Below are 129,990 nucleotides of genomic sequence, written 5' to 3'. Positions count from 1 at the left end.
AAGGGTAATTACTTTCAAATTGCCTCATATGTGATTATATTGGGTTTACTTGATCAGCTGTTAGAAATATATGCATATATATATATATATATATATTCTCTTTTTTGAAATATTTTTAACAAATGTAGACGACCTCGTACATAAAAAGATAACCAATTTTTTATATGTCACAGTTTAATTATTTATATAAAATATAATTTAACGTACACTCCTAGTTAAATCGTAACAGTTTGATTTTGACTTCTGTGAGCAGAGGATATGCATATCATATAAAAGGGGCATGCATATTATATAAAAGGATACATGTATATATATGTATATATCATAACAAGATTTAGCTAGTTGACCCTCATTTTGCTTATTATTATATATAATATATAATGCATACTTCTTATTTTACAAAGCTAATTGGTTTAATTAGTGTTTTTTCTTTTGTTTTGAAGGAATGGGTTTAATATTAGGTAATAACTATAAAAAATGACCACCAATCGAAGTGATGAAATTTGTTAGAATTCTACTCGATATATAAAAAATTAAGGAAAAAAATTTTCATATAGTTGAGATGTCATGTGTGACACGTGGATTTGTATTTTAGTGACGAGTGTCATCCATGACCAATAAGATATTGATATAATTGAAATCACCGTCATTACCACACCAATCAACACTGCTAATAATGCTTTTTAGTGATACTAAATAATAATATTTTTAAATAGAGGTGCTAGTGATGTTTTTGTTGTTTCTCTCTGGTTTCCTAACTTTGGGAGATTATCCAAGAATTTGATATGGACCACACCATATCCAATTGCTTGCTTTGCAATCTGTTTCCCAATTTCTAGTAATAAGGTGTGTCAATTTGCATTCGAGTGCATTGCTCAAGTTACGGGCTCTCATTTTCTATCAGACTTTGCTAGAAAAATAAAATATAACATTAATTATATTTTAATAAATTTGATTTATAGGGTTCTGAGGCGTAAGTTCTAAATTTTCAAAAAAAAGTGCTCTGGGTGTCATTTGTTAAAGTGCTCGGTTTTTATTTTGTTTTTTAAAATTGTATATAATTTTTTTATTTTAATTATTTATTAGTCTTAATTAGTTATATTTAGAGTTTGTTAAATATATTAATTAACTATAATTGTTAATAAAAGAAAAAAATAATAACACAATTTTAACTTATGTCTTATTTTTTGGTTATGTTTTTATTCTTCTTATATTTGTGGTTAACGAAGATGTATAATTACCATCACATTAACAAACAATTAAAGTAAGCAAACTAATATAATTTACAAAAATAAAAATTGAACGTATTAAAAATGACAAATTTTAATTTTTTAAATTTGTAACATATTGGTTTAATTTCTAATTTTAGCCAAACAAATTGTTAATGATTTTATTTGAGAAGCTTGTAGTAAAGTTTATGAGAAAAGAGATTATGGAATTGATCAATGAGAATTAAGCAAACTATTATCAATTTGTTTTGCTAAAATTGAGGATTGGACCAATCTAAAATAAATTTAAAAATAAAAAATCTAAATAGCTAATTTTCAAAGTTGAAAATTTAAATCACAAACCCTAAAAATCAAAATATTAAAGTACAATTAACCTAAAATATAATAATAATAGCAATGAGAGCTTTGGATTTTTACCAATCTTATTGCAATAATAATCCTATGGATAATCTTTACAAGTTAAAAGAAATGATCAAAGTGACCATTTTACTGGAGGATATAACTTGTTTAGTAAAGTCTCAACTCAAAAGATGGTACACATTAATTTGGTAACAGAATCAGAGTGTATATATGCTAATAGAATCAGAGTGTATATATGCTTTGATAAATAGGATATGAATATTATCATAGAAATAGAATTATAATTTCTTTTGCATATGTCTTCTGTTTGGTACGAAAACAGAAATGAATAAATGGTATATTATGTCAGATATTGTCTTCGTCTTCGTGTTTTGGTGCATTCCATGATTAGATGGAATAATTTTGAGGCTTTTTGTAAACAGCATCAGCTAGTCCTGCTATGCTTTGTTTACTTTTGAAAATTGGATCACTCACATGCAACATTATCAATTAATGTAGAAAAGGAACCCTTTTTTTCAAAATTTGCGGATGTTTAAAGAGGGGCAATCAACTTTTATTATTCGGTAAGATGGATTTACCATGTTATTATAAATCGGTGCTAATTCATCAAATATAACACATCATTCATATTAATTTTTAAAATCAATATTATTCAATTTTAAGTTGGTAAATTATTTATTATCAAATTGATTCCTTAATTTAATGCATTTATTAATATATTTAATTTTCTTCTAAAGAATATTATATCATTTACTTTATTGTATGCAAAAAATAAAATTCTTTATTTAAATTTTAGTTAAAAATATATATTCATTTAAAAATACCTTAAGAAAGGTTATCATGTATTTCATATTCCATCCAACATATATATATATATATATATATATGTTATTGTGTATTTTATATCCAATCCTTTATATATTCACACATACTTTTTAAGCTTAACATGATAAATTGAGAGGGCTATCTTTTTTTTCTTTTTTTTTTTCTGAAATTGAAAGAAATATTTTTTTATGGTTCTCTTTGTGTTGCTACTATTTTATAAGAAAAGTAATATATATGTATATATATATGCCTACACCGATTTTTTCATAAATAATAAAAAATAATAATTGTATTTTTTTGCTTCATATTGTTTAAGAAATAAAATGAATTAGATAATTCTTTTCAAGGAAATTAAATTTGGCAAATTCATACTAAATGAATTGATTTCTTTGGAATGAAATATTAAAAGAATTTGATTTATTGACAAAAAAAATCATCAATTAAGAGTATAATTATAATGAATTTAAAAAATGACATAAATAATATGTCATATTTGATGAATTAATACAATATAATTGAACTGGTCCATGGTTAATGTGGTAAAACCCATCCTACCAAATAATCTACCCTACTGAATAATATTCTTGGACACTGAGATAGGCCTATAATGGATTTTAAGAATAATCTACCCTGCTGAATAATATTCTTTGACACTAAGATAGGCCTATAATGGATTTTAAAAGAGGATTATTATTATTCTACAAAAATTTATAAGATCTTCTCATCTAGAGAAATGCTTGAAATTCAGATATATATAGTTTTTAGCTGGACATGGTGCACCAAAAGCTCACTATATATATATATTTTATATATATATATATATATTCATTATATTTTATTTTTGTGTTTTTCTTTAAACTTATTTGGCCACTTAAGGGTAGGTGTTACTATCACTTTCTTTTTCTACCCTATATTTTCGTTTGGATTTTCAACAGGAATTGCTATGTGCTTGTCACTGTCTTTGATTCTTGGAGAGAATAACATATAATGCCAATTATAAAGACGAAATGGTGATCATAACTGACTATTCATTGTCAATTTCTCAAAAATAAATGAATAAAAATATTCCCAAATTTTAAAAGGATAAATGATAAATGATATTCTCAACATCATGATTCTATATAGACCCATTAAGTAATTCTATTTTGATAAAACTCAAATAAAAAGTAGTCATAAACAGAAGACAAATTACCTGCGCTTTTATCATGCATATCTGGTTTAGAGATATGATCAGATTGGAAAGAGGTATATATTAAATTTTACTAGCTAAAAGCGCTTGGTGCATTAAACTATTGGGTTGAGAAAATTTTCTCAATTATAGTCCTTAATAGGAATAATATATATTTCTAAATAGCCAGGTTTTCCAACTTGCAATTTTAGCTATCTTTAATATTTTCAAGTTGTTTTTTAATTTTATCAAATGAGGTTAGCTTAATTGGTAAATAATTTACATCTAAAACGAATAATTATGAATTTGGAATGCAGGATGAAGGAGGAAAATTAGTGTAAATGATAAAGAAAATTATCTTTTAATTTTATTTAAAAAAAAAGAATTGTCTTTTAAATAAGAATTACTATTTGTTATCAACAATTTCATTGGTAATCATTCATTAATGGTGATAAATAGTATTACTCTTAAAAAAATAATCAAGGTAAATTTTTTATTTTTTTATCATTTACAATAATTTTTTCCTCTTTTTGTAACTGTGTTTCAAATCCACAATCTTCTAATCATAAATGAGAATAACTTATTAACTGAATTAACTTTATTTATTTAACGATTATAATTAAAGTTAGATAATAAAGGTCTACTTAATATTTGGCCTCTCTCATGATTCTTAATATTCCTTTGACCAACTAATTAGTATGAGAGACCCACACATTTTAGAGTTATCTCCAATCACTGGAAGAGTAATTATAGTCCCCTTTTATTATATTGAATATCATTCCATTTTCAAAATAAAATTAAAAGAAAATAATTAATCATTATGGGTCTTTTAGGAAAGTTTCGATTTGCTAAACTTTGCAAGATATGGTTTTGTGTTTTTAAAAAAATTATATAAGAACCCTCTCCCATTTGGACCAGGATCCTCAATTTCATTTTTACTACAATGTTATAAGTCATTTTAATTTGTATATAATCTTTGAAATTTTCACATGTAAATTGAATATATGAATATGTAAAAATATCAATAATAGTTAATTAATTGTATTTTTGTTAAAATGGGACAACTTAGAGGTAAAATTTGAAAAAGATGCAAGGTAAAAGGGTGATATTGCGTCAACTGAGATGCGAGGAATATTTATTATATAGTTTCTGAAAATACAAAATATATATGTAAAATTGACAAAATAGAATGGGTATTACTGTCCTTTAAATCCTAAGTATGGCCTGACACATCTTGCATTGCATTAGTAGTTTGCTCCAACTGTGCGGACCATTAGGCTTTGATCACCAACTACTGGAATTTTTTTCTTTTTTGGTAATCACCAACTACTGGACTTGGATACTAAGCAAGAAGAAGCATTAACATTGTATCAAATTGGGTTTTAGCTAGCGTACAGGGTGTTCTATATACGTCACATATCAAATTGTATACACCCTTCCCTTTTATCAATATTAATTACCCAAACTCCAAAATAAATGTAACTAAATATAAAATAAATAATGATGTCACATCATCACTTGGAAACATGTTGGTATTATTCTTCATAAATAAACATCTTCCAAACTGTTTTTTTTTTTCCCCCCCAACTTTAATTATCATGCCAAAAACAGAGAAAATATGTATATATATATATATATATTACCACATAGATGGGCAAGTATCAAACCAGAGACAAGAGGCCTGGAGGTAAAGTGGACAAGCCAAACTAGCTATTTTAAAATTAATTTTCAAAGCATAACGCAAGCCAAACTTGTTCATTATGTAAGAAAATTTTGATTTATACTTACATGAACAAAATAATAAATAAATAAACTAATAATTTTATGACAAAAAACCCTTCAGAACTTTAACGTTATGTTTGGATTAAGGATCAATATGAAGGAATTAAAAAATAAAAAAATAATAAAAAAAAAACATGCAAATCTCTTGTTTGGATAGTAAAAATGGAATGACAAGGAAGGGAATAAGAAGGGAAGGAATTAGTCCTATTTTTTAACAAATCTGTTTTATATCCAAAATTGAGAGAATAAAGGAAATGAATAGATTTTAATAATTTTTTAAATATATTATTATTATCTAATTGGCATATTAAACATGTGCATTGAGGATAATTTTATCAATAATTCTTTTTTGTTTCCTTTTATTTATTTATATGTTTCTTTTACGTTTACTATTCATTCAAACAACTATTATTAATCAATACTATCTTTTTTTTTCTTTCTTTATTAAATTTGTCAATTTTTTTTCATTTCCTCCATTCAATCCAACCATAGCGTAGAAGTATAAAAAAACTATAGAATTTTATTGTAAGATGAATGTTACAAAGCTAGGTATAAAAGTACATTTTCAGATTTAAAGGTTCAATTTTGACTTAAGAGTAAGAAATCCCTCCTCCCCATGTAATCAGAAAAGTTAGCTATGAGCATTAACTAAAATAATAATAATAAAGAGCTGTTAGCTATGAGACAATAGACTTTCATATTTCTGATTAAAAGCCGAAACAATGCATATATAATAAATATAGTTTATGCTGTATTAATTAATACCATATATATGAAATAATAAATAAAATCCTCGCTCAATAGTTAGCTTGATTAGTACTTGATATATGCCACTATTTTCTCAGTCTTTCCAAGGGTTCCCAACACTGGAGCTATCAAACAACTAAAATCATCATGCATAAAGAGCACCAAACAGTTACAGCACTTCTACAATACTTTGTAAATAAAAACATTATATATATATATATATATATTTCCCTCTTTTCTATCTGTTACTATTATTGAAGACTTAGCAGATTGTACGTGCTTTTGCAGATATGGTTCCCTTATTTTGAAAAGAAAGAAATCCTACAAAAATACACCTTTTTTTCGACTTTTAGTCGGATATGCCGGCTCTGGTTGGTTCTTTGAGGGGCATTCTTCTCTTAGCGGATGGTGGTCTTGACTCTTGTCAGTGTGTATTTTGAGTTGAAGACATGAGGTTTTTGAGTTTCTTTTAAATTTGTTTGAGCCAGAGAGAGAAAGAGAGAGAGGGAGAGCCCACCACGAGAGAGAAAGGAGAAGGCATGAAAAGTGAGAAAAATGAGAGGAAAACATTAAATCCAAATTCATTCATGGAGGGTAAAATGGGAAATGCAAGCTGTAGGTAAAAAGGGATCAGATGGACAAAATTTTCATTTTAAGATGGGATGGAAACTTTTTAATTCATTTGGACTCAAGGGACGTCCATACCAAAAGTCCAAAATTCAACCCATGTGGGTTAGATTAAGGAACCCAACTACTAATATGGGCCCGATCCACATGAGTTTGACAATGAATTTGAAATGTATAAATTGGGTTAGTAATTTTTTTTTTTTAATTTTTTTGAGGAAGTAAATGTTTTACTTCGTAACCTTTGTAACTAATGTGGCTAAGCAATGGGAATTAGGCCATTAGTGCTACTATTTATAGAATTACTCTGTATTTTTCTATCTTTTCTATGCTTATTTTTCAATATCAACCTTGATTTGCTAATAAATGAATATTTCTATAAAATCATTTTAATTATCAACAAAAAAGAAAAATATCTAAAAGATAATGAAATTAAACCTTAATTCCTGTACTATATCAGCGAGAGGAACAGTATGGAAAGACAAATCTCCAGCTAGTTGCCACTAGGAAGAGAGCAACTTCATGCCAATAAGACCCTTTTTTTTTTGGTGTCTCTAATGGCAAAGGTGGTGTAGCAGAAGCATAGTTGGGCATATGGTATTTGTTCATGATTTGGTTTGCCGAATTTGAAAGTTTCAAATTTACAGGGACTTAGACTTGACAGTGATAAAGAAAGAGAAGAGGGGGAAAAGGATGGAGAAAAAAGCTGAACAAAAATGGCCATTGTTTGCTGATCATTTTGGTTCTGCGTGGGAAATGTGAGATGTTGTCCTTATTGGACTTTGGTTATGGGTCAAACCAGAATTTTCAAAGTGTGCACCTGCGCAGGGTCAAACCATGCAGTTTCTCTTTATTTGGTTTAATCAATTGATTGGTGTGATTGATTGTCTAGGTACCAAGTAGGCAGGTGAAAAGTGATTGTACTTAATTAGTACTTTAAAACTGTTCATTGTGAAAGAAAATTTTGATTTATACGCACATATATGTCAAATAAAGAATTTAATGATTTATAACCGAAATTTGTAATTTCGAAATTAATAAAGCTAAACTTGTAATTTTAGTTCTTAAAACTTGTAACTTAATTTCAAAACAAAAATAAAATTAAAATAATTTGTAACTTTCGTTTACGTTAAAATATAATTAACGGGGTTGTCTATCTTTTATATATATTTTATATCCCTTTTTCTAAAATGGATTGTCAGAAAATAAACTAAAATCGTAAATGATGAAAAAGCATAAAGAGTATATCCTTTTTTTATTATAATGTGGGGTAGGGAGATTTTTATCGTAACAAAGTTTGAATTTAAATGTATTTTTAATAATTTTACTTAACTTAGAAGTACATAATGAATGTAACTATCCATTTTATCTTTTATTATATATATATATATATATGTATATATATACGAAAATTCTATAATGAGGACAGTTCACATAAGCATCGCAGTATTAGTGACAGTTTTTTATAGTATTAAAAGTGTTTTTTAAAAAATCATCATTAATATTATGAAAAACCGTCACCAATATTATGGTTATGGTCCGTACGAGCACCATAAACGGACTATATATATATATATATATATTGACATCATTCTTAGTATTGTACCTATCACACATGCCAAATAAGACAAATGAATTTTATTCTTTATAATGCTGTGGCTGTTACAAGGGAATTTATACTTCTTAATTAAAAGCCAAAACATTCGCCACAATGGTAATAATCATTATTTTATTTTTTCAAATAAAATTTTTTAATTTCCAACATATATATATATATATATATATATTGAAAATCAAAAGCCGAAACACTAGCTATATAACATATCCATAGTTTATGCAAAATAATATTAACTAACACCATAAATCATCAACCTTGCAAGGACAGCCTAATGGGCAAATATATGAGGTCCTGTACCATAAGTCATCTCACACATAAAAGTTCGATTTAATACTTGATATAAGCAGTGGTTTTCTCAGCCTTTCGAAGGGTTCCCAGCACCGTAGCAATGATACACCTAAAATCTTCGAACATGAAGAACCCCAAACACTTACAGTCCGCATCGCATTTGCTTTTGCACTCCTCAAAGCTCATTCCTTCTCCGCCATTGGCTACATTATCCGTAAAATGCTGCACCCCAGTTACGTTATAGTAATTCACCTTCTTGGCCGCTCCATTCTGACAAGGTGACAACTTGGGCGGTGCACAGCTCTGGTTCCAACTTACGAGACCTTTGGGTGTGGGGCAAGCCAAGCAGACGCCCCTTTCGCACAACCCGAATGAACCGCACCTGGTGGGCAGCGAGCATAGGCTAGCCCAATATGTCGAGAAATATGCGAATCCCTCTTCCCATTTGGAGCTCCTTCCATTGCTGCCCACCTGATATGTGTAGGCCTTGAGATTGCCATCGGACCCAATTCTTACGAAAGAAAGGGTCGTGTTATAGTTGAGTGTTCTGAGGGTGAATATATCGCTAGGTGGTGGAAGAGTTGTTTGGTTTCTGTAGGCTGTAAAAGCGAGTACATGAGCCGTAGAGTTGTGGTTCTCGGCAGCCTTTCCGTCGAAGACCACGGTGGCCGCACGCTCAGCGTAGCCCCAACCGCTGTATCGGATAAGCTGGCCGTAGTTGTCCTTCACGTACAAATACAACCCTTCGTTTTCTTGATGGACCAAACTGTAGGGCCCATCAGAGCCATCTGTGTCAGACTTACGGCTTATGAGCTTGTTAATGCCGTTGGTCCGAAGCGATTGGCCAACTAGAAGAGTGTCAGTTGGATAATCAAAGCTCTGCCAGATGGGCCTTCCTTTGGCATTGTGAAGGACCAAGTTGCCATTGGGGAGCAATTTAATGCCGGTGACACCTCTATTGGCCGTGTTCGTTTGCCACACGATTCGGCCGTTTGCCTCGGCCAGCACTAAGTTTCCATTCGAGGCGAAAGAGAGGACGGAGTTCTCGCCCACCGGGTGGTTGCGGTTGGCGTCCCAGACCCACCGCATGGGGGTTTGGTCTCCCGGAATGCCTGCTCTGATGGCCAATATGTAAGCACCAGGGATGGTACTGTAGAAGCACAGCTGGAAAGGGTACGTAAAGAAGTTAATATTTTTGGTTTGGATGACACGGTAGTTGGCATTGTATTCGGCGGTCGGTTGTCCGAATTCGCCGCGGTTGATGAATTTGAAGGTTTGTTGGGCTGGAACTTGAGCTTGTGTTGCAACAAACAAGAAGCAGTAGCCCAAGAGAAGGGCACTGAAGAGAAAACATGAACTTGAAAGAGCCATATTTGGTTTTCGGGTTCTGGGGGGATTGTGTGTTGTCTTTGTTGATTAGGGTGGGCATATATATACATATATATATAGAATTCAGTAGGAAGAGAAATGAAATGGCTTAAATAAAGTCAAAAATAGGTGCAATTTTTGAATGAATTAGGCGATTAGTTCAAGTGGGCTAATGAGGAAGGAATTAGTCAAACTGTTAATTGGATATTCCAACATAGTCAAAATAATACGTTTCTTTTATATAAAAAATGAAGAATACTCTTCGAAATTACAGACATAAGAAAAGATGTCAAAGTCTAAGTAATCTGCCATGTAGAGGAAAAATGGCGATTTGCAAACTGGCGCCATCATCTAATCCGTAGATTTTTCGTCCCAAAAAAACGTTCTGATCCCTTTTGAGTTGGCATTCAAAAGTTGAAGAGGCAAAAAAGTCCACTTGACAACTTAATTCCTGCTGGGCTACTACTGAAGCTTCCATTTTTCATTGGTTTCCACTTTTTGTGTTACAAGTTTTGATTTTGGCTATGCCAGTTTGCGGCTGCAGTTTATAACATATGGACGTTTATATTTTTCTGAATTATTATCAGACTCAAAACAGTTTTATCATACCAAAATTTTATTATACATAAACAATTTTATTTTATTGGTAAATGTAATCTATGTCGACCATTAAAATGTTATTATATATATATATATATATATATATGTAAGAGTAGTCAATTAATTTCAGTTTATATAATTAAGAAATGTGGTTGTACTACAAATAATAAAAAACCAAAACTAGTTTAAATTGAGAAACCCAAATTGCATCCATTAATTTGAGCTTCTTTTCTCATGTGGTCCAAAATGAAATTAAGAAAAAGAACTCACAAGATAGAATTGGTGTCGGTTTCCTAAATGTCTAGGTCAGATATTTTTTAGTGGGAACGAACAGATTCTTTTTTCTTTTTTTGTTTTTTTTTTTTGAGTGGGGAGAAGCAGATTTGAAGCGTTGATTAATTGGTAGATAACCCAGCAAGACAAACGCGTTACAAGATATGATATTTTCCGTACACGGCGTTAGCCAGTACTTCCTAAAAATTACTTTTTAATACTAAACAAATACATTGAATGAGGGATTGAAGGTCACCAAACTAATCGACTTCCTCTTCTTTTTTTTTCATTTTTTTTATTTTTTTGGCCCCCTACAAGTCTGACTCGCTAAGTTTATTGTAATTTTAGTTTCATCTTGTAATGCATATATTTGTTTATTCACTTTCCACTAATTTGTTGCTAATATATTTGTTTTTTCAGTAGTTCTCTTTTGTCTTTTAGTATCAATTATACTTGCTACGTCATCGATAGTGACAAAAAAATTTAATTATGTGGAATTTATAATGTATAATCCAATTCTGGCATTTTTTTTTTATTTTTTATTGAGGAAAAATCCAAATTCTGGCAGCTTGTTACTCATCTAAGAAAACACCAAATCCTATCCGAAAAGGTTCCAGTTAGAATTAGGCAAATTTGACCAGTCATTATCATTCCTTTGACTCAACGGAGGAAAATTCAAACTATGAAAAGCAAAGGATTGAATTTATGGTGATCATTAGTGAGAGAAAAATATTATACATAAAAATTTAGACATATCAATTTACATTAAATGTTCTTTATGGAAAATAAATTATTGATCAGATTTTACAAAATTATCCGTACGTACTTATATATGGTCCAGTTAGAATTAGGCAAATTTGACCAGTCATTACCATTCCTTTGACTCAATGGAAGAAAATTCAAAATATGAAAAGCAAAGTATTGAATTTATAGTGATCTTTAGTGAGAGAAAAATATTATATATAAAAATTTAGACATATCAATTTACATTAAATTTTCTTTATGGAAAATAAATTATTGATCAGATTTTACAAAATTATCCGTACGTACTTATAATTTAGTAATATGCCCCATTAATAAATTATGGTAGCTCTTCCAGATCAAAAGCATTTATAAGTAGAGTTGAACGAAACAGAAAAGTTGGTGGAGGAAATTGTACATATCAAAATTGGAGATATATACTTAAGTGGCCGCTGGAAAGTGGATATGAAGTTATACTTTAATGTTTCTATTTTAAATTATCAGTTAAATACATAAAAACTCGTTCATTTTGTGCAAGAAAATTTTGATTTATACGTACTTATGTGAAAAAAAAAATGGAAAAAAAAATAGTTATTTGTTACCCATGAGCCAAAAAGAAAATTATTTATAACGAGATTTGTAATTTCAAGGTTTGTAAAGTTAAACCTCTTAACTTTTGAAAACCTTTTGATCTTCTAAGCTTTAAATTTGGCGGCAATACCCTTTGATCTTCGAAAAATATGCACCATAACCACAAATAGTTTAACACCATTTGTTTTTTACCGTTTGTCACAGACTACGCGCAAACGTATATAGTGGGAAAAGGGGCAAAATTGCCATTTAAAAAAATTATTCCAATGTCCCTTAATTAATCATGCCAAAAAAGTTGCAAATTGCCCCCTGAAGCCAAAAATAAATAAATAAATAATTCAACCCCTAGAAAAATTCTGGAAATCCCTATAAAAAGTTTTAAAGCTATAAAAAACTTGAGGAGCCTCCAAACAATTTTCTGAAGCTTCGTAAAAATTCAAGAATTTTTAGAAAATTTTGTTGAAGTCCTGACAAATTATGGAGGCTCAAAAAGAATTTCCAAATCTCCTTAAACTCTTTTGAAAGCTTTAAAAATAAAAAAAGGCTCCTGGCAAAGCTATGAATCCTTGGGAAAATTTTAGAGGTCCTAGAAATTTTTTTAAGATAGAGAAAAATTAAAAAAGAAGTCTTTTAATAATTGCTAAAGGTGGTCTTAAATTTATATGGTGCGAAAATAAATTTTTTTTTAGGCTTATCAAATTTTTCTCTACCCTTCGTAATATTTATGATATTTTTCGAATTATTGAGGAAAATTTTTCTTTTGAGGCTCTTAAATTTTTCTGAAGCCTCTAAAATATTTTTAGAAGTATATATATATATATATTAAAAATATTTTAAGGCTTATGAAATTATTTTAGAACCTTTAGACATTTTCAGGGCTTTCAAAAAACATATTTTGGAACTTTTAAAACTATTATGGAGGTTGATCAAAAACCCTTTTTTGTGACTTCCTTGAATTTTTCTAGGGCTTTGAAAAAAATTTTCTTCTATTTCTCATATTTTTCTTGGACTTCAAAATATTTTTAATATATTTCTCAATTTTTTTCTAGGTTTTTCAAGGGGCAATTTGCAATTTGGGCAGGCCATTGTTGCAAATATATTTTTTAAAATGATAATAATGCATCTTCACAGACATGTAAGGTAAAAAGAAAACGGGTTGGTCATTTTGCGGTTATGAACGTATGATGCACACTTTTGTAAATTCAAGGGGGCCTGGGTATTCATTTTGTGGTTATGATGCAAATTTTTGAAATTCAAGGGTGTATCAGTATTACTATCACTTTTAAAGCTCTGAGGATAAAATGCAAGCAACGACTCCAATAGTTCAGATGACATGGGTGTAAATTAAGCTAATAATTTTTTTTAAATTTCAAATTAATATTGCACTTTTCACACGTGTCAAATAAAAACAAATGAATTTTATTTCTTAATGAAAGTTACATCCGAGCTATAGCTATTACAAGAGAATTTAAACTTCTTAATTAAAACCCGAAAAACTACATATATATATATATATATAATTTCCATGCAAAATAATATTAAATTAATACCACAAAATCCTCTCTCACTAAGTTTTGAATATATTAATACTTGATGTATGCAGTGTAATTCTTCTGGGTCTTTGAGAGGGTTCCCAACACAGTAGCAATAATACACCTGAAATCTTCGAACATGACGAAACCCAAACACTTACAGTCCGTATCACACTTGCTTTTGCACTCCTCAAAGCTCATTCCTTCTCCACCAACGGCTTCATTACTAGTAAAATGCTGAGCCCCCGTTACATTAAAGTAATTCACCTTCTTGTTCGCCGCCACCGCTCCACTAGTCGTACACGGCGGCAACTTGGGCGGTGAGCAGCTCTTGTTCCAACTAACAAGCCCTTTGGGAGTCGGGCATGCCAAGCAGACGCCCCTTTCGCACAACCCGAACGAACCGCACCTGGTGGGCAAGGTGCATAGGCTCGCCCAATATGTTGAGAAATATGCGTAGCTCTCTTCCCATTTGGATCTCCTTCCATTGCTTCCCACCTGATATGTGTAGGCCTTGAGATTGCCATCGGATCCAATTCTTACGAAAGAAAGCGTGGTGTTATAGTTGACTTTTCTGAGCGTGAATATATCGATTGGTGGTGGAAGCTGAGGATTAATCGTCGCCCTTTGGCTTCCGTAGATTGTGAAAGTGAGTTCATAATTATTAGCCGAAGATTTGTGGTTGTTGTTGTCGTCGGCCGCCGGCTTTCCTTCCAAGATCACGGTGGCCGAATGTTGGCTATAGAGCCAACCGTTGTATCGGATGAGCTGGCCGTGGTTGTCCTCCACGTACAAATACAATCCTCGGTTTTCTTGATGGACCAAACTGTAGGGCCCATCTGAGCCATCGGTGTCAGACCTACGGCTTACGAGCTTGTTAACGCCGTGCGTCCAAAGCGACTGGCCAACTAGAAGAGTGTCGGTTGGATGATCAAAGCTCTGCCAGATGGGCCTTCCTTGGGGGTCGTGAAGGACCAAGTTGCCATTTTGGAGCAATTTAATGCCGGTTATACCTCTGTAGGCTGTGTCCGTTTGCCACACAATGCGGCCGTTTGACTCGGCGAGGACCAAGTTTCCGGTCGAGCCGAAAGAGAGGGTGGCGTTTTCGCCGACCGGGTGGTTGCGGTTGGCGTCCCAGACCCACCGCATGGGGGTTTGGTCGCCCGGAATGCCAGCTCTGATGGCCAATATGTAAGAACTGTGAAGTCCAGCCGCACCAACCACAGCCTCACCAACCACAGCCACCATTGTTGACAGCCACCATTGTTGACACCATTGCTGCACCGATCAACAATTGTGGGCTAAGATGTTGAAAAGTGTGGCCTTGTAAGCCTATAAATAGGCTCCTTACCTTTGCATGAAAACCAAGCCAAGAGAGCAATCTCAAGCCTCCCAAGTGAGGAGAATTGAGAGAAAACTCCAAGAGTGAGAGTTGTTTAAGTTCCAGAGAGAACTTGAGAGAAGAGTGAGCAATTCCAGAGAGAATTGGAGAGTGCAGAGAGAGGTTCCACGAGAGAATCCTCCATGAGAGAAGTTTTTATTTTTGTATTCTATTTTTAAGAGATTAATAGAATTCTTTTATTTTCTTCTCATATTTCTTCTCTAAAGTGGTCAGAGAACCACAACAAGTGGTATCAGAGCCCAGATCGAGAGCTTGGGTTCAAAATTTGAAGAAACAAAGCTACTGTTCTTCAAGTTGGTGTTTCGGAAAGTTGCTCAAATAATTAATTTGACAATCCCAGGTGAAAGTACCCGACGAGAGGAGAACAACGAAGTTAGCCGGAGAGAAAACGGACGTCCCACGCGCCCGCACGCGCCGACTGAAATTTTTCTGCAACTGTTCACGCGCCCACGCGCCCACGCGCCGTCTGGAGGTTGAAGACGACCACATCAGCAGCCACGTCAGCGAACCACTGCCACGTCATCTGCCACACCAGCGACACGTCGTCAGCCACGTCATCTGCCACGTCATCTACCACGTGGCGCCACGTCAGCACCATCTGCCACGTCAGCAATATTTTCTGAAATTACGGAACGGCCCCTGAAGTTTCGGAAATTACGGAACAGCCCCTGAGTTATTGGAAATTGCAGATTGACCCCTGTAGTTTTCTGAAATTACGGTGCAGCCCCTGAACTATTGGAAATTACAGATTGACCCCTATAGTTTCTGTATTTGCAGGTTGACCCAGAAATTTTGTGAAATTACATTTTTGCCCCAAAATTTCTGGTAATTATATTTTGACCCCGGAAGAGTCAAGTCCACCATTTTCGGCCGTTCCGGACGCAACGGTTAACTCCGTTTTGCCAAATTCAGCTCCATTTTTGGTCAAGCCATAATGTCAATGGAAGAATCATCTTCGGGAGCTATGGTTAAGCTCACTGCCACAAATTATACACTTTGGAGACCTCGGATGGAAGATCTCCTCAATTGTAAGGATCTGTTTGATCCTATAGAAGCTAAAGGCGAAAACCCCGATCCCAGCAAAGTAGCAGAATGGAAGAAATTAAACAAGAAAACGATCGGTCAGATCAGGCAATGGATCGACCACAGTGTCTTCCATCATGTAGCGAAGGAAACGGATGCATATGCCCTCTGGACAAAATTGGAGGACATGTACCAGGCCAAGACCGCTCGGAACAAAGCCTTGTTGCTTAAGCGATTGGTACATCTAACATTACAGAGTGGAACTTCTGTAGCCGAGCATACCAGTGAGTTCCAGAGCTTGGTAAATCAACTATCTGCTGTGGATTACCAACTAGGGGATGAGGATCAGGCCCTCCTACTTCTAAGCTCTCTTCCAGACAGTTGGGAGACATTGGTAGTCTCTCTCAGCAATTCGGCCCCGAATGGCAAACTTACTATGGCTATGGTTAAGGATGCCCTATTTAATGAAGAGGCCAGGAGAAAGGACATTGGCATGGATCAGTCACATGCCCTCGTCACAGAGAGAGGAAGATAGCAAAGAGGTGGTCGAGATAGGGGGAGAGGCAGGAGCAAGAGCAGAGGCAGATCTACAGACGGCAGAAAATCATCGTATAAGTGCTATCATTGTGGCCTGGAGGGTCACATGAAGAAGAATTGCAGAAAATTGTTGAGAGAGCAGAGACTCCAAGGTAATCAGCCGAAGAAGGATGGAGAGACACTAGTCACTTGTACAGGAGAAGTGGCGCTCTGCTCCACCGAAGAAGAGACATGCCTTCATATATCAACCCAAGATGTTGAGTGGGTAGTCGATACTGCAGCATCCTACCATGTCACTCCACATAGAGATTTCTTCAAAACGTACAAAGCAGGAGACTTTGGTACGGTAAAGATGGGAAATTCCAGTTTCGCAAAGATTATGGGAACTGGTGATATTCAGATAAAAACGAATATTGGTTGTACAATCACTTTGAAGGATGTCCGTCATGTTCCAGACCTTCGGCTTAATCTACTTTCGGGAGCAGCCTTAGACAAGCAAGGCTATGACAACTACTTCAGCAAAGGCACATGGAAAATGACGAAAGGTGCCATAGTTGTCGCCCGAGGACATATTTGTGGAACATTGTACAAGACTCATGTGAAGATATGTGCAGACAGCCTCAATATTGCAGAAGGAGAGGCGTCTCAAAATCTGTGGCACCAGAGACTCGGTCACATGAGTGAAAAAGGATTGTCCACTTTGGCAAGGAAGAAGCTTATCACTGTTTGCAAGGATGCTGCGCTAGATCCTTGTAATCACTGCTTGTTTGGTAAGCAACATAGAGTCTCCTTCAGTTCCTCTGCATTGAGAAGATCAGAGTTGCTTAGTCTGGTGCACTCTGATGTTTGTGGTCCCATGGAGGTGGAATCATTAGGTGGCAACAAGTATTTCCTGACCTTCATTGATGATGCTTCACGGAAGGTGTGGGTACATTTCTTGAAGACAAAGGACCAGGTACTGGATTACTTCAAACTGTTTCATACCATGGTAGAGCGTGAAACAGGAAAGAAGCTGAAATGTCTCCGCTCAGATAATGGAGGCGAGTATACTTCCAAGGAGTTCGATGCCTACTGCAGAAGACACGGCATTCGACATGAGAAGACGGTCCCTCGCACCCCACAACATAATGGAATAGCCGAAAGAATGAACCGAACCATTATGGAAAAGGTCAGAAGTATGATCAGTATGGCTAAGCTGCCAAAGCCATTCTGGGGAGAAGCTGTTCGTGCCGCCTGCTATTTAATCAACAGATCACCGTCAGTACCGTTGAATTTTGAAATTCCGGAGAAAATGTGGTCGGGTAAGATTCCCTCCTACTCTCATTTAAGAGTGTTTGGTTGTATAGCTTATGTACATGTATCCAAGGAGCTCAGACAGAAGCTCGATGCAAGATCTACTCCATGCATCTTTATAGGATATGGAGACGAAGAATTCGGATACAGGTTATGGGACCCGAAAACCAAGAAGGTTATTAGAAGCAGGGATGTAGTATTCCAAGAAAACCAGAAAATGGAAGACATTGAAAAGCCCAGAATGTCTCCTAATTATAGTTCTAGTGCCGAGAATTTTTGTCCTAATCCAGCACCAGCACAAATAGCCACAGAGGATAATGAGGTGCATGAAGATATACCAGAAGCAGACCAGGAGGAAGAAGGGGATAATGAGCAGGGGGAGACTCAATCCTCTCAAGCAGCTGCAGGGCCATCACAGCGGTCAGATGATGGTACACCTCCTGAAACCAGTGGTTTACAAGTTCGGAGATCTGAGCGAGGCCGAATTCCATCAAAGAGATTTCCAGAATCTGAGTTTGTTCTGCTTACTGAAGAGGGGGAGCCAGAGAGTTTCCAGGAAGCTGTTTCTCATCAAGAGAAGGAAAAGTGGCTGCAAGCAATGCAAGATGAGATGGAATCCTTGCAGAAAAATCATACTTATGAGTTGGTTGAGCTTCCAACAGGAAAGAAGGCACTAAAGAATAAATGGGTGTTCAAGCTCAAGAAAGATGGCAGCGGAAAGGTGGTGAAACACAAAGCTCGATTGGTGATCAAAGGATTTCTTCAGAAGAAAGGAATTGATTTTGATGAGATTTTTTCACCAGTGGTAAAAATGACTTCAATTCGAGTCATTTTTGGTTTAGTAGCAAGTCTAAACCTAGAGCTTGAGCAGATGGATGTGAAGACAGCATTTCTTCATGGTGATTTACATGAAGAAATCTACATGGAGCAGCCAGAAGGATTTGAGGTTTCAGGGAAAGAAAACCTCGTATGCAAGCTAAAGAAGAGCTTGTATGGCCTCAAGCAAGCACCAAGACAATGGTATAAGAAGTTTGACTCGTTTATGGTGAGTCAAGGTTATAAAAGGACTGCAGCAGACCAGTGTGTTTATATTCAAAAATTTTCAGGTGGAAACTTCATTGCACTTTTGCTATATGTGGACGACATGTTGATCGTTGGACAAGATGCAATGAAGATTAGTAAGCTGAAGAAAGAATTGTCTAAGTCTTTTGATATGAAAGACTTAGGACCAGCTCAACAAATTTTGGGAATGCAAATAATCCGAGACAGGAAAAATAGAAGGTTGTGGCTATCTCAAGAGAAGTATGTTGAACGGGTGATAAAGAGATTCAACATGGATAAAGCCAAACCGGTCAGCATTCCACTTGCAAATCATTTTAAGTTGAGTAAGAGAATGTGCCCCTCATCCAAAGAAGAGATAGAGGAGATGGTTTCAGTACCATATTCTTCAGCGGTAGGAAGTCTGATGTATGCAATGGTGTGTACCAGACCAGACATTGCTCATGCAGTAGGTGTTGTGAGCAGATTTCTTTCAAATCCTGGAAAGAAACACTGGGAAGCAGTCAAATGGATTCTCAGGTATCTTAAAGGTACATCGAAGCTGTGCTTGTGCTACGGGGAAGGTGATCCAATCTTAGAAGGCTATACAGATGCAGATATGGCCGGAGACCCTGATAATAGAAAGTCTACATCAGGTTATCTCTACACTTTTGCAGGGGGAGCTGTGTCATGGCAGTCAAGATTGCAGAAGTGTGTTGCTTTATCCACTACTGAAGCAGAGTACATTGCCACAGCGGAAGCGGGTAAGGAAATGTTGTGGTTAAAGCGTTTTCTCACAGAATTGGGCATCAAGCAAGAAGACTACAAGGTACATTGTGATAACCAAAGTGTCATGGATTTGAGCAAAAACTCAATGTATCATTCCCGTACAAAGCACATTGACATCCGCTATCATTGGATACGCGAAGTAATAGATCAACAGTTGCTGAAACTGATGAAGATCCACACAAAAGAGAATCCAGCAGATATGCTAACAAAAGTTGTTGCTCAAGAGAAGCTGAAGCTATGCAGAGACATAGCTGGAATAGATGGCAGATGACCATCAGTTTTAAATGCGGCTGGAGGGGGAGAATTGTGAAGTCCAGCCGCACCAACCACAGCCTCACCAACCACAGCCACCATTGTTGACACCATTGCTGCACCGATCAACAATTGTGGGCTAAGATGTTGAAAAGTGTGGCCTTGTAAGCCTATAAATAGGCTCCTTACCTTTGCATGAAAACCAAGCCAAGAGAGCAATCTCAAGCCTCCCAAGTGAGGAGAATTGAGAGAAAACTCCAAGAGTGAGAGTTGTTTAAGTTCCAGAGAGAACTTGAGAGAAGAGTGAGCAATTCCAAAGAGAATTGGAGAGTGCAGAGAGAGGTTCCACGAGAGAATCCTCAATGAGAGAAGTTTTTATTTTTGTATTCTATTTTTAAGAGATTAATAGAATTCTTTTATTTTCTTCTCATATTTCTTCTCTAAAGTGGTCAGAGAACCACAACAAGAACCAGGGATGGTGCTGTAGAAGCACAGCTGGAAAGGGTAGGTAAAGAAATTATGGTTTTTGGTTTGGATAACACGGTAGTTAGCATTGTATTCGGCTTTTGGTTTTCCAAATTCACCATGGTTGATGAAGTTGAAGGTTTGTTCTGATGGAACTTCAGCTTGGGTTATTGCAACAAAGAAGAAGCTCAAGAGAAGGAAACAATGGAAGAGAAAATTAGATGAAATTGAAGAAGTAACCATTTTGGTTTTTCTGGTTTTAGTGGTGAGTGCGTTGTATATATGGATTTCAAGGTGCATATATATAGGTAATTTAATTGTATAGGGATCGAAAAGAAAAAGGCTTTTAATTTGCATTGGGTTTGAAAGTCAACAATGATGGGTTTTTGTATGATTTAGATATCTACTTCAAGTGGGGAACAGTCCACTTGACAACACGCCACTAGCTAGCTGTCATATGCTTCTTTCTGGAATGCTCGTGGTAAAAAATGACAATGGCTATTTGGCTGTGGCAGGGATGTAATTTGATTTGGCAATTTCATTCAGAAATTTCTATAATTAAGAAAATGTTTTATAAACTACTAAATTGTTATGGTGGCTCGAGATACAACACAACATTACCAAAATTAATTTAAAAATTGATGATGCAATTTGGGTTTCTTCTTTAATTATTCTGGTCAAACAAAAAAAAAATCCATAAAATAAATTAGGACTGAATTACTGAATTTCATTGAAAGGACCATGCAGATAAAGAATTCAAATAAAACGTGTAGGCAGGTAGATAGCCAGGCCCGCAATTAAAACGCTTTAGCAGATATGATATATCCATACATCATACGCGTACATAATCAAGAACTAACATTAATTCTACTGACAAAATTTTATTTATTACTGTACGGATACTTTCACTTATGGTTCACTCATTTTTAAAAAACCAAATCCCATCGAGTGGATCCAGCTAACATTAAACTTAATTCACTCGGTGTGATTAGGATATATTCCACGAATTACTAGTAATATTGCAGCAGAAAATTTGTGTCCATTATTAATACCCCATTGTTATTTTATTAAACAATAAAAAAATATTTATACATAACGCTTAAAATTATAAATTCATATATAAATTGGTAACTGAGCAAGGCTCAAATATCATACATATGTAAGAAGTAGGACACATATCAAATTGTACATGCTTTTAAGAAATTTGTCCCACTAAGGAAAAAATCCTAGCTCTGCCAGATCAAAAGCACAGGTATACACAAAGTTGAACGAAAAATGCAAGTTGGTTTAGGAGGAATTCAGTACGGGTCTCTGTGTCCAGTTGTATTTGTCAAAAATGGCGTCTAGATATCTATAGTAATTTCAATCCATAGTACTTTACATGATTTTATACATCCAAATTCATAGTAATTTCAAAGAGTTTGGTCGTTTAAAGATGATTCAAAACAACATCCAAACTCCAAAAACCAATATAAATAGATTTATTTTGCAAAATTCACTATAAATATATCCCCTGCCTAACCATTAAAAAGACACGAACACCCAAGTGTACACAAAAATGTCTTCTCCTTGATCACCACTATTTCATTGTTGGTTGTCCATATCTTTTCTCTCACTCTTTCTTTCCCAAGCTCACGCTCAATTCCCTTCCAATGCCACCTTCAAATTTGTCAATGAAGGAGACTTTGGCCCATATATTGTTAAGTACGATGGAAACTACAGAGTTCTAGATATCTTCAATTCTCCTTACCAGCTCTTTTTCTACAACACCACACCTAATGCCCACTTCCTCGCTATTCGAATGGGTGTTCAACGTACCGGTGGAGGTTACCGGTGGGTTTGGGATGCCAACCGTGGAAACCCCGTCAAAGAAAACGCCACCGTCACCTTTGGAACTGATGGCAACCTTGTCTTGGCCGAGGCCGATGGCAATGCCGCCTAGCAAACAAACACAGCCAACAAAGTTGTGGTGGGCTTGAAATTGCTTCCAAATGGTAACATGGTCCTTTATGACTCAAAAGGGTAACTTTCTTTAGCAAAGTTTCGAACACACAACAGACACTCTGTTGGTGGGTCAGTCTCTGAAATCTGGGGCTATGACTAAGCTTGTGAGCAGGCTCTCAGAGAAGGAAAACGTAGATGGGCCATACAGCCTGGTAATGGATCCTAAACGGTTGGTATTGTACTACAAGAGCAACAACTCTGCTAAGCCACTTATCTACTATACTTCATCTGAAATTATAATTCCAGACTTTATTATTAAAATAAAATAAAATACAGATACTCAATGCCCACAAACTCATGAATAAAAGAACAAAATAAATTTATTATAATTATTATCATGATAAAGAAGAGAATTCTTAACACAAAAAAATTAAATAAAAAATAATATTAAAAAAAAAAGAAAGAAATATAAAATTGTTTATTAGAATGGGAAAATAATAAAAAAGCTCTTCTTGGGTTGCTCAGAAACAAGATGATTCATCAATCAATTAAGGGTCTAGATGATGGGTTATTTCGAAAAATAGCCACCGTACAACTTTATTTTTGAAAAATAGCAAAAAAAAATTTTTTTTTTTTAAAATAGCCATTTTGGAACAAAAATATCTTTGATAAAATTGAAAATTACGCAAAAAGTTTTTTTTACCCTTTCCTTCTTCCTCTATACAACCGTTCGTGTAAGGGTTTGTCTAAGTCCACTCTTTGCATCTCATCTCCTCTCACTCTCATTTTTTTATATTTTCTTATATTTGAAACTAAATTCAGGTAAAAATTTTATCTTTTTTCTTATTAGATGAAACTAAGAAAATATGTGTTTTTTTTTTTTCTTTTTTCTCTTTATGTGTTTTTTTTTTCTTTTTTCTCTTTCTCTTTTTTCTTGTATTTTTTGTTAATTTTGGAATTTTTAAGCTTTTTATTTAATATGGGTATGTAAGAAATTAATTTATGAGCTATTATATGTGATTTTAAAGATACTTAGGTGGCATATGGTTTGAAAATTGGGAAAATTTTGTGTAAAACTTAAAAATTGCGAAAAACACTAAAAACGGAGGAAATTTGGCGAAAAAGATGAACTTCCGCCATTTTCCTCCAGTTTGTCAATTTTCGCAAGTTTTCCGCTAATTTTTCGCCAATTTTTCGCTAGTAGGAAAAAGCTATATTTGGTGGAAAAAAAAAAAACAGAATCAACTTTTTTAATACAGTTAATATGTTTGTTTAGTATTATTCAAAATTTTATATATTTATTGATTTAGTTTAACGTTATTCATTTAATTTTGTAGTAAAATGGAAGATGATGATATTATAATTGCGGTTTTATACAATAGAACATTGGTACAAAATGATGGTGGTAATTGGGAATATCGAAATGATAAAAATATAATGATTTCCGTCGGCAAGAGATGCACAAAATCAAAGTTAGAGGATGAGATTTTCAATTCTATTGAGATAGATCGAAATGAATATTTGCTAAAGCTAAAATGGATATATGGACTATGTGCAGAAAAGTTGGATCCTACAGAAATACGATGTGATAGGGATGTGAAATGCTTTCTTCAAGAAGTGAGGAATAGAGGGATGACAATGATGCGGCCTCCATTGTATGTTGAGGTGATTTCGAAAGTTGAACATGTATGTAGAAATGTTCATCAAACAGCATTTGCTTCGGATAGTGGGAGTAATCTTCATTCTTTTTCTTGTCCTCCAATTGGCGTTCGTCTATCACAAGCTTCCGGTACTAAACCTATTCAGGCTACATCTTAGGAAATTATGGTTCAAGAAACTCAGTTTAGAGATCAAGTTGATGTTCGTGGGGCCTGGACATCATTTAACATCCACGAAGGAGTTGATGTTGGAGGTGACTATGCTGAACGGTTTCCTAACGATGACGAGTATGAGCAGTTGCATAATATTGATCATGATGAGAATTACAATGCAGCAGGGGATGATGTTAATCATAATGATGGAGATTTTGATCATGAGTTGCCAGACAATAATAATGATATGCATTCTGAAATGAACAATGAAGGAGTTGATGATCTTAGGGTTCATCGTGCTACAAGTGACCACATATCATCGAGCAACAAAAGTGGTTTTATGGCCATATTTTCGTCAAAGTTCACTGGCTGTGAGAGCATAGTAGTTGGACAATTATTTCGCAACAAACATGACTTACAGAATAAACTGAGTATCTATTGCATACGAGAAATTAAAGAGTTCAAGATGACACGGTCAACTACACAACGGTATGAGATTGTATGCTTGGAAAATACTTGTAAATGGCGACTACGTGCAACCACATTTAAAAATGGAGAAATATTTGTTATGAGAATTTTTGATAATATACACAGTTACTCGTTAGATATCGTGCATCGAGAACATAAGCAGGCTAGTAGCCGGGTTATCGGGCAATGTATCAAATCTAAATATGAAGGTATTGCACGTGTTTACAAACCCAAAGAAATTCAACATGATTTTTTGCAGAAATATAGGGTGAATATAAGCTACAACAAAGCATGGAGAGGTAAAGAGTATGCACTTAATAGTGTTAGGGGATCTCCAGAGGAGAATTTTGCTAAGTTACCTGCCTACTGTTATAAGTTAGTGTCGAAGAACCCTAGGACTGTTACACGTATCAAAACAGATAATAATAACAATTTTGTATATTTCTTTATGACGATTAGAGCAAGCATTAGGGGATTTAAATCCCACATAAGACCCGTGTTGGCTGTTGATGCAATTACACTGAAAGGGAAATACAAAGGGTACATGTATATTGCATCGGGCATGGATGGCAATAAGCAAATATATCCTTTGGCTTTCGGCATTGGAGATGGAGAGAACGAGCAAGTATATACATGGTTTTTCCAAAACCTCAAGGATGCCATTGAAGATTTTTCGGATTTTGTGTTTGTGAGTGATAGACACCCCGCTATTGAAAGGGCATTATGCAAAGTTTTTCCCAATGCATACCATGCGTTGTGCACGTACCATATAAGCAGAAATATTAAAGCAAATGGACATGCGAAAGATGAATCAATAATACAATGTTTCATGCTCGCAGCTAGTGCATATTTAATTGAAGATTTTGAGTTTTATATGGGGCAAATTGAGGCAAAAAACAGTAGGGTTGCCCAGTACATTCGATCATGTGACCTTATAAGGTGGGCACGTTCTCTTTGTCCATGTAGAACGTACACTATCATGACCACCAATATTGCAGAAAGCTTGAATGTTATTTTGCTAGATGCTAGAGAGATGCCAATAGTAGCATTAATAAAGCACATACGGGATTTACTACAAATGTGATTTTATGAGCGACGTACTGCAGGTGCAAAATTGACAAAGCCTGTGACTGACCATATGGAAGAGCAACTCAAACTACGAAATTTAGAGTCCATCAAACTACGTGTGAAAGCCATTAATATGCATGAATTTCTTGTGGAAGGTGGGAGTTTGAGGGGTACAGTTAATCTCCAATCAAAAACATGCTCATGCAAAGTCTTCGATCTTGATTAATATCCTTGTGATCATTGTATTACCGCTTGCAGAGACCGCAAAATTGCTCCTTATGGCATGTGTTCTCATTACTATACCGCGGATGCATATCATGCAGCTTATGCTGAGTCCATTTACCTTTGTTAGATGAAAAACAGTGGCATGCCTCAGATGACATGGCAAGTCGTATTATTCTTCTACGAAGATGGACACGTAGGCGAGCCAGTAGGCCGAGGATGCAATGCATACCATCCGAAGGTGAAGATGTTATTGGACGTAGATGTAACCGATACGGTGGTGTTGGACATTATAGGCAGAGATGTACGAATCCATTGTCTTATGCTTCGAATTAGAAAGTTCTAATTTAGTGATATGGTTTAATATGTTTTGATAATTATTTCATATATTGGATATAATATTTTCTACTCCACGGTTGAAGATTTATTAGCAATATTTTTTTTTCTTAATTTAATCCCAAATGAAAAGAGGCTTTCTGGAGTTGATTTTAAATCTTTAGTTTACATATCATTTTATGAAATGTCCAAATGATTTTGAAAAGAAAAACAAACATATATCATTTTTTCTTTTATTTAAAATGGTTATTGATTTTAAATGTCACTAAATTTTTTGTTAATTTCATCTTCATCTTATATAATATTTGTCTCCACTCTCAATTGTTTTTTACCCCACTATTAACTTATATAATCTATTAGAAATTGATTTTCCAAGTGGAGGAAATTAGTTTCTGATAGGAGTAAAAATTATTCAATGATTTCCGCTTGGAGCAAATTTTTTCCAACAGGAGGAAAACTATTTCCGCTTAGAGGAAAAATTTTCCACCTGGCGGAAATTTATCCAAAAGCTTCAATTTATCTCCATATGGGATTTCTGACTGGAGGAAAATTTTTCCACCTATAGGAAATATTTTCCGACAAGCGGAAAATTATTTAAAATTTGCAATTGAGCTCGTAAGGCGTTTGTGCATAATGGAATTCTAATAAATAAACACGGTACATTTCCTATAAGGTCAATTACTTATCCTTACATCAATACCACATTGTTATCTTTGTTAAATGAACATCATAAGCCACCATTATCTTTACAATTAAAAGTCAAATATAATAAAGAATATGCATCTATAAACATGACAAAAGGAAAGAAAAATGCATCACCACTCAGCTCATATATTTAGTCCTTTGTTGTAAGCGTCATATGCATACTTCTTCCTAAAGAACTCCATGTCATCTTGTGTGAATGTCATTGATAATCTAGCATCTAAAAACTCGATGGTCTTGAGTGTAAACATGCCACAGTCACCACTACAAAAAAATAATTATTATAACATATATTAGTATTATTATAACCATATTTAATAGTTAATATTTATTCAACAAACATGTACATATTAAGGGGTTTTACCCGTTACTTTGCTGAGGGGTATTTTGTGCCAATTCACATGTAAACTCATCAACGGAGTCTACAAGATCCTGCCGCTGCTCATAAAAAGATGCAGACCGCAGTAAATATGGTAACATTATGCATAATTTCTGAAAATAAATTTCTCCCCTGTTTCGGTTACCAGCCTTATCTGAGTCATATACAGTCATATGACGCTCTTTCAAGTCCGCATGCCCTACCAGCTAATGTATGTTGCACTTGTTTAGTGGAATCAACAACTGTCAATACATTACAGGATTTCAGTTAGCACAACAAATAAAGGAAGGCACATGAATAAATGATTAGTTAACATTACACAATTTGGACATGTATATTTTACATGATTTACGCATTTTCATGGCTCGGACTCCTTCATTCGAATCCCCAGCACATATTCTTGCATTGCGTATGAGAATTGGAACTTAGATGGATTGGCGAGGAACTTTCCATAACACTGCTCAATGTTTGATTTTTTTTATTTTTTTTTAAGACAGTTTTAATTTTGACTTAAGTTAGTGACTTGGAGTTTACCCAAAAAAAAAAGAAAAAAAAAGAAAAAATAGTTAGTGACTTGGAGGCGTGTATTTTTGAAGGGTATAGTATGGGGTGCAGTACTATTATTGATTATGGACTTCATTTTTCTTTTTCATTCTTTAAGTTCTTACTTAGGAGGGAACAGAGAAAGGCTTTTTCATTTTTCCACTTCCTTTTTCGTTGAACCATTAAATAACTTGTAATTGAAATGAGAAAGACTAATGTGCTACTGGAATTTCTTCAATATTAGTTTTAAAAAAATCAAATTAAATATAATAATTCTTATAAAAATTTGTTTTGATTTAAAAATATTTTATATACTAAATAATCGAATCCTACTATTTGATATTATTGATGATAATTATTAGCTTACCTGATAAATTTTAATTAATATATTTAATTATATTATTTTTTATAGTAAAATCTTTAAAAATAAATATTTTACTAGTAACAACTTAGATTACCGTATGATACATAGGTCCTACTAACAATCATCTTTAGCATTAATTGTGTATCATTATGATCAATATGAATATCGCTAAAAAAGAACTAAAAAAAATTCCCTATATCCGCCTAAAAAATACATTTTGTGTAATAGAACAAGAGCAACATGGTTTGATTGAAACATTATGGTTCTATGGTCCTTTGGATACTATATTTGACTCTTAATATATATATATATATATATATATAATCCGATCATGCATTGTTGTAACATAAACTTTAATGAGGTGGGTCAATAAGCTCAAAACAAGTGAGGTTTGATGATTTTCGCACATATATCTATAACTTTTTATGGTGCTTATGAAGTCCAAATTGAATGAAAATTATAAAGCTGTCCCATAATAAATTCTATTTGATGATGATAATGAGAAGTCAAACCTTCACTTGGATATTAATGTCTTGTAAAATAATTTAGAATGCACTGTGTATCAACCATCAAGTTGATAAAGCTGGTGAATGCTACTTTGTTAATCAGGCATTGATTTAGACATTCTACTTAACTATGCACTATATTATCCACAGCTTTTTGCTTTTCAATTTGTATTCGCTATATATTATTAAATATATTTTCTTCTTGAGTTTGTACTATTATACTGTTTTGATTATATTTAATGTAGCTGATATTTTTTGAGCTTAATGTTTGGAGTTGGAGGAGAATATGATTTGTCAAAGTAATTGAAATTTTCTTGCCGTAGTCCAAAACAAACAGAAAGAACAGAACTCATTAATAGGAAATCAAAATCGAACAAAACAAATTCAATGACCAAAAATATATTAACTAATAGTACAAAAGCTTCAAAACTAAGAACAAAAAGTTTGCAAGAAAGAAGAGAAACCTTACAGCAACCTAAAGAACAAAAAGTTTGCAAGAAAGAAGAGAAACCTTACAGCAACCTAAAGATCAGAAATAGGGTTACACAAAATTTTCAACAACTAGGATCAGAAATGCTTAACTAATAACTCTACAATAATGAAAAGGAGAAACATCCTTTCTATTTTCTTTTTCTTTTTCTTTTCTTTCTATCCAAACATCCAAAAAAATGACAATACTTTAGATGTCAGGATATGAGGTAACTACATGCAGTTGACGAAGATTACATGAACAAGATTACATTTTCTCTCGACCCGAACAGAGCATTAACTCAATTTAGCAGCACCCCACAAATATTCACCCCACAAAGAACTAGTAGCTCATTCCACTTAAATCACTTAATTGACAAAATTAAAGCACTAAATCATAGATTACATAAACAAGATCACAAACCCAATAGCAACTATAAGCTTCCATCAATATAATCACATTAAACTCATTTCAAACTCGAGCATCGACAAACATAGAGCCCCCAAAAATGCAGCACCACCACCCTAAACCCAAAAACGCCACATTTAAAAGCCAAGAGCAGGACCAAAGCTCTACTTCTTAGATTGCCTACCATTTCCCGAATCAAAGACAAGCAAACAATTCCATAGAACCATAAACAGTGAATTAACAACGAAAGAAAACAAAAACAAAACTACTAATATAGAAGAGAAAATGCTTACCCAGATCATCCTAGGAACTAAGAAATTTTGGGGTTTGTGGATTTCAGATCTAAGTGTGTGAGTCTCTGAGTTTAGTGTTCTTGTGATAGTGATAGAAGCTAGCAAAGGCAAAGAGAAAAAGAAAGAGAGAGAGAGAGACAGTATGTAGAAGAAAATCGGCTTCACGTGGCCCCTACATTCCACAATTTGATTTTCAGTCCATATTTTTAGTCAAAAAAGTTCTTGAAACTCTTACCTCTTTTAGCTATGCCTTCACTTTTTTCTTTTCACTTTTTTCTTCAGCGATTCCTTCACTTTCTTCTTTCACGATTCCTTCACTTTCTTCTTCGGCAAACTAACTAACGAAAATGTGGACCTTCTATAGAAATTTGCAAGCTAATTTTGATTTTCCAGAAACTTGTCTCTCTGCTCAAAGACGAAAATCAAAAAACATTGCATGGGCATGGGGAGGGAGGACAATTTTCCAAAAACTGGTTCTTCTATAACACCGGTGAATGGGAGGACAATTTTACTTGAAGTGAAAATGGCGCTGGTGTGTTTCTAAAGGGAAAGGGAAAGCTTCGCTTTGTTCGAAAGCCCTAGTTGTGTTTCGAAAGGAAAAGGGAAAGGAGGAAAAAAAAAAAAACCAAAAACAACAAAATAAAAGAAAGTTGCATTTCGGTAGAGAAAAAAGACCCCCAAAAAAAAAGTACAAAGGGTATTTTGGTCCTGATGTACTAAAAGTTGGCTAAAATTTAAGAAAAGAAAAATAAAAATTTTGCTATTTTTCAAAAAGTGATTTGTAAAGTGGTTAGTTTTCAATAAAACCCCCATCGAAACCCCAATCATCATCCTGGACGCCTTTATTTTATTTTATTTTAAAATTTTGGTAATTTGGACTCCTTAATTTTCGTATAGTTGTATTCTCTACCTTTCATCAACTCAAAAGGAAATTTAAAGCCTTTTTAGTTTAATTGGCATAAAAAAATATTTTCACTTTTTTTTTTTTTTTGGGTTTTCAATTGAAAGTAAATCAAATAATATTTTCAATTTAACACAATAATATTTTAAAATAAAAAATAAGAAGAAGTCATGATATTTTCCTGAAGTGATAACTATTCAACACATTTAATTGATTGTTTTCTCTTACAATTTCATTAATGTTCATGATTTATGTTCTCTCTCAATCTACAAACATATTTTTCTTGCTTCAACCAAGGGTAATTTGAATATGGCGTATGATGGTACAGTACAATCAATGTATTACAAGGTCATGCAGCTTTTTACATGTATGTGCAGGTTATGAAAATAAATATCTCACTCCCATTATAAGTGCAGGATATCTACTTCTATGTCACAGAGGAAAATTCAAGTTGTTGGAATCCTTATAGATGACCTTAAAACTTGACCAGCCGTAACAAAATATATCCATTTTTATTATTGCGTTTTGTTTATACTTTTTATGGTACTCGACCACTACATTAATTAAACCGCTATTTATACTCTCTAACTTTGAAAATTAAACCTTAAAATATTCTTGTACTATCAGCGAGACGACCATCATGAAAAACAAACTAATAAAATATTGAGGAATTATGTCTTGATGGTGGTCACATATTTGTTTGCTCTTTATCAACCATAAGTTATCAATTATACACACAAATACCAAACACAACCAGCTTTGAATATGAATATATATGTATATCTATGAAAAGATTAGATACGATCTATCAGTATGTGGATCCGCATCAAAACTAATAATTTAAAAAAAATATATCAATTTTACTGTATATATATACATAAAAAAGCTAATATTTTTTTAAAAAAATATCAATTTTGATGGAAATCCATAAATCAACAGATTGTACTGTAGCCTCTTATATATATACATATATAATTTTTATTAATTAAGTCAAAGTTGTAAATAGTTAATCGTTGTTGTATCTACGTATGTAAATGAATATTGTACTTGCTCGCTCAAAAAGTCATTAAACAAATGAAACCTGACAAACCAATATAAGAAAAAATTTCAGAGACAAGCAGTGTTTTTCCTCCTTATATGCATGACATCAATAAAGTGAAGATAGACAAACAGACAGCGCAGAATGGTGATTCACTCTCTTACCGCAAAGTTACCATTTCACAGTAAAAGCAATTGGCAATTACCAACCGCATTTTCACCCACAAATTTATAAACTTTCTATTTGCTCTTATATAGTTTAATTTGCATGTCTCATTCAGCTTCTTAAAAGCAAAAATTTTTATCCCTGTTTTTAAAGTAATATTCTATAATTGATTCTTGCAACTTAAAAATAAATAAATAAAACCTTACAAAAGAAATCTATGTTGATAGTGCTATACTTAAATGGGACTATATGCATATATATATATATATATATGCCATGTCAATTTCTGCAAATTGTGTTTAGAAAAAAAAAAAAAAAAGTGTATTGTTCAATCCGAAATGATCAATCTATGCAACATTAGTCAGAATTTGAATTGTCTCCATCAATACTTTGTTTCAGTGAATGAAAAATTCAAATTTATCAAAATTTAAATCTCAGTGTGACACGGTAATATTTTAAGAAATTTGGCGTCTACTCAATGTGGGACTGAAAAATATATGAAAGAATCGTTCTATCTATGGCTATTTCAAAAAGCTAGAGTACTCCATTAAAGATGATCCAAAATCCCATATACATAATTCCTTTCCTCACCAAAAAATTCAATTACATATTTCACTATAAATAGAAACCCAACCCAGTTCTAAATTAAAACACAATCCCCATATACCAAGAAAACAAATGTCTCAATCTCCTTCCTTAAACATGTCATTGTTTTCCCTATTCTTTCTCTCACTCTTTCTTTCCCATTCTCAAGCTCAAGTTCCTTCCACTGCCACCTTCAAGTTTATCAATGAAGGAGAATTTGGACCTCTAATTGTCGAATACAATGCAAACTACAGAGTTATTGACGTTTTCAATTCGCCTTTCCAACTATGTTTCTACAACACCACCCCAAATGCCTTCACTCTCGCCCTTCGAATGGCTACCACACGTTCTGAGTCACTTTTCCGGTGGGTTTGGGAGGCCAACCGGAGCAACCCTGTCAAAGAAAAGGCAACCTTCACTTTCACAGTCGATGGAAACCTTGTCTTGGCCGATTCCGATGGCCGAGTCGCTTGGCAAACCAACACTGCCAACAGAGGTGTGGTGGGCTTTAAGTTGCTTCCAAATGGAAACATGGTTCTTCATGACTCAAAGGGTAACTCTGTTTGGCAAAGTTTCGAACACCCAACAGACACTCTGTTAGTGGGTCAGTCTCTGAAAGTTGGGGGTGTGACTAAACTTGTGAGCAGGCTATCCGAGAAGGAGAACTTCAATGGACCTTATAGCTTGGTAATGGGGCCTAGAGGAGTTGACCTATACTACAAGAGCAAGAACTCTGCTAAGCCACTTCTCTACTTCTCATTATCCAAAAGGTTTAGTATTTTCCAAAATGGTCCTCTAGAGTTTGTGACATTGAAAAATGACCCAGAAACCGTTGAGGGTTTTGCTTTTGACATAACATTAGAGTACCAAGCGGCCAATACTTCATTAGGAAGAAATCTCGTACTGGGCAGACCAAAATACAATAGCACATTGTCATTTCTTAGGCTTGGAATAGATGGGAATGTTAAGATTTACACTTACTATGAAAAGGTTGATTGGGGTGCATGGGAGGTCACATTCAGTCTCTTTGATAGAGATTCAACATGGGAAAATGAGTGCCAATTGCCTGATCGATGTGGGAACTTTGGTCTCTGTGAGGATAACCAATGTGTGGCATGCCCTTTGGCAAATGGACTAATGGGTTGGAGCAAGAATTGTCAGCCTGAGAAGCTTAGCTCTTGTAGGGAAAGTAATTTCCATTACTATAAAGTAGAAGGGGTTGATCATTTCTTGAGCAAGGACACCAGAGGAGTTGCTGTGAAGGAGAGTGATTGTAGGAAAAATTGTTCTAAGGACTGCAAGTGTTTGGGCTACTTCTACAATCAGCAAACTTCAAGGTGTTGGATTGCTTACGAGTTGAAAACTCTGAAAAAAGTTGCAAAGCCTACCCATGTTGGTTACATTAAAGCACCTAACCATTAATATGGTTCTGCAAGATATAATCACTTTTATTAATTTGAGTTTCATTTTTAATGTTAGTTTGCCATCAGTAAGGCCTAATTAGTAACGAACTTGTTTCAATTTCTCTTAATTATGTTTGTCTTTGGTTAATAGAAATGGAAATAAATATTTTGTCTTGATTCTCCATATAAATGACCTTGATTCATTGAAAATGCATCTTTTGTTCATTTTGTTATTGTAGATGGTGAAAATTTCATATGCTACTCAGCCCATGATGAAATTCAGTTATTGCATGAATCTGTTCATTTGAGTGTGGGTAGTTATATGCGGTTGTGTAGGAAAAAAAGTTTGCACCTGAATTCAAGCAACAAATAATACTATTGCTCAATAATTCTCAAGCATTTATCTATCAGAGACTGTGTATAACAATGCTCTTTTTAGCTATGCAATGTCGAGGTACAGTGGGAAAAGAAGTGGTTGATAGGTTTTTATTACCTATATTTAAACATTTATGTTGGGACTTTCTTCTTGGCAATTGATGAACTTCTCCAGTCATTTTATCATTTCCACTGAATTAGGCTCTGCTTGAGCATCAGTAATAACTAGTGCTGCTTCACCCAATGACAAAATTCAGATGTCAATTTAATGCCTCTTTTCAATTTTGACCAGCTTTTCTTTTCTCTCTTTGTTATAAACATTATGGAACTAATGCATAGAACAAATAGAGAAACAAAACCAACAGAATTAGATGGGGAGCTATTTTACAAATTCAATAGCCAGTCTTTATCTGATAGAGTGATGGGATAGGCATCAACTCAAATGCTTATATTTCCTCCACGTCCTCTGTTTCTTGGAAAATGTGAACATAACTCCCACGTTGATGAGATATGAAAATTTCAAAAGGTGTTTAAGAGGTTTGAGTTAATTTTTTAATTAGGATAATTCACAATGATCAAATATGAATTTTTTTTTTCTTTGGTTAAAAAAAAAAAAAAGGGAAAATCATACATGGATGTGTTCTTATGAAAAAATTGAAAATTATACTTTGTTTCAACTGAAATTAGTTACTGTGAAATTCCATATTTAAAATAATATAATAATAAACCAATCTCTTTAATCAACCAGAAAAGCAAAAAAATCAAACCTATTAACTTCCTTTCCATGGACTGTCCCTGTCGGTTGCCAACAACATTAACTCCCTTCAAATTATGGGACCCCTAGGCAAGACACTGTCTACCTTTTGGGTTTTGATGAAATAATGTCAGTTTGAATTTTGAAACATAATACCCAATTGGGTACTAAACATAATACACCTTGTGATTAAAGACCCAAAAAAAAATATATATATAATAATAATAATAACTAAAAAATAAAAAAATAAAAAATAAAAAACTTCACTTCGGTATCTTGTTTCTCCAGCTTTAGCCTAGTAACGCTAGGAAAAAGAAATATAGTAATATACGCCTAACCCAAACTTGTCCCACTAAAAAAAAAGAAAAAATGAAATTAATTATGAAATTTTTTTTATGGAACTAATACAATTTTCTCCAAAAAAAAAAAAAAAAAAAAAGCACAATTTTCTATTTTGCCCTTCTAAATCATCTTTGAGAAATAGTTCAATAATACTTTCCAGTCTTGATTCGATTTAAACTGAAGAAATGTCAATATGATATTGGGCATTTAAAAAATTAAAAAAAACGAAAACAAAAATACAGAATTGGGCCTAAGTTTCGAATAAGACCTCAGGGGGCCCACTTTAAAGACTAGTAGGAAAACAACACAGGGCTATACCTATGATGCTGCCATATAAAGGCCCATTCGTAACCCATATTATTTATTTACTTGGAAAAAATTAGTAATATGCGTAACATTAATAATTATAGTCGGTGTTTTATAAGAACGTTTTAATAAATTTTCTATTAAAATTTTACTTACCAAAAATTTTCTATTAAAATTTTACTTATCAAATTTTATATTTTTTCAAAAATTAAAATTTAAAAATGTATTTAGAAATTTATATAAAACTAGTAAAATATTAGAATGTTACAGAGTGAAGTGAACTATGTGAAAATTTATACTCAATTTCAAATATATTTTTATATTTTAATTTTTTAAAAAATTTACTAATTAATAAATGAGGTACTAATGAAAAATTATAAGAAAATCCTGATAAAATACTAGCCATTTATAATTAATGGGAGTTTTATATACGCACTGAATATATAAATTAAACTATTTGCACTCTTAGGTAATGCAAAATTACTAATTACTAAACCATTTTTAAAGAACTTCTTTTTTCTTTTAAATTTATTATTTTTTCTCATTTTTCTTTCCAAATAAAATTATAAACACGTCCAGCTTCTATTTAGATTCAAGCAATGAACAAGAATCTTCTAAGGAATTGAATACATATAGTACTTTTCCATTACATTTTTTTTTTTAGAATTTTCTCGCCATCTTCTTTTTGTGTAATTTGAGTTGCATTTTAATTTTGCAACTTATATTCTGTGGTGCTTAATTGGGAAGCAAAAGTAGTCTCATTTTATTGAAGTCCTTGCAAATTGCCTCTAAGTTCAAATAAAAATCATTAATATTCCTTTGACAATAACTTCCATTCCATTCTCATTTTTCTTGGAATATCTTAGCAAACACTCATCAAATCCAAGAACACAATACTAGATTGGTAAAGTTCTAACCATAATTAACAATCCATATTTTATGAATATTACTTAACAAAACAATAAAAATAAATAAATAACTTTTATGCATTTTAATGGCTGTATGATCTACCAATTAGATGCTTTTTTTCTAGCAATTCGAAAAAAGGAAATAGCTATAAATTCTTGTTAAAGTCTGCACTGCCTATAACTGAGCCATTTTAAATTTTGTCAGAGAGTAGGTGTAAATACCAAAATAAAATAAGTAAAGCAAATCAGATAGAATTTAATTGGTTAACGAGTATCACATAGTTTTGTATTACATCAACACAAAAACAGAGTAATTCATCAAAAAATTAAGTAGAACATTATTTTATTTTTTTAATATCTATATATATAAATATATATATAATTTTCTCTGATCCAAATATTTTTGCACAGTCCAAGAGAAGAGACAAAAAGCACCGCCCCACATGTAATATGTTTTGCTATTATGGATGGATATTCGAATCAATATTTTTTGAGTACAAATTCTTTTGCAAAGCACACCGAATTTGACCTATTGAAAAGACGAAACAACTTCTTACTTTTTCTCCTTTCTTGTACCCACTTTTATAAGTGGAATGAAAAATCAAATCAGCCTATCAAATTGAATTTGACCACCATAACCATCGTTTTGGCCTTCTTTCCTCCTCCACCTCCTAAATGTTACCTTCTATTATTTTCTTTTCCCCCTTCTTTTCTTCATTTCTTTTGTCCTTCCAATTCAATAAGCATTCATAACATATAAACCGAGATTAGTTATATTAATTGGTCTAAAAATTAATAACAGTGTTTAAATTAGTTAAAAAAAAAACAAACATATTAATAATATACCAGATGACATTAGTAAAAAGAACAGAAGCAAAACATTCATGCTATTCCATTACCATTCTTATTATTATTTTAATTATTTATTCCTATTAGTAGTTGATTTTAATCTAACTCTGAAATTAAAGTTCCTGTATTAATATTATATATGATATGTGCTATATGGTTACTATTATTATATATATATATATAATCTGAAATCAGTGTACACGTTTGATAAGCTGATGTGATAATTTCATAGCCGTCCTCTCAATAATTGCTGCAACTTATCAATATATTTCCTTAAAGTCAAAGAGAACGAAGGCTGCTTAAAATAATAATAATAAAAAAGTGTGATTACCAAATCAGGAACCGACATGTTGAAATGATCGATGTTGATTAATTAATTAAATAATTTTAAAAAGAAAAAAGATGTATCCATCCTCTTCTTATTCTTCACAACATTTCTCAATTGAATCCGAAGTGAACTTAAAATGCGTTAATATCATGTTACATCACTGTATTAATTCTATATAATCTCATCATTATTTTCTTTGCTCTATATTATATATAATTCTTGTCACTATTTATTTGTAATCCTTTCTTAATCAATTTTTTTATTTTCCAATTGAGGCAAAATTTGATGGGGCAATGAGTAGAAGACTCCAATTAAATAGTTTGTAAGTGTGTATATATATATATATATATATATTTTCAATGCAGATGCATGCGCATGCTGGGCACGTCTATTTTTATTTAGGGTCAACTATAAATTTTTTTATCATAAAATATATATTTAATGTTTGCGCATGAGGACTGGAAATGTATAAAAAAATAAATCATTGTGTTTGGAAATAAGAATTCTCATATCGTCAAACATATACTTTTTTTTTTTTTTTGGGGTGAATTATAGTCAAACATACGTATATATGGGAAAGGGAGTATGATTTATGTTCTAATTAATAGTTGTTTTATTTCTTGATTTTGATTACGGAGGGCTAACTGCTAATTAGAAAGGAAGATATATTAAATCATACAAATGTTTATATGTTTGGCCCCTTTTGAAATCAATTGTTTATTACCATGCTGATGCAATTTTTAAATTGTTTATATACCTCCATTTAAAATTAAAAAAAAAAAAATTGATTCCCTACTTGCATTTCCCCATTAATTATTAATTATGTCAGTTAAAATAAAATTTTATTATTTGTTGTTGTCAATTTTTATGATAAATTTTGATTAAATAAGATATTTAATTTTATTATTTTTATCTTAAAATTTAAAAAATTAAACATTTAATAATAATAATTTCAATTATTATTTTGGCATGTAGATATATTGTTAATTAATAAATAATATTTTTAATTAAAATAATATATATATATATATATATTTTTAACCATTGTAAGTTGACTTGGTATGTTTATGGTTGGAGGGACGTTATGGTAGCCACAACGTATCATACATGTATATACATAGACAAGTCAAAATACATGTATTCAATAATTGATAATTGTTTTTATTTAAAAATTTAAAAATATATAAATAAAAATAATAATGATGATAAATGGGCATGGATCACGCATAACAAAAGTAGAATATTCCCGGTAATATTACCTGACAAGATTCATTTGATGTGAAAAAGTCAATGGAAAGCATAAAAGTAAGCCGATTTACATGAAAAGGAAAACACTGTAAGTGATCATATTGAATTTTTGCTCTTTTTTATTTATTAATTTTGCACATATAAATATATATATATATATATATATATATATATATATATATATCAGCATTTTTCTTGTCATTTTCACTTTCAACTTGCTTTTTATTATTATTTTTTTATTTACCGAAAGAAAACTTGTTTTTATTTTTGTATTTGTTTGACATTAATTTTGACAAATATTGTCGACGAGCCAATTTAATTTTCACAAGGAAAGAACTTTTATGCTGGCCTAGCATGCCATTTTCTATGTCAACTATTCTGTCCTTTGACTATATAGGCTATGGCCTATTAGATCGTCATAGCTTATTTTCTTGCATGATAAGTCGAACCAATTATAGGGACGTAACTTATTAAAATTCTTGGGAAAAAAATGACATAGATAACTTATCACCCACATATCTCTGTTCGACTAGTTATCAAAATGAGATCATCAAAAAGAGGAAAAAACGGAGAAGTTATCAAAATGAAGACTAATATACAAGGCAAATCTTGGAATTTTATAGTGAAATGTAAAAAATATTTCCAATAGTCATGGAGTATCCTAGTTTTTTTTTTTTTTTTTTTTTCGTGAAAAGTATGTATGTTGCAACCAATTAATAGGAAAATGCTATCAATTATTTTATTTTTGTAATTTTTTTATATCTATCAATTTTTTCTTCTGATAAATTTAAATAATACTACATGTATATATGTTTGAACAAGCTGCTACAATTTGCGGTGAAAATTTTAAAGTTTGTACCACAAAATTTTCTGTGACAATTATATGCCATAATCAAATTCAACAAATACTTTAAAAAAAAAAAATTCAACAATATTAGTATTGAATATTATTTATAATCATTAATGACAATTAATAATGTGATTATCTTATTTATACATACAATTGAAAAATTATAGATTTGAAATATAGATGAGAAGAAAAAATTATTATAAATAGTAAAAATGGATTTTTTTGATTTAAAACGTTTGAAAAAATAAATCATTTAACATTCAAAACATGATTTTTATTTTTATTTTCTTTTTGAAAGAACGTAATGAATTGTGGTGATCCATATATGTCTAGACATTACTATTAATGTTGATAAGTAATAAAGCTTTGTTTAATTTGTACAATTTTTCTTCTTTTTTTTTTTTATATAACAAATTTTTACTGCTTTTCGAAAAAAATTGTAATAATTCGTAAGAAATACTCAATTGTATATTTTTTCAAGGCTGAAAATGTTAATCTATTGATGGATTTGACTTTTTTGTTAATTTTTTTTATTTTTTTAGTTGATGGATTTGACATGAAACTTGTAGTTTGCAGCTTACCTGATTTCAACCTTCACTAGTAGTTTGATTTTAAACTTGTGGTTCACTGCTAGTACTTATTATATAGTATTATTATTATTTTTTGGGTTGTACTCATTTATTATTATTTTGGACAAAGTGAGTGATATATTGGTAAAATTTTGGGAACATGTGCGTCCATTTGGGTGCACGTTTACACATTAGGTTGGAATTGTGGGGGCATTCTTAGTAAAACCAAAATATATTTTTTAAGAAAACAAGAAGGAAAAGGGCTCTTTATGTCCAAAAAAAAAAAAAATGGCCCTTTTTGTTTTTATTTTTCAATGCAAATAAATTTTTTATGTTCTTTTTTTTATTTTTTTAAAACTAGTTGGGCTTTGTTTATTATGTGTCAGTTTTAGTAATAATCTAAGATCTCATATTCTTTTTCAACTGTTTCGAAAATTTTCAGTCCAGAAGAAATGTTGATACACATGTATTATTCGCCTATTCCATTTTAAAAGTTATTTAAAAAGCTTTATTTATCAACTACCTCGATTAATTCTTGGTATTTTTATAACAAAATTTTTATTTTTATTTTGATATTGTATAACATAACATGTTTAATACATTTTAATTTCCTATTTTATAGCAAACTATTTTTAAACAACATTTTTATTAGTAAAAAAATATTTAATACGTTTTAATCTCTTATTTCATAGCACCCATTTTTCAAAGAATATATTTATAACAACATGTTTATTATATTTAATCTCTTATGTACACCATAATATTTAACAAACATCAAAACTACCCTTTCCCCATTTATCATATGTCCGAGAAAATAACCAAAAAAAAAAAAAAGTCCAAAAAATCGCATTTAATAACATAAATCACTAAAAATAGTAGCCTTGACCTAATCTAAAAGCATTTCTAATCACGCTCTTTATTTTAAATAACATAAATTTTAAAATAAAGAGCATTTTGAAGAATTTTAAAGAATAAAATGTGAAATTTTTTTATTTAACTTTCATGGAACTCTCTATAATTATTTTTTTTATCTTGTACTTTCCCATAAACAATTATTCACATTTTCCCTTTCTTTTTTTTCCTCCTCCCTACACCAAAGTGGTATTTAAAGAAAATGAAATATAAAATTATAAATAATAAATTAATTAAAATTATGTATAAAAAATTATATAGCAATAAACAAGTTCATTAAATGCTTTATATAGAGAATAGGCTCGATTTTATATATTTGAAGAGTGAAATTCTATTTTTTATTTTAACTTTTCAAGTTAAAAGAGCTTATTGAAATAATAAAAAAGAATTATGACTTTTTAAAACAGAAGAGATAAAACTTTTAAAATGCCAAAGATTTAAGGTTTGGGAAACCTAGGCATTAGATGTAATATGGTGTGCCTCGGTATCAATTATAAACTAGGGATGAGAAATTCCTGATCTCAGAAATTTCTAATGTCGATTTCTTATGAAATTCTAGAGTATTCATTATTTTCATCCAAAATAGTTTTTCTAATATTATTTTGGAAAAAAAAATAGTAATTAAAATAATTTTTGGTATTAGTAGGGAAAAAAATCTCATAGGTTTGAAATTTGTTATCCGTTTACAAATATTCCATTAAAGATTTCTTTAACATGTAATTATGAATATTAATTACAAATTGCTATTTTTCTTAGTTAATTTAGAGGTTTTAATCCAATTTTCCTGTACACCAAGGTTTTATCCAATATAGTAAAATTAGTAAACACAACTTGAAATTATGGGTTTAACCAGATTTGGATAGAATCTTTCCCAAAAAAATAAAGAATAAAAAAATCCAATATCATGATTTCATTTTCGTAATTGTTAGATTTTCGTTTTTTTTGTTTTTATTTTTATTAATTTCTCCTTGTTAAAAGTTTTAAAATTTATTATAACGTTTCAACGCCGAAGATTCTTTTCTTCTTTTCCCTTTTTTTTTTTTCGGTTTTTTGAAATAAAAATGACAGAGAATAGAAAGATTGTTTGACATTGGCTAGTTGGCCATGAATCTTGCAGGAATTGATGGTGGTAGAGCATGATCCCATGTGCTTAGCTAGGGACGTCATTCTCCACCATTCAAAATTAATAATGCAACAAAACACATATGACCAAAGAAAAAGAAAACAAAAAAACACAAAAATGGAAACAAAAAAAAACAAAAAAGAGAGGAAAATATCTATTTTATTTTTCCCCTCTTTCCTTTAATTGTCCTTGTGTACGAATTTTAAGTTTTCTAGATGAAAATAACACCAAAAGTCCAATGGTGGAAATTTTGTTTCTTCTTCTTTTTGTTTTGGTAATATTCCAATGGCAGAATTTGATAACGCACGAATCCACTGAATTTTTTTTATGTCTTTTTTTCTTTTTCTTGTGGTGAATATTTTTATGTGTCACATCCATACTTTTCTCTACATTTGAATGCTGATCACCCACTGAAAAATAAGATAATATGCACAAACCTCCTGATTATAACACCGGTCTCACAGTAGAAATATCCAATTCTTGAGTTGGTGAAGCACACCTTTCAAATAAAATCAACCAAGGCAAAAGGCAGAAAAAAATATTAGGAAATATCAACTTGTTTAATTAGAATTGCATTTTTATCAAACTTACAAGAACTTTTTCACTTACTTTTTGTCTTTTTGCACCTAATGTGAGATCCCACATGCCCTGTACTTCACGAGAAATAAGGATACCACCAGATATAAGCTTTCAAAAAGCTTCTAAAATATGAAGAAAATTATTATAACCTACTAGAGTACCATCCCTCCTCATATGTAAACCAATCCTATTAGATTTTTATTTTATTTTTATTACATTTTTGTTTGTTGCTATAGTTTAATATTTTTAACTTCAGTTCACGATTACCTGAATGTTTATCCACAAAATTTATAAGTTCGATTATTATTTTATACTTGAAAAGTTTTCCTGAATATAAAATATGGCACTTGCTTTGATGTGCTTTGGGGCTTGCTGTGAGCCACATATTATTATATTCTCAAAGATATTTTAAAAATATTTTCTTGCCCTTCTTTTTATTTTTGCCACAGCCCATCTTTAATTTGGACCAAGTAAATTAGTAATTTACCCTTTCTGTCACAAAGTAAATAGAATTTTTTATTTTATTTTATTTTTTTTCTCTATTCGGAAAAAAGAGGTTTCCTATTTCCCAATCCTTAATGCCCACCTTTCTTTTTTATTTGCTGTATTGGGAAACAATTTATTTCATCGGATTGGAAACTAAAACAGTTTCAAAAAAGCATCTTGGTAAGCATATTCTTATTTGCCAATTTTCAACTACCAGTATTCAAGCAGAAATTTGGGTTGAAGAAGACGAAGGTGAAGAAGTAAAATAATTATAATAAATAAATAAATAAAAAAAGATAGAGTAAGTGATCAAACTTTGCACGAGTTTCGCCTTAAGAGTGAGAGAGAAAAAGAAGAAGAAGCCAAAGTTCTCAAATTGACATAAACTATAGAATTTTCTATATAAAGTCATCCTCTAAACTTCTTTGGATCTCATACTCTCACTTACTCTCTCTCTCTCTCTCTATTGTTGGTTTCGATTTTCGTCTTCAACTTTTTTTTTTTTTTTTTTCCTTCTCGCGGAGATTCAGGTACCCCATTATCCACCCCCACTATTATACTGAACAACTTTTATCTGGGTCTTGCAAAATATTTCAATTTATTTTTTTCCATAATACATGCTCTGTATTCGTATGCAAGTTTGGATTCTTGTATTACCAGCATTATTTGTGTGTACACGTGCCGTTTTGCCTTTAAAGTTGTTCACTTTATAGGCTCTATTATTCTGGGTCTTGATCAGAAATTTTGGTTCTTTGTGATTGATTTCAATCCGTGATTTTAGCCTTCCTTTCTGAATTTTTAAAAAAGTTACTGACTTTTTCTTTCTTTCACTATTTTGATTGGGTTTTGGTCGTTACACAGAGAGAGGCTTTGGGTAGGGAATAGCAATGGCGAATAGAAATCTGGAGAAGTTAGCGTCAATTGACGCTCAGCTTCGACTTTTAGTTCCTGCGAAAGTAAGTGAGGATGACAAACTGGTTGAGTATGATGCTTTGCTTTTGGATCGGTTTCTTGATATTCTTCAGGATTTACACGGGGAAGATCTCAAAGAAACGGTGAGTCATTTATATGATCGTTTTTGTATCTGAGTTTGATCGGTTAGAGATGTTTCATTTTTTATTTTGATTTGTACCCTTTATCCCAAACACTTGAATTTGCAAAGGGCAATTGATTGGAATTCCAGATTACTTTGGAAAGCAAAGAACTTTTTGATTTCAACAGTTTGCTTAACTACTTGACTGAGGTTGGAGATTTTATTGGTTTTTAAAGAAAAGGCTTATCTAAAGTTTTGTTAGCACTGGATGATCAGTGAACACTATTTACTGTTTGTGATATTATAGAACCGTTTTTGCATAGTTTGGTTTTGAATTGAAGAGAAACTTTCTCCACATTGGAGTGTTCAGAAACCTGTCATTTACCTTTTGATAAGGAACCTATCTTTGTTTCTTTAAGGATTGCTTTTGATATTTTAGAACAGTTTTTGCATAGATTGGTTTTGAATTGAAGAGAATTTTTTCCCTCATTGGAGTGTTCAGAAACCCGTCAACAAACTTTTTATAAGGAAGCAATCTTTGTTTTAACAAGAGGATTAGTTTTGTGCTGACAGTTACTTAAGGAGTTTAGCAATTAAAAGAGGGTAGTTTATGTGATTCGTGATGTTCATTTTTGTACAGGTCCAAGAGTGCTATGAGCTTTCTGCTGAGTATGAAGGAAAGCATGATCCCCAAAAACTTGAGGAGCTGGGAAATGTGTTAACAAGTTTGGATCCAGGGGACTCTATTGTTGTTGCAAAATCTTTCTCCCACATGCTTAATTTGGCCAACTTGGCTGAGGAGGTTCAGATTGCTTATCGTAGACGGAACAAGCTTAAGAAGGGGGATTTTGCTGATGAGAATTCTGCGACAACCGAATCAGACATTGAAGAGACTCTCAAGAGGCTTGTGGGGCAACTGAAGAAATCTCCTCAAGAGATTTTCGATGCCTTGAAGAATCAGACTGTGGATCTGGTCTTAACTGCTCATCCTACTCAGTCGGTTCGTAGATCTTTGCTTCAGAAGCATGGCAGGTTTGTTCGACATTTCTAGAGTTTTGCAAGTTCCTTAGTAATTTTCTTTTTCTTCTTTTCCTCAATATAATTTTCAACTTTTTGGGGCATTTTGAATTTTAGCTTCGTTATTGTTACTTTTAGCTTAGTAATACTCTCTTTCTCCCCCACTGTTCAGGATTCGGAACTGTTTAGCCCAGTTATATGCCAAAGACATAACGCCTGATGACAAGCAGGAGCTTGATGAGGCACTTCAGAGAGAGGTGATTGTTGCCATAAATTTATATTTAAGTTTTCATATTTTTTCCAAGTCACACCACATATAGTAGGAGAATGAGATGAGGTTTACATTAAATACTAAGGCACTCAGGACCTAAAATGGTGATTACATTTTTTCTTAACCCCTCTTCAAATGGATTGACATTCAAAATTTCTGGGAACAAAATTAAATATTACTTGAAAATTAGTCTTCTTTTTCATCTAATTCATGTAGATTCAAGCTGCATTCCGTACGGATGAGATCAGAAGGACAACTCCAACTCCTCAAGATGAGATGAGGGCAGGAATGAGCTACTTCCATGAGACTATCTGGAAGGGTGTCCCAAAATTCCTTCGCCGTGTTGATACAGCTTTGAAGAACATTGGAATTGATGAGCGTGTCCCTTATAATGCCCCACTTATTCAGTTTTCTTCTTGGATGGGTGGTGATCGTGATGGTATGATCCTTTTCTCTGACGAAACCTAGTTTAAATGTATGAAAGTTGTTTTCAAATGGGATAAATAAGGCAACAGCACTGCCAACGTACCTTGAATGTGAAGTATAGATATAGAAATCGATGAAGATATGTTCCTTCTCCTTAGGTGGAGATGTATAATGTATATATATATTGTTATATAATATCAATATGATTTTAGGAAGAAGCAAATTGTTAGAATATTTAACATGTAAAAACTGAAATTGGATTTTGAATTAAAACTACGGATATTTTTGTACTTGTTATTTGGAATAATTTTCAGGGTATAGTTTCATTGTGTTTCCTTTGTTAGTTAATTTCAATCATGGAAAGCGTAGCTCTCTCTCTCTCTCTCTCTCACACATGAACACGTGCATGTTTGAGCACGTATACATGTATTTTCTTTATCACTTTTTCACTTGCTTGGCTTTATATTTCTTTTGTTTGGAATGCAGGTAATCCTAGGGTAACTCCTGAGGTTACAAGGGATGTCTGCTTGCTGGCTAGAATGATGGCAGCTAATTTGTACTATTCCCAGATAGAGGATCTTATGTTTGAGGTACTTGACATATGCATCTTGCCATCTTCTTTGACAAGTTTTGTTTCCTTAATGAAGGGGCTGTTCCTTATTTGTTCTTTATGTACTGTTTATTTGCTTTAATTTTGGGCAGTTGTCTATGTGGCGCTGCAATGATGAACTTCGTGTTCGGGCAGATGTACTCCACAGGTTCTCAAAGAAAGATGCAAAACACTATATAGGTACTTACCAGTTCTCGGTGGTAACCATCTTTTAATAAGTCTGTTTTGAAGAGTTTTCCTTATTGAAATGAGTAGATATTAAAATTGCTGACAGTCATTTGACTTTGCTTCTTTTAAAAAGTATGTGGTATACATTTGTTACCTATTACTAGCTTCTTATTTTTTAATTATTAATTTATTTATTTTTAATATAGAGTTTTGGAAACAAATTCCTCCAAGTGAACCCTACCGTGTGATTCTTGGTGATGTAAGGGATAAGCTTTATCAAACACGTGAACGTTCTCGTCATTTGTTAGCCAATGGGTACTCTGACATTCCAGAGGACGCAACATTTACAAATGTTGAGCAGGTACTCTCAGTTTAGCAGTTGTTTCAACGAGTCCCCTTTTTTCATGTTGGCAGTTTAAACTGTTTTTCATAGTGCTGATATTTACCTTGATTATTCTTTTCCTGTAAATCCAATACAGCCTCATGCAATCTGGGTTTGACCAGTGGATCTTTTTCAATGTTTGACTCTGTCTAGGGCCATATATTTCAATCAATATATAGGGTAGATGCCACCAGATCCTTTATAACTTACATTACACTTTATACTTTGTTTATTTTTCTGATTGTCCTTATGGGATCTTCAGCCATAATTGTTTCTCTTTATACTAAAGATGTACTCATTTTTTTGGTGAAATAAAAAAAAAAAAAAAAAAAAACATTGATAGAGAAAACGATAGTGCTTAGTGGCTTTATATTAAATTATTCCATGGCTCTTAATGGAAACAATCTGCTCCTTCATGATGCTCTTTTGCTTAGCTATGCTTTGGCACTAATGGAGTTCTATATTTTGTCTAGTTCTTGGAACCTCTTGAGCTATGCTACAGATCACTCTGCTCTTGTGGTGATCGGGCTATTGCTGATGGATCCCTTCTTGACTTTTTGAGGCAAGTGTCCACTTTTGGACTTTCACTTGTGAGACTTGATATTAGGCAGGAGTCTGATCGTCATACTGATGTCTTGGATGCCATCACCAAACATTTGGAAATTGGTTCCTATCGGGAATGGTCTGAAGAACGCCGACAGGAATGGCTTTTGGCTGAACTCAGTGGCAAGCGCCCTCTATTTGGCCCTGATCTTCCAAAAACTGAAGAGATTGCTGATGTGTTGGACACATTCCATGTCATAGCAGAACTTCCATCGGACAACTTTGGAGCATACATCATCTCGATGGCAACTGCTCCATCTGATGTGCTTGCGGTTGAGCTCCTGCAACGTGAATGCCATGTGAAGAAACCGCTGAGAGTTGTTCCACTGTTTGAAAAGCTTGCAGATCTGGAGGCAGCACCAGCTGCTTTGGGTCGGCTCTTCTCAGTGGATTGGTACAGAAATCGAATTGATGGAAAGCAAGAGGTCATGATTGGGTACTCTGATTCTGGTAAAGATGCAGGACGTCTCTCTGCAGCCTGGCAGTTATATAAGGCACAAGAGGAGCTTATAAAGGTTGCAAAGCAATATGGTGTAAAACTAACCATGTTCCATGGTCGTGGTGGAACTGTTGGAAGAGGAGGTGGGCCCACCCATCTTGCTATTTTGTCTCAACCACCAGATACCATACACGGTTCACTTCGTGTTACTGTCCAAGGTGAAGTTATCGAACAGTCATTTGGAGAGGAGCACTTATGTTTTAGAACACTTCAGCGTTTCACAGCTGCTACACTAGAGCATGGCATGCGTCCCCCAGTTTCACCAAAGCCAGAATGGCGTGCACTTTTGGATGAGATGACAGTTGTGGCTACTGAGGAATACCGTTCCATAGTTTTTAAAGAACCTAGATTTGTCGAGTATTTCCGCCTGGTAAACATTCTGTGGCTTGCATTAAACACATTTATTCATGTACTTGAAGTGTACAAAAGTCTGTTATCAATTTAATAACCATTGCATGCTTGTGATTGTAGGCTACACCAGAGTTGGAATATGGTCGGATGAATATTGGTAGCCGTCCATCAAAGCGGAAGCCTAGTGGGGGCATTGAATCACTTCGTGCAATCCCATGGATCTTCGCCTGGACACAGACAAGGTTTCATCTTCCAGTCTGGCTAGGATTTGGAGCAGCATTCAAATATTGTATCCAGAAGGACATTAAGAATCTCCACATGCTGCAGGAGATGTACAATCAGTGGCCTTTCTTTAGGGTCACTATCGATTTGGTTGAAATGGTGTTTGCCAAGGGAGACCCTGGTATAGCTGCCTTGTTTGACAAACTCCTTGTTTCTGAAGACCTGTGGTCATTTGGACAGCGTTTGAGGTCCAACTATGAAGAAACTAAGAGCCTTCTTCTACGGGTAAACTAAGTTGCTTTGTTATCTTTAGTATTTCAAATTTTACTCCAAATTCTTGTCATTGCTCTTGTCAACTGCAACTGTTCATGGAAATTGAAACTAAGAAAGTGAAACAAAAAAGACTAGGAATTCTAAACCAATTAGTTATCAAGCTTCCATACCTCATATTCTGTGCTTCAAATTTGTTTCATCAAAATTAATGATTTCTATATTAAAAAGAATGGAAGAGCGTGGATTCTTTTGATGCATTTGTATGCCCTGTCACAAATGTTATTTCCTGAACTAGAACACTATTCTCTAGCCTCAAATAACTGCTGTCTTTTATACTCTGTGCTCTCATACTATAACTCAACTAGTTTTTGGTCAGCGCATGGAGTATTACACGGTCAAACTATCTTGATAGGTTTTAGATCCCTTATTGTTCTTTTTCCTTGTAGTCTATTTGCCATGCTACTTATTGCAGTGTAATGATTCTCATTTTTTATGATGTTGGTAGATTGCTGGACACAAGGATCTTCTTGAAGGTGATCCACACTTGAAGCAAAGGCTCCGTCTTCGTGATTCATACATCACAACCCTTCAGGTTTGCCAAGCGTACACATTGAAGAGGATCCGTGACCCAAGCTACAATGTGAAGTTGCGGCCACACATCTCCAAGGAGATAATGGAATCAAACAAGTCATCGGCTAATGAACTTGTGAAGCTGAATCCGACTAGTGAGTATGCTCCTGGCCTGGAGGACACCCTTATCTTGACAATGAAGGGTATAGCTGCTGGCTTGCAGAACACCGGTTAAAATTGTGGTTGTGGCCTCTCTTTTGTCTTTGTTGCTTCGATGTGTAGATTGGTTTTGCCCAAGAAACCAGAAGTGGAATATAGTAAAAGTGGATGCTTTTTAATCATCCGCCTTGAATGTTAAGCTTCTGGCCAACCTTACCTGAGTTGTATGATCGGTTTTATGTGCTTGAACACTACTAAAAGCCTGCACTACTGTTGTCGGCAAACTCAATGGAACTTTTTATTATGTTATTGTATCTTTGTTTTTTTCCAACTCTCTTAAGGCCATAAGGTGAATGGCAAAGTTACAAATAAAAACAGAACTTTTTAATCCACCTTTTCCTGTTGTGTTGAAAGGTATTACAATTAACCATGGAATCAACGTGGATAAGCTTTATATATATATATATATATACACCTATTAATCAGGCACATTTTCATTTATTTCACTTTATTTTTCCTTGACATACTTCTCGAGTCTCAGTGTTCAACAATTTTTTATTTTCTACCCGAAAGTTTAAAAACTGATGGCAGTACAATTCTCATAAAAGAACGTGAACAATATAACAAGTCACCTACGTTTTGGTTTTATTTTGTGTGCATGTATATGTGATCTTAAAGTACTAGTTTATTTTGTTATTTTATTTTTTTGTTTTTTAAATGCTAATTTAATTATTCTTAAAAAAATCAAAGGACAAAAATAATTTTAAATGCCTTTAAACTTTTGGGTTGTTAATTTTTTTAATAGTTTTTACTTATCCAAATATCATAAAAGAAGTTTAAGAAAAAAAGTAGAACTATGTTTTATTAATTTCCCCCAAAACGATCTTTATATGACAAATTAATTTCAAAAAAATAGAATTTCATCTTCTTCTCTTTCTTGACATTAGAATTATTTCTAACAATCTCTAAAAATGAAAATATGCTTAAAAAAGAACAAATAAAAGAAAAAGTACTAGTAAATATATATATATATATATATGTATGTTTGTAATAATTCTCACATCAACAACTTCAGGATGTAGAACTATTAAAGACTTTCTCTATTAACTTCTGCTTCTTTCCAAAACTTGACACACACAAATACATTTTTAGCCAAAAAAAAAAAAAAAGATACACAAATCCATTTGAGATTTATATTATAATTTACATTCGAAAGTACCAAAGCATCAATAAGTTCATATAATTAATAATTATTTGCCAGTGGAAAAGGTACTCAATGTTTTTATTATTATTGTTATTGTTATTATTTTTTCTCTTACTTTTTCTTTTTTTTTTCAATTTTTACATTTTGATATTATTATTTTTTTATTTTTTTTTTTGTTTTACTTTAGAAGGAAGAAAGGAATCATTTTCCGCTGCCCGGACCTCAGACCTGGGTTTCATCTTCTTCCATTGAAGACCATCCTCTTCTGTTTTCCGAAAACAGAGTCGGCAGAGAGAAAATTTAGACTCTTTTTTTTTCACTTCATAGCGTTGGCAGTCATGGCTCTCTCAACAAGGCAGAGACGCCTTCCACTTCCACCGTCCGATCCTTCACCGTCATCGTCATCGTTGTCTTACTCGAAGGTCGATAAACCAGGGAAATCGAACAGCAAAGAAGAGGACAAAGGGTTGGGTTGGTTCTTCCCGTTGTTTGCTTTGGGAATGCTGAGGTACATGAGCGCCACATCAAACATCATACATGACTGTGATGAGGTCTTCAACTACTGGGAACCTCTTCATTATCTTCTTTTCAAATCTGGCTTCCAAACTTGGGAATATAGGTACCCTTCAATCCCTATCTATGTCTTTTGTCTTTTTGGAATGGAAATTTCAGTTATTTAACGTGTCTGCGTATATGGGTTTTTGGTTCAATTTTGATATGAGTTTTTGTTTCTTTATGTTCTTTCATGAGTATTGCTGTGAAACTTTTAAGCTCTGTTATGGTTACAAAGTGTTAAGCTTATTCGCATGCAGAATTATTTATTTATTTATTTTTACTGTTTTGTGTTTATTTTGGTTCCAAATAAAAATTATAGGGAACACTTAGAGACTGAAACAGAAATACAATTACTGGATTTAAAAATTCTGACATGTCCCTGGTGAGATGGAATATGAATTCAAATGAACATCGAGGGTGAATACGATCCTCACCTTTTTGCAAGAGTGGCTTTTGTGTCAGTGAGTATCTAATGCTTATGCTCTCTTGCAAAATTTTGGTTTGTTTCAACTTGCAAGTTTTCTTTTGAGCATTGATTGTCTGTTATTTTGGGGGTTAATGCTCCTATCTTCGTGTTTTGATTTTAAGTTTGACTCCGTTTGTGTGCAATTCAGATGGTTGCCAGGTTGGGATAAATATTTGGTCTATAAGATAGTTTTTAGGGCTTTATTTACTTTGAAACATAAGATAGTTTTGGAGCTTTATTTACTTTGAAACATTCCTTGCTTATCGTAAGCTTCCAATGAGACATTCATTAGTTTATTTGCCTTTTTCAGTTCTGAGTTTGCACTTCGGTCATATTTGTACCTTGCCTTCCATGAGTTGGTAGGTCGACCAGCTTCCTGGTTGTTCGGTGATGAAAAGGTAAGAAACTTTCTATTCTGACGTTTTTTATTGATATATACTTTTTAAATATTTTTAATTTCATAATACTAGTCATTGAACCAATAATTTCATTACAGGTGAGAGTATTCTATGCTGTAAGACTCTTTCTTGCTGTCCTCTCTGTTATCACAGAAACAGTTCTGGTGGTAGCCCTCTCCAGGAAGTATGGAAAACGTCTTGCTTCTTACACACTTGCAATGCTTTGTTTAACAAGCGGTTGCTTTTTTGCCAGCACAAGTGAGTGGGCCTTTGCCACTTATCTCCATTGATTTCTCTTAACTGTCTACTGTGTTAGCATTTACATAGTTAAATCCACTTCCTAACATCTTAAAACCTTTTGGATTATTGGTAACTTAATATGGTAGGAGAGCCTAATGTTCTAACTCATTTTCTATTCAAATCCTATTAACCCCCTTTTGTTTCTGTGTTGCATTGCTTAACTATGCTCTTTTTTTTTTTTTTTTTTTTTTTTTTTTTTTTCTGTGGTTATTTATTATTATTATTTTTTTCCTATTAGAGCTTTAGCTTTCCATTCACAACATAACAATGCTTACCTTATTTCATTTTATCATTGAAGTTATCTTACATCATTGTAATTGTCTTGATATTGTTTCACAGGTTTCCTGCCAAGTTCATTCTCTATGTATGCCATCTCTCTTTCATCAGGTCTATTGCTTCTTGAGAAACCTGCTATGGCAGTTGCAGTTGCAGCTGTTGGTGTGATCCTTGGCTGGCCATTCTCAATCTTGGCTTTTCTTCCAGTGACATTCTATTCTTTATACAGAAGATTCAAACAAGCATTTGTTGCTGGAGCTGTCACATCTGTTTCTCTTCTTGTAAGCCTTTTGAACTGTTAGAATTTTTTTTCAGATATACAAAATATATGGTTTTGTATTTAACCAATTTGGAAAATTACAATTCACACTATGTTTTAATGCCCATGAGTCAATATTTTTCCAGGCACTTTCACTTCTTTTTGATTGCTACTACTACGGAAAGTGGACCTCATCTGTGTTAAATTTGATGCTCTATAATGTCGTAGGAGGTGGTGAGAGCCATTTGTATGGAATTGAAGGACCATTCTATTATTTTAGGAATGGATTTAACAATTTCAACTTCTCTTTCATTCTTGCATTGTTGTTTCTGGTAATGATACCAATTTTAAGGAGAAAGTTTGCCCTGGACTTGCTGGTTGTGGTCTCTCCTGTATATATCTGGTTGGCATTTATGTCTTTGCAGCCACACAAAGAAGAAAGGTTAGTCTAATCTTACCCATTGCTGGTGACATGGTTTTATGCTGTAACTCGCCAGTATAAACTGACTTAAAGTCACCCTTGCTTAGATTAGTAAATCTGTGCATTTGCAATAATAATAATAATAATAAAATCCTGAAACAGTGTGGAGAATTTGAAAATTTCTAGCATTTTTATCATTGCTATTTAGCAGGATTTTTTTTTGTCCCTCAATCATGTTATCATTTGGAAACGAAGAATATTTTTGCATGTGCTTAGGAGGCTATGATGCAGGATCAGTTACTCATCTGTAACCATACCCAACATTCAGGAGTAATGTTAGTATTAAACTATTAATTTATTCAAGACTCTTAACCAAACTTTTTCCCTGGCAATATTGAAGTTATATCATATCATAAAGTTAGGGATTGCTTTCCGATTTAAAAAAACTATATAATCACCATCAAGAAAGAATTAATGCCATAAATGGGTTGGTTTGAGGACTTTTCACATAGGAGTTTTAGTGATAGCTATTGAATTGGAATTTTAATTTGGTGAGTTCTAGGAATTGAATTATTGTGTTTTAGATAATTTTTTTAAACCATACAAGGTGACATTAGTCCTGTTTCAGGTGGTACTGTACTCACTAAAATGAGTGCAATGGTGTACACTTTATGTTGTCACCATGGATTGGTCTTTCATTTCTATATACCTAACATGGTATTTGACTGAGATTCATGTCCAGTTTATGCATTTCTCAGGAGCAAGCCTTTGGTCCTTTGCATAGTTTCAATTTCAATCTGAATGTTCCTGCATTTAATGTCTTATTTTAGGAATTTTAACCTCTTTATGAGAGCCAATTGAAATTCTAATGGACTGAATATATGTTTAATTTTATGTTATTGAAACTGAGATGCAGATAATGATGAATATATGTTTAATTTTATCGATGCTGATAATGATGAATATATGTATATCTTACTGAAGGTGAGATGCAGAAAATGATAAGATATTGCAATTGTTATTACTTCTTGCAGGTTCCTTTATCCAATATATCCTCTTATTTGCATTGCTGCTTCAGCTGTCATTGAGAGCTTTCCTGATATTTTTCGAGACAAATACAATCCCCATGACAATTCTCTGATGGTTATGGTGAGCTTATCTTATTTACTTGCACGACTTTCTTAAGTTTTGTTAAAACATGCCTATTTTCCACTCTCTTTGCTTGCATGTCCAGATAGCCAAGATTATTAGACCAGTGGTTCTGGGCCTCATCTTATGTGCCTCCCACGCTCGTACATTTTCACTAATTCATGGTTACTCAGCTCCTTTGGAGATTTACAAGCTATTAGAGCATCATGATGATGTAGGAACGGGTGAGAGTCTGTATCTTGCTGTTTCACACTTTACTGCTAAGACCTCAGATGTTGCGGAAAATGATAGCACAGAAGCTATACGATTAAAAATATAATCAAGTAAATAATCACATCTATCTGGCATACTATATGCAGAAGGTGGTTCCATCTAAGATTTATACAATGTTGGATTGCAGGTGCTGTACTTTGTGTTGGGAGTGAATGGCATCGCTTCCCATCATCATTTTTTGTTCCTGATTATGTAGGAGAAGTTCGATGGATTGATGATGGATTCCGAGGGCTTCTTCCATTCCCATTCAATTCTACTCTGGGAGGAACTGCTGCTGCACCGCCATATTTTAACAATAAGAACAAAGCATCTCCCGAGCAATATGTAAGTTGCCAAATCTTTAGCTAGTTCATATAAATGTCCTCTACTTGGTATGTCTGGTTACATAATTATGTGTTTCATTACAAAATGACCTGCCATCTACATTGCAGCTTAAAGACATTGAAGCTTGTACATTACTTGTTGAGTTGCATCTAAGACGACCTTACCCCTATCGTGGAAGTGATCTGTCAACATGGGAGGTAAAAATCAATCTCTCTCTCTCTTTCTCCCCCCTATATTTTTTTCCTTCTCGTGAAATACTAACATGTATCTATTGAATTCAGGCAATTGGAGCGTTGCCTTATCTGGACAGGGAGCTCTCGCCATCTCTTTATCGCTCGTTTTTCATTCCATACCTGTGGCAGCATAAGAACATTTTTGGAATGTACAAGCTTCTTAGAAGAATACCAAAATGAAAGAGGATGTTACTGTACGCCTAGGTTCTAGCTGTATCAAAATTTTGAACAAGCATGACTTCAGATGGTTGGTCCACGCGTTCATCCATTCTAGATGCCCTTTCCCATCAGAAAGAGAGCAAGAGGGAGAGATTATTTGGTCTTTAGGTACATTAATTGAGTTATTTAGGCACTGAGTTGTTAATCGCATGAACCTTTTCCAGATTTTACCAAGATTTCCTGTTACACTTTTTTGGCTGTTGAAAAAGTGTCAATGGGTCTGAAGTTTTAGTGGCAAATGTTGATGATTTTAATCCAGATGCTAACATGCTAGTCACAAGCATAATACTAATCCAGAAACCAGTCCTATAATTTACATTACTAGACTATGGTTCTGACTTTTCTTCTTTCAAAACTCCTATACGTTAGTCTTCTAATATTCAAAAATCTTTACTTTGTTCGTTCAGGCTAATAAACCGAAGCAGATAAAGCAATTTGATATTTTAAGGAACATAGATGCGTTGTTTGTGGGGAACCAACATGGATGCTTACAAAGGTTGAATCATACTGCTGATAATAGGTTCCTTATATAACTTGATAACTAAATATGGACACTCTGGAACTTAACCGGTTAATGAAAATTACTGAGGTAATTAGCAGAAGTGTGAATGATGATTTTGGTTAATGACGTTCGCAAAAGAAAATTTTGTAAAATGAAAGATGGTATGGTAAAAATATAGTGGGTGTGGTCCTTCCCGAAGGTTTTGGAACAATAACATGAAGTCGGTACAATTGGAAATGAGATCGTAGATGATCAAATTGGATTAATGTAACTATTTAAGTCACCTTAAATCCACCTAAAACCTTTGAAGTGGTTGTCAATATAACAATCCATGGCTATGGGATGGGCTAGTTATATTAGCCCTGTGAACTCAAGAAGCAGACATATAATATCCAACATAAAAAAGACTCGGTAAAGAAGTTGTTAAAGGTGCAGAGCCGAGGCCAAAAGAAGCTGGAATGAAAATGATTTTTACATGAGAACTCAGTTGTTTAAAACTCATAAATAATGATATTTTCATAGCCATTGAAAAAAAGAGATTGAAATTTGACATTGCCTTTTGCCGTGGACAGGAAAAGAGCCAAAAATCTTAAGTAATGATATATATTGTTTTTAATCTTTATTTATTTATTTTTGCCCTTTTGTGGTCAGAGATTAATTTTTTCTTTTTGAAATAATAATTTGTTTCCTTGTGTGATTTACAATAATGTGTTGACAATATTTTTTATTTTTTGATAAACTAAAGTGTTGAAATAATTTGAAAATTCTCTAAGAAGTTAATTATATGATTACAATTTACTATACCATGATCTGCCGCTAATCCCTATTGTTACTTCATTCCTCACAACAACAGAGGCCAACTTAATTAGTGTTTAATCCAAATTCCAAACACCAAAATACATCTTAAAATAATTATAAAAAAAAAATCAGATTACTCCTTTCTGTGAATTAAAAGAAAAAATAAAAAACAAAACAGAACAGATCAATCAAGTCTATGTGAGTCCATGACCATCCAACCTGATAAAAAACAACGTTTATGTGCAGAATATTTTCATTTTTTTTATTTTATTTTTTTACTCCAGGATAAAGTAGTAGATGACGGTGATAAAATGGCATTCATAGTGGGAATGACCACCAAAGCCTCGTTGTAATATTTAATTCTACCAAGCTGGCCTAAGATATCATACTAAACATACTAAATTACTTCTCTAAAATAAATAAATAAATAAATTACAAAATCGAAACTTTATTAAATGCCAATTGTTATCATTATTTCTCAGAATCTCTCACAAGAGACTTTTGAACCTTACGAACAAAAAAATGTACAACCTTCAAATTAACAATATTTATTGAGCTAAAGGAACAACTAATACAAAAATCAAGCAAGTTTCTACATTCCAGAATGTGTTCAAACCCATATATTAATTTATCCAACACCTAAAACACCAGCATTAACATCAAGCAAAGGCACATATAATGAAAACCTTATAGATGATCCTCGATGGTTTGAACTATAAAAGAAAATTAGCGTTGTTCAACTCTTTTCATTTTTAGAAACAATAAATTGTTTAAAAAAAAAAAATTATACCATTTAAGTTATTTAATATGACATAACTTCCATTCTAAATTTAATTTGATTCTCTCCATTTCAAATGAGATGGAGAGGATCCTAATCCTCCAAAGGAAACATACACTTGACGATAACTTGAAGCTTGAGAATATTAAACTCCATCTTTTAAAGCATCAGTGCTCCACATTTTCTTTTAAAATTTGCAGTCAATTAAGATACATTGCATTAATGTTATTTGAAGGAAGCAAAAGTTTCCATCAAGTCGTCAAGCACCACTAGCATACAAACGGGTCCATTCCTTTGCTGCATAAATCAATGAAATTCAAGAGCTTATAAATTTCAACATTTCACATTGACATTGTTATATCAACTAGTTATGAAGATATGGGCAAAATTGGGATTTAGCAATACCTGTTTCAACAGCTTCAGCCTCATTTGATTTCCAATGCTTAGCAATGTTCTCGGAAAGCGGATCATCAGGATTTGGTGCACTAAGAAGTGCTTGAATACTAGCCACACACAACAACAAATAAAAACCAATGTCACAAAATTCTGTCCAAAATTTAATCCTAGGATACAAACTTAAAACAATGAATAAGTAATAAATTATAACATTGTAATTTCTAAGATCAACTTCATCATACCTCAAAAGTACAGTTCGTATCTGGAGAGCAGGACTCCATTTGTCCTTCAAAATATCAAGACATATTCTTCCAAGCTGTATAAAAATATAAGATATCAAAACAACACACTGAAGGAGAGAAAAATTATCTATCAGAGCACAGAGAGACAAATGAAAAGATATTGGCATACCTTATCAATGTTAGGATGATAAATTTTGGTAAGAAATCGAACCTGAAATGGGAATAAAATTATAGACCAACAACCATATGAAGAGAATCTAAGATAATAAAGAGTAAAGGATGCATATTTCCTGTTCTTTTCTTTTTCCTAAATTAGAAAAAAGGGACTGAGGGATCCCACTCAGATAAGCCAGTGCAGGCAATTCAGGGTTGAACTGCTGAAAACCCATTTAATGGATAATAATACGCATCTGCAAATTTTACTGTAATCTGCAATTTTATTTGCTACTCTTCGACACATTTTTACTAGTGATTGTACTCCCTTGAGACAAAATATACCTTATTTTTAACCAAACGAGGGCCTAACATACGAAACAAACAGCAGGGCATTGCATTTATTCATGTAAAAAGGACTGTGAGACCATAATGAGCACAATCTGATATGTACCTTTGGTGCAGCCATTGGATATTCCTCAGGCAAAAACAATTCCAACTTGAATACTCCTCCTGAATAAGAATATTTCAGATAAGCAAACACATTATCACCTCTAAAAGTGTTCAAATTATAAAGAAAACCATGTCAACCATGTCAACTAAAAAAATACTATCTTAAATAACAAAAAATAAATTTTAAAAAATGATTGTTAACAAAGAATTGAAATAATGATGTGATTTCCTTGGCCCAGCAAAAATCACAACATCAAAAGGACTGACTTGATGCAATGGAATGTCCTCTTTCACTCAAGCTCAGACAAAGTATATATCTGCCATCAGCTTAGCAGATGCTATTAAGAAAGGCATCCTTATCCTCTACCATTTCACATTTGAATCATTATTATGTTCCCAAATTTTTCTGACCCTGTCTATTCTTAGTGTTTAACACCCGATAAAGAAGATACACAAACAAGGTAAAGATTATTTGTTCAAATAATCAGGGAATAAACAACTAAAAGAGTTGGGTGAAACTACTAAAAGTAAATTTAGCTGATAAATTAATAACCTCACTCTACTCGATCCATATCAATAAAACTTGACACTTGTAAGTGTAATACAATAGGACACTTCAAAGCTACATGTAAAAGACTTAGGAAGATATGCGGTCCAACATTGGGCCAGATAATTAAATTCAACACCCATACCCTAAGTTGATCTAAATAATAGGTAATATAATATATTTTAAAGAAACCAAACAGTTTAACATATCATATAACCCAAAGTTAGCATGTGTAATGTTAAATATTAATCTTCCATACAATCTGGATTTGGTTCCAAGAGAAAAGAGTGTACCCATTGATAAGGAATGTAAAGATAAATGACATTTGAAATAAGCACATGCTAATGCAATTTTCCATTGACCTCTTAAGTTGCAACTACAAATTTAATGTCATCAAAGAACCTGGTAAAAGACTTCCTAACATCAGTACTACTTTTTCCACTTCATCGAGGTACCATAAGATCAAGGATTCAGGTTAGATATAAACTTATTAATAAACTAATGTTGTTTTAAGCTAGTCAGATCCAAAGAATTTGTGGATTGCCAGCAACTTTTATCAATTAGAGTCTCTCATACAGTCCTTATCATACAAAACTCAGATAAAATATGGCATATATTTAAACAACATGAAATAAAGGAGAGCAGCCTTGAACCCTTTCAAGTTTCAAATAGAATATCTATTTACTTAAACAATTGATCCATCACTTGCAACTCATATTGCTAAAGAAAGAACCAAAATTATCAAATGCCATGGCTATATTATCAGTACCAGAAGAACCGCACTCTCAAAAAAACCAATCAAAAACATGAATCCATCACCAACCACTATACATTACAAAAATAACAGCATAGGCAGCCAAGTCATTTACCTTCATAAGGAGATTGCGTAGGTCCAAGAATCATCACATTAAAATACCTCATATTATCTTCGGACGGGGAAGCACTTATTCCAGGTGCTGAAACCCAAATCAAAATTTCAATTACAAATGAAACCCATGACTGATCAGAATAAAACATTAAACTCCTAAAAACAAAACTAGCATAATTGCAACATCTGCAAAAAAGACAATTTCAAATTACAGCCAAAAAGACACAGAGAGAGAGAGTTCAACTTCAAGCACTTACCAGGCTCACTGAGCAGACGCTGAGTTTCCTGCAAGTAACAAAAACGATTCAATCAATTACAGAACACCAAAATCAATTACCAAAACAAGCAAAACCTTAAAGCTATCCTGGTCACAAGAGTAAGATCAGGCAGAAAAAACAAAAGAAAAATAATAGGTCAAATTTTTAAAAATATAAACCGTTTTAAAGAAAAAAAAAAAAAAAAAAAACTCCAAAATGCTTTTTTTTCTTTTTTTTGGGTCTGCTGGTTTTGTTTGGATTGGTTTCTCAGGAACCAAACAGACCGATCAGAGGAAATTAAGATAGGGATCGTAAAGAAAACAGAGGAACAAACCTTGATAATTCTTCGGGGAAGATTACTGTTAGCCATTTCAATGTCGATTGCAAAGCTCCACGCAAACGCAAATAAGGGTTCTTGGGAGACACAGGAAGAGAGAGAGTTGTTTCTTCTCCCCACTAAAGAAAAAGCTCTATTTTGACGAATTTTTAATGGGTTTTTATTTATTTGCTCAAATTGCAATGATTTTTGACTATTTTTTTATTTTATTTTATTCTTTTTTATTTCTTTTTAATTTTTTAATTTTTAATTTTTGAAATAATGGAGTCTTGCTTTCCTTTGGGCCTAAGGCATCTTTTTGGTATTTTGGCAGAAATCCCCATAAAAGAATACACTTACAATAAATGTGCATAGAAATGGCAATGAATTAGACTGAATTGATTACTTCTCTATCTCTCTCTCTCTCTCTCTCTCTCTCTCTCTCTCTCTCTCTCTCTCTCTCTCTCTTGTTATTATCTACATTTTTAGTTAGTTGTTTAATTTTGCAACAAATTATACTCTAAAACATAAATATCCAAAAATATAAACTGAAAAAAAAATTACTCGAATATGTGGGGTATTTTTTAAGTTTTAACATAACAAATTCAATATAACAATGTGTTGTTTGTTTTTAATCACTAAGTCACCCTATAACAATAACAATATATTATAAGTTTTTCTTTATACGGTCGAGAGTAAAGTCACTATATATTTGCATATCAATCTTGAATTCCAATCTTCTACCTTAAAATAAAATAAATAAATAAAATAAATTTATAATATAGTTGTTACAATGAGGCAAAATTTAAATGAGTTTTTAAGATATATTTATTTTGGTCATGATCGTGATAATTTTATTTAAACAATATTCATTTTTCATCTTTCTCACCCTTTACTTTTTATTTTGTATTTTAGGTTCTAAAGTTGTTTGTCATTATTGTAATCCAAAAGAAAAGAAAATAAATGGAAGAGAAAATTTTCCTTGAAACAAAAATTAACCTATATGTATAAACATTTTCATTGAAAAAAATTATTATCGTCAAAAATCCAACCAAAAAACATTATCTCAAACATTTTCTAAGATAAAATTCTAATTTTCTTAATATATATATATATATATATATATATGTATATACATATATTCCTTAGTGAACTCTATCTGGCCTAAAATGCGTCCATTGATAAGATAGGACAAAATCAAAGATAAAAAAATAAAGCCTACTTTAACGAAATTGACATTTAGCTAACAAACCGTGCACTAAAAGAAAAGGGTCTTCATTAACCACATATATAAGAGACAGAAGGAAAGGAATTAATTAAGGAAATCTTTTTGAAGCTTTTATTAATATTCAATATGATACTGCAAATGTGCCTTGTTGTTTTCACTTGCACAAGGCCTAAAGGTAAAAGAAAAGCCTTTAATGACAAATTTTGGTGAATAAAAAGACACAACTTTGATTGGTCGGTAATCAAATTATGTATCTGCTTGTCATTAAAAAAAGTAACAGCAATATAATTTCGTGCAAGGTTTAAATATATAATTAGCTTGAAGAGCATTACAAGAAAACATTGAGTAATTGAGATTAGTCATAATATTCATGTATAGCTTTTTAGCATTTTTTTTTTTAAATTTGAATATACGTTTAAATCGAGATATAAAAATTAAATATGCGTATATTAGTAAAACATTTGTTATGGCTAGTTTTTTATTTTATTTTATTTTATTATTTATAAATAAATAGAGAGAAGTGCCAAAGAGGATAGTTTTAGATTCTTCAACGTTGAGAGAAATGGAGCATATTTTAAAAGTTTCAAAGCAAATTTTTTTCTTTTATTTAATTTGATTAATAAAGAAAACAAAGTTTTCTAATAGTGCCTGGCTTTTTTATATTCTATATATCCCTCTCTCTCTCTCTCTCTCTCTATATATATATATATATATATAATATTAATTAAATTTACAGCGTAGCTTTATTATTTTATTTTTTTAAAAAGTTGAGGTTGGAAATGAACAATTATATATACTTGGCAATTAAAATGGGTAGGTAGCGTGTAGACAAAGAGTAGTGAACAACATGCCAATTTAAAAAAAAAAAATTTTTTTTAATCAACATGCAAAATTTATTTGTACGAAATGAAGAATTGATATTTTTTGAAAACCAATTTTTTTCTTTGAATAACAATTTTATAATTATTTATACAAAAACTAATGAGCATAAGATTTTTTTTTTCAAAAAAAAAAGAAAAAAAAAAGGAAAACGAAAAAAATCGATTAAGGTTATTTTGACGTGGAATAAGGGTAATTTGGTTGAGCCTGCGTTATTCTAACGCCATCGATCATGGGTTTGGCCCACAAAACCTACGCGAGCAAGAGGGAACAACATTTTGGATACCCATATCAATATTGTCAGTTGCATGTACCTCAAATATACATATAACTTCCTTTAATTAAAATCGTCAAACTATAGTTTATACAATATATATATATATATATATATTATATCACTTACTTAAATACAAACCAATATTCTTCATAAAAAAGATCAACTGTGTTAATAGATTTTGAGTTATTATATATTTGTAAAAATTATACGTATAGTCAAGAAAGAAAAACTATACAGAGAAAATGATCGGTGGAATATATAACAAGAACATCAATTACAGAAGCTAAAAATAAAAAGAAAGAAAGAAAGAAAGTAGGAAAAAAAGAACATGGTACTCTACATTATTTGAGGATAAAAATATAAAATTATTTTGTGATATATTTGTAATCACCATCTACACTATATGCATCCCCATTAATTACGAATTGCACATGAATGAATTTGCAGTATTACACAATTTCCTGACATAAATAAAAGAACAAAAAAAAAAACTAAAAATCGTATAATATATATAGAAAATAACCCATAAATACTATAGCATCAGATTTCTTTGTAAAGATATCTTATTTTGAAAAACAACATATAGAAGTTCGAGTCCGATTCAAGTATAAATGAAGATTATTTTTAATTACAAAGGCCGAAAAAAGATCGGCTTTGCTATATATATATATATATATATATATATTATCCTTTTGTTGTTCAAGCATCTTCTTCCTCAGGAGGGAACAACTCCTTAAGAACTTCTGCGCAGACTGGTAGAGCTTCTTTCTTCATGAAACCAAGAGGGCTTGCATAGCGAGCTATGTTCGTCACACCGGTTTTGTCAGTCAGCACAACTCTCGCTTTTTGATCGTAATCCGCAAAATGTTCATTGCAATCTTCCCTGGGGCTCTTCAAAGCCTTCACCTCACAAATCTCTTCCTCATGATCACCATCCACAGGTAGCGTGTAAACGCCATTCTTGTCCGTCTCGCCCTCCGTTGAGTATGTCAAGGTGCTGTCGTTGCGTTGCCTGCATTCCAAGCGAACCTTTGCACCTGCATGCATGCATCCATGCACGTACATTTTAAAAAACAATAATTTGATTAATTTTACATTAGAAGTTATAGAGTTATCCATTTAAATATATGTAGATACAAATCAAAGATTGATATGGATCAATCCCATATCTTCATACAATAGATAGTGTGGTAGAAAGGTGCTTCTAGTTATTTCGACCTCCATTTTGAATCGTGAAATTTATTTTAATTTTTAATTTTTATTATTTAGGGTTACGATACCTGGTAAATATTCGCTAACCCTTGTGACGAATTGGACTCTGCATGTATCACAATAGACCTTGCCTTCCACGAAGAAGTGTTCAGATGCATCGGAGCAGAGGACAGATGACAAACTTAGAGAAATAGTTGTGGCAATGAGAGCAACGACAACCAAAGCCCTAGCCATTTTTTCTCTTCCTCTTGGTATTGAAATGATTGTAAAGGAAAATTATTGGCCTTTTTAAATGAGTTAAAAAAGAAATGGAGTTGTTAATTTTGTGTGGTTATTATTTAATTGCATTATATCTATATTAAGGTAAGAATGTAGAAAGGTGGAGTAAAACGCGTTCTTCATATTCTCATCTATTTTCTTTCCCTCGTTTGTCTCTCCTTCAACCATTTTGACAAAAAAATAACTATAATTTTGACTCTATGAAGAAACGAATGAAAAAGCCAAATTATTTAAAACTAATTTCGAAGAAAATGTGAAGAAAATAAATTTTAAAATAGTGTTGTAATTTGTACACTCCCATGTCCAATTTTGGCTAATATATTAACAGGATAGCGATACAAAATTAGCAAGGATCTCAGTTTCAATGTTAACAATATTCCATACATATAAACTTATTATCTGTGCATTAAAAATGAGTAATAGACCAAAAAAAAAAAAAAAAGCACTGTATAGTTGAAAATTTGTTATGTTAACTATAAAATACATTCATCAATGTTGATACAAATTTCAATATGATCTTTAAGTTTTTTTGTCTCTTTTATTTTTTGCATAAACAAAGCTTAAATATATTTTTGTACCCACTATTTTCAGGTTTGTACATTTTAGACTATATATTTTTCAATTGTCATTTTCTGGCCTTTGATTTATGAAATTATTACAATATGATTCAATTGACATTTAGCTCGCAGAGCCTCCCTACGTTTGTCAAACAATTCTTAAGCCCATCTACTAATCTCTAATGTCATATATGGAACATCTCGTCCTAAAGTATACCGAAAATTTATCAAATTTGACCAAGATTGACCGGATTTGACCGTCGTTGACCGAGAATGGATCAAATATTGACTTTTTGCTCCTGATAAAATTTCACATTGACCGAGGTATCATTAAAAAGTACACATTGGCACGAGTTCATAGACTAGTAGCACGTTGAAAACGGAGCTACGGTTTGAAAGTTATGAGCAAAACAAATTAAGGTCCAAATTGTCCAAAGGGTGCCGGAGTTGACATTTTGTTCGTGCAAAGTTGAGTTTTGACTCATGCATGGTTGTGAAGTACTCATCGAGATGAGTTTATACACTAGTGGCACATCCGATTTGGATATGTGGTTTGAAAGTTGCGAACCTGTGAAGTTTTTCCGAGACAGCATTTACTATTCATGGATCTGTATGTGTGTGAACAATGATGCCACGTGTCAAAAAATTGGATCCACCCGTGAGTGAACAATGGCACCCACAGGCATTTTGACTGGCTGAGAAGGGGAGGGAGGAGAGAGAAGGAGGAGGAGGAGAGAGAGAGAGAGAGAGAGAGAGAGAGAGAGAGAGAGAGAGAAACCCAACTGGCCAACCATTGTTCACCATTTACGGCCACCAGAATAGTACACGCGCCACCCTAGCTTGAAGCCCACTTGAAAACTGGTCGGCCAGCCAAAAATCACTGCCAGCCGACCCCTGACGCGCCCGGATCGAGACTTTTTCCGGCGGCGGCACCGATTGCTTCAAACCCAGATTTCTCTCCATTCCGACCTCTGTTTGCCTCACCGCCGGTTCCGTTGAGTTACCCATCACCAGATCTACCATTCACCAAGTTTCATGGCCAGTGGCCATCGGACGCGCCGTCAGAGGTGGCGGATTCTAGTGACCACGGCGGCTCACCGGAAAACCCAATTCCGTTGAGTTTCCGATCACCCCACCTATTCTTCCCCACTAATTCGATCTCCCTAAACCCAAATCTGAGATTGTTTTCCTCCAATTCGTGACGGATTGAGGGAATCGAGGACTTGAATTCCGAAAGCTTTCCGACGAGATCCCGGCCACCACGGGTCTGATCTTCGGGAGGTAAGCCTCAATCCGCTATCCTCATTCCATAAGCTTCATTTCGGTATATTACTCACAAATTTTAGTTAACGTTTGTGTTAAACCCTTCCGGTACCGGGTATTATTTATCCGAATAAAATATTAATTTATTTGAGTTGTATAATATTGTTGTTCAAAGAGCACGTGTGCATCGTGGAATTGATTCCATGGAGGATCTTGGGTTAATTACGTGCTCGAGGTGAGTGATCCACCTTCAAATTTATTTTGGGATGTTAAAATATATATATTTTGTGTTAATTGGTTATTTGAAGAATATGTTTTATGTGTTAAATATTTAGTAAATTTATATTTAGAATTTTGATGCCAAAATTGAATAGAATTAAATATTTGTGCATTATAAAATATTTTGGTTTTAAGGAATTTAAGATTTTGGTAATTATTATCAAATTTCATTGTTGGAATATTTCATAATTAAATATTTGATACACATGTTTTATGTATTTGATATTAAGAGAATTTTCATCTAAATTATATTGCCAATGTATATTGTTTTAAAATATTTTTGGGTGTCAAAAATATATTTGGGAATTAAAAGAAATTGTGATTTCAATTTCCTTTTATAATTGTTATGTTTATCATGTGATTTAATTATATTTTGAAATTTGAGGAATTGAAGGAATATTTATTTTAAATTATTGTTGATTTCATTGATGGATTTGAAGTTGATGGAATTTATATCGATGGATTTATGTTGGTAATATTAAAGAAAAATGTGAGAATGTGAATTTGAAAAATGATATAATTCCCATGGTGAATTTTGGAAAAATTTGGTATTTTAATAATAAACTTGGTTATTTGTTTTAGACGCACTCATACAGTACCGGTGTTCTGTACTGTATATGTGGATGAGCGCGCAAGTTATAATGTCTCCCGTGAGTTGTCATCGGACCGAAGGCATGCAAGTTTTATATAGTGCACATAAGCCGCCCCCTTCCATGGCCGGAATGATGGTTTAAGCAGCGGCGCTGTCGGGATGCCGAAGTGACCGTATGCAAGTTTCTTTTTTTAACCTTCCGCCAGATGGTGCTTTGGACGCTGGGTATCATAAGGCATCACTGGTATATAGTGTAGTGTGTCAAGTTATTTTTTCGATACGAATTTCAAACAAGATGCTTTAAAATCGTATTTAAAATTAAACATATTTAATTTTGTTTTATTGCTTATTTCAAACTAATATTTCTAAAATGTATTTATTTATGTTTTTTATCAATTATTTTAAATTGGTGTTTTAGAATGTTATTTTACCATGTTGATATTATTTATTTAAATTTTGAGATTTTAACATGAATTTTATTGTATTCTTTTATCTATTTTAAACTGAGATTTAAAATCCATTACAATGTTTTCTTGATTATTTCATTGATTTAAATAATAAATTTTATAATTTATATACTGAGTTTATTTTTGTTTTATGCCAAATTTCTCTAATACAAGTTTATTTACGATTTTATTTATTTTATCTAGTGATATTTTATTCTAAATTTAATTATTGGATTTTTTAAATGTTTTCAATGTATATATTGAGCTCTAAATTAATATTGTATTTATGTGCATTCTAAATTATTGCATTCCGTTTAATTTGATATTTTTTTGATTATTTTTTTTATATAAATTTTATTGTGATTTTGCTTATTTTATTTATGACATTTTGTGTACAATTTAATAATTGTTATTAAAATTATTCTTGTTTCTTATTAGACATTCTAGATCTTTAATTTAATGTAATTTATTTATAATTTATTAGATTAATTATTCCTTGATTTTTGGGGTACAATTATTGGGTTTTGTGAAAATATTTTAAAAAGGAAACTTTTTCAACTGAGTGAACTGGAAGGTTTTTGAGAGAAAATATTATTTTAAATATTTATTATAATTATTTATTAATTGTTTGGTATTGATTGATTAAATTTCTTTTATTGTTATATTATTAATATTATAATTGTATAATAGATTGGGTCACTCACTGAGATGATTAGCATCTTATATTTTTAAATTCCGTTCCCCTAAGTTTAGGTTAGTAGAAGTTGATCATCCGGGACGAGCCCGACGTCTCAGTTCATTGCCGAAAGTCGAAGAGAAGCTTTTCATCCCTTTTTTCTCTCCATCTTGTATTGTTTCTTTATCTGTCATTGTATTAAAATCATATTTATTTGTATAACGCTCTGTATACGGATTGGACAGATATTTGTTTAATTGTTTACTGATTCCCTGTTATTATTTTGGAGTGCTGTAAATTTGTGGAAACAAATTGTAGTAAGGTGGGAGGAATAAGGTGGTGTTTATTGGAGTGTGTTTTATATGCAGGAAATTTTGTGGTAAGTCCTACCCTTAGAGGAAATACTATCGGATTTTCCGTTGGAAGGTTCAGTGGTGTTTTCCTGGGATCATGACTTATTTAGGGTTCCGGTGAGAAATTTTAAATGGATCCTGACAATATATATATGTATGTATTTTTTTTTTATTTTTTTTTAACATCAATGTCTCCTAAGCTTTTGAGGTTGTACAGTTTCCCATTTAGCTTTTATATTTGTCTTTATTTCTTAACTTTTAAAAATAGAGTTACAATGACAAAATGTTAACACCACTTTATTGATGTTAATAGGCATGTGCCAAGCTTTGATCTCAAAATTCAATGGTCGATTAGGTAAAACACTTAAAGCTTAATTATTAAGGGGGACAAAAAAAAAAAAAAAAAACATTGTGGAAAAAACAATTTTATAATGTTTTAAAAAGGCGAAAATGCAAGGCGGTTTTATTTGTCCAGAGGCGAAAAGTAAGTTTTGAGGCGTTGACATTGGCCTTTTGGGTTCTAAAATATAATATAGAAAATATAATACATCACAAAGTATAAGAATTTAAAACATAGATATTAATATTTAAAAAAAAAAAATAAAAAGAAAGAAGACAAATATCTAAAATAGTTAACTAAAACTTATAACTAAAAAATAAAAGAATGTAAAAATAATGATGAAACAAGCCCTCTTTTAAGTTGGACATATAAATGGCATCATCAATAATCTCTATTATAATTGTACACATGCCTAAAAATGTTCTAATCTTAAGGAAAACTCCCATCTTAAAGAAAGCTCCCATCGGTTTGTTTTGGGTTTCCTTTTGGCAAATCAAGCTTAAACGACACAATTAATCTTTTTCTTCCTTCTCTTCTCCTTTGAATCTTAACAGAAGATCAAGACTTTGATCATCAAATATATATTTGTAGACATGGTTTATTATTTAGAGAGTATGGAAAGGTAGAAGAAGATACATACCCAGAAGGTAAGGTTGAAGAGGTGTTTTAATGCTAAAAAGGTTAATGCCTCGGAGCATTTTTTGGTCGCTCCGCCTCAAAGAGAGGATGGAGCTACACCCAGAAAACGCTTTTTAAAACACTTAAATTTAGCTGAAAGAAAAAAAATGGTTTTAGTGACGAGAAAAACAAAAAAAGAAGAAGACAGGGCTTTTTTATCATAAGAAGAAAGGGTAAAGATCCTCAAGTTATACGACAAAAATAAATGGAAAGCTTAATTAATTATTTTGTTGTATGAAAGATATAGGTCTACGATGACCATATCGATATCATAGATTGATTAGATTCAGATCCTTTGTTTAGTGTGTAAAGAGCAAAAATCCAGTCTAGAGGGGCTTTAATATTACTTGATTAACATTCCATTAGCATGCTGCATATAAATTCACAAACTAACTCACGAAAATGCAGCAAGTGTGAACACCTATCCATTTCCTTCTCTCTCCCTCCCTTTGTCCGTGTTAGATAAGAGACTGATCGAGCAACACAACAAAAAATTTACTTGGTCTTATTGGTGTTTCGAATGAGGGTGGTGGTAGAGAATTTGAGGGTATTGTAACTCTTTTCTACTTTTAACTGGGCAATGATGCCACTGTCTCTGAACTTAAGCGTGAGATCGAGGATCAAGAGAAACTCCTTTGTGAAAATTCTAGAAGACTGATAAAAAAAAATGGGATTTTAGTGATGAGAAATAGAATTAAATGATTCACCTAATTTACTGTTGAATTTTAAGGCCAAAAGTGGACCGTGCATGTTTACTAGCCTTTCGTGGGTAGTAAGCTAATGGTTAATATCTCTTGTAAACAAACAATACACATGATATTGGTATTATACAAGTAATAAGCAAGTAATAAAGCAAATAACAATAATTGATATTGAAAAGTATAAGCACACAAGACAATAAAGGGACTGGATGGAATTTATTCGTTTCATTAGATTTTGGTGGATAAAACAATAAAGAGGTTATCACTAAATATTCTCACCTATGTTGGTGGTCTAATCTAACACTTCGCTGACTAGTCACCTTCTTCTAAAAAATTTATTTAGTCATTATTATTCTAACTAGAAGAAACATCAAAATATACGAAGAATTATGATGACATTATTTTTTACAATATAAAATATAAATTCAAACAAATAATCATGAACTTAACTAATAATTCTGGATGAATTTATTTAAAAAAATTATTATGAGCTTGACTAATAACTTGGATCAACTTTAATATACTGATTATAGCCAAAATATAAGATACATGCTACTTTCACACATGGTACATAATTTTTAATTTTAAAAAATAAACGATATTGACATTTTATCATCTTGTGCAATACTTATTATTTTTAAAAACAATAGAGATGATAATTATAAAGATTAGGAGGTAAATTGTAAAAACTGAAAAAACTCTGGAGCATTAATGTTAAAAAAAAAAATCCTATATGTGTAAAAGAGGCTTGGTCAACCACTATTTCACTAAAATTGCTAGTCAGACCACATTGCAATAAATTCGAAAATCTAAGATTTCAAATAAAACAATTGGAAACTAAAGGCTTTGAAACGCAAAAAATTTGATAAGCCGTCCAAAATCAGGCATAGTTCTTCCTTATCCATTTTGACATGTTTGCTTCATTTGTTAGAATTTTTAAGTGTAGATTGTCTATAATTATATAACTTAATTAATCTCTATGTTTCAAAAATGAAATTGAATATTCTATTTCATGGATATTTATAATTTTTTTTTTTTGAATGCGTTCTTTTACAATGTTTTGTCTGGTCCACTGAGCCAAATGACGAATTTTCTTTTCAATTAAATTCCATTGTGAACTTAAATGGATAAGCAACACAAGTTTTTAATAAAATTATTGTAATATATATATATATATATATATGTAATTATTGTTGAGTTATGATTAATATTGCAGAAGTGTCAAATGTGTTGAGTTTTATGACAAGTGTGAGATACGTGTCCGGTATTTATGCACACTGTGGCAGGTTTGGACACATGTCAAGTATAAGTGCGTCCTAAAAAATTATAAAAGGGTTAGACGGTATGTTTGTTTGCTTATGCCTTGGTGAGCTATTTGAGAAAATTAGTTGTTAAGAGTTATTCGAAAAAAATAAATAAAAAATTAGTTGTTAAGAGCAGAGTTTAATTATAAATACTCGTTGTTAGCAGGTTGTAGATCATGGCATCATCTCCTATTGCTGCATACTGTCATTGATTACCAAATCATTAGGTAAAGTATTGTTTATATCGCTTAATTGATAGCATGCAATTCTTTCATCATTATCAAGATTGAGTCACTTCCAAAATACGAAAAGCTGTTTTTTTGTAAAATAATTTAAATAATAATGATCATTAATGATAACCATTAAATAATATATTTGATCATTTTAATGTAATATATCCATAAATATATAAAGTTTGATAAGATAGCAAACAATTAAACCTAGCTTAATTAATTTATTAAACTATAATTTATTATTGGTGCATGCAGGTCCCATGATTTATTAAAATGCTTCAACTTGTGATTATTAATCTTTAATACTTCTATAAATAATAGTAGCAGGGGATCCAAAGTTATTGCATAGAACGTGGATCCTATATATATATATATATATATATATATATGAAACAAAATGCCAGATTTTAGTTTGGCTCGTGCTTCGATATACAATCTCCATTATTAAAAGTATATAATTATTCATCTTTTTCAGGACAATTTTTTATATTTGTATTTTTGGCTAAAATTTTTAGAGCTCATTAATCACAATCGAAATTAAATTAAACAACCTTCTTTAAAATCCACATAAAAAAAAATCTTTAGCTTTATCTATCAACCCCATCAAAATCAAGCTCTGCCATGTGGCAGTTGTTCAATGGTGCTAGCCTACATTAACTGGTCTAAAAAGTCGTTTGAGAGTAAAACCAAATAACCATAAAATAAAAATAATAAAGCCCCAAAAGAAGAGAAATCTAAGGAAGAAGAAAAATCATAATTATACCAGGCATGTTTGTAGGATAGAATAGAGATTGGAATTAAAATTAAATAATTTTAAGTTTGTTTTGGATTTGTTAAATAATTTTTTTATGGGATAAAATGATTGCATATAAAATGATGGAATAACTTTATCCATAATTTTCTTTTTGCTATTTTTTAATTTTTAATTTTTTGTCAGATTTTTTAATTATTTTTAAATCTTTCATTCCTCTTTGTTTTTAGTAGTTTCAAAAAAAAATTTCTTCCTTTTTCTTCTTTTTCTCTTCCCTGTTCTTATTTTAAGCTTTTTTTTATATATATTTTTGTCTTCTTTATTTGTTTCTTTCTTTTTTCTTTTTCTAATCTTTGTTTTATCTTTGATTTTTTTAGTTTTTTTCAATCTTTGTTATTTTTTTTTCTTTTTTAATTTCGTTTGTTCTTTTTTTTTTTTTTTATTGCATCAGTTTTTAAGTTTCAAGGTCATTATTCCAATACTAATTTCAATCTCAATCCTAATTCCAATCAAGTTATATTCTACCTGAAGGAAAAAAAAAAAAAAATCTTAATGCTGAAGAGAGAGGCAAAAATGGTGTCAAAGAGGACCAAATACAGCAAACACAGATATGGCATTGAAAGGGACACAGCGTATTGCTTTTATCCAAAAAAATCTAGTTGGGTATTGGCCCATTTCGTTGATGTCACACCAAAACGGCAAAATTTAGGGGAATTTGGCCCAATACCCTTATAGGATCGAAGTTAATGATTTTTGCCCCCTCACTTGATATCTTTTTTGTTCTACCCCTCGATATCCATTGTAACCTTCAAATAAAAAAAAATTACTTACATATCCTATTATATTTTAAACCATGTCTGTGTTTGGATGCACTTCCTAAAACCAATATGAATCTGAAAAGTGGTGGAGATCTGGTTTTGCAGAGGAATTATAACAGTTCAATGAGGAAGAAGCATATCGTGAAGCCTGCTGGGTCTTTGGAGTTGAGCAGTTCCTTCATTGATTCTGGACATGATAGGCGGCTCTCAGTCAAAGCTCTTCCTCGTATTGCCAGTCGGAGTTTGAGGAAGCAGAGAAAGAATCGGAGGCTTAAGATTGTCAATGAATTTGCTGGGCAGTATGAAGACAGCTTTGACGATGTGAAAACTGTGAGAGATAAATTTCATAAACGTGTCTCAAATTTTGCAAAAAAATTGGATGACTATACACCTTCAGTGATTACCGACGAAACCGTCGGTAATTTTTCCAGAGGGTATGTGGTTGGTTACCAACGGTTTCCTCGGGAATTACCGAGGGGGTACAGTCATCCAATTTTTTTGCAAAATTTGAGACACGTTTATGAAATTTTGGGATTTTCTCTCCTTAGTATAATTTTACAATCCCTATTTTGCATGTTTTTGCATTCAACACACGTTATGGGACTTGTGGGGCCCAAAAAATTGGTAAAATGTGATGGACTGTACACTCTCGGTAATTATCGACGAAACCGTCGGTAATTTTTCCAAAGGGTATGTGTTGGTTATCGACGATTTCCTCGGGAATTACTGAGGGTGAACAGTCATCCAATTTTTTTACAAAATTTGGGACACTTTTATGAAATTTTGGGATTTTCTCTCCTTAGTATAATTTTAGAATCCCTATTTTTCATGTTTTTTCATTCAACACACGTTATGGGACTTGTGGGGCCCAAAAAATTGGTAAAATGTGATAGACTGTACATCCTCGGTAATTACCGACGAAACCGTCGGTAATTTTTCCAGAGGGTATGTGGTTGGTTATCGACGGTTTCCTTGGGAATTACCGAGGGGGTATAGTCATCCAATTTTTTTGCAAAATTTGAGACACTTTTATGAAATTTTGGGATTTTTTCTCCTTAGTATAATTTTACAATTCCTATTTTGCATGTTTTTGCATTCAACACACGTTATAAGACTTGTGGGGCCCAAAAATTGGTAAAATGTGATGGACTGTACACCCTCGGTAATTACCGACGAAACCGTCGGTAATATTTCCAAAGGGTATTTGTTGGTTACCGACGATTTCCTAGGGAATTACCGAGGGTGAACAGTCATCCAAGTTTTTTGCAAAATTTGGGACACTTTTATGAAATTTTGGGATTTTCTCTCCTTAGTATAATTTTAGAATCCCTATTTTTCATGTTTTTGCATTCAACACACGTTATGGGACTTGTGGGGCCCAAAAAATTGGTAAAATGTGATAGACTGTACATCCTCGGTAATTATCGACGAAACCGTCGGTAATTTTTCCAGAGAGTATGTGGTTGGTTATCGACGGTTTCCTCGGGAATTACCGAGGGGGTACAGTCATCCAATTTTTTTGTAAAATTTGAGACACGTTTATGAAATTTTGGGATTTTCTCTCCTTAGTATAATTTTAGAATCCCTATTTTGCATGTTTTTGCATTCAACACACGTTATGGGACTTGTGGGGCCCAAAAAATTGATAAAATGTGATAGACTGTACACCCTCGGTAATTACCGACGAAACCGTCGGTAATTTTTCCAGAGGGTATTTGTTGGTTACCGACGGTTTCCTCGGGAATTACCGATCGTGTACAGTCATCGTATTATTTTAGGAAATTTGAGAACTTTTCAAGCAATTTTGGGATTTTTTCTCCTTAGGATAATTTTAGAATTCATATTCTGCATGTTTTTGCATTCAACACACATTATGGGTCTTGTGGGGCCCAAAAAATTTGTAAAATGTGATTGCCATAGGGGTCTCAGTAATTACCGACGAAACCTTCGGTAATTTTTCCAGAGGGTATATGTTGGTTACCAACGGTTTCATCGGGAATTACCGAAGGTCTACAGTCGTATTTTTTTGGAAAATTTCACAAATTTTCAAGCAATTTTGGGATTTTTTCTCCTTAGGATAATTTTAGAATCCATATTCTGCATGTTTTTGCATTCAACACACATTATGGGACTTGTACGGCCCAAAAAATTGTAAAATGTGATTGCCATGGGGGTCTCGGTAATTACCGACGAAACCTTCGGTAATTTTTGAATCAAAAACAAATTGAACATTGTCATTCTTTAATGCTGTTTGATCGTTTACTTTGTCAGAATTTATCATTAATAATACTACATTTAGCATGTTATTGGTTGGAACACACATGATGGAGTTGCCGGATGGAATTGTGGTGATTCTTTTACGACGGTGTACAAATGTCAATTACCGATGATGCATCGGTCATTACCATTGGGCAGTAATATCATCCATGTAATAGTAAGAAACATACAAACAACTGAACAAGGAATGATATGTTATCAAAACAATACGACAGATGAATTTGACAACAACAGAACACATAAAGCCAACGTCTATTATGCCAAAACACATGTTACGTGGTTGAGCAACTAATTGCATTCCTGACTACATTGCATACACACGCATACCGCATAACATGGCCCCATTGTCTGAATATAGCATCACACAATTGATGGGCCTTCGTTTCAGTGGTGCTATTGGTTGGTAGTGCTATCAAGAGGTACGGCGGCGGAGCATGATCGGCTGCTGTGATCAACCTGTTTGCACCTCCCACATCTATATTGATGATGCTCCTCTCCTTGAGATTGAATCCTCTTCTTTCTCGGTCTTCCTAACTGTTTGCCAATTTGAGGTGGAAGTACAACCTGGTTTATGACATCATCTGGAGCATGCTACTGACATTTATCTCCAAGTGGATATATGGTTTCCGAATATGCATCACAGAGTGAGTCAACTGAGTAATGCGCCGAGCAAAGGAAATATGGAGAAATATGTCGATGCTTACATGCTGCAATTGCATGGACACAAGGAAATCCATCAATGTCAAATTCCTTGCATGAGCACGTCTTATTTTCTAAGTTAACAACTCCAACGAACATGCCATGCCCAACAACTTGAAACTCATATAAGTTCATTGGCATAACACGTAAGCCTCTGTCATTATTTGAGCGGTCCTACATGGTTATCACAGTAATTACAGATGAAACCTACGACAATCAATTACAGATGATCCTAAAGAGAAAAAACCCCAAAATATACCGATGCACCATCTGTAATCAAATTTATTTGAAAATTTTCCACTTTTTTCCCATTTTTTGTGGATTCTTTTGTTAAGGATCATTACTAAAGTTATATTTAGCATCTATATTATTAATAAAAAATAATCGTGCATATATGTATTTTATATTTTTTTATGCTTAATAATAATGGCAGAAAAAATAACTGAAGACTGAAAATTACCACATTTCCATACCATAGTAATAAGCAACCTAAAAACAACCAAATTACTTTTGATGGAGAGATTTGAGGAATTAACCTATTTGTCGTTGTGCAAAGATATCAAAGTATTTTCAACAAGCAACAACTTCTCTAGATATAGATCCTTTTGAATGGTCTGCCTTGTCCTCATAATACAACAGATGCTTCGTATTTGGATCTATTGCCATAAGCAGTTCACTGGTGCTAAGTCGAGAGTAAAGCACAATCTTAGAAGGCTTTACCATTTAATCACCATTGTCATTATTGCATTACTATCCCTTTTTCTTCACTCCTTATGTTCTAGGAGGGTCTGTGTAAGTGACATGTTGCTTACAGTATTCCAAAGGGCCTGCATGGTAGCATTGGTTGTTTCCCTAGTATTCTGAAGAGAGAATATAATGAAAACAAAGCATTAACTTGGTTAAGTCATATTTCAAAATCATTAGCATACAAGATATCAAACCAATTTTTTCTGAGATTGAGCTCTATTTACTGATTATTTTTTAAGTCAAATTTCCTGTATTGTTGATCTAACCTAACCCTTGACATACTATCACTGATTTACTATATTAATAATTACTTTTTCATTGAACTTTAACATTATTAAAGGTATTCACCATCATTAACCATCTCAGACTTCCAATAAAACACTGAAATCCCAAAGGCAATCAAGTTGAACAAGCATACCTTAAAACGAACTCATAGGTCTAATCCTCTGGCTTTGCAGGCTGATTAAGATCATAAAAAACAAAATTAACAATAAATTTTCCAAATTGTCTGACAATTCAGAGCATTATTAGAAGATCAAAATGACACAATAAAAAAGAGACAATGTTACAAAAAATTACGTCAATTTTCATATCCTAGCAAATATTTAAGCAATTTCTTCATGCCATTGAGGTGAGGGTATTCTGCACGCATCAATTGAAAATAGAAAGCTGTCCAACCATTTGTATTATCCTCATAAGCAAGTGAGTTTCGAGAGGTATATTTGCAGCTTGTCAAGTGCATTGGACTATTAACCATATAGCATGAATCAAGAAGCTATTTGCATGTCATTTAAAATTTAAGTAATAGCAAGTATATAATTTCAAAGAAAACAGATGCTCTTCATGGAAACAAAAGCTCACATAGAGGCTGCATATCACAATAAACTTTTTTCCTAAAACTTATCCAACAAATTCAAGTCCAGAAATGCTATGCCAATACATGAATATATTTCATATTGTACGCACATTATATATACTTTCAACATTCACTCTCACACACTCACAAAGTAGCAAAAGTTTGTTACGTACAATTTATGCACATAGGGAACCTTTAAAAATACTTCAAAATTTATTTCTTTCTCTTTCATTTCTATAAGGACCCTTTTGTGCTAATAAGAATTTGAAAGGAAATATGGCACTGGATGGATAGTTACCTCTCTACATGGATCATAATCTGGAATTTTTTCTACAGCACGTAATTTATGAGGACATAAAACTGTAGAATCTATATAATAGAAGGCATTCAAGTGTGCCACTTTTTTTCGCAAAGGTGGTAAAGGAAAGCAATGATAATTTGGATATTTCTCCATGAAGTTTCAGCTTATATACATATAAGATTCAAATTTTGATCTTGTCTTCTTAGTCTGACATTGATAATTACATGTGGAAATAAACTGTCTTGAGGAAGTTGTTGTTTGTTAGGAGCATTATTAACCATCACATTAATATTGAATAACGAAACAATTTCCCCAACTTATTGCCATGCTTGGAATTTGAATTTTATTAAAAAAAAGGATAAAGAAAGAGAAAACAATTCCTAACACATTTTCGTGAAAAAGTTAAAATTTCTATTATGTTTACATTTCAATCTCATTTTAGAATATGAACTTCTCAGTAATATTAGCTTGAGCCTCTTGACCAAACGATGGAAAGAAAAATATCTTATATTCTCCACATATAGAAAAATATTTTATTCTCCACATATACCTTTAGAAATCCATTAAAGCAGGGGTCTTATGGAATAAATTAGCTTTTACAAGACACTCAAATGGACTAATTGACATATGGATATTAAAAATGACAAAAGAAAAAAGAAAATTAAATAATTGTAATATAAATCCCATAAAAGATTCTTATCTTTTGACCACTTTCAAACCAAATAACGTCCAAAAAATTTGATGAGTTTATGAACAATAAATTCATATATAATCAGTGACCAAACCATCATTTTGCAGATTAATCATGTGTAGGTAACCAGCTGCATCAATAGATGTGGAATTATACATACATATGCTAAACTTATGATGGTGGAAATTAGAAAAACAAATAAATAAATAATGTATGTCAAAAAAATTACTACGGAATTGGGAAAAAATAAATCATTCAACAAAGTTTTCTTTTAGCAAGCTGTGCATGATAAGATCCATAAAAATTTACTAGAATCCCAACACAGTGAAAAGCCATGCCTTATCTAAAGATGAAAAATGCAGAGTAAATTACTACAGGAGAAATATTAAAGGAGCCTACAGGAACACACCTACACCAAGAGTTCCAACCAGAAAACCAACAATGTTTACATCCTTTGCCTTCTCTTGACCAGGTAACATCTGTACAAACATCATCACTCTTTTAGTAAAACAAATTGTACATTAATACAAGTAGGGGTGTGGATTTTTAGAAAGGAGAAACGAGAGTACCATTATTTGAGACCATACCTATGCTTAAGAATTCTTCTTTGTTGAGATAAGTCTGTCACCATGCAATTTGACTTTGCATCATATCTGATTAAAACCAGTAATACCATAATTAAAGAAAGATTTATTAATTTAGAGAAAGAGAGAGAGAACTAGCACAAGGACTTGCATATACTAGAAGAATTTGGCAAAAGGAAAAGTAAACTTAATAACACAATAAATATCTCAAGCAATATTACATGCAGACACAATAAATTTCATACAAAACCAGGTAAGTTATATGTATACCTATTTCACAACCATTTAACGTCAGTACAACACTTGCAAATGCAGCATTTCCACAACCAATCCAAAAAAACAAGTAGTCCTCCATTTTGTATTCCTCATGTAATTCCCAGACCAAGCCTCCAATGGTATATCTATTACCAACCACTGTCCTGATACATTTATCATCAGAGAAGACACTAGCTGCTTCCAAGCTCCCATTGGAGATCTTACGAGATTCTGATGGATTCATGTCCGAAGACATAGTTTCAGCAAATTGGATTTCTAATCTAGAGCTATTCATACATGCTTCTACCACTTCATCTCTTATATGCTGTATCAAATGTGCATATTCTAGCCCAAAGGGGACCTGCATTTAGATTGAATGAACTATGTTGAGATTGGATAGCTGAGATAATTTGTTTTGGCTACATGTGAAACGGCATGATCTCAGTACTAAATCCTCCTAAAGGTGAAAAAAAAAAAAAAAAACATGCTTATTGCAAATTTAGTAAAGCATAGAAGTTCATAATAATAATTCTCTAGTAAACCACTTTACCAGGAAAGGTTTGCCGTTTCTCACAGCATGATCTGATAAATTTTTTACACAATTGGACACACCAGTTGAAGCTTTTCCAAAAACAAAGAATGCTGGAAGAGTTGTAGTCCTGCCAATAATGAAAAAGAAGAGGCTTTTGAAACTATGAAACCAAAATTAATTGTTGCATAATATACAGAAACAAAATAACCACTTTTTAAGTTCAAAAGGTAAAAAAAGAAGAAGAAGCTTCATTGGCTTCAAAACCTAATCTTGATGCCAAAAAAGAACGCAAACAGATTGAGACACAACAATCGACAGCCAAGACAAAATTTCTCAGAATAATGTCTTATGAGTTTGGTACAAAAACTCATTGTTTTTTTTTTTTTTTGGCTTTAAAACAAACAATCCTATAATATAGTTTGTTAAAAAAAAAAAAAAAAAAAAAAAAAAAAAAAAAAAAAAAGGCTTCAGTAAAGGTATCATTAACGAGAACTCACGGGCTGAAGCACGCGTGGCCGTGGTGCACGACATAATCAGCATTGATGTGCGATGCTCCGACCTCATCCACGCAACAGCTACTGTACGCTGTGTCGGCCATCATAAACAAAGATACCTCTTTTACGTTGCCATTCCAGTCGCTATCGGATTGAGATTCTCGTAGACACCAAAGCTTGTCCAGTAAAACACTCCCAACTATCACGGACTCATTTAGGAGCTCATCTGGGAAATGAACTTTACAAACTTGGTTAGTTTAGTTCTATTCACAAACCAAAACACAATCGCCCTAAAAACTTAGTAAAAAGGCGGCGCAAAATAGTCTATTTCTGCTATTTCATATGTTTTAGTTTTTCCAAAGAAAAAAAAAAAAAAAGACACGAGAATCAAAGAGGAGTAATCACCTGTAAAGCGACTCTGGTGAAGCCGCCACTGCTAATGAACTCAGCGGTCCGAGTGATTTCATAATTCGATTCCAAGTCTATGGTCGAAGAAAGAAATCAGCAAACTAATCACACAAAAGTTCCCTGCAACTCTCTCTCTCTCTCTCTACACTGCTTCAGAATCAATGTCGTATGTGTTATGGTCCACCATTTGGACGCCTGAAATTAAGCATAAAACCTCCTTCCACAGCTTCAAGATCGTCCTTCGAATCCAACATCAGAAAGCACTATGAGAAGAAAGAAAGAAAGAGGGAAATTGGATATGAAATGCGGTAGGTGGGATATTGATAAGAGTGAGAAAGAAATTGTACGTGGTTTATAGAGTAAGGGTAAGGTTGGAATAATGAAAAGAGGGTGGGTAGATAAAAAAGATTTAAAAGAGGGAGGGTATTTCTCATTAACGTGTTTAAAATAAGGGTATTGGGCCAAATTCCCCCAAAATTTATCCCAACACGATTTTCCATTTTCATTACCAATCTGTCTTTTTACGTTTGTCTCTTTCCAAGTTAGATGGTATTAGGATTTGGGATTGGATCCTGTCAGATTCTAATGCAAATTTTTCCATATTCAATCTTTATAACGAACACGTTTTTTTTTTTTTTTGGAATAAATTTCGTCATTTCCAAATTTATTGTTAATTATTTCTCGTCACTTTCCAAATTAATTGTTAATTATTTCTCTTTCTTCGAAAACAGAAATGGTTCCAGTTATATTTAAAAAGGTAAGCTTGGCTGTAATTTACCATCAATGGCTGCTTTCTTTTTCTGCTTGAGCAAACCTTCAAGAGTTTCGAACCCAGAGAGACCCTTCACTCGGTTTCGAAGAAAACCAGTCCCTCTTGTTGTTCTCTCTAAGCTTCAACCACATAGCCAACCCATAACCCAGTACCAGACACATACCCAGACCCATAATCAGAAGCTCATAATCACCGGTCCTTGCAGGCTCTCTGGCCATGTTCCTATCAGTGGCTCTAAGAACGCTGCATTGCCTATTCTCGCAGCGACCCTTTGTTGCTCTGGCACTTCGAAGATCAGCAATGTCCCTGATTTGTCAGACACCAGGACAATGGTTTCGATTTTGGGCGAAATGGGTGCTGAAATCGAAGTCTATGGCAACGAAATCTTGATAAACACCGATGGGGTTAGATCGGTTGAGCCTGATTCGGATGAGATTGGGAAGTTCAGAGGTGGGTTTTTCATGATTGGGCCATTGCTTGCGAGGTTCGGTGAGGCAGTGATGGCATTGCCTGGTGGGTGTGACATTGGGGCTCGCCCGGTGGATGTGTATATCCAAGGTCTTCGTGCTCTTGGCGCTGTTGTGGAGCTCAGGTGAGTCTCTTTCTTTCTCAGCTCGTCTTTCTTTTCCTCGAAAAAAGAAAAAAATAAAAATAAAAAAAAGACACCCAGAATCTGTTTTTTATTTATTTATTTTGAGTTTGAGCTCCACCAATGTTCTAAATTTGAATAGCAATTTGAATATCTATTTATTTATTATATCAGGAAAAAAAAAAATTAAGTTTTTCATGATATGGGAGATTTTGGGCTTTTAATGAGACAAACTTCTTTATACGTACATTATCACTTCCTTTTCTCTCTTATTGCCCTGTATCTTTAGCAAACAGTATTATGATCTGTCTAATTTATCCTATGATGAGTTGCATTAAAAACTTCTCTTAGAACTTATTGTCAAGTAAAACACATATTTCTAAGGTCTTACTTGATTAAAGTTACCCAGTTGGCATTGTTATAAAAATGTTGTTAAAAGGGATAAGCAAGCAACTAGCTTATCATTCTAGATGCAGGACAGCTATAGTTACCATGTTACTAGCCTCTCTTTTTTGCTGTGTGATTTGCCTTTTATCTTCTTTCTAGTGCGTTGTCATGATGATATCAGCAAAAAGCGGCAGATAGGGGCTGCAGTCATGCGCAAAATAGAGAAAAAGGAAAAAAACATGGATAAAAAAGAGAGGGAAAAAGAGCACAGACACTTGGACCACTAATGATGAATATTTTATTGTAAATTGAATCCAATTGCATATTTTCAGGTTTTAATTGACCATAAACGATTTGAGAATTTGATTGGTTGAATGAATTCTTCGAAAAATTACAGGGATGGGAAAGTGCAAGCATATGCTGCAGATGGCAGAGGATTAGTAGGGGGGAGTTTCCAACTTCATTATCCTAGTGTTGGTGCTACTGAAACTCTTACGATGGCAGCTTGTCTGGCTGATGGAGTTACTGTCCTTTCAAACGTTGCAAAAGTATAACATCGTAATTCTCAATTTTTGTTTTTATTTTTTATTTCCTCTTATTTACTAGATGTTTAGAAGTTCATTAAGAAATATTTAACATTATGAAATTGGAGCACTGAACCTAGTACTTTGTCCCAACTTTTCACTACAGGAACCGGAGGTGATTTGTCTGGCTAAATTTTTGAATGATTGTGGAGCTTGTATAGAAGGAGCAGGAAGTGACAAGCTAGTTATAAAGGGAAAGTCTTGGCTGCATGGTTCTAGATATACTATTGCTCCTGATCGTATCGAAGCAGGAACTTTTATGCTCGCTGCAGCTATCACTCGCTCATGCATTTCAATGTCACCTGTCATTCCTTCCCACATGTCATGTTTACTGGACAAACTTAAGGCTGCTGGTTGCAAAATCAGACAGTGGACTCATGACACCTTGGAAGTACGTTTTATTTTTTTCTGTTTCTTTTTGTGTCCATTGATTTGCTTCTTCAATGAAGCTAAATTGATTGGTCGCTTCAGATTTCAGCAATCTCTGCTGATGTTGGCGAAAATTTGAAGGGATTCAACATCAAGACAGGCCCATTTCCAGGGTTTCCTACAGATCTCCAACCTCAAACAACGGTTCTGCTCACCACATGCAATGGTTTGAGTACTGTGGAGGAATCTGTGTTTGAGAAACGTATGAGTCATGGTATGTTCGTAAGAGAACTCTGAGATGTATTAAGTTTCCATGTTTCGTGCTTAATGCTTTAAACAAAATTCTGGTGGCATATAGTATTTGAGGTTTGAAATTTGGTTATAAAACTTTATTTTTCTCATTCTCTCATTTTCTCCATCCCTATATGCCTCCTAAGTTCCATCATGTTTTTCTCTGTATGGTCATTAGCTTTTTCATATTCAAGGGGCTGACAATAGCATTGTCTTGTACAATTTCCCTGATTTTGTTAGTAAATGAGCTGCAAAAGCTTGGAGCAAAAATTCAGGTATGTGGGAGCACAGCCCTCGTTTCTGGGAACGATAAAGGAAGGTACATAAATTTATGCACTTAGCGTCTGTAGTTTCTGTTTTACTTGAAAGTTTATTTGGCAGTTCTAATTCCTTTATGTTTTAAAATTTCTGTCAGTGCCTTGTCCGGTTCTTGTGCTGTTGCTAGAGATTTGAGAGGTGGGATGTCTCTGGTATTAGCTGGACTGGCTGCAAAAGGTACTACAGAGATTGATGGACTAGCTAATATCGACCGTGGTTATGAGAATTTAGATATGAAGCTTCGGTTTCTGGGAGCTGATCTTAAAAGATTGGCTCCTCATCTTGCTTTTCCGGTTTAGCAATTAATTTACCTGCCCATTCATTATTTGAAAAATGGAATTTACAGTAAATTATTATTTGCTCTGATTTTATCACAAACTTTGAGGTGTATCCTTTTTTTTTTTTTTTTTTTTGGGTGAATAGGTTTATCCTTAGCTTTTACTAATGGCCAAGCGTATGTATTTGAAAGAGTCCAATTTGGACTTCGCTATTGGCTTGTAATACAAAGAAAAATAAAAGAAAGATTTTTTTTTATTTTTCTAAGTTTGAAAGGATTTGAATTCTTTATTTGTAAGTATAAGTTTTGCTTCATTTGTAAAGCACATAAAGAATGTTATTGGGCTTTGTTTGTAGCCATATGGAGAATAATTAAGTTGGCATTCAGTTAGAGGGAGGAAAAAAAGAAAAAAAAAAAAAAGGAAGAATAAGCTGGCAACATATATTTAAGTGGCATGTTAACTAATCAATTCCAGTGCAGCAAGCAATGCTTAAATTTGAAACAAATTATTATTTTAATACAATAATAAAAAATAGTTCAATCATACTAAATTTATGTTACGCTATCAAAAAAAAAAGAAAAAAAATCAAAATTTAGTAATAAAAATAAGAAAGAAAGAATTAAGGTTTATTTTTTATTTTTATAGATAAGAGGTTCAACTTAAGTGATTAAGTACTTCAAACATTAGACTATTCATTTCTTTGTCTGGAAATGTAAATTATTATAAGAAAAAAGTAATTATTGACACCGCTGATATAAGAATATTGTAATTTATATTCATTTGAAAAAAAATGCAAAAGACAACAATGTGCCTCTTTTTGGGTAAATAAAAAAAGAAATAATAATACGTATTTATATATTTTGATCATTTACAACGATTTTTTTGTTTAGGTAAATGCCATTATGATTGAAATAATTTTTTTAAATATTTTTGCAAAAAAATTAATATTTTCTAAAATATAGAAATTGATATTTTATTCTAACATAGAAAAAACTATTAATTTTTTAAAAAAAAAAAAAAGATGAAGGGTTATAAAGAAAAAAAAACGAGAGAGAGAGAGAGAGAGAGAGAGAGAGAGGTATACGTTGGAGTGTCTGTCCGTAGATAAACGCGCGGGAAAGGAATCTCCCAGGTGAGAGAACAAGGAGATTCCATAAACGCGGGGGGCGAAGAAGGAATTTCTCGGTGGGAGACGCGATTTGTGAAACTTACATCCCCTTCTATTTCCTTTTTCTATTTTATATATATATATATATTCTATTATACATATATATATAGAGAGAGAGAGAGAGAGAGAGAGAGAAAGAGAGAGAGACTGACTACTCCACTACTCTCCCAAAAAACCAAAGAAAGCAAAGAAAGATTGAGTTGATACTTTGAGCAGAGAGAGAGAGAGAGAGAGAGATGCGTCCGATGGGGAAGGGGAAACGGAAGGTTGCAATGGAATTGATAAAAGATAAGCAATCAAGGATGGTGTCTTTCTCAAAGCGCCGCCATGGTTTGATGAAGAAGGCGGAGGAATTCCACTCCATCTCCGGCTCCTCCATCGCCCTCATCGTTCTTTCCCAGGCCGGTCGACCCTTCGTCTATGGCGCTCCTTGTTTTGATTCTGTCATCCATCGCTTTCTTCAACATCAAATCAATTTTAACAATCACAATCACAATAATACTAATAATAATAATAATGAATTATTATTATTAACTCACTCCCACCCCGATCCATCGCTTTCTCTTCCTCATGAAACCCTCCTGATGGGATTGGGGAGACAGGGTCAGGGTCAGGGTCAGGGTTCCAACCAAGAACATCACAACGCCGCCGTTTATGGGACCCACGCTCAAAGCTGCACTACCACCACCATCCCTCCTGACCCAACTGCCCCTGATAATAATAATGTGGTGGCTCATGTGGCGGATCAAATTCAAGAGCCACCATGGCCCGCGGCTTTCTTGCCAGATCCTACTTCTGAATTTCTCATCGCTCAGGGTTCCACTTTTACCACTGATTCCGATGATCAAGAAGAAAACGCCCACTTTGACTTGATCGACGTCGCTCCTTGGCTGGCGGCTTCGCCTGATCACAGCTTTTACGCTCCTCTTCCTCCTCATGACCAAGTGGTCGATCACAGCTTTGACGTTCCTCCTCCTCCTCCTCCTCCTCCGCCTCAAATTCTCATCGGTCAGGGCTCCACCACTGATTATTCCCATCAAGAATACGACGACTACTTGCTTGACACGGCTCCATGGCTGGCCGCTGCTATGCCGGATCACCCCTTTCACGCTCCTCCTGAAGTGGTCTCGTTCAGGGTTTCAAACACTACCACCCCTGAGAAACCACGTGGCGGCCACGGAACCATGCCTCCCCACCTACTTTAATTGAACGTGAGGGTTTGTGCAAATTTAGTAACATATATCCAGGATTAACTCTTTGTTAACCAAATTTTGATAGATGAAAAGATGGGATGTGTAAAGATTGTTTGTTTGTCTGCATCATAAGCGTAGAGTATGTAATCAAACTTTGTTATTATTTTATGGCATTTCTTAAATTTTGAATTTTTATATTCCAGATTCTTGTCTTTCCCATTACAACAGTCAATAATAAAATGAAAACTCTTGCAATTAATCATCCCCTAGACTAAATTAGAATGAACTATTTTAAGTAATTGATTACAAGAATACTACAGTTCAATTAGTCCAGTGATCGCGGAATTTTGAAAAAAAAGAATGATCAAAATTTCACGTGAATGAATTACACCCTTTTAACTACTCATTTTCCTAAGCCTGTATCTCCAACCCCACCGTCCCAAATCCCTCTCCTCAAAACACCAATTTTTTTTTTCTTTTTTTTTTTTTTGATAAACCATCAAATTGTTTTTATGAATTAAATTACAAAAATAATGGAACAAAATTGAAAAAAGAAAATAATAATAATAATAATATGAGAATTATATCAGAAAATAGCAGGCTCGGGAAGCGAAGTCTCTGAATATTAACTTCTCAGACTACTGCCTAATCATCAGATTCTATTGTAGGACTCTTTGTACAGATTTCTTTTTGATGAAGCTCCAATAATTTTTTTTCTGGATTGCACAGACCTGCACAAATAGTAACAATATATAAACACAAGCCAAAGTTTTCTCCATAACTGTGCAAACCCAAAGAAGAACCATTGTCAAAGCGATAACTGGACACCCCTTCAGTAGTTTTAGATTCCATCGTTGTCCCATTTTATTCTCACGAAATAAATTACTCTGTTTTTCTTAAGACATCGTATGTAATGACGAAATGCAGATCCTCTATTGTTTCATTTTCAAAATGACTGCATACCTCATCACTCTGGGGTTTATAGCTAATAACCTAGGCATAAGAAATGAGGTTGCAACAACATCTTATACTGGTAGCATTCATTCAAATGGCAGCAACTTCATGAAATTGTTTTGATATGTTTTCATATCTATCCAAGGGTAGTCACCTGTCTTAAAAGGCTTCGAGGAAGGGTAAAACCAGTTCATCTACATAAGTAGCCAATTTCCACATTCAACTCACTCTTACTAAACTCTTCATTGGGTAAGCAATTTCGAAGCCACCAACAATCATATGAAGTTTATACCAGAAGAATTGACATAAGTACTAAACACATTCTCTAGAACTTGGTACTATTGTTTGTTGCAGCAAAAAGAAACACCAACCTGAACACTTGGGAATATCCCACACAGCAATAGATGTAGATGTACAATCTGGTGCACACAATGCCTGATTATTCTCATGGTTGACATTCATTGCAAGCATCCACGCACCAATTGTAACGTCCTCATTGCTAAACATACGAAAACTGTAATTTCAAAGAAAGTGGAAATTTAGATATTTAAGGAACAAATTACCCCTAAAAATTTATTGCATAAAGACATGCATCCTATACTTTTTATCTTCATCATGATTCAACTTGTTAAAGGTAAACAAATGCCAATTGCAGTAAACATAAATAATTCATTTATGGCTATAGAGCTTTCTCCAATAGATAGCTTTGTACGGAAAAGAAGAAGAAAGCAGTTAAACATGGTTCGAACAGTTCAAGTCCAAATAAAGCAGGTATCATCAAGAAGAAAACCAGGTCATCATAATATAAATGTTTCTCGAGTAAAATTAAGAAAACTCAACCAATATATTTCCAGTTGTTAAATATACTTAATTTATTGTGTTGGCTCCATATGCATAATAAAGTTCACATGGTGTTGACAGTATTTCATTATATCTTTTTTTTTTTTTTTTTTTTTGCTGGGGGGTAAACACAGTATTTCGTTATATTTATATCCAATATCAAAAAAGTCAATTCCAAACCAAACTACTAATTAATACCAGTACCACCATAAACCATTACATTCTCCCTATGTGTGCTAGCTTAAGCTTCTTTTACCTATTATTGGATGGGCCTGCATGTGAGGGGATTGTTCAAGTATAAGTTGTGGTAGCTTGGAATGAATACTTGGGCCTACTTTCTATTAACTATAACTTTTGGCACTAATGGCTGCTTAACACACAAAAAATCAATTGGTAACTTTTCAGTCCAAAAAAATAAGGGTCAATTACTGCATCTACCTATGACTAAGTATCAAAAGAATAAGCAAAGTCTATGCATATAAGAAACAATATAGCAATACAAGTGATCTGAACTCCACATCAAAGTAATCATCAGGAAAGCAAACTTGCCTGTTGTTTCTAAGGGCAACCAAGCTTGCAACAACATCAGCAGAAAGGGCATATATTGGACCATAGGCATGAAGAAAGTAATCCTTCCCTAGCAAATAGGAAAGTGGCTCAAACCTGCAAGTTTTTAAATGATTAGATAACAAGCTACAAAGAGGCACTTGACAAACCAAATCGTCCTTTTTTTTTTTTTTTTTTTTTAAAGGGAAGATAAACAAAATTCTGTATACCGATATTTATACACAAACACACGAGTTGCAATTTCAGAGACAAAAAAATAGGTCACAGAGATCTTATGCACTAGCACCAAGCTAGTACCCACTACTACAATGATTAGTCAGAAAGCAGTCAAATGAAAACCACAAAATATGAACAACAATTAACCAAAACTGCACTAACCATTTTAGCTTTGGATCGGTAAAAACTGGGCCTTTTTTCATGCAACCAAGGTAGGTCTGACTGTGTGAACGTTCTCTAGCCAAGAGCAGTGAAAGGCGATCTGACATTTAGCAAAAAGTGATTACAAAAGTTTAATGCAATCTCTCAAAGAATAGATTACACAAAAAATTGGCTTAGCTTCGGATGTGTACTCACCTGGCCTTAAATATATGTCATCATCAGCTTTAACATAAAAATCAGAATCAAAAAGGGCATAGGCTGCTTTAAAGAAAGCCAACCTGTAATAGAAACAGATAAATTTCAAACCAAACACTTGCATGAAAGGGAAAAAAATTATAAAAATAAAAAAATAAAAAAAATCAATCAATCATTTATCAGCACTGACGTTTTATATGGAAGCTTACTATACTCCTCTTCAATATCCAATTGAATGAAATCATCATACTCTGCAATCTCCTTTTTAAGTTCCAACATCTTTGCCTTGTCATTTGTTCTACCAATGATAAACCTGAAAGCCAGACCAGTGGCTTCTTCCAAGCTGCAAGTCATCATTTCCAACTTATTCAGAAAGTAGCCTTGAAGTATTCATGACAAACAATGTTTGAAGTGGTAGACAGAATTTGGTAACTTATGAACATCGGAAGCGAAAATAAATTATTGGGAACAAAAGCTAAAGAGACTCAGGGAACTATATGCTCCATATCCTAAAAATAAACAATAATAAGCAGATGTCGCTTCCTCAACAGAACTCCCTCTTACGTTCTATGTCAATGGAACAATCCTTTGTCCTCCGTAAGGGATTTTGTTATGGTCATTAAAAGTAAACAGAAATTATGAAGTAGGGCTCATCAGGTTCATGTCCATTCCACCCCTCTGATTGTTACATTTCAGGAAAAAAGCATCCCACTATCCATATTCACGATTTTGGCTACAGCTAAACATGGCTGTTCATCAAAATACTACGTTGCTCTAAATTGCAACTACTTTATCAAACGTCAAAACCAATTAGGAGCTAAAATTCTTTGGACAAACACAAGTTTTGCGTTTTAAACAGATACCAAGTCCATGTTTTGACAGACAAATTCATGATCTGACACAGACACAAGGTTTGTGTTCTGACACAAATGCAAAGTTTGTATTTCACACATCATAGGTGTAAACAAATTAGTTGCCAAAATATAAATGTACGATGCTAATATATACACATCTCTTAAGGATTTAATAACAGGCATGCATAGGTATCTATAACCACATAGATTAACTGTGAATAAATTTGCTTAAAAAGAATTAAAAAAGAAAAATGCAAGACTTCCTTAGATATGGAAATGAAAAGGTGAAATTAAGTATCCTTTTAAGCATTTATGCAGATTGGATAAATCTGATATTGAAATCAACTAAAAACGCCAATTGCATAAAGTAATAACTATAAAATAACTTCCATTTCCAATATATTTTTCTATGAGTGAATAAAATGCATAAGAACGAATTTGGTTAATTTGAACAGAAATAGTAATATCTATTACCGTTGAAGCCCTTGGGAATCGGATGGCATCCAAGTCTTCCTCAAAGATCGTCTCCGACCCACCGATCCAAAACCGGTTTGGATTCCCACAAAACCCATAACCTTGTGCCGTTTGGTACCATCCTCGCTAACCAGTCCGACATCGTTTCCACCACCATTTCCACCACTACCTCTCTCCCAAACCACTCGAACCGACCTGGGCTTATCGTGCAGACATCTGTATCCAGTGATCGGTCTCACAAGGGAGGCGAGTCCGAAAACGAAACCGACGAGTCCAACAAGGAGGCAGCCGGAGACGATGAGGATCGTTGATCTGCGACTGGAGGACGGTGAACGAGCGTGGAAGAATTTGCGCGACGAAGGCATGGTTTTTGTGGTGGTTTAAGTGGTTGAAAGTAACCCTAGAAGAAGAATTCTAGGGTTTTTGGTGTTCTTCTTGGGAGGGATTCAAAGGAAATGTTCATGGCAATCAAAAATGGAGTTAGAGAGAGAGAGAGAGAGTCACAGCGGTTGGAGAGCAGTCGATGAGCTTCCGTTATCGGCAGTTAGAATGTTACCATCGTGGGTCTGGACCAGGTGCTTTGATGGGCCATAATTTGGATTCGACATGAAGGTACCTTTTTTTAAAAAAAAAAAAATATATATATATATATATATACATATAATTATTTGCTTTTTTATTTTTATTCAATTTTAGTACCATTTTTAACCCCCAACCAAAAAAAAAAAAAAAAAAAAGTGGGCCTTTAATTAGGATTCAAGATCATTATATAGTTTATTATTTATAGTGCTAAATTATGTTTGTTATGATCTAATTTTATCTTTCAAATAGAAAAAAAAAAAAAAATTCTAGTCCAATTAACTATTATGTCAAAATTAACCCCGATAATCAATTTAATTATCTGGATCACCTAAAGAAAATAATTCAACAAACAAATCCCCATATATGACTTAAACTTTATTATAGTATCCAAAACAGTTGTCACAAGAGGTAATTTTATTTAACAATTTGGAATCTATCATAGATTCCATCCCCATAGTTTCTAAAGATGAATTTCACACACATTAAAAAAAAAAAAAAAAAAAAATTGATTTTTTTTTTTCTTATGATAAAAAAATATGGTTTTTTTTTTTTTTTAATATTGAAGTTTTATTTTATTGAAGGGGTAAAAAACAAAAAAAAAAAAAAAACACCATATGCAACTAGAACTTAGTTTTACAGGCCAGTTAATTATTTGACTTCATTCTTTCAAATATTTTTTCCTTTAATCATGTTTACAGGGTCTCAACCATTTTTAAATTGCCTTTTTTTTTTTTTTGGCTAAAAGCTAGGAGATCAATTTCTTTTATAAATTGTTTGCTTTTATTACATAACCTCACAAGTTTTATGTAGCTTTTCGTTCAAACAGAGCTTTTGCTTTTCCTCACATATACCAGAGGATTTAACATTACTACCACTAACAATTTCAGTTTCAGGCTGGCTATTCCCTTCTACTAACATTTTTGAAGCTGCCTCCTCCTCTTCTTCTTCAACTTCGCAGGATGGTTTTGAAAATTGTTCCTGCAAAGTACTACCTCCTTTTGCTTCACCTACTTGCAAATCTTCAGTTTCCATCTGTGTCACTTCAGCTTCATTGTCACACCTTATGTAAGTTTGTTCCACACACTTTAACATTTCCATTTTTGTCTCAACTTCAGATTCCGGCAAATTGTTGTCATCAACTAGCCCAGTTTCTGTTCTTGCACCTGCTTCTGACTTACTGCAGATTCCATCACATGGTTGTACAGACTCGATGTTTTCCACTTTCGTACCAACTTCTAGCTCCTGCAGATCCTCGCCTTGCACGAGTCTATCTCCTGCTTCATCACAGACTTGAGATCCCAGCAAATTCTCGCTTCCTGTAGGCTTTACCAGTGTTTCAGTACAAAATTCACTGGCAGAACATGTCTCATCGGAAAGCCATGCATACCTGGTGTTGGTCTCTCTAGAATGAATATTAGTCGATTCATCTTGTACCATTGACGAGGTACTATCTGGTTCCATCTCATCCTCAGCGGTTTTACCATTAGCACCACATTCAAATTCTCTTAAATTCTTGTGCTCCTCGAATTCTTGTTCCAGTTTAGTAGCAGCTTCATTGGGGCAATAATCTTTGTCAGATTGACGTCCAAAGTCATCTGTGGACTCTATTTTGCAAATGACATCTACTTTTGCTGATGCATCTGCAACGGCTGATGGATCAACTGGCCATTTATCACCCACAAACTGAATTAGATTTTTTTTAGAAGTGAAAAAGACTGTACCATTTATAGAGAGAACACTCACCAGATTGATAGAGTTCTTTTTGTTTCTCATACAAGGATTTCTTGAGCAAAATTGTACCGGGAAAGACCATCAAGTTGATCTTGTTTAGACTACGCTTTTCACTGTCTTCGACAGGTTTGAAGCCAAAACCCTCAGTCCATGTGCTCACCAAATTTGGAATGGCAGCTATTATGAGCTTTTCTACCTTAAAAGACGTTAGCATCTAGATCCACCAAGAAAAGAAGCTTATCACAAATATGAAGTAATTAGAAAGAGCAGGCTCCACTTTATAATCTAACTTTGGTCATCTACTTTTTTAATTTTCTCTTCCAAGTGTTTTAGCATGCAGCCTGTCCAGGGAGATTAGAACCCAGACCATGATGTTGGAAAGCATAAGCCTTACTTGAGGTTTCAGTAAACTAAAGATTTGTGCAAAAAAATTAAGTATCACAAATTACACCATAATACTAAGTTATTGAGAGAAACTGAAATGCAAAAGAAAAAAATGTAAAAAGATTTATCTCATCAGCATTAGCTACAGGCAAACAAATGAATTTTTTTCACTCATTTGGTTCACTTATACATGCAATTATATATTAATTTGCCAACCATTAACGTCATTTGGTATCCAAAATTTAGGAAACAAATTCGGTGACTGTAGTAGCACTTAAAAAATTATGACCAAATGACCACAGCTGAAAGGCAGGGGCAAAAGATAGATACGGTGAAAAAAAGAGAAGAAAATAACTTGTATGAAAATTGGTAGAAAAGCTAGGGTAGCATATAGGTAAAAATCAAATAATTGCTTCAAATCAGATAAAAAGGGTACCAATGACTCCACTAAGCAAAATACAAATGTAAAATGTTTTGTGATGGGAGACAATTTGTTTTATACCTCTTCAATTGCAGTCACAAGACGTCGACACATTCCCTGGCGACGGTATCGACTACATGTTGCAATAAGGGGCATCTCTGCAACAGTTGTTCCATGTATCCTGTTAACAATTTTTATTAACAAAATAGAGGAGCAGATAAAAAGCAATTAGAAGGGAAACAAACTGATAGAAAGCAGGATGCAAGTAGAAAATGCATACACTTTTAAGCTTACGTGTCTTTCCCTACTGCACTTGCCCTTACTGAGCTAGAGGAAGGAAAAATAAATAAATTTTGACAACTTGAGAGAAGTGAGTTCTTTTATTTTAAATTTTTATCCTCATCTACCCATTGGTTCTGATATGATAATGAATTTTTAGAAGAAATTTGAAAAGAAAAATGAACATCAAGTGGGAACTCCTTTCTATGATAGTATAAATTGGACACAATATGATTAACTATGTTAACATGGGGAAAAGTACAATTTCGCTTTGGTTACCTGTTCTTTGAAAAAATTAAGATGGCTAGTGTAAATCAGGTCACTTTAAATATTGACAGTATAAATTAAACAGTCTTCCATATAGATTTCTTTATAATCATGAAAGAGTAGCATGTTCTCATGCAAAACCCTCATCTTGTCATCACTGGGCTAGAAATAGAATAAAGAAAACCATATGTCTGTTTAGAGGTTTATGGCCTAATCCAAGCATTGAATGAGTGTTATGGGGATGCAACCATCAGATTGAGATTTAATAATAACTCTCTAGCATCAAACCTGGCATAGAATGAATACCACAAGGAACTTAAAGAATTATATATCTATATATATATATATATATATTTTCATGTAAGCAATTTAATTTTACCTGATGGATGCTACAGAAACCAGCACATCATCTTTCTCCAAGACCATTGCGTAGAATCCTTGAAAATTCAGACGTGCAAAATCAGACCTGTTGATTATGTAGCAAAAGAATCAGTTACTGACTAAAACATCATCAGTTGGTAAATATTTCTTATTTCCAGCAAGCATGAAACTGCAGAAGTGACAAAATACTTAATCACCCTAAAGTCACAGTATCAGTTGCACAATAAGACACATTTTTTATTAAATTATCACCAAGAACTACCAGCATCACAATTTTCAAGGGGACTTCTACCTTGGCCCTTGAATTTACACCTTTTGGCTTGCATTGCCATCCTCCAATAGTGTGGATTGATTCTAAACCCCAGTTTGGAATCTAGAAAGATGCTCAACCTGTTGAGGCCCAACTTTATGCAATATTATGATGCATTTGCAAGTCTATAACAAAACAAAGCCACTAAAGCAGTCATATCAAGTCTTGGTACAAGATGCCACATACCTAACAGAAACAGCAACTGAGCAATGGCTTTGCACAGTTAAATGAACAAGAGATAGATGTTTAAAAGAGAATTGAGCTATATCTTTAAAAGGAGATTTTAAGGTGATTCCTAGGAAATGTACAACTTATGAAGTAAGTATGGAAAGTCATCATTTACCAAAGTTAAGGAAAGGGCCTAATAAAAGAGATGAGGTGAACATGCAGCACGCAAATTAAGAAGATAACAAACAAGACTACGAATTTAGGCTCAAATTCTGCACATAAAAATCATATAAACTTGTCATACCAATATTTATTCAACATTCAACACTTCATCATCTAATAAAATAAAAAGTCTTGCAACACAATGCTACCAAACTTCAACAGAAAGAATAGACACAATTATTACAGCCTAGGGAATATTACTAAGAGATGAAAAATGTCTTGAGAAACCAATCAGAATCTATTTGTGCTGCATTCAATATACAATATGCCTGATCAGTCGGCATGGTTAGTATCAGCAATAAGAGGACTCGCCAAGTATACAGATCTATTTATTTTAGTCATGTGATTACAAATTGAATAGAAATATACTTGGATGGGATAGAACATCCTCAACTTGAGCTTGGCATATTGCTTCCTCCTTTCCTTCTGATTTTTCCTAACGCTGAGAATCTTTTAGAGTCTTCTATATAAGGAGTTTGTTTTAAAATGAATAGATACAAGGTCTGCATCATTCTTTTCTTGTAGTTCTTTCCAGTAAACTTTTCAAAATATGATCATGCAAATTAACCAAATGGTGGCACATTCAAAGGGCAGTGAGGATCATGGTTATAATCAATAAATTTCAGGTCACATGAGACCTGTAACAGATCATAATGTATTGGACATGATATTAAGTTACAGCCAAGAATGTGATTTTGAAACATCGTATTATATATATATATATATAAAATAAAAAAAATAAAGGAAGAGGGTGGGTGTTGAGGGAAATCAAAATGAAAAGAAGACAAAAAATGGAAGGTACAGGAGTCAATTATCAAATAAAAACCCACCCCCAATTGTACATGACATGAGGTATCATGTCTATGCCTGTTCTTGGATCCACCATTGACACAAAGCATTCCTCCATAAGAGTAAGAGCAACAGCTAATCTTGAATTGCATTCTGCCTTCAAGGCAAATCGCTGGGCAGAATGAACCTTTTGGTCATCATGAATACATTTAAGCAGTGTCCATGAAAAACCATCAGCAATATGATTAATGACACCAACACGAGATTGAAGACCAGAGTAAACCTGCGGAAACCGGAAAACCAAGTTCTCAAACAACCGGCACCAGTAAGTGTAATAATGCTGACTAAATTATTGCTACTATGTAGCAGTCACAATTTCGAGGAAAGCAAATTCGAAGACATAAGCTGCCGGTAACTAAACTCACCATTTGTATCCAAATCAAGATAAGCAACTGTATACTATACTGTGCACTAAATTCAATTTCCCAGGGGAAAAAGAAACTAATTTGACCACAATTACACTAGTACATCATCATAAAAGGAAAACCATTGTGGAACATTAGGACATTATATTTCATCACCAAAGAATAGAAAATTAAATCAAACCATAGTTCCATAAATAGCTTGGACCAAAATTAAATCAAACCATAGTTCCATAAATAGCTTGGACCAAAACATCACTGGCACCCAAAAAATTCACAGGAAATGTTCTAAGCCATTTCTTCAAACTTCCCCTCTGTCACTGAAAACAAATAACAGTAGCAGGAATTTAATTTTCTCCTACGAAACAATCTTGAATTTTATATTTTTAAGATATATATATATATATATTTATTAACAAAAAAGGGAAGGAAAAAGAAAAGAGCAGAGAGCAGGATCCTATGTGATAAATTGAGATAGAATCTAATAGCATTTAGAAAACTAATAAAGATAGATAAATGTTACTAGAGAAAACATTCTTAAAATGGTAAAAACATTACAACAAGAAGTATCATTACAATAAATTACATACTGATTACACAAACAAATCCGCCTTTCTCCATCATAATTTAAATAGCAAGCTCATATATATATATAATAATTAAAAAACAGAACCAAGAAAACTATTGAAAGTTAGCTCATATATTGACAAAAAATTTAGGAGAATGAATCAAGAAAATACCATGGAATGTTTCACTTTGTAATATGAGCAAACATATCTTATTTAAGACAATGATAGAAACCTACTGCAATATCCTCACCATAACATAAATGGAACAGCAGTAAAAATCCACTGAGTTTTGTCATTTGCTAATTCTAAGAAAAAGTCCTTCTGAAGTGGAGAGTTTACAAGCTTATAAATGATTGAACATACCTCCTGACAGCTTCTACCACATAACCACGGATCTGATATTGCTCCTTGGTGCGTAACTTTTTCTTTCATACAAAACCCATGATCTGTTTATAAGAATATCATTATCATGCAAATTGGACACCGAACTTTGAAGTAAAAGAACGATGGAAAACATAACTAAAAGGGTGAGAGCAAGCCTTTGCCAAAAATACATTAGCAACTAAGTGAGTTATTAATTTTAGAACAGAGACTAGTAAAGCTAAGCGGTTTAAAAAACAAAACAGAAGATCCTATCAATGTCCATGAACAATAAATCATAGCATAGAATGAACTGAGAAACGAAAAGGATAACAAGATGCATATTAACAACAAGAAAGATGAGTTCATCTACCCTTGCCTTATAGAAGTAAAAAGAACTTAGATATAAATATCCAAAACATTTTAAATTGATTAACTAAAAAATGTATTCACTTGTTTCATTAAATGAATAAGCATTTGTACCTAGAAATATTTTAGAACTTAATTTTTATTCATTTAATCTAAAAGTTAACACCAACTTGGTCATCAAGATTCAAGAGACATTTTCTTTCGACAATAAGTTGTTTCTATATGTCAATTTAACATTTGAACTAGAAATTCGAAACAAGACAATTTTACGATCGGCCATCACAGTTTTATTTAAAACCTTGAATTCTCTATGAATTATCCATCAATGTTTAGGAAATTTTCACATAGAAGTAATTTTCCGTTTCATGAATGTTTATATAGGAAAAACCAATCATCCGGCTTCTATTGTATCTCAATATTGCATCTAGAGTATAACATTTTTTAAGCAGTACATGGGAATGGAAAACCGTTTTGGCTGGAAAGGGAAATTACATTTATGTTCACACTGTAAACATTTTAATGCATCAGAAGTACTTGAAGCCTCTTTATCATTTACCAAATCGCCACATATCTGGCAGGTGCAGTTTGGGCAGTACCAGTTGCCTTCTGGAAGCTCCTAAAGTAGAAAACAACAAACAGGTCATTTCAATGGCACAGCTCACACAAGAAGAAAAAATTAAGAAACCAAAACAAGCATATTCAGAGCAGAACTGGTAAAAAAGCAAGGCAAAATATTCTATAGGTTTGATATTGTTTTCTTTTGCTTGATAATTTAAAATGCACAGAAGCAATGCATATCTGGAACAACAAAAACAAACGGTAATGGTAAATTAATTATAGGAGAAGTTAAAGATTCACATGCTTAGCTACCCATGTATCTCTAAGTCATCAGATAAAATAAAGAATGAGAGAAACGTTATACCAGCATCACTGTTTAAGTGAACATATCAATTAAAATTCAATGCAGTATACACAAGCCATATATATAGGAAATGTGCATTCCAAGAAGCTTTGAGTTCTGTATCTTTACCCAAAATGAGAGAGAGAGAGAGAGAGAGAAACTGATGCATCTAAAACTTATATTATCAAACTTTAAACAGCATATCTCAAAGCCGTTTACCCTATAACATACTTCATTTGTGATTGACCAACTACAAATGCCTTAAGTATTTTCAACTGATACATGAAGAAACACAGAAACATTGTTATTTGCATTTAGTGCAGCAAACATCTAAAGGATCATAAACATCTAAAAATAATTACATTTAGAGAAGAAAAAAAATGCAGTAAATGGAAGACATAAAACAGAAAACAAGTAAAAGTTCCAAAAGGCAAACCTGTGTAGACAAACAAGCCTGGTGAAAAGTAGAAGGACAATTGTCACAGCATATTAACTCGCCCCCATCACCACAGAGCCCACATGAATCATCATTTTGATCATTGTCATCATCTTGTACTGCTTGGTTCCCTCTTTTTCTGGTCTTGTACTCAGCTGACCAGGCTTGAAGCTGGCATAAGGTAAAGGGCTTACCTGATTCCATGAAAAGATTCAAGCATGGACGGTTCAATTTGAACCCAGCATGAGCCTTGAAGTCAGAAATGGTTAGCACCTTACTGCAGCACTTACAAAAAACACCATCCCTCGTAACCAGACCATCTTTCACGACTGCATCGTCCTTAGGGTTCCGATACTGTATCACATCATTCAGAGATATGGCCCCAGCATCTATCAACCAAGACAAAACCGTTCTTACTTCTAATATATACCACTTTCCATCCTTAAAGTGCTTCCCGCCATTAACCAGGCTTCTTGGTAGCAATCTGCAACTGCCCTTTCGGCTTTTAAGCTTTCTCCAGGCTCTTGATTTATGGGCTTTTTTTCTAGAAACACATCTAACGGTACTAGGGCTAAAATCTTTGTTTTTTATGATAGCTGAAACCAACAAGTCATCATCCTCAATTTGGCATCCAGTTGATTTGGCTTTTCCAATTTTAGGATCATTAAAATCATGACAAAACCTCTTAAACTTTGAGCCTTTTTTCTCTATCTGATGTTGGAAAGAGTGAAGAGAAGAAGCCTTTTTGCCTCGTCCTTTATTTCTTGCATTTGCTATGAGGTTCCTCTCAACCTCGTCCAACTCTAATCGAGTACCATTAATGTTAACAAGCTGCAAGTTTACCTTATTGCTAGAGGATGAAGCAAGAATATCACTTTGGTATAATGAGCTTGGTTTGATTTCAGATATCTTTTTAGACTTCCTGCGTGTCTTCTTTTTCAAAATAATATCTCCTGGAGAATATATGTCCACAAACTTGAATTTCGAAGGTTCAAAGCAATGCTTACCTTCCTCTGCTTCATGTCCGGACAGCTGAACAGCCTCCAAGTCTTGAAAATGAACAAGACTATCACTTGTACTGTTTGGATGGTTATCTAATGATCCCCGCAAATAATTCCCAACATCAGGTACTTGGCCTCTTGGCAGTTCATCCTTTTCCTCAGAACAATCCATTGATGCATCCACAACTTCCTTAGTTGTTTCGGGGATATGTTCAGAGCATTGTTTATCATAGACAGGGGAATTCTCATTTCCATATTGATTAGAAGAAACAACTCCATGCACATTGTTACAGTTTCTAGGAATAACAGGGAGATCATGCAGGCAACCAGCCGACTGGACAGAAGTATTTTCAGTCCCACAAGTGGGTAACGAAGTTCTATCCAGACAGCTTATTTTATCATTAGAGAACTCACTACATTGATTTTCAATCCCATTGGCCGCATTAACCAAGTACATATCTTCACTCTTAGCTGTAAAGATAGGTTCACCCATCAAAAGTTCCACTTCCTCTTCACTTTTTACCCGGCCATATTGTGATAAACTTTCGTAGCCAGATTGCTGACAATGGTTTCCCCCATAAACAACCAACCCACTTTCAGCAGCCAGAGAATGACCATTTAGTAGATTTTGAGATGCTTTAACTACCTCTCCCTTCCTTAATGCACCAACCTTTCTATCAATAAATACGACAGTAACAAAGGGATCTAAAAGCCTCCATTGATAAGACAATTCCGAATGATTCATATCTTTCTCAAGATTTAGTAAAGTATCAGATAAATCGGACAAGAACTGACTAATATCAACCCATATCTTACCATTACGTTCCTGCAGTGAGCTATATTTATCTGCAAACAGAAGTTTTCCGCATAACCTCCAAGCTTTAGGGAACTCACGTATTACTCTTCCATTTGGTGTCCTATAAACTGATTCCGCATAAAGCCTGCTAGGTCTTTTGCGCCTCTCAATACGCCATCCTGCCGCTCTTAGCAAGTTAGAGACATTGTAGTGAAGAAGTTTGCGAGGATCCACCTTCGAGTTTGTTTTTAAGGCATCATATATTTCACATCCCTCCAATCCTTCTTCAGCATGTAGTGGAGATCCAGATATCTCCGGAACATTGACATTCGGACTTGCAGCCAAAAGCCTAGTTGCAAAGCTCTCCTGGGAAACAGGTGAAGCAATTGCCTTACATCCAACTGCTTCCTTTCCATCATTCCCTTCCAAGCTTAGGAATCTACACTTCAAAGCATTTGGATCACTCATTCTGCCCTCTCTATCCATCTCTACATTTTGCTTTAATAGATAGCAACTAGATGTTACTCCCTGACTGGAAGATTCAACCAGATGACATGCAACCCTTTCACACAGAGGATATTTAGCAGGACAGAACATGCTGGAAGCATTTTTCTCTGAAAATGCAGATGAATTTATAAATGTTCCCAAGTCAGGTTTGCAATTAGTAAGCTCATCAACTGAAAACTTCATTCTTTTACCACTCACATCCTCACCATTCCTCATTACCAAAGCAAATTTGTCCCCGCGACACCCATCCTTAAATTCCTCCGTTTCATTAGAATGTTCCTCCAGACATGTATTTTTAGAGGAAGAATGACTTGTTACAGACGAGTTTTCACTGTTTGAACAAAATGATGTATCTCCATTCTTGCTGGAGTCACATTCAAAGTTGATTACTCCAGTAACAAGACACCTCTTATTGTTGCCACCAACACCATTACTGAAGAAAACCTCTGTGAATATACAGTGCTCTGTTTTTGATCCCTCAAATGCATCATCATGTAAATCCTCAATTTCTTTACCAAGTAACATCTCTACCAATCAACTGAATGCCAACTTCTTCCACAGTCTCTTCCCTTCTTTGTTCTACATACAGTTATCATCAGGAAAGCCAAGGTCTACCATGTTGTAGACAATTTTGACAGAAACTTGCCACATTGCTCCATCACCAATTAATAGAGAAGGTTGCAAAATCAAACGGATATCCAAGGCCCAGAATTAACAATTAATTACACTCATGAAGATGAATAATCAATCAACAAATCCTGTAGCTCTCTTCCTTATGTATCTCTCACTGCCAATCACCATGTGCATATGATATTCTGTGAAGTTCCTTGAAAACAATTAGAAGCAAAAACCGAGTAAGAAGGATTATACAAGAAATGTGAGAATTCAAAATTTTCAAATATTAATATTAAGAGAAACATGTCTATGAACCTTTTTTTTCCCCTCTTTCTTTTTACCATAAAGGAACATCATCACTCATTCCTCAACAGAAGTTTCATTCCTTTTCCATTTTCCTTGTTTTTCCTTTTCTTAATTTGTTCCTTTTTTTCCCGAAGAATATTAAAATTAGGTCTAACCTGTTTGGATATGGAAGCCATCTCCCCAATCAGGAGATAAGTTAAAGATTTATGCATCAAGCACACTGCCTCTAACGACGTTCAAAAAACAAAAATCACACTACCTGTGGTCTGATAGCTTTGTGATAACAGCAAAACTAGCAACCCGAGTTACTAATTTATCATTGCTATGCCATACAAGTTAGCTGTATTTATAGGCCTGTTTGATATCCCTTGACTAATATTTATATTTCTATTCAAAATGCTGAGTCAATAATGGGGGCAAAAATATATAGGAACTCCTAAAATATATGCTATAATGCTCTCAATAATAATAAAGATAAATGGAAAGATAACCAATACCACTAGATTATTTTTCTAAATATTTTTTGCATATACCTAGTAATTACATGATTATACAATTATTATCGATTTTGTAGTAATCAGTTCAATGGCTTCATAATGGGGCAAAACAATTATACAAAACATTAATTTAAAACTTCCTTCCATTTTAAGATTAAATAAAACCTGCTTTTCATGCATAATTTATTTGCTTGATTAAAAGATGTAAAAAGACTTTCAACATTGTGACATTTAGTCATCTTAAACATGCAGTGTAACTATATGGCATCCAAGAGAAACTCTTAAGCAGACATTTATATGTCTACAATTTCAAATGGAAAAACAAAGAAAAGTTAAACCTATATTTTTAAATGAAATTATCTTGATATAGAACATAATACAATCATGTAGATCCACTGACCTCAACTTCAAGACCTTATTCCCACACCTTTCCCACTTCCCAGCTCACTATTGAGCTTATCATTAGAACAATTTAGGTGCAAGAGTACTATACTAAGTAAAGTTTTATGTAGAACATACGATGCTTACGTTGTAATTTCAAAAATATCATTCATATGCGACTGCATGCACAAGCATGCATCAGCACTTTAGGCAAAATGCGATCTAGTAACATGAAGCTAAACAGTTACAAAAATGACTTCAGCAAACATTTGTAAGTATTCATAATAAAATAACTAAGAATGTCAATCTGTAGTAAATTAAACACCAAGCAATGAATCTCACCAGCTTACATGATTTGCGAAACATTCTAGATTTCTTGCCGGTAGCTACTTATTTTATCTTGACAAAGACCATCTACACATCCCATGAAGCCCCGAAGAAATTAGAAAGAATATAAAATCAAGGTATATCTAACTTAGATAAAATTGCAAAGTCTGGATGAGAAAAAGTGAAAGAGAGAGATCAAAGGCTTTGTAATCATTGATGGGATAAAGAATTGTAAGGATCTGATACCTGCAATTCCATATTTCTAAGATGAACATATCGATACATACATATAGCACTATTCACTTATGTATAGACATTTGTGTCTAATGGGTGTATATCAAGAGAGAGAAATTCAAGCATGAAAAGAGGATGGAACTACATAAAATACCTAAGAAAAACCTGGTACTTGTCTTAAAATGCATGATGAACCAACAAATAGGATTAAAACATTGAAAAGATTCCACGTCTCGCATATTGAAATCTACAAACCACATCCATCAAAAAACAAGTACTTTTAATAATCAAGCAACTCAAAAATTTATATCAACAGCAAATTCAAATTATCAAGTATCAAAAAGCTCATCATACATGCATGTTGTGATGAACATTAAAAATAGAGCACACATGTAACTTACACTTGCACTTTTCTCTTCTTTTCTTTTTTATGGTAAAAATACATTTGTGGAGTTGTTAAAGCTTAATGAATCATGCAGATGACAAAGAGAAGAAGCAGAAAAAGGAATTTGATTTTTGGTTCATCAACATCAAGATGGACCTAGACCTTGTCCTATTCCTAGCAGAGACATATATAACCCAGGTAAAGCTCCCAAGTAGAACAGATATCATGGTTTCTCTCTCTATCAAAAACTCTCTCTTCCTCAAGGACCTTAATCTCCTTGTAGCTCTCTAAGTTTTGATATATGCATGTTTTATCATTTTTATCTTCCTTTCTATCCCTAATCTTGGTCTCTTACAGACTTCATAACTACAATTCACTGTTCACAAGCCTATGTTGTGGGGTATAAGTGGTACAATTTACCATAGGTATAAAGCACGGCATCTGCGTGTTTAAAAAATTTTAACAAAAAGAACCAACAAGCCATAATTATGGTTAATTATGAAAAGTTCTGCTACTATAACTTTAACATATATACTTGTACAGACAACAAACAAGCTGCTGAACCCATTCTCCCTGCTTTTTTTGCCTTGGTTTTCTTCTCTTTTCTTTTCTAAGCTCACAACCCTAAAAAGCACCAACGTGGTGATGCCCGCAAGGAACAATATGCAACATTAGATGTGTAAAGAAACTAAAACATCTAGCAAAGGAAAGAGAAACATGGAAAAAAGCACAGTCACCCACTTTAACAGCATTTGGTCTTCAGCACATGAATAATAGCAGTACATTCCACTACTTGCAATATCTCTTATGGCTTTTGCACCATAAGCACTAAAAAACACGAAGTACTCACCCATACTAGAGGATTCCTCATCTTGGCATAAAACCTTAGTGGGGTTATTCCTAATTGCACATAAAGCATTTAGTCTACAGAAGTTTGTAGTTTGCCTATCAGGTTTGAGATAGTACCACTCTATTATTTGCTAAAGGGTACTGTAATAGGAAGGTTTGACCTAGGGAGTAACAGTTTAGAATCAGTAAAATGATAATATATGGTTTCTTTACGTGCAAGGTTGACGGAGATAGAGAGGTTCAGAGAAAAGAAAATAAATATAAATGTTTAGATAGTAACTATGATCTGTAGCGGCTCAGCTCAAGTACATTTTGTGGTATGATTATTAGTTAATTCCCGGAGGCAAAGTTACTAGAAGAATAATTATTTTATGACTCCCATGTGCAGTGATAATCATGTAAATATTTGAATATTCCACGAATCATTAACAGTTACTAATAATAGGAAAAAGTACATAAAATTATTTGAATGTCCAGATCATTTTAGAGAAAATTAAGGAGTTAAACAGCATCAAGCTTAGTAGCAATTAAGGTGTTAAACTGGCCATATAAAGAACATTTCCATTCCAAATGGCTTATATTCCAATGAACAGTTCACTCTAGATTGTTGAAAACATCCATCAACTAATTTAGCCACAACTTACTTGCGACTCAGTTTTTAAAGTAAAAGAAGCTTCATCTGCGTATAATGTAACTAATTAAAAAATATCCAATTAGGGAAGATTAGAAACGTTGTTAACAACTTGGAAATGCCATTATTAAGATGAACGCAAAAATACAAAAAAATATATTTTAAAAGAATGGTTAGAAAATTCAATATCCATTATTCTTCATTTTCTACGGTCAGTCATAGGAAAACCATTGTGAGAAAAGAAAATAAAATACATTAAGAATAAGCTAGATTTACGTACGATAACGTCCTATGCTTGCATGAAGCCCACAACTCTTCTAAATGATTCCCTGTAAACAAGCTTAAAACGATTAGCAAAAACCTAACAAGGCCCTCCACTGTAGCTCACAAAATATAATATGAAAAAAGAGTAAAAATTTAGAGAATTTCCCAATTTTGCAAAACTCAGCAACTGATGATATAAACATAAGGAAAGGCAACAAGAGAGTGAATACACATTGACCAAAATAAATGACTGTTAAAATTCTCCTACGAAGCCATAAACACTAATGCATTCAATCCTACGGAAATGAAACAAGTAAAAGGAGAGGAAAATGAAAACCAGGTACATTCAACAACGATTCTTCAAACCCATTTCCGGAAATGAAGGCTATAATCCGCATTCCAAACCAAAACAGCTCGGAACAAAAAAATAAATAAAATTAAAAAAAAAAAATCCCACCTTTATCCAGATCAAAACCCATTGAATCAATCAAAAACTCAAATTTCACCCTCTCAAGAACCACATTCAACAATCTCATTCCCACCTAAACAGCATAATAATAATAAAAAAAAATTTAAAAAAAAGGAACGAGTACCATAAAAGTAGCTCACCTTTCGCAATGCACTTTCCTGATCAACATGCAAAGAAAGATCCAAGGCAGCAAATTTGGGATTTAGGGTTTTGAAAATTTGTTGGAAAAGCTCAAAGGGTATGACAGAGAGATAGAGGAGGAGAGAGAATAAGAAGCAATGAGAAAGAGGGTTTCCTTTGGCACCATCACCTTCACAATTGACCAGACCCCACAAAGTTAAAAAAAAAGGAGGGGGAGAGATTGGGAAACCCGAGTAGTGCTCCCCAGCGCAACAGATGGCAAAGTCCCTTTTTTTCCCTCCATCACCCTTATCTCTCTCTCTTTACCATGTGAATGTATGTCACTTCATATCTACACTCTCTCTTTTCCAAGCCCACTTCTCTTTGTCTCTTTGTGAGCTTTTTTTGGCTTCCAGACTTTGCATGAATCTCTGAAAATGGAGTTTTATAATTGCACGAGTATGTATGTTCAGACAGCGATGACATGTTTTTATCCAAAATAAAAAAAAATAAAAAATAAAAAAAGAGATGGCTTTTTTTTTTTTTCCTTTTTTGATTACTATTATTATAGCTTTTATCGGTTTTGGAGTGGTTTGTATTTTTGTCCATTTGAGAGTTGGATTTCTTTAGATGAGCTTTGTTTGTAAAGGTGATGATACTTTTCTTTATATGAGAAAGAAGATTCAGAAAAAAAAAAATATATATATATATATATATATTCAGAGACCAATTTGGATAGTGAATATGAAATAAAGGAATTGAACTTTTTACATGAGTATGGTAAATTTAGAAAAATGAAATAAGCAATGAATAATACTTTGTTTTGGAAAATGTTATCAAATAAAAAGCGACAATAATATTGGATAATATAATGGTAGGGTAGTTACTATAATCATTTTGTTTGATTTGGTAAGCAAAATTGCGGCTATGCAGTGACCCATGTGATTTGACTTTTCCTTTTTCACTTAAATATTGCCCCAATAATTGGGATTCTACCCAAAGTACATTGATCCTACCATTCATCCCAAACCCAAAAAAAAAATTCACGGATCCTCCTTAATCGATAGATAGGTGTGAAATGGACGTGCAGGTGATGTATGCAAATGAGGAATTTTTAGAAATTCTCTACAATTTCTTTTTTAAAATTTTATTTAATTTTGTAAGCTCCATGAATAATTGGTTCATGCAAATAGATTAATTTTATCAAGGATTTTGTAGGGTTTTGTTTTTTGTTTTTGGTTAATATTTGTGGTTATTTATTACATAATAGTGGATTATCATAGTTTTATTTATATGGGTTAATGCCCATGCAAAAACAAATTGTTTTACTCGAATAAGAGTTTGGAATTCGAATTACCTCATCTTTAATGTTTAAAAAAAAAACACATAGATCAATTCTAATAAATTAAGAATAGCAAGGCGTATATTCTAGCTTATGTGCAGTAATGTACTAAGTAAAATCCAAATAATTTGTGTTCCAATTTTTTTTTTTCCATTTTCAATATAAATAATAATTAATAATAATAATAAAATCACGTAACCTATTTTAATTGTTAAGTTTGCTTAATATGCAAGAGCTAATGAATAGAATATACATATACATGTCATGCAACGCGTATAATGGGAAAATTGAAAAAACGAAAAAAAACAAAATTAAAAAAAAATTTTGAGGCAAAAAATTTTTTTTTTTTGAGTTACTCAATCAAAATGATTATTTGTTTTTAGACATACATATTTGTGTGTGTAGAACTCTGCGGTGCTTGGCGGAGAATAACAAAAAATAATAAAAACATGGAATAGGAAAATATAAAATTTCAAAAATTATTTGGTAGGAAAAAAAGAGAAAATATTGTGTTTAATTACGCAATAAAGAATAGATTATAATTACGCATAAATGCAAACATTAAATCAAATTTACCCCAAAATAAAAATAAAAAAAAAAATTTTGATCGTAAGGAAAACCAAACTTTATTAAGATGCTTTTAGTACAAAAAATAAAATATCATTAAGACGCTTAAAAAAAGGGGAGATTTCACTGAGATACATTCTTAATAGTTTTACAGCATGTGAAGCAAATGCAAACAAAGACATTCTTACATGTTTCTGTGAGTGCTTAATCTTTATTTCGTGGACTTCTTTTTTACTATTGGTTCCTAAATTATGGAAGTGATATGTAAATGTCATCTGCTTATTGGTCGAGGATAGAATCAAATTTTTATAAGGACTAACGTGAAAAAAAAATAAAAATAAATAATAATTCATCGATCAAAGTGAAAATCATTTTACTATTGATTGTGATAAAAAGCTAATAAATTTTTTGACATGCACATGTCACTTTTTTTTAGTCAAGCTAACAAAAGACTATTAGTGCAACATTACAAATTAAAGTGAATAAAAAAGTATATAGAAATCTCTTGAAAGACTCAAAAGGGAAAATCCATTTTTTTCTTTTTATTAGATGCTTTTTTCACAGTATTAAAAGTCTCGTTTGCTTTTTTTTGGAAAATGATTAGTTGAATTCGATAGATTTTAAAATATTTGATAAATAAATTGATGTTTTCTAAAATATATGCATATATTGGGTTTAAATACATCGGTTTAGCATACTGATTTTTATTTTTGTTAGTTGCATTAATATCAAGTAAGTTTTATTTATTAGTACCTTATTCCAAATCCAATGTACAATAGACGGTATAAGTTATTATTATTATTATTATTATTATAAACCAAATAGACGAATTAATTTTTGTCCGAACTAGAATAACAAATGTAAAATATAACAACAAAAACAAAAGTAAAAAATATAAATACATATACAATTTCAATATAAGCTATGCATTTGGAAAATTCTAAATTAAAACCTTCAACTTTAAGTTTTAGATTCAATTAAGATGAAAAAGAAATTGATACTAAAAACGAAAAAGGTAAAACTCTTAAATGAAAAATAAAATATAGGATGTAACATAAAACCGACGCCAAATAAATAAATAAAGCATGAGTCTGGATAGGTGGGCCCGGAAAGAGAGAACCACGTGGCAAAGATCAGGGTGAGCAAGGGACGTACAGCAAAGATTGGAACCCGAGGGGTGAGTCCGACCCATGGACTCGAATCGGCCATATTATATCCATCCGCACACAGCAATAGCACCCAAGCTTTCTCTAGAAAGCTCGAACATATAAAAAGAAAGCCCAAAAGCCAAACAAATGGCAATCTCACACATACCCAGCATAGGCACAGTGACCCCTTACTCTCTTCGTCTTTTACGCTCTTCAGCTCCATTTGCTCCCAAACTCAGCCCCCGAATCTCTTTACCAAAGAAGCGCTTCTTCTTCTTCTTCTTCTCCGTCTCAGCTTCTTCTTCAGCAATGGCTTCTTCTCCCGCTCCTAAGGTACTTCATTACCTTCTTTGGAGTAATTTTTCTTCTTTCGCCATTTGGCCTGAGCTTTGGTCCATTTTTGGTTGATTAGGTTTTGGTTCCGATTGCGAATGGCTCGGAACCGTTGGAAGCCGTGATCACCATCGACGTTCTGCGACGAGCTGGAGCCGATGTTACCGTTGCCTCTGTGGAGAAGCAGCTCCGAGTCGATGCTTGCCATGGGATCAAGATCGTCGCTGATGCTTTGATTACTGGTTGCAGCCAGAGCGTCTACGATCTCATCACTCTACCTGTACGTGTGTAATTATATATATATATATACATTTTTTATTTTCTCAGTCTTTGTTTGGTTCACTAGAAAGTAAGGAAGATCGAAAATGAAAATTTATACTCATAATGCGTTCGGAGATCAATTTTCCTCTTACGAATACAAAATAATGGATGAAGCTTTGCACTCATATCGAGTTCATTTGCATCTGTCGTAGCAAATGAATATATACTGCAAAAATTACACTATATATGCATAGTAAAATTCTTTTAGAAGAAGAGGGAGTATCTGAGCCTCCGAACGTTATGTAGTCTTTAACAATTTGCAATGGAGGAAGTGTTCTAATTTATGCTTTAGGATCCTGCACTTCTTTTATCTAGTTGTGCTAATAACCCTTTTTGATCGGTTAACTTGAATTTATCATTTTATTTAACCGTGCTATAGGGAGGCATGCCAGGAGCTACAAATCTTAAAAATAGTGCAGTACTGGAAAGCTTAGTGAAAAAGCAGGCTGAGGATGGACGGATTTATGCAGCAATATGTGCTTCACCTGCTGTGGCACTTGGTGGATGGGGTTTACTTAAGGGAAAGAAAGTAAGTTGCTAACCATCTTGTAGTATTTTGGTTTTTGTTATATCATATTACTTTTACGATTGTAATCAGCATTTTAAGTATTGATGAAAAATTAATGATATTGGTTTTTGACAGGCAACTTGTTATCCATCATTTATGGAGCAATTAGCATCTAGTGCAAATGCTGTTGAAGCAAGAGTTCAGGTAGATGGCAAAGTTATAACAAGTCGTGGACCTGGCACTACCATGGAGTATGCTGTTACGCTGGTTGAGCAATTGTTTGGGAAAGAGAAAGCTGATGAAGTTTCTGGCCCATTGGTATCTTCTTTATATAAACTTTTTTTGGTCATATAATTTGGGCAGACAAGGAGATGGATAAACTTTTATGTGAAAATCTGTTTAAGAAGAGTTAACTGGGGCAAAAGTCAATTTGCTTTTCTTGGAGTTGATTGGAAAAAATTGGAATGGCCATGATGCATACAGTCGGGACATTCCCCTTTATTGACAGCCTGTGCCCTTAAGTTACATTCTATTAGTCAGCCACTAAATTTGGTGTAGGTTTTCTGTTGTGACTCAGTCATCAATGAAATCTTGTCATCTAAATTGCCGTAGCATTGCCTAAAAAAGTAGACCTACTTTTTTGCATGTGCAACTCTTCTTGCTTCTCTCAGTTATGTTTACATTTATTTTAAAGTTCTTTTTCCTGGTAACCTTTTATTGGTTGCTTGGAAAGCATACAGTAAGTCTTACCCCATATCTGACTCATTTCCATAATACCATGTCCAAGTGACTAATTCTTCTGCAGTTTTGGTTAATCTGTCTCCTTCTCTTTGTTTTCTTTGCATATGTGTAACAGTATCTTGTTCTCAGGTAATGCGATCCAACCACGGTGATGACTATACTATAAAGGAGCTAAATCCAGTGAAATGGACATTCAGTGATAACCCAAAGGTAATCTTTATTTGTTTAGTTGTTTCTGAGATGAGATTTCAGTAACTATACTGAGGTGGTGTCTAAAATCCAGTGGACTGGGATGGAGATTGAGAAGGAAATCTTCAAGATAAATATTGCATTCAATGAGACACTTAATCAATAAAATAGGAGCTGGATTTTTCAGTTTTGGTGTAGATCAGATGCTCTCTACCTTAATTGTTGGATATTAGCCATCTGGATGCAACATTACTGGTTGTCTATGCTGAGGAACGATTACTAGATAGTGCTTGAAATATGCAAATTTGATTGAAATTAAATGCAGTAGCTAAGAAGTTATGGTATGACGAGATAGTTTTCAATTAAGTTAAAGATACATATAGAAGTGTCCTTCCACTTCATCATTGTTATGATAATAGATTATACTTTGAGGGAACGGGGATGACAATCCCTATACCCTCCCACATATAAATTCCCATGATGGGAAAGAAGATTGGACCTAAAAGTTTCTAATTGAATTATTTTCAGATTCTTGCTATATGAAACATGGAGAAAATATAGGGTTAACTAATGAGAAGTTTTTATGAATTACCAGTTACAGATATTACCACTCTTGTTTGTCATATTGGAAAGTACATATTTCAAGCAGTAACTGCTCTACACTTTGTGTGCAGTTGTCTGGTTTCATGAGGCTTTGTTTAAATAATGCACAGAAAATAATTGAACTTTTCCTTTATGAAATGCTATTGTTCCTTACTGATTTTCAATTTCCACATTTTCCATAAATTCAAGACATCACTTCTTAAGGTTATATGTATTTGTTTCTGCATTATGCTTATTTTTAGTTCTTATTGTTCAGATTCTGGTGCCTATAGCCAATGGCACAGAGGAAATGGAAGCTGTTATGATCATTGATGTTCTACGACGAGCAAAAGCAAATGTAGTGGTGGCCTCTCTTGAGGATAAGCTAGAAATTCTGGCTTCTCGTAAAGTTAAACTAGAAGCAGATTTGCTCCTTGATGAGGCTGCTAAACTTTCATATGATCTAATAGTTTTGCCTGTAAGTTGGGTTTTAGTTTGCTGATTATTCAAAAGTCATTTATAAGTTCTAACTACATTCCTCATATTTGCAGGGTGGGCTTGGTGGTGCCCAAGCATTTGCAAACTCGGAGAAGCTGGTGAGTTTGCTAAAGAAGCAGAATGAATCAAATAGACCTTACGGAGCAATATGTGCTTCCCCAGCCCTAGTCTTGGAGCCCCATGGCTTACTCAAGGTATGGGCTTTGCATGCTTGATTAAATTTTGTCTCCTTTGTATGAGGACCACCTGCCTGAAAGTTTAAATAAAATTTGTGGAACTCTAACAATCATGAGTAAGTTGAGCTGCATTATAAATGATTATTTACAAACAATTCACCAAAATGTGCTGCTAGTTATACCTCTCGCTGGTTGTATGTCCTCTTCTTCTTGTTGGTCGCTTTTTTCTTTCTCGCTCTTATCTTCTCTTTGTTCCTACTGGTCCTACATCATCCTTAAGTTTTGTTTTGAAATTTTTCCATCTTCAACATTGTTCATGCAGTCCATGTTTCTAAAACTATCTCTGTTATCCGACACTCATTTTTCATTCTCTCAAATATAAGTTTGTAAACATGTATATTCTTTCATGTTACTGGAATTTTATTGGTTGCTTTCAAGCTAAGAACCATATCTTTCCTTTACCAGGGCAAAAAGGCCACAGCTTTTCCTGCGCTGAGCAATAAGCTGTCAGATCAGAGCGAAGTTGAAAACAGGGTGGTGGTGGATGGCAACCTCATCACCAGCAGAGGGCCAGGAACTTCCATTGAGTTTGCTTTAGGAATAGTGGAGAAGCTGTTTGGTCGCGAGAAAGCAATAGAGCTTGCGAAGACCATGCTTGTTGTACACCCTTAGAGAGCTTGTATGTGTACTGTGTATGACTTTGAATAGAAAATGGTGGGAAGTTGGATTCATGTTTGCATATGAATCCACTTTAATTATATGTGACCATCTGTTCATAAATAAATGAGTTTCATGGAACTGGTTGTCAGTCAATTTCACGGTCGACATCTCTAGTTTTACCATATACATTATGATTTTAAATCCGTATGGTAGTCGCTGTCACTGTGTAGGTATAGAATATTTTAATTGGATTTGGCTCTTTTTTCAAAAAGGGTCTCTGTGGGTTTGTCCAAACATAACTTTTTTCAGTCTAATTTGGTTTTGACGGCTATGATTGAAACATTGAAAGAGCTCTGCAAGTGGGAAGGTTATTTGTGAAACCCTTTTTAGTTTGTCAATGCTTATCAAGTTCATTTTCGTTTTCTAACATTTTTCTTTATGGAAAATGGTAGGGTTGTCGCTTTTGGGAATATTACATATATTGTCATGAGTGGACCCGTCTAGCAGCCGGTAGAACTGTAGGTGTGAACTAGGTGGGATGTATGAACAGGAAGAACAGGCTATAGATTTTCTTCATTGGTTGGCTAGAACTTAGAATTTAAGATTCTAAATTATATATTAATATGATTATACGTTATGGTGATTTATAAATAGAAATTATGTTAATATATATGATTGGAAAAACCTAAAAAAGAAAACAAATATAGAGAGGAGAAAAATTAATGAAAAAGAAATATGAAAAATCTTATTAAATTTTATCTTTTTAGTTTTGAAATTAAAAAAGTAATATTCGATTGATTTTCTTTTCTTTTCTTTTCTTTTTTTTTTTTTTTTTTTTTTTTTTTTTTTTTTGCAATATCGATTGACTTATTTTTTGAAGACCACAAAACAAAAGACAGTTTTTGATTACAAAACGAGATAGAGTCCATGGTTTTTATTATACACAGGAAATCAAAACACAACTTCAACGGAATATTTAAATTTGCCCCCAAAAAAATTAAAAAAAAAAATTCCATTCTAGAGACCAAACCCGCTGGAAGCAAGATAGGGGCTATTAACATATTTATTGAAGTTTAATTATCAAGTAATATAGTACATCTGGCAGCTATAATATTACATTGTTAGGTCAACTATACATTAAATAATAATATATACATCACTTTTTTAAGAAAAAAATTAATTAGGTGATTTTAACCAATTTTTTTTTTCCCCCAACTTAGGGGTGATAAAAATTGACACAGCAACCTAATCGTTGCATATGATACTTTTTCAATTTGAACCCAAGACTTGGCAAACAAGAGGAATAGACATTTGTCAGGCTTTTGCCCCATGAAATAATATATCCATCCCTTGAAAATCAAATTTTCTGAACAATTTATTCATAGTTGATAGTTTTTTAAGTTGTAAAATGTCATCCTCCTTTTAATCCTAGAAAAAAAAAAAAAAAAAGGAGAGAAAAAATCAAAGTAAACAAGAAATTTACCAAACAATTACTTTTGAAATATGAAAAATTTGGAGTTGGAAGAAAGCTCCAAGCATGATTGCTAATCGGTGTTTATTAAAATTATATATATATATATATATATATTTTTTTTTTTTTGAAAATTAAAATTATATAGTATAAGTAGAGTAGTTTAACGAGTTTAACGAGAACTGTAATTTTGTCAAAGCCCCTCTTATGCTATGCTAGTAGTGGCATGCTCTTTGACAGTCTTTGTCAAGCTGCCTCTCCAATTGTTACCTTTGTCGGCAAGCAAATCAACTGAGATTGGCTGGCAACCATATTAAGGTGGACCCAAACTTGTTTATATTATAATTAATCTATAGTCTATAAAACCAACTTTTTCATTTTAGAAAATAATTTATAACACCAACTTGATTATGGATTCATTTACAACCCCTACCCAGCAAAAAAAAAAAAAAAAAAAAAAAAAAAGAAAAGAAAAAAAGCTTGATCATGGATCTAACTTTCACGCTTCATATCTGTATCTCTTTGAGTATATTTTCTTTCACCAATCTTTTACATCCACTTTGGAAAAATAAATGAAAAACATCACAAATTTTGAAGGTTCATAAAGTATTTTTATGTTTCTAAATCTATGAAAGGCTTAAGACATATCCCATGAGTAATTCTTTTTCTAAATCCAATAAGTTATATGAAGAGATGAAAGTAGAATAGTAGATTCGTTCATTCAATCAAATATTATATTATTTTTAATATAATTAAAAACATCTTCAATGATTCTTTGTCTATTTAAAAATTATTCACCATGTCAGATAAATAGATAAGATTTTAAAAAAATATTTTCCAATAGTTCTGTTAAGCAGATGTGGCAACAAAAAAAATAGAAACTGTGAAGATACTGTCTACTTTTGGAAATTCTGTTAGATATACTGAATCCGCATTTTATTTATTTTTATTGATTTTTGTTAAAAGAAAAAAATGCCTGTGTGAGTTTTTGATTTTTTTAATTAAATATGATTTTAAAATAAAAAATTACATATTGGCATTTAATAATATTTTGAACAGAATCCATTAGAAAAAAATTGCCTAAAATATTATCTATTAAACAAAAAAAAAAAAAGCTATATAAGCATGAATACTTTTCAAAATCTATGTTCATAAACTCCAATAGAAATAACCATTGGAAATGCTCTAATTGATAAACAAACATGAATAAACCAATGAGATACCACTAGAAGGAATTTTTTTTCTACATAAATTAAATAAACTATGATTATTTACAGTATATGCACTATAAATAAATAAAAATTACATTATAATCATTTTCTCTATTATTGGATTTCAAAATAGTAATATAATGATTTTAAAAATCATTTGTAAGCATTCCATTCCTTTAATCTTGAAACCAACATCTTTGTTATGATTACAGCTTTATGAAATTCTTTTATTTATATATATATATATATATATATATATATATATTTAAATAATAACCAATATGTATATATAAATTAAAACTTTAGAAGATAGAGAAATATATAATATATAATAACTGTTTGGTCAAGCATGTGTTTGAATTAAAATCATGAAAGAGATCCATTTCAAACATAAGCATGCACGTGCTACTCGTCAATTGCCTTATAATGAAATATTATTATGCACAAATCAAGCAAATGAAGCTCCTAAGGAGGGAGAAAAAAAATAAAATATATATATATATATATATACAAAATATTGTTTTTATATTCCGGTAATGTATAAAAGAAAAAAGTGTTTTAACTTTGAAAGCATGAAATGATGTTTTAGTTGATGGCTAAACAAGTTCTAATTAAGTTTGAAAATTTCATTTATAGTTTGAAATTGAAATGTCAAAAAAGTAACAGATCCAACGTTATGGACGTTATGGGACAAAGAATTTTAAAAGATAATATCCTATTTAAAAAATAAGAATAAAAACACATATATAAGGAAAAGACAAATTTAAGTTGTAGAAAAGCTTCAGAAGAAATCTTTTTATAAACAAACTTAAACAAATCTTTTTATAAACAAATTTAAACTAAGAAAAAAAAGTGTTTATAAGGAAGTATTCAGTATATTGAATGATTATTTTAAATAAAATATAAATATCTATTTATAAAAATTAAAAAGAAAAAATCAAATAGTTATTTTTATTAATTTTTTTTTGTTGAATTAGATTTAATGTTTAGCATTTATAGTTTTTTTTTCTCTCAAAAAAATATTAAAATTGCTAAAAAATTAATCAAAAGTCAAATATTTAGAATCATTTATGCATTTTTAGTACATAATATTTAAATATATATATATATATTTTTAAATTAATCTTCAAAATTGGTCAAAGGAGTTTTTTTTTTTTTTTTTTTTTTTAAGAAAAAGAGAATATTTCCGATTACATTATTTACGCGGCATTCAAAGGAGTGAGACATTATGGTTGACATTTAATAAACCCAAAAGTTAATTTTTATATTACCACGTTATCCATCGCAAGCACAAAAGGAAAATGAAATTTTATGACGTTGACCAATGGATCATTAATGACGTCATAAATAAATGTTAAAATGATATTTTTAGAAACCATTAGACAACAATTTTGACAATTCACGACATCTATTTTAATTTTCATTTTTTATCGTCTGCATTTTTATTTTTTATTTTTATTTTTTTTGGCCTTTAACGAAACTTCGTAAGACGACCATTCTTAAACTGTTAGTCTTTAAGAAACCACATCCATACGACACCCAACGCTTTCGTTTTCTCTCGCTCTTGCTCTATGAGGTTCTTTGGCAATCATAAATGTGCAACAATACAGGTAAAGCTTCTTTATGAGTCGTGACTACTGGGTTTCTTCCATCTCTATTCGCTTTCTTGGGTTGACGTTTACTTTTTGTTTGGTTCTCAAGTAAATGTAAAGGAAAAAAAAAAAGGTTTCTCGAATCTCAGTTGCTAAGAAATGTTGAATATTGATTATTGGGTTTTCTTCTTCTAGTTCTTTAATATGTTTTTTTTTTTTTTTTTTTTTCCTTTTCCTTTTTCCTAGTACGCATGAACTTCTGTTGCTAATTTTGTATGTATTTTTGTGTTTGGTTTTTAGAGTTTTCCGCTGTGTCAAAAGGGAAATTCCGAGCTTGATGTATAGGAAAAACACATTCAGTATTTATTGATTATAAATTTAAGTAAAAAATTCAACTTTTTTGGTGCCCACTAGTTTGATTGGTCAGTTCCGAACTATTCTTTCTAAATCACTGGTTACTATAATATTGTATATTTGGCATATATGAAGTTTGGGTTCGACAAAAGTTACCATTTTTTGTTATTAGTTTCAATTCTGAGCACTTGATATGGAATTATGTTTGTTTTTACTTTGTTTTTCAGTATCATAAATTTTCTTTTTCCTCTGCTAGATAACTGCGATTTGATAATTAATAATTTATAGAAAGAAAAATTATATTACAACATCTAGATTGTTTTCTTATTAAAGAGCAATAGCATCCCATTAATCCCTTAACCTCCTTAATCAGTCCACCTGCCCCTCCTGTACTGGATAAGAAATGAACCATGCTATCCGGAGATTGACCTGACTTCTGAAGGAGGTTATTATCTAAGTGGGTTTTGAATCTCTACGTTCATATCCAAGCTTCCTCCATCAGTTGAGCTGGTTGTTCGCTCTCTTTTCGAATAATATTTTTTTTTAACTTGATATTTCCTCTTTACTGCTTGAAATTTTGACAATAGTAAATGTCTGTAAACTTTAGCTTCTAGTGCTTCTTAAGTATTTAGCTCGAGAATGTATGCTTCATATATAGAGGCTTTAGTTAAATTGTGCCTTAAGCGTGACGTTATTGTCGACATTTAGAACCCACCTGAGACTTCCTAGATATGTGTAATCTAGGTTCAGCAAAAACTCATATTATAGGCTCTCGCCTGATGTAATAAGTGAATATATCCCATTTAGGTTTTCCACCTAACAGAGAAATGCAGTTTCCATTTCATAATAATAATGTTTTGCTTTGACAGGGCTGCAATTTGATTGATTGGTAATACTGATCAACATCAGATGCTGTGATGACTTGTTTCTCTTTCTTGTTCAGAAAAAGGGAATCTTCCTCAGCTCGACAACCGAGTGAAATTGATCAAGGTACAAAGCTGAACATCTTTGTTCTGTCATGCCTTTATTTGATTAAGATTTAATTATGAAGAAAGGATTGTTTAGCAAAAATAATAATAATAATAATAAAATAAAAAAAGTAAAAACTATGAAGACACGATCTATGCACGTGCAGTTTTCTGAATTGGCATGTTTAATTGCTTAATCATCGAATATGTATCCAGATATTATCTGTTCCACTATTAGTTATGTAATCTGTGTGCCAACTGTATGTTGCCGCTTGCTATAATGATATAATGGAAAAAAACACTTCGCTAAGAAATGGCATAGATTTCCTAGTCTTGGAAGTAGAATTTTAGCTATATCTGTCTTTTTTCTATGGTATCACTTCCCATATCTGGGCTTGAATCTTCAGCTACTCAAACCCTTTTATAACAATTTTCTACTTAGAGAAAGAAATCGTAGGGATTTTGAAAATAAGAGTCAAGATGCAAGGATTTTATGGATCATGTCAAGTGTCAGGCGTCTATGTGGGCAACCATTTCAAAAGAGTATATTCCAATTTCTTTGATTTTGGTGAATTGGAAGCGTATGATGTAAAATTTTAGTTTAGTTTTTCAACTGTTTTTGAGGATTCTTTATCGTCGTTAATATTTTAGAATGCTTTCTTTTTATCAATAAAGAATGTTTTCTATAAAGTTTTGTTTTTCTTTTCGATACCTCCAACCTAGATCATACGGCAGTGCATAATGGATTTACATTTTTCCTTTTTATCATATATATATATTGTTCTCCGTCGTGAAAGCCAGATTGTGCTAACATACAGGGCATGGACTACCATTTATGGCAGTTTTCTTAAAGCTTTCTGGGTGGAATGAATGATGAGAGGATTAAAACATATTAGTGTTATTTCTTTTTTTCAACATATGTACCCTTAATTTTAATGTGGAGGAAAATTCTATTTGATTTTAGGTTGTTCAAAAGACATCCTCTTTAATTTGGTTTAACTTGTAGGGAATACTCATCTATTAAAGGTTTAATTTTTGTAATTTGTTTGTATCTTAAATACTTCTAAATTGTTTTATGGCACAGTGCTTTCAGGTGTTCAGAATTTTAGAGTGTACACTTATAGGGAATTGTTTACCGCCACTCAAGGTTTCAGTGTAGTAAATAAACTTGGTCAGGGAGGTTTTGGTTCTGTCTACAAGGTAATTGTGCCTAGCATGATCTTTTTTTAGAATTTTTTTTTTTTTTTTTATACTTATTCATGCTAAAAACTCCTTTTTGGCTTTTGCTTCGAATCGTTGATGCTGCCCTCACCACCCACACAAAAAAATTGATTGGACAGGGGGTGTTCAAGGATGGATCAGTGGCTGCTATAAAGGTATTGTCAGCTGATTCAAGGCAAGGAATAGATGAATTTTTGACTGAAATAAATGTGATTGCAAATATAGAGCATGATAACTTGGTTAAGCTACATGGCTGCTGTGTGGAAGGAAGTCATAGGATTTTGGTCTATGGCTATCTTGAGAATAATAGCCTTGCACAAACATTGCTTGGTAATTCAGTTATTGTAATTTCTTGATTTGGCTTCAATGCTATTCAGGTAGTGACTTATCTTCCTCTGTACATTTAGGTGGAGGTCACAGCAGCATTCAATTCAGTTGGAATGCCCGGTCTAAAATTTGCATCGGTGTGGCACAGGGCCTTGCTTTCCTTCATGAGGATGTCCAGCCACATATTATTCATAGGGACATCAAAGCAAGCAATATCCTCCTTGATAAAGAGCTCTTGCCCAAAATCTCAGACTTCGGTCTAGCAAAGCTTATTCCACCCAACCAGACCCATATTAGTACTCGTGTTGCTGGAACAGCGTAAGTTTGTAATTCTAGTTTTACAAGGAGAACACCAGATAATTTTATACATTACCAGAATATTTTGTAGAAACATAATTAAAACAAGGAGAAAACTTATTATAGAGAAAACCAGAATGTTTATGACTCTTTACTCCTCTTGCCTATATATTTAGTAATTGTCATCTCCAATATACTCAGTGTACATCTGCTACTGAACTCTTTTTGGAAATTTTATACATTACCATGTATATTTTAACTGATTGTTGAATGCCTCTTTTAAATTTTGGTTAATGGATTCATTTGGAAGATGTTTTAAGAATGATTAATGTGAGAAAATAGCCTTTCATGGGGTTTCAGCTTACGATCTAAGTGTTTCGTATGCTGGTTATAGTATGCTGTCAATCTTATTTTTAATTTTACTTTTCCCTATCTGTTATTTATCAATTTACTAATTGTGTTAATTTATCTACAAATCCTTGTGTGGTTTATACAGAGGATACCTGGCACCTGAATATGCCATACGAGGTCAGGTGACAAGGAAATCAGATATCTATAGTTTTGGCGTTCTGCTTTTAGAAATTGTTAGTGGGAGGTCCAACACAAACAGGCGGTTACCAGCCAAAGAACAATATCTTCTTGAAAGGGTATGGGCTTTTATTATTTCATGTATATTCTCTTGAAACGATTTGTCTCTGCTGTAAAGTTAACGTCCTTTGGATTTATATAAATCTTCCCTTTTTCTAATGCTGTTAATTAAATAATTATTACTTAATTCTCATGTGATGGGTAACCTCCTTCATGAAACTGACCTATGAATTTCTTAAGCAAGCTTAAACCTGCCGTATCCCTTGAGGATGAGCATCAAATTATATGTTGCATGCTAGGTTCATTACTTGTTCTTTAAATGCAACTACTTTTTTTTTTTCTTTTTTCCTTTTTCTTTTTTTTTCTTTTTTTGGTTTTTGTTTTATGCTCAAGTGTATTCAAATTTTATATTAACTTGTAAACTAAACATGTTTTTGTTGCTATTTTGATAAAATTTTTGAATAAAACTAGAAAATCGTTTCAAAAAACTGCCAACTAAGCACCATAACCTTTTTGAAGTTTTTGGATACTACTATAACACCATAGCCTTTGTTCACAGACATAGCTAGGACAAGATAACATCTTCTTGTAATATTAGATTTGGATTTTATCAGCTAGTTATAATCAACTTGTTACTTTGATTGTCCAGAAGTTGTAGTAGAATCTTGAGAGACTCATTAGAGTTTCCTACCGCAGGCATGGAATAAACATGAGAGGGGAGAGCTAGAAGAGTTGGTGGATGCATCATTAGATGGAGATGTCAACATGGAGGAGGCATGCAGATTTCTTAAGATTGGTCTTCTCTGCACCCAAGACATGCCAAAACTTCGACCAACTATGTCCACTGTTGTTAAGATGCTAACAGGTGAAATAGATATAAGTGACATGGTCATAGCAAAACCAGGATTGTTTTCAGAGTTTATGGATATGAAAGATAGCAGAAGCGGCAAAGAAAAGGTCAACACAATAGATACATTTGAGACGTTATCAGGGGGCTCGGGGAAGCTGGCTAATTCATCTTCTTCATCAGGAAACATTACCACTTCATTTGCTACCATGACCTTCAATTCTATATATGAAAGAAGCAATTGAGTTGAATGAAAAATCCATTGGCTGTTGTTTGGTTAGCATTTTAAAAGTTTTTTTCTTTATTATTTTCTTTTTTCATTTTCATTTTCTTCTTTTGCGGTAAGAGGGGATGGACAAAAATCATTAGAGTTTTGCTTCAGAAAGTTGACCCAAGGTACTTCCTAAAATGCTAAACCAAGCAACACCTTGTGCAATTCCTCCTCGTATGACTACATTTGGTGTGAATATTTCTTTTTATAAAAAATCAATTAGATTTAGTTCTTGAATCCGCTTGAATTTGTTATAAAGGGGCGGTACTGTATTGGTTGTAAAAAAAGGTCTTGTCAAACCATAGGCAGAGAATTTTTTGTGGAATGAATGCACTGTATTCAATTGGTTTGTGTATGTACAATTTTCCGGGAAATTGTTCCATCAATTTATGTTTGGAAATGTATGACAAACATCAATCATCGCAAAAACGACAAGTATTTTGGAGAAGATGAAATCTATTTTTGCTTCCATTTTTCTCTTCATTGTTGGTTCATGATTTTGATTTTATTGTCTATTAAAAACATCATCATCTGAGTTGTCATATGCATATTTTTAAAAAATTTCGAGACATGGCTATGACTATACAGAAATGGCTAGCTTGTTAGGTTTCTTTTCAATTAAAAACAAAAAATTCATATTATGTATAATGGTACATTAGTTTAATCATCCTGAACATGATTCAGCAAACGAATAAAATAAGCGAGGGGAAAAAAAAAAAAAAAAAAACAAATGTATATTCCCAGTGTAGAATATCTTCTAGTTCTAGTTAGCTAGTTTCTGGTTCTATAACATCTGTACCACAAAATCAGAAAGCAGAGTACTCTGTAACCAACGATGAAACTCAACATCACAGCTAAATTGCTCCATTTCTGGGACTCTTTCAGACCCTGCTGTCTTAAAAACCCGAGCCCATATAGACTGCAAACCTTGCTGCTTGTTTCTTCTACGCACTTGATCTGCCCTTGCTCTCCTCCATACTCATTTATCAAGAAACACTCAAATGGGTATTTGAACAGACTCAAATAGTGCATAAAAGTCCAGTAATTGGGTATGTTTTTCTTCGATATGAAGTAGCCGGAAAAGAGAAAGAAAGATCCCATTAACCCTGAAATAACAGATGTCCCCATGATGAAGTTTGGAACCAGAGCACTGAAACATGCTACAAAAGAATTGGAAACCAAAAGAACCATCCAAACCACTAGAGAAAAGTAGAGGAAACCATCAATGTCCTTCCTTAATCCTACCAGCCAGTAAACTGAGGTGGTGTAGAGAAGGCAAACCATCAAAAGGAATGGAAGAAACACTAGGGTGTTTGCTATAACATAGGAGGAAACTCTGTATGCTCCTCTCTCCGTCTCGTTCATCAGAATTCTTCTCTCTTGTAAGAAAATTGGTAGGCCTTCTGTTGTGGAGGATAGCAAGAAAGTGAGGCTGAATGCGAAAAACCCGGTTTGGGTTTGCAAGGAAAGTTTCTTTCTTTCACTTCCAACATTCAAAAATATGGTCCCCAGTAGTAATCCAGCCACTAGAGCCTGTATGACTCTTGTGGCAAAAAGTTGTTTGGTTCTGAAAATGTTGCTGACAAATCTTTGTCCTAGTATTATAATCTCCTTGACTTGTGAATTTGGATAGGAGGGAAACTTTTCTTCTTTGTTTTCAGTTTTGTTTTCAGTTAATGCAAATCTCCTTGCAGAAACTTCATTTTTATTTCTTACCCTGTTTCTTCCCTTGAGGAAGAAATGGCTAGCAAAAGTTTCTGGATTTTGAAAAACCAAGCTTTGAACCACATCAATGGAGAATTCAAGCACATTGACATGCTTTGGAATGCTATGACCAGCAAACTTGAGCCTCTCTTCAAGAACACTCAATGACCCATTATGTGCTACATTTCCATTTGAAAGCAGAATAATTCGATCAAAGAGATCAAGGATTCGAAAACCAGGTTGGTGGACAGTTAAAACGATGGTCTTACCTTGATTACCAGTCATTGTTTTGAGCAATGAGACCACATGGAGAGCTGACGCAGAATCCAATCCTGAAGTTGGTTCATCGATCAAAATCACATCAGGGTCATGAACTAAATCAACTCCAATCGAAACTCTTCTCCTTTCCCCACCTGAAATGCCATGGTTTGATTCTCCACCAACTCTTGAACTTGCAACATGTTCAAGTCCAAGCTCCTTCATCAGCTGTTTCACTCTGCTGGCAGCTTCCTTCCTTCCGTCTTGGCGTCTCAGCAGAGCACTATACACAAGTGTTTCTTCAACTGTAAGTAATGGAAATAGAGAATCGACTTGGGTGACATATCCTGATATTTTCCTGAAACGAGCGGTGTCCATAGTCCGATCATTGACAAGAACTTGACCTGAAAATTTTCTTGGTGAAATCTTTCCAGCTAGAATTTCTAGCAGTGTTGTTTTTCCTGCCCCACTTGGACCTGCAATAGCAGTGATCTCCCATGGCCTTGCTTCACAGTTTACATCCTTCAAAATGAATTTTTCGGCTCTTTTCTGAGTCCAACCACAACATACCCATTTCATTTCATCAAATTGGGTGCCTAGTTTGTAGGACAGATTTTTGGTTACTATTGTATATCGGATTCTCCGGCCACCTGAAATCGGTAGCTCCATTGGCAACTCCATTGAGAAACTAAAAATAAATGAATAAAAATAAATAAAAAAAGAAGAAGAAAGATTCAGAGTGGAAGATAGATCATATTATGGGGGATATGTTAAGAAAAGAGAGAAGATGAGCTAACACAACCTACTTATATGTTACCATTACAAGTTAAAGCTAAAAAGAAGCTATCTTTGAATTTGGAATTCATGAGGCTGCACAGTTTAGGTCATTGGATTGACTTGGTTTTGGTTTTGGTTTCCATTTTCTTGCTGAAAAATAGTACTTCTGTTATGGGGGGTTAAAAGATAGATTGAAGAAAACCTTAAAAAAGAATGAAAGAAAGAAGAGTTTGCTTTTGGGAAATGTATTTTTCAGGTGAGCTGAATATTGACTGTTGAGGTTTGGTGTTGGTTGCCTCACTATCTGCCCACTCTACCCTCATACACAACTCAGCAGTTTGGTTGGAAAAATGTTAGAAGTTAACTCTCCGTATAGAGTTTCTATATGTGCTTCTTTTCTTTTTTCTTTTTTTTTGGTTCATCTATATAAGCTCTGTAATTACCAATTACTTTTATAAATTCTCTTTTTTAATTTTTTTTAAGCCATCCATTATCTTCTACTCAACTATAAATGAATTAACCAATATTTAATGATGCTTTTATGATTCAGTTGAACATTGACCTATAACTCATCTCAACTGTTAACAATCAATTATTTTTTTAAAAAAAAATAATCATAACTTTTTTATTTTTCAATAATATTATATTATTTTGGTTATTCAGCGACTATTGGATTATTTGCAAGACGTTTTTACCTTTTTCTTAATAAAAAGGTAGCAATAATAATAATAATAATATTGATAATAAAATTCTTTTGCCACTTTCAATTGAGAAAGAACAAGAACGATGTTAAGAAACCCAAAAATTACCCTAAAAAAAAAAAAAAAGTCAGTTCTTCAATTGAGAAATCAGACAATAACAAAATTAGTCGTTACATCTCATGCCTATGCTTATGATGAGCAAATTAAGGAAGCCCTAACCTTGTCATACCCAAGCGCTATTCTTGGTTTACGTTGACTAAGATTTGAATTAGGAAGAAGAAAATGAAAAAACTATCACTCAATAACACTTGCCACATAAGTATCCTAGATTTTTAGTTTTAGTCAATTTTTTTTTTTTAATCAGGTATTTTGGTTTTTTACGTTTTTTTCCTGTTAGGTTTTGACGCATATTTCTAAATTATTATGTAGCATGGTCTAATAATCATATTATTTATTTAGAACATTTTTCACTTTTTATTTTTATAAGAATTTTAGAATATTTTTATATTAAAATATGTCAAGTTATAAGTAGATGGCAGGGTGACAATATCAAAAAAAAAAAAAAAAAAAAGCATGGTGACGATACGTTAAAAGATATTATCTAGTTAATAGATAGTTCAAAGGATGGTTATATATATATATATATATATATAGTCTATAAGAATTAGTAAATTTTGATGCATATTTTGAAAAAAAAAAATTTATATGATCCATAAGTTAAAAAAAAAATTACAAATTATATTTTAATTTTCATCGTGTCCCTTATTATTTTAAAAAAAATAATTCCTCCTAAACTATTTCACAATGTCAAATTGCCTCTCTTTATAATTTTTTTTTTTTGTTGTTGGAATTTTATGAAATTAACTTACTAATATTCAAATTAAACCACTTATATAAACCATATATATAGTTAAGCTTAAAAAAATCTTTAATATAAGATATGACATGAGATTTTTCTTTTTTAATATTTGAATCACACCAAAGGATCAAATTTATAGTTAAATTTATTAATCACTGAATTTCAATCTCAAATAGAATTTTAATATATTATTAAAATTATATTTAATTATTTTTAAAATTTAAAATTTTAATTTGTAATATGATTTAATAGGTAATAAATTTTATTTTAATAAAATAATATAGATTTTATTTAAAATTGACTGTATATATGTATTTAATTTAATAACTTATAACTCGTTTTAAACAAAGTTGATAAAATTGATTAATAACACCAATAAAAATAAATATTTTGGTTCATTGTCGTCAAAATCCCAAAATTTCTTTTCAAAAATATTATAATAAAAAAAAAGGAACGTTTTTCTCTCAAATGGTAGATTCTATTGTAATTCCTATCTTTTGTACCACTGCACGTATTTAATTCAATTTTCAAATTTCAATTGATCAAGTGCCAAACACACGGCAAAGGGTGCAAATTAATGGTGGACATCATATATCTAACACGTAGCACACTCATTGGCAGTTTTCTGATTTTTACAAAATAAATTATATTTAAATATTAATAGGAGATTATTAAAATCATAAAATGAATCATTAATCCACAAAGGTTCACACTAGGCTAAACCAACCAAGGAATTATTAAAGAGACCGAATCTAGAGAGTTTTACTGCATATAAGCTTTGTAATTGAATTATAAGGCTAATCCACACATAAATTCTCTAACAGTGCATGAATC

The 129,990-nt window shown here is 33.0% G+C and overlaps 15 protein-coding genes and 1 pseudogene across 27 annotated transcripts; 8 read left to right on the top strand and 8 right to left on the bottom strand.

Annotated features, from left to right (window-relative positions):
- Positions 1 to 8,358: 8,358 nt before the first annotated feature.
- Positions 8,359 to 10,067, bottom strand: LOC107432508 (EP1-like glycoprotein 2). Its single transcript, XM_016043654.4, has one exon. It carries the CDS (start codon positions 10,010 to 10,012, stop codon positions 8,681 to 8,683), a length of 1,332 nt encoding a protein of 443 aa, XP_015899140.3. The 5' UTR covers positions 10,013 to 10,067; the 3' UTR covers positions 8,359 to 8,680.
- A 3,545-nt stretch (positions 10,068 to 13,612) lies between these two features.
- On the bottom strand, positions 13,613 to 21,019 carry LOC132799829 (EP1-like glycoprotein 2). Its single transcript, XM_060812566.1, has 2 exons — positions 20,551 to 21,019; positions 13,613 to 14,945 (listed from the first exon to the last, which is right to left on the bottom strand). The coding sequence occupies exons 1-2, from the start codon at positions 20,900 to 20,902 to the stop codon at positions 13,798 to 13,800; spliced, it is 1,500 nt and encodes a 499-aa protein (XP_060668549.1). The 5' UTR covers positions 20,903 to 21,019; the 3' UTR covers positions 13,613 to 13,797.
- A 1,099-nt stretch (positions 21,020 to 22,118) lies between these two features.
- LOC125419661 (epidermis-specific secreted glycoprotein EP1-like) lies at positions 22,119 to 22,973 on the top strand (annotated as a pseudogene).
- Positions 22,974 to 32,685: 9,712 nt separating this feature from the next.
- Positions 32,686 to 34,352, top strand: LOC107432530 (epidermis-specific secreted glycoprotein EP1). The gene has a single exon (XM_016043680.4). The coding sequence runs from the start codon at positions 32,842 to 32,844 to the stop codon at positions 34,168 to 34,170; it is 1,329 nt and encodes a 442-aa protein (XP_015899166.3). The 5' UTR covers positions 32,686 to 32,841; the 3' UTR covers positions 34,171 to 34,352.
- Positions 34,353 to 44,094: 9,742 nt separating this feature from the next.
- LOC107432540 (phosphoenolpyruvate carboxylase, housekeeping isozyme) lies at positions 44,095 to 50,678 on the top strand. Its single transcript, XM_016043691.4, has 11 exons — positions 44,095 to 44,310; positions 44,642 to 44,835; positions 45,454 to 45,845; positions 46,003 to 46,087; positions 46,318 to 46,540; positions 47,014 to 47,117; positions 47,230 to 47,317; positions 47,512 to 47,666; positions 48,161 to 49,159; positions 49,261 to 49,647; positions 50,141 to 50,678. Exons 2-11 carry the CDS (start codon positions 44,668 to 44,670, stop codon positions 50,438 to 50,440), a joined length of 2,901 nt encoding a protein of 966 aa, XP_015899177.3. The 5' UTR covers positions 44,095 to 44,310; positions 44,642 to 44,667; the 3' UTR covers positions 50,441 to 50,678.
- An 809-nt stretch (positions 50,679 to 51,487) lies between these two features.
- Positions 51,488 to 56,765, top strand: LOC107432495 (dol-P-Man:Man(6)GlcNAc(2)-PP-Dol alpha-1,2-mannosyltransferase). Of its 2 annotated transcripts, XM_016043638.4 has the most exons (11): positions 51,493 to 51,633; positions 51,756 to 52,187; positions 52,900 to 52,987; positions 53,086 to 53,245; positions 53,627 to 53,844; positions 53,969 to 54,264; positions 55,278 to 55,392; positions 55,478 to 55,616; positions 55,793 to 55,989; positions 56,097 to 56,186; positions 56,271 to 56,765. In XM_016043638.4, exons 2-11 carry the CDS (start codon positions 51,907 to 51,909, stop codon positions 56,400 to 56,402), a joined length of 1,716 nt encoding a protein of 571 aa, XP_015899124.3. In that variant the 5' UTR covers positions 51,493 to 51,633; positions 51,756 to 51,906; the 3' UTR covers positions 56,403 to 56,765. The 2 variants fall into 2 exon arrangements, with proteins under 2 accessions (XP_060668802.1, XP_015899124.3); XM_060812819.1 differs by lacking the exons at positions 56,097 to 56,186; positions 56,271 to 56,765 and having other exon boundaries at positions 51,488 to 51,633; positions 55,478 to 55,715; positions 55,793 to 55,932.
- Positions 56,766 to 58,510: 1,745 nt separating this feature from the next.
- Positions 58,511 to 62,048, bottom strand: LOC107432499 (ubiquitin-conjugating enzyme E2 35). Its single transcript, XM_016043644.4, has 8 exons — positions 61,770 to 62,048; positions 61,436 to 61,463; positions 61,180 to 61,266; positions 59,765 to 59,823; positions 59,327 to 59,368; positions 59,158 to 59,231; positions 58,925 to 59,022; positions 58,511 to 58,816 (listed from the first exon to the last, which is right to left on the bottom strand). Exons 1-8 carry the CDS (start codon positions 61,803 to 61,805, stop codon positions 58,779 to 58,781), a joined length of 462 nt encoding a protein of 153 aa, XP_015899130.1. The 5' UTR covers positions 61,806 to 62,048; the 3' UTR covers positions 58,511 to 58,778.
- Positions 62,049 to 64,615: 2,567 nt separating this feature from the next.
- LOC107432533 (olee1-like protein) lies at positions 64,616 to 65,618 on the bottom strand. Its single transcript, XM_016043684.4, has 2 exons — positions 65,416 to 65,618; positions 64,616 to 65,172 (listed from the first exon to the last, which is right to left on the bottom strand). The coding sequence occupies exons 1-2, from the start codon at positions 65,579 to 65,581 to the stop codon at positions 64,835 to 64,837; spliced, it is 504 nt and encodes a 167-aa protein (XP_015899170.3). The 5' UTR covers positions 65,582 to 65,618; the 3' UTR covers positions 64,616 to 64,834.
- Positions 65,619 to 72,885: 7,267 nt separating this feature from the next.
- On the top strand, positions 72,886 to 86,325 carry LOC107432505 (uncharacterized). 2 transcript variants are annotated; one of them, XM_016043649.4, is made up of 7 exons: positions 72,886 to 73,042; positions 83,193 to 83,825; positions 84,607 to 84,757; positions 84,900 to 85,184; positions 85,265 to 85,436; positions 85,694 to 85,772; positions 85,869 to 86,325. In XM_016043649.4, exons 2-7 carry the CDS (start codon positions 83,245 to 83,247, stop codon positions 86,068 to 86,070), a joined length of 1,470 nt encoding a protein of 489 aa, XP_015899135.3. In that variant the 5' UTR covers positions 72,886 to 73,042; positions 83,193 to 83,244; the 3' UTR covers positions 86,071 to 86,325. The 2 variants fall into 2 exon arrangements, with proteins under 2 accessions (XP_015899135.3, XP_060668673.1); XM_060812690.1 differs by lacking the exon at positions 72,886 to 73,042 and adding an exon at positions 82,459 to 82,769.
- Positions 77,072 to 82,715, bottom strand: LOC125418470 (uncharacterized). Its single transcript, XM_060812892.1, has 9 exons — positions 82,676 to 82,715; positions 82,057 to 82,279; positions 81,578 to 81,686; positions 81,043 to 81,388; positions 80,776 to 80,841; positions 80,598 to 80,667; positions 78,759 to 78,799; positions 78,130 to 78,453; positions 77,072 to 77,767 (listed from the first exon to the last, which is right to left on the bottom strand). The coding sequence occupies exons 1-5, from the start codon at positions 82,713 to 82,715 to the stop codon at positions 80,813 to 80,815; spliced, it is 747 nt and encodes a 248-aa protein (XP_060668875.1). The 3' UTR covers positions 77,072 to 77,767; positions 78,130 to 78,453; positions 78,759 to 78,799; positions 80,598 to 80,667; positions 80,776 to 80,812.
- Positions 86,326 to 87,151: 826 nt separating the features above from the next.
- On the top strand, positions 87,152 to 88,610 carry LOC107432568 (MADS-box transcription factor rlmA). Its single transcript, XM_016043741.4, has one exon. The coding sequence runs from the start codon at positions 87,454 to 87,456 to the stop codon at positions 88,420 to 88,422; it is 969 nt and encodes a 322-aa protein (XP_015899227.3). The 5' UTR covers positions 87,152 to 87,453; the 3' UTR covers positions 88,423 to 88,610.
- Positions 88,611 to 88,954: 344 nt separating this feature from the next.
- LOC107432567 (probable beta-1,3-galactosyltransferase 14) lies at positions 88,955 to 93,290 on the bottom strand. Its single transcript, XM_016043740.4, has 7 exons — positions 92,673 to 93,290; positions 91,535 to 91,687; positions 91,345 to 91,427; positions 91,150 to 91,249; positions 90,754 to 90,867; positions 89,736 to 89,878; positions 88,955 to 89,141 (listed from the first exon to the last, which is right to left on the bottom strand). Exons 1-7 carry the CDS (start codon positions 93,035 to 93,037, stop codon positions 89,056 to 89,058), a joined length of 1,044 nt encoding a protein of 347 aa, XP_015899226.3. The 5' UTR covers positions 93,038 to 93,290; the 3' UTR covers positions 88,955 to 89,055.
- Positions 93,291 to 94,011: 721 nt separating this feature from the next.
- LOC107432551 (increased DNA methylation 1) lies at positions 94,012 to 109,184 on the bottom strand. Of its 7 annotated transcripts, none has more exons than XM_016043712.4 (11): positions 108,666 to 109,179; positions 108,073 to 108,121; positions 105,709 to 105,780; positions 101,264 to 104,393; positions 100,419 to 100,542; positions 99,561 to 99,643; positions 98,248 to 98,489; positions 96,716 to 96,802; positions 95,872 to 95,971; positions 94,998 to 95,199; positions 94,012 to 94,915 (listed from the first exon to the last, which is right to left on the bottom strand). In XM_016043712.4, exons 4-11 carry the CDS (start codon positions 104,090 to 104,092, stop codon positions 94,038 to 94,040), a joined length of 4,545 nt encoding a protein of 1,514 aa, XP_015899198.3. In that variant the 5' UTR covers positions 104,093 to 104,393; positions 105,709 to 105,780; positions 108,073 to 108,121; positions 108,666 to 109,179; the 3' UTR covers positions 94,012 to 94,037. The 7 variants fall into 7 exon arrangements, with proteins under 7 accessions (XP_015899198.3, XP_048321132.2, XP_015899199.3 ...); XM_048465175.2 differs by having other exon boundaries at positions 101,264 to 104,382; XM_025079598.3 differs by lacking the exon at positions 105,709 to 105,780 and having other exon boundaries at positions 94,392 to 94,570; positions 94,642 to 94,915; positions 108,666 to 109,184.
- A 2,622-nt stretch (positions 109,185 to 111,806) lies between these two features.
- LOC107432490 (protein DJ-1 homolog B) lies at positions 111,807 to 115,863 on the top strand. Its single transcript, XM_016043634.4, has 8 exons — positions 111,807 to 112,035; positions 112,115 to 112,315; positions 112,736 to 112,885; positions 113,000 to 113,182; positions 113,735 to 113,815; positions 114,654 to 114,854; positions 114,928 to 115,068; positions 115,516 to 115,863. Exons 1-8 carry the CDS (start codon positions 111,850 to 111,852, stop codon positions 115,720 to 115,722), a joined length of 1,350 nt encoding a protein of 449 aa, XP_015899120.3. The 5' UTR covers positions 111,807 to 111,849; the 3' UTR covers positions 115,723 to 115,863.
- A 3,983-nt stretch (positions 115,864 to 119,846) lies between these two features.
- Positions 119,847 to 125,212, top strand: LOC107432566 (cold-responsive protein kinase 1). Of its 5 annotated transcripts, XM_060812759.1 has the most exons (8): positions 120,102 to 120,117; positions 120,712 to 120,848; positions 121,208 to 121,328; positions 122,391 to 122,506; positions 122,647 to 122,857; positions 122,935 to 123,172; positions 123,648 to 123,798; positions 124,436 to 125,212. In XM_060812759.1, the coding sequence occupies exons 3-8, from the start codon at positions 121,256 to 121,258 to the stop codon at positions 124,829 to 124,831; spliced, it is 1,185 nt and encodes a 394-aa protein (XP_060668742.1). In that variant the 5' UTR covers positions 120,102 to 120,117; positions 120,712 to 120,848; positions 121,208 to 121,255; the 3' UTR covers positions 124,832 to 125,212. The 5 variants fall into 5 exon arrangements, with proteins under 5 accessions (XP_015899225.3, XP_015899222.3, XP_060668743.1 ...); XM_016043739.4 differs by lacking the exons at positions 120,102 to 120,117; positions 120,712 to 120,848 and adding an exon at positions 119,847 to 120,002 and having other exon boundaries at positions 122,400 to 122,506; XM_016043736.4 differs by lacking the exons at positions 120,102 to 120,117; positions 120,712 to 120,848 and adding an exon at positions 119,847 to 120,002.
- Positions 124,907 to 127,758, bottom strand: LOC107432524 (ABC transporter G family member 10). The gene has a single exon (XM_016043675.4). It carries the CDS (start codon positions 127,498 to 127,500, stop codon positions 125,629 to 125,631), a length of 1,872 nt encoding a protein of 623 aa, XP_015899161.3. The 5' UTR covers positions 127,501 to 127,758; the 3' UTR covers positions 124,907 to 125,628.
- Positions 127,759 to 129,990: the final 2,232 nt, after the last annotated feature.

This window comes from Ziziphus jujuba, chromosome 11 (assembly GCF_031755915.1).
Source record: "Ziziphus jujuba cultivar Dongzao chromosome 11, ASM3175591v1".
In the NCBI taxonomy this organism is placed as follows: domain Eukaryota; kingdom Viridiplantae; phylum Streptophyta; class Magnoliopsida; order Rosales; family Rhamnaceae; genus Ziziphus; species Ziziphus jujuba.
This window is presented reverse-complemented; position numbering and strand designations above follow the sequence as displayed.

What these genes read in the sequence shown, in the direction of transcription:
- LOC107432508 (XM_016043654.4), bottom strand. Translation starts at nt 10,012, where the DNA reads ATGGCTCTTTCAAGTTCATGTTTTCTCTTCAGTGCCCTTCTCTTGGGC.
- LOC132799829 (XM_060812566.1), bottom strand. Translation starts at nt 20,902, where the DNA reads ATGCAAATTAAAAGCCTTTTTCTTTTCGATCCCTATACAATTAAATTA. An exon ending in CTTCTACAGCACCATCCCTG is followed by an intron (nt 14,946 to 20,550) that starts GTTCTTGTTGTG and finishes CTGGACTTCACA; the next exon opens with GTTCTTACATATTGGCCATC.
- LOC107432530 (XM_016043680.4), top strand. Translation starts at nt 32,842, where the DNA reads ATGTCTCAATCTCCTTCCTTAAACATGTCATTGTTTTCCCTATTCTTT.
- LOC107432540 (XM_016043691.4), top strand. Translation starts at nt 44,668, where the DNA reads ATGGCGAATAGAAATCTGGAGAAGTTAGCGTCAATTGACGCTCAGCTT. An exon ending in TTGTCGAGTATTTCCGCCTG is followed by an intron (nt 49,160 to 49,260) that starts GTAAACATTCTG and finishes TTGTGATTGTAG; the next exon opens with GCTACACCAGAGTTGGAATA. An exon ending in CTAAGAGCCTTCTTCTACGG is followed by an intron (nt 49,648 to 50,140) that starts GTAAACTAAGTT and finishes TGATGTTGGTAG; the next exon opens with ATTGCTGGACACAAGGATCT.
- LOC107432495 (XM_016043638.4), top strand. Translation starts at nt 51,907, where the DNA reads ATGGCTCTCTCAACAAGGCAGAGACGCCTTCCACTTCCACCGTCCGAT. An exon ending in TTCCAAACTTGGGAATATAG is followed by an intron (nt 52,188 to 52,899) that starts GTACCCTTCAAT and finishes TGCCTTTTTCAG; the next exon opens with TTCTGAGTTTGCACTTCGGT. An exon ending in CAGCCACACAAAGAAGAAAG is followed by an intron (nt 54,265 to 55,277) that starts GTTAGTCTAATC and finishes TACTTCTTGCAG; the next exon opens with GTTCCTTTATCCAATATATC.
- LOC107432499 (XM_016043644.4), bottom strand. Translation starts at nt 61,805, where the DNA reads ATGGCTAACAGTAATCTTCCCCGAAGAATTATCAAG. An exon ending in TACGCAATCTCCTTATGAAG is followed by an intron (nt 59,824 to 61,179) that starts GTAAATGACTTG and finishes ATTCTTATTCAG; the next exon opens with GAGGAGTATTCAAGTTGGAA. An exon ending in ATCCAATGGCTGCACCAAAG is followed by an intron (nt 59,369 to 59,764) that starts GTACATATCAGA and finishes TTCCCATTTCAG; the next exon opens with GTTCGATTTCTTACCAAAAT.
- LOC107432533 (XM_016043684.4), bottom strand. Translation starts at nt 65,581, where the DNA reads ATGGCTAGGGCTTTGGTTGTCGTTGCTCTCATTGCCACAACTATTTCT. An exon ending in GGTTAGCGAATATTTACCAG is followed by an intron (nt 65,173 to 65,415) that starts GTATCGTAACCC and finishes GCATGCATGCAG; the next exon opens with GTGCAAAGGTTCGCTTGGAA.
- LOC125418470 (XM_060812892.1), bottom strand. Translation starts at nt 82,715, where the DNA reads ATGTTGGATTCGAAGGACGATCTTGAAGCTGTGGAAGGAG. An exon ending in GAAACGGCAAACCTTTCCTG is followed by an intron (nt 81,389 to 81,577) that starts GTAAAGTGGTTT and finishes ATCTAAATGCAG; the next exon opens with GTCCCCTTTGGGCTAGAATA. An exon ending in GTTAAATGGTTGTGAAATAG is followed by an intron (nt 80,842 to 81,042) that starts GTATACATATAA and finishes GGTTTTAATCAG; the next exon opens with ATATGATGCAAAGTCAAATT.
- LOC107432505 (XM_016043649.4), top strand. Translation starts at nt 83,245, where the DNA reads ATGGCTGCTTTCTTTTTCTGCTTGAGCAAACCTTCAAGAGTTTCGAAC. An exon ending in TCCTTTCAAACGTTGCAAAA is followed by an intron (nt 84,758 to 84,899) that starts GTATAACATCGT and finishes TTTTCACTACAG; the next exon opens with GAACCGGAGGTGATTTGTCT. An exon ending in TGAGAAACGTATGAGTCATG is followed by an intron (nt 85,437 to 85,693) that starts GTATGTTCGTAA and finishes TGATTTTGTTAG; the next exon opens with TAAATGAGCTGCAAAAGCTT.
- LOC107432568 (XM_016043741.4), top strand. Translation starts at nt 87,454, where the DNA reads ATGCGTCCGATGGGGAAGGGGAAACGGAAGGTTGCAATGGAATTGATA.
- LOC107432567 (XM_016043740.4), bottom strand. Translation starts at nt 93,037, where the DNA reads ATGCCTTCGTCGCGCAAATTCTTCCACGCTCGTTCACCGTCCTCCAGT. An exon ending in AGTAAGCTTCCATATAAAAC is followed by an intron (nt 91,428 to 91,534) that starts GTCAGTGCTGAT and finishes TTTCTATTACAG; the next exon opens with GTTGGCTTTCTTTAAAGCAG. An exon ending in ACCGATCCAAAGCTAAAATG is followed by an intron (nt 90,868 to 91,149) that starts GTTAGTGCAGTT and finishes AAAAACTTGCAG; the next exon opens with GTTTGAGCCACTTTCCTATT.
- LOC107432551 (XM_016043712.4), bottom strand. Translation starts at nt 104,092, where the DNA reads ATGTTACTTGGTAAAGAAATTGAGGATTTACATGATGATGCATTTGAG. An exon ending in AGGCTTGTTTGTCTACACAG is followed by an intron (nt 100,543 to 101,263) that starts GTTTGCCTTTTG and finishes TTTCTACTTTAG; the next exon opens with GAGCTTCCAGAAGGCAACTG. An exon ending in TTTACAGTGTGAACATAAAT is followed by an intron (nt 99,644 to 100,418) that starts GTAATTTCCCTT and finishes TCTTATAAACAG; the next exon opens with ATCATGGGTTTTGTATGAAA.
- LOC107432490 (XM_016043634.4), top strand. Translation starts at nt 111,850, where the DNA reads ATGGCAATCTCACACATACCCAGCATAGGCACAGTGACCCCTTACTCT. An exon ending in ACGATCTCATCACTCTACCT is followed by an intron (nt 112,316 to 112,735) that starts GTACGTGTGTAA and finishes ACCGTGCTATAG; the next exon opens with GGAGGCATGCCAGGAGCTAC. An exon ending in ATGATCTAATAGTTTTGCCT is followed by an intron (nt 114,855 to 114,927) that starts GTAAGTTGGGTT and finishes TCATATTTGCAG; the next exon opens with GGTGGGCTTGGTGGTGCCCA.
- LOC107432566 (XM_016043736.4), top strand. Translation starts at nt 121,256, where the DNA reads ATGACTTGTTTCTCTTTCTTGTTCAGAAAAAGGGAATCTTCCTCAGCT. An exon ending in ACTCGTGTTGCTGGAACAGC is followed by an intron (nt 123,173 to 123,647) that starts GTAAGTTTGTAA and finishes TGGTTTATACAG; the next exon opens with AGGATACCTGGCACCTGAAT. An exon ending in AACAATATCTTCTTGAAAGG is followed by an intron (nt 123,799 to 124,435) that starts GTATGGGCTTTT and finishes TTCCTACCGCAG; the next exon opens with GCATGGAATAAACATGAGAG.
- LOC107432524 (XM_016043675.4), bottom strand. Translation starts at nt 127,500, where the DNA reads ATGGAGTTGCCAATGGAGCTACCGATTTCAGGTGGCCGGAGAATCCGA.